The 144,179-nt window shown below is 42.4% G+C and overlaps 2 pseudogenes; both read right to left on the bottom strand.

The window, feature by feature from the left end:
• Nucleotides 1-16,864: 16,864 nt before the first annotated feature.
• Nucleotides 16,865-91,510, bottom strand: LOC138423768 (AKT-interacting protein-like; annotated as a pseudogene).
• A 1,496-nt stretch (nucleotides 91,511-93,006) lies between these two features.
• On the bottom strand, nucleotides 93,007-94,380 carry LOC138423769 (heterogeneous nuclear ribonucleoprotein A1-like; annotated as a pseudogene).
• Between the last annotated feature and the right edge of the window lie 49,799 nt (nucleotides 94,381-144,179).

Raw genomic sequence — 144,179 nt, forward strand, 5'->3', positions numbered from 1 at the left:
GTCAAAACCAGGCTGCTTGAGTACATGCTATAAATCATCTTCCAGACACCAGGATGGGTACTGCTTCTGACAGATGCTCCCAGCTCCAGGGGTGTTGTCCGAATGGGTGGGCACATCACCTAGGAAGCTCTGACTATAGATTCAAGCTCTGATTCAAGCTCTGAGTCCTGAGAGATTCAGTCATTAGGAGCAGTCCTGGGTGGCTCAGTGGTAAAGAATCTGCCTGCCAATGCAGGAGATGCAGGTTTGATCGTGGGGTTGGGAAGATCCCCTGGAGGAAATGGCAACCCGCTCCAGTATTCTCACCTGGGAAATCCCATGGCCAGAGGAGCCTGGAGGGCTACAGTCTATGGGATCACAAGGAGTCGGACACGATTGAGCGACTAAACAGCAGCAGCTTAAGGCTCCAGAATGGCAGAACAAGGGACTCCTTGGAGAAATTCTCAATGCTTCGAGCAAGGGGTGAAGCGCATTCTACGGCATCTGAGGTCACATCACTGAGGTCAGGGAGCAGAGCCTCCTAACCAGCATGCTTCCTTTTCTGCATCATAGCCTCCAGCGGGGATTGATTACTTTGTTCAGAAGGCAGAATCAGCAGATGTTACTGATATGGGACTGGAATTCTGCACTGCGGCTACCACACAAAGCTTTCTTTCTTTCTTTTTTTCAAGCCAAAGCAGCATTATTAAAGGCTCAGACATGAAAAGGAGTGAAGCTGGGTCATTTGCAGAGATGTGAATGGACCTAGAGTCTGCCACACAGAGTAAATTAAGTCATAAAGAGATTTAATATTGTACATTAACTCATGTATACATGGAATATAGGAAAATGGTACAGATGAACTTATTTTCAGGGCAAGAATAGAGACACAGACATAGAGAATGGACTTGTGGATACAGGGAGGAAGGGAGTGTGGGATAAATTGAGACAGTAGCGCTGACATATATATACCACTGGGTATAAAATAGATAGCTAGGGGGAAGCTGCTGTATAGCACAGGGAGCTCAGCTCAGTGCTCTGTGATGACCTAGAGGGTGGGATGAGGGGTGGGAGGGACACTCAAGAGAGGGGGGATTATATATATGTGTGTGAACTAACTTATTCAGTTGTGTCTGACTCTGTGACCCCATGGACTTTAGACCACCAGGTTCCTCTGTCCACAGAATTCTCCAGGCAAGAATACTGGAGTGGGTTCCCATTTCCTCCTCCAGGATATATGTATACATATAGCTGATTCATATTGTTGTACAGAAGAAACTAACACAATGTTGTAAAGCAACAATTCCCCAATAAATAAATAAACTTTAATAAAAGAAATAAGCTCTCCTGTTTTAATTGATTCAGTGTTGGGTCATGTGCAAGATCTGCTATTTAAGATGTGCATTTACAGGCCACTGTTGAAAATAGCTGCTTTTAAAATTCCTTGGGCTGCAGACTTGCTACATACAGCAAGACTCTGTCATCAGAGTTGTCATTTTTACCAGCATCTGTCTGCCCTGCTCTGGTGGAGATGCAGGCATCTCTACTAGGGCATCAGTTCAATTCAGTTCAGTCAATCAGTCACGTACGACTCTTTGTGATTCCATGGACTGCAGCACTCCAGGCTTCCCTGCCCATCACCAACTCCCAGAGCTTGCTCAAACTCATGCCATCCAACCATCTCATCCTCTGTTATCCCTTTCTCCCCCTGCCTTCAATCTTTCCCAGCATCAGGGTCTTTTCCAATGACTCAGCTCTTCACATCAAGTGGCCAGAGTATTGGAGCTTCAGCATCAGTCCTTCCAGTGAATATTCAGGATTGATCTCCTTGCAGTCCAAGGGACTCTCAATAGTTTCCTCCAACACCACAGTTCAAAAGCATCAGTTCTTCAGCGCTCAGTTTTCTTTACGGTCCAACTCTCACATCCATACATGACTACTGGAAAAAAACATAGCCTTGACTAGACGGACCTTTGTCAGCAAAGTAATGTCTCTGCTTTTTAACATGCTGTCTAGGTTGGTCATAGCTTTTCTTCCAAGGAGCTTTTAATTTCACTGCTGTGGTCACCATCTGCAGTGATTTTGAAGCCCAAGAAAGTAAAGTCTATCACTGTTTCCATTGTTTCCCCATCTATTTGCCATGAAGTGATGGGACTGCATGCCATGATCTTTGTTTTTTGAATGTTGAGTTTTAAGCCAGTTTTTTCCCTCTCCTCTTTCACTTTCATCCAGAGACTCTTTAGTTCCTCTTTGCTTTCTGTCATAAGGGTGGTGTCATCTACATATCTGAGATTATTTCTGATATTTCTCCCAACAATCCTGATTCCAGCTTGTGCTTTCCAGCCCAGCATTTTACATGATGTACTCTGCATATAAGTTAAATAAGCAGAGTGACAATATACAGCCTTGACGTACTTCTTTCCCAATTTGGAACCAGTCTGTTGTTCCACGTGTGGTTCTAACTGCTGCTTCTTGATCTTGACCCTATGAGGGCATAACATACAACATTTGCCCCCCTTTTGTCTCCAACAGCAAGTGAGAGAGCCAGGACACTGGGCACTGGTGTATGAGAGTGAAACAATCTAAAAAGGAACAGAATTTAAACTAACCTCTTTCCCTGAACACTATACCCCTAAGAGAATGCTCCAGTCACGCAACCTTGCCTTTGAACCCTCAGTTTTTCTCTCCAGGCCCTACCCATGTGTCATCTTGAGCTCCCCCTAGAGGCTGGAGCACATTAGGATCAGGAAGCGCAGCTCCACCTTGAGAGGACTGGACCTAACTCTCTCTCTCTCTCTTTTAAGTGTGTGTGAGTGTTCAGTCGCTCAGTCCTATCAGACTCTTTGAAACTCCATGGACTGTAGTCTAGTAGGCTCCTCTAATCCCTTCCCAAGCAAGAATACTGGAGTGAGTTGCCACTTCCTCCTGCAGGGGTTCTTCCCAACCCAGGGATTAAACCCGAGTCTCCTGCATTTCCTGCATTGCAGGCAGATTCTTTACCCCATGAGGCCGTGGAGAAGCCCCTTCAAATATATGAGAAACTATATATTTACTGTCCTCTCTCTTTTTAACCTTCAGTTCAGTTCAGTTCAGTTCAGTCTCTCAGTCATATCCAACTCTTTGTGACCCCATGAATCGCAGCACACCAGGCCTCCCTGTCCATCACCATCTCCCGGAGTTCACTCAAACTCACATCCATCGAATCAGTGATGCCATCCAGCCATCTCATCCTCTGTTGTCCCCTTCTCCTCCTGCCCACAATCCCTCCCAGCATCACAGTCTTTTCCAATGAGTCAACTCTTCACATGAGGTGGCCAAAGTACTGGCGTTTCAGCTTTAGCATCATTCCTTCCAAAGAAATCCCAGGGCTGATCTCCTTCAGAATGGACTGGTTGGATCTCCTTGCAGTCCAAGGGACTCTCAAGAGTCTTCTCCAACACCACAGTTCAAAAGCATCAATTCTTCGGCGCTCAGCCTTCTTCACAGTCCAACTCTCACATCCATACATGACCACTGGAAAAACCATAGACTTGACTAGACGGACCTTTGTTGGCAAAGTAATGTCTCTGCTTTTCAATATGCTATCTAGGTGCCTTAAACAATATCTATAATTGGCTTCCCTTTTCGCTCAGATGGTAAAGAATCTGCCTGTAATGTGGGAGACCTGGGTTCTATATCTGGATCAGGAAGATCCCCTGGAGGAGAAATGACAATGCATTCCAGTAATCTTGCTTGGGAAACCCCATGGACAGAGGAGCCTGGCAGGCTATAACAGGGTCGCAAAGAGTCAGACACGACTGAATGACTAACACATACACACCCTTAATAAACCTTGCAGTTCCTACCATCTGCCATCTGGGTTCCTCTTGCAGGTTCCCCAGTCCTCAGGCTCACATTAATGTGGTGATCATACATCCACTGTGAACCTCAGGAGTTAAGCCAATCTGCCTGCACCATCATCAGAGCTGGTCACTCAGAGCTATGTCTGCGGAAACCTATGTTCCATGAACAGATGGGAGTTTCCTCTCAATATATCCTCTGTGAACTCCTTCCACACCACTTGGCAGCCTCTTTTCTCATCCAGACCCTGAGGGTCAATTTGGAGGCAAATGATGCCCATATGGACAATGTTTGAATGGAAAGTGTGTGCAGCTGTTGAGGCTGCCAGGACCAGATGTTTAACTGATGATCTTCTCGGGCTCAAGATGAACTTGTCTGAAGTAGTGTTCACAGGAGACTGCCTGCTGAGAAACTACTGCTCTACCTTAGAAAACGGTTGTCTTTCAGCGTGTCTAAAATAGCCTGAGATTCAAGGAACTTGGTAAGAGAGAAAGGCAAAGGTTTTGTAAAGCAAAGGTCCCCCACTGGTAGGTGTGTAGTTTGCAGCTATTGCTGTGTTTGGCCTCCCAGACTTTTTAAAAAATTAATTGCCATGATTTTATGAATTGCTCACATAAGTACCGCCTCCAACATTGCACACCTGGCTTGCTTTCCTATTTCACTACACCTGCCTGGCTAGAGCATGCCACTCAGTTCCGTTTTTCCCAGTTTTATGACTCTGAGGCATGGCAGGATTCAGGGACTTCTCCTGAGTTTCTGTTCTTGGCTGAGTGTTGAAGAGTAGCTCATAGAGTAATCCTGTTTTGTCTTTGTTTCTCTAAAGTGGGGGAAATTAGTTTTTAGCTCCCTCTTGAAGAACACAATGATACTTTTTACTGAAAGGAGTTTTGAAGCTCTCACTCACTGCTGGAACTGGCCAAGAACACAGCCATGTCAGAGACCCTAGAGGCCCACAGCCTGCTCAGATAAGGGATCCTGAAGTCTGAGATCTCAGCAATGACCGACATCAGATGATGTCACCAGATGACATCATCTGTCCAAGGGAGCAGAATTTTCATAGTCTCGACTGATGTACCTGTGTCCATTGAGATGGTTCTTGGAGTAAGGGCATGCCACAGACTTTCCTACCCCACTTCCTTATCTTTCTGGGGGTTCAGAGGCCACAATTGCCACACACTGGAGGGGCATGTGGCTGAGTTCTAGCCAGCTGGGTGGAAACAAGGTGTTTCCCATGCTCAGAGCTTCATCATCTCTCCCTTTCCATGGGTGGCATGGGAGGAACTTTGATGTTCAACAGAGTCACAAAACAGAAGAAGGATCCTGGGTTCCTGAGTCACCGCTCCCTCCCACTGAAATGACTTTTCTTCCTTTCCCTTTTCTGCTGCTCTCCTTCCTCATCCCCTGCTTTGAATCTCAGTGTTCTCCAGGATAGAATACATAGAAAACCCTAAAGACGCCACACACACACACACACACACACACACACACACACACACACACACACACACAAATCCCTTAGAACTAATCGATGAATTCAATAAAGCTGAGCTGCAGGATACAAAATAAATATACAGAAATTTGTTGCATTTCTATATACTAATAGTGAACTATCAGAGAGACAAATTAAGAAAGCAATCCCATTTACAGTTTCAACAGAGAATAAAATATCTAGGAATAAATTTAATCAAGGAGGTGAAAGATCTGTACACTGAGGTTAAAGCTTCTGCCTGCAATGCAGGAGACCTGGGTTCGATCCCTGGGTCAGGAAGATCCCCTGGAGAAGGAAATGGCAACCCACTCCAGTATTCTTGCCTAGAAAATCCCATGGACAGAGGAGCCTGGCGGGCTACAGTCTATGGGGAAGCAAAGAGTCGGACATGACTTAGCAACTTCATAAGACACTGATGAAAGAAGCTGAAGACACATATATATGGAAAGGTATTTTATTCTCATGAATTGGAAGAATTAGTATTGTTAAAACATCCTTGCACAAATTCAAAGCAATCTGTGTAAAATTTCCATGGCATATTTCACAGAATTATAACAAATAATTCTAAAATTTGTATGGAACCACATCAGTTGTGTTAACGTTACTCAAACTTATCAGTAGATTTCCTTTAAGCCATATCCTTCTCGTTCTTCTTAAACTTTTAGAAATAATTTTATTTATTTATTTTGGCTGCACTGGGTCTTCGTTGCTGTGCTCAGGCTTTCTCTAGTTGCAGCGAGTGGAGGCTACTCTCGAGCTGTGGTGCTCAGGCTTCTCACTGCAATGGCTTCTCTTTTTGCAGAGCATGGGCTCTAGGGTGCATGGGATTCAGTAGTTATGTCACATGGGCTTATTTGCCCCGAGGCATGTGGGATCTTCCTGGACCAGGGACAAAACCCATGTCCCCTTCACTGGCAGGCAGATTCTTAACCACTGGACCACAAGGGAAATCCCTAAATCCTTGCTTTAATTGATTGATCTGGTGCCTGACTAATGATCAAACAGCAAAAACTAGTTTTATTCGATAAAGATCATCTTCAAAATGTGCTACTCCAAAGTTAAAAAAAAAAAAACTACCTAACACCCCATTACCTGGAACACCAATCTGGAGTTCACAAATTGGACTCATAAGCCCCCAAGTCTCTATGGAGATTCATCAAATTCTGCATCAGCCTGCCTGGCCAGTGATGTTTGCCAACTTTTCACATATTTCTTCATCTTCAAAATGGAAACAAGGCTATTTCTCAGCTGGAGCTATTGAGAAGAATAAATAATAAGCAAGTGTTTGTAAAGCAGTTGACACCAGCTAAAGGGCTTGCTGACCAAGAAAAAGTGAAAGCACTCATAAATCCCATTAACATCATCCTATCTGTCTCGACCTCTCCCTGTCCACTTACCATCATTCATTTTTAATCAGAAACTAAGTTACCTTAGTACAGAGGAGTTTTCAAAGTGCACACAGAAAATATGACTGAAAGAGATCAGGTGCAGGTTTTGAAAAACTGGCATTGACTGCCAGCAAACAAGTGATCCACATTACTCAAGCCCAAGCTAGTTGCACGTACCGTTGGCTCCTGCTACCTATATTCAATCAAGGCACTTGAGAGCAAATGGATGATATGTTTTCCTGTCAAGGCCCTGTATGTGGTTCCAGTCAGCACCTTGAGCCAGAGATAAAAGATAGAGAAGAAAATCAAGAGTGAAATGAAAAGAGAGAACACATAAGCCTGAGAGTACTGGTGTCCACGTGTGACCAATACATATGACTTTTCAAATGTTTATTACTATCTACTTGACCTACTGTGGACATGCCAGAGAATGGCTGATACGCTCACATATCTAGGTAGGTGTCTGGTGTTGAGCAGGCACTCAATAAATCATTGTTGCACACGGAATTTGCTTTAAACACAGCAGCAGTTAAAACTAGATCTTTTTTTAAGTTCTTCAAAGTTTTATCATATTTGATAACAACTTTTTTTTCATTTGTTACAAAGCCTAAGCCCATATACAAAATTAGGAACACACTTAGAAACCTCTTTTGAAGAATACTTTGTCAGTTGCTAAGTTGTGTCTGACTCTTTGCAACCCCATGGACTGCAGTGTGCCAAGCTTCCCTGTCTTCCACTACCTCCCAGAGTTTGCTCACTCATGTCCATTGAGCCAGTGATGCTATCCAACCATCTCATTCTCTGTCACTCGCTTCTCCTGACCTCAATCTTTCCCAGCATCAGGGTCTTTAAAATGCCTTACTCTTTTTTAACTGAGTTTTTAAAAAATTAAAATGCAATATTTCAATACTGCTTTGAAAACTTAAATGTGAAGCCATAGGATGTCAGCTTGTTGCTCTGTGATGACCTAGAAGGGTGGGATGGCAACAGGGTAGGGGGTGGGAGGGAGGTTCAGGAGGGAGGGGATATACATATACATATACCTGGTTCACTTCGTTGGCACGATGAGGGAAACAGTAGACAAATTCATTTCTGTGTAACAACAATGCAAATCAAAACGCTGTGGTGTACCCCTAGTATAAACTTTAACTTCTGCTTTGAGTCAAGGACACAATCTTAAATGTTATCACGTCCCAGAGAAAACATGAACACACAGGTGAGAGGACCAAATTGTGGTTGGACATTCAACGTCATACACTAGTCCCATGCAGACCTGATGGAGCTGTTTAAGGGCTGGTAGCTTAGTTCACCTAGGCCAACGGACAGGAAAAAGACTATGAACAAATGTTCTGGTTTTCTCTCCCTTACCTAATATGGGCTTCCATGACAGCAGTGAAGACTGAGGTTCAAATGTTCTCCCACTTTTTAAATTAATAATTTGTGTTTTTCTTTTTTTCTTTTTGAGCCATGCTGTGCAGCCTGTGGGATCTTAGTTCCCTGACTAGGGATCAAACCCATAACTGATGCATTGGAAATTTGGAGTCCTAACCACTGGACTGCTGGGGCAATCCCTAACTATTCTTCCACTTAAAAGTGCTAACAAACTATGGAAAGTACTCTTTCTGTGTATCTTTACATACATATAAGTGAAATCACTGATTTAAAATTCATGTGTTGGGGTGGTCCTAAGATAGCAGAGGAATAGGACAGGGAGACCAATTTCTCCCCGACAGATTCATCAAAAGATCACTTGAATGCTGAACAACTTCTACAAAACAACTCCTGAATGCAGGCAGAAGACACCAGGCACCCAGAAAGGCAGCCCATTCTCTTCTAAAGGAGGTAGGACAAAATATAAAAGACAAAAAGAGAGACAAAAGAGGTAGGGACAGAGACCCATCCTTTGGAGGGAGTCGTGAAGGAGAAGTTTCCAAACAGTAGGAAACCCTCTCACAGGCAGGTCTTTGGGGAATTTTGGAATCTCAGAGGGCAACATAACCAGGAGAAGAAAAAAACAAAAACAAAAAACCCACAGAATGCACGCCTAACTGCAACTGCCAGCGGAGAAGTAGCCCAGACACTTGTGTTCCCACCAGTGAGCAGGGCCTGGACAGGGAGGCATGAGCTGCATAATCAGTGCTTAGGGTAAGGACCTGGACTGAATGCCTGGAGGACAATCTGAAGGAGGAAATGTGAGACAGTAATCTAAACTGTGGGATTGCCAGAGATTTAAAAAAAAAAGAGAGAACTTTCCCACGAAAGGCTCTAACGTGCAGATTGGCCTGCTCACACAACAAAAAATTGAGCGAATACCAGACACGCCCCTCCCTCCCGCCTGAGGCACAGAGGCAGGTGTGCAACAGCCAGAGCCGGAAGGCAAGGGGCTGCTGCAATCTTGGTCACAGAGACCGGCATCCTCCACCAAAATGTGAGCAGGCTCCCAGTTGCTAACCATGTCTCCCTGGGATCCTGGATGGTTGACATCTGCCGAGAGGGTCGCACCCAGAGATCAGCTCCCCAGAGGAGACACATGGCACACCTGAGACGGTGCTCCTGCGGTGCACCTGGGAAACCGAGTGGCTCGGACTGGGGAGGTGATTAAGACTCACGGCCCGCGTGGGACAGTGTGCTTGCCAAACACCTGATTGCCTGAGCTGCTCAGATCTGGGAAGGGCACAAAACGCATACCCAACTGAGTCTATGCCCTTGCAGAGTACCCAAGAACCTGAATGGCTTAGACTTGGGAGGTGCACAAAATGCAGGCTCTGCTTTAAAACGCAGAGCCCCTGCAGAGCACCCTGGAGCCTGAGCAGTGTAGACCCAGGAAGCACACGCCACCTTGACTTGGGGCAAACCCAGTCCATACATGTAAGTACTCCCCACACACACCAGAGATATTTGTTTGAGATTTTCCTGCCTCCCCACAACACAACTGAACAAGTGAGTCTAAATAAGTGACCACCTTCACACCCTTGTGTCAGGGCAGAAATTAGACACTGAAGAGACTTGCGAACAGAGGAAGCCAAAATAATCAAAGAAGGGGGAACCACTCTGGAAGTGACTGGTGCAACAGATTAAAACCCTGTAGTTAACATTGACTAAGCACTGGAAGGGGCCTGTAGACCTTGAGAACAAGTACAAGCTGGAACAAGGGCCTATCTGAAACTGAACTGACCCCATACTGCCCACAATAGCGCCAGAGAAATTCTTAGATATATCTTTACTATTATCACTTTTTAATTTTTTAAATTTAACTTCTCTATTACTCCTTTAATTTTCATTTTATAACCTACTATTATCTTGCCAAAAAAGACCTTATTTTAAAGCAAATTTCATATATATATTTTATAATTTTTGTGATTTTATTTGTATTTTTAACATATATTTTTTGAGAGTCTAACCTCTCCTCTAATATGCATTTTGGATACTGAACATTAGGTTCTTAAAGGTACAAAATTGATAACAAATACCAAAAAGCAAAGATTACTGGCTTAATTGCTCTCTCCCCTTTTGACTCTCCCTTTTCTTCCCCAGGTCATTTCTAGCTCCTCCCTCCCCCTTCTCTTCTCTACTTAACTCTGTGAATCTCTCTGGGTGTTCCAGGCTGTGGAGAACACTTAGGGAACTGATTACTGGCTAGATTGGTCTCTCCCCTTTTGACTCCCCCTCTTCTCCTCCTGATCACCTCTCTCTTCCTCCTCCCTCTTCTCTTCTCCATGTAACTCTGTGAACCTCTCTGGGTGTCCCTCACTGTGGAGAATTGTTTCACCATGAACCTAGATGTTTTATCATCTGTGCTGTATGGATGGAGAAGTCTTTGAGGCTACTGTAAGAATAAGACTGAAAGCCAGAGGCAGGAGGCTTAACTCCAAACCTGGAGAATATCAGAGAACTTCTGATTCCAAGGAACATTAATAGACAAGAGCTCACACAAAAGCCTCCATACCTACACTGAAACCAAGCTCCACCCAAGAACCAACAAGTTCCATAACAAGACATACCACACCAATTCTACAGCAAAGCAGGAACACAGCCTAAGCATTAAAAGATAGGCTTCCCAAAGCTATGCCAAACCCATAGATACCCCAAAACTCACTACTGGACACTTCATTGCACTCCAGAGAGAAGAGATCCAACTCCATCCACCAGAACACAGATGCAGGCTCCCCTAACTAGGAAACCTTGACAAGTGACTAGTCCAACCCCACCCACAGGGAGCAGGTTCCACAATAAAGAGGAACCACGAACTTCCAGCCTACAGAAAGGACACCCCAAACACAGCAATCTAAACAAAATGAAAAGGCATAGAAATATTCAGCAGATAAAGGAACATGATAAATGCCCACCAAACCAAACAAAAGAGAAGATAAGGAGTATACCTGAAAAAGAATTCAGAATAATGATAGTACAGATGATCCAAAATCTTGAAAACAAAATGGAGTTACAGATAAATAGACCAGAGACAAGGACTGAGAAGACGCAAGAAATGTTTAACAAGAACCCAGAAGAAATAAAGAAGAGTCGCTCAATAATGAATAATGCAATAACTGAGATCAAAAGCACTGTGGAGGGAACCAACATTAGAATAACTGATGCAGAAGGTAGGATAAGTGAGGTAGAAGATAGAATGGTGGAAATAAATGAAGCAGAGAGGAAAAAAGAAAAAAGAATTAAAGGAAATGAGGACAAACTCAGAGAAATCTGGGACAATGTTAAATGCCCCAACATTCGAATCATAGGAGTCCCAGAAGAAGAAGACAAAAAGAAAGACCATGAGAAAATACTTGAGGAGATAATAGTTGAAAACTTTCCTAAAATGAGGAAGGAAATAGCCACCCAATTCTAAGAAACCCAGAGAATCCCAAATAGGATAAACCCAAGGCAAAACACCCCAAGACACATATTAATCAAACTAACAAAGACCAAACACAAAGAACAAATATTAAAAGCAGCAAGGGAAAAGCAACAAATAACACACAAGGGGATCCCCATAAGCATAACAGTTGATCTTTCAATAGAAACTCTTCAGGCCAGAAGGGAATGGCAGGACAGACTTAAAGTGATGAAAGAGAAAAACCCTGCAAACCAGATTACTATACCCAGTAAGGATCTCATTCAAATATGAAGGAGAAATCAAAAGCTTTACAGACAAGCAAAAGCTGAGAGAGTTCAGCTCCACCAAACCACTTCTTCAACAAACGCTAAAGGATATTCTCTAGACAGGAAACACAGAAAAGGTTTATAAACTCAAACCCAAAACAGCAAAGTAAATGGCAATGGGATCATACTTATCAATAACTACCTTAAATGTAAATGGATTGAATGCTCCAACCAAAAGACAAAGACTGGCTGAATGGATACAAAACAAGACCTCTATATATGCTGCCTATAAGAGACCCACCTCAAACCAAGGGACACATACAGATTGAAAGTGAAGGCCTAGAAAAAGATATTTCATGCAAATGGAGACCAAAAGAAAGCAGGAGTAGCAATACTTATATCAGATAAAATAGACTTTGAAATAAAGAGCATGAAAAGAGACAAAGACGGACACTATATAATGATCAAAGGATCAATCCAAGAAGAAGATATAACAATTATAAATATATATAAACCCAACATAGGAGCACCTCAATATGTAAGGCAAATGCTAACAAAAATGAAAGAGAAAATTAACAGTAACACAATAATAGTAGGAAACTTTAATGCCCCACTCACACCTATGGATAGATCAACCAAACAGAACATTAGCAAGGAAACACAAACTTTAAATGATACAATGGAACAGTTAGACCTAATTGATATCTATAGCACATTTCACCCCAAAGCAATGAATTTCACCTTTTTGTCAAATGCACATGGAACAGAACATTCTCCAGGATAGACCACATCTTGGGCCATAAATCTATTCTTGGTAAACTCAAAAAAAAAAAACAAAACACTGAAATCATTTCAAGCATCTATTCTGATCACAATGCAGAAAGATTAGATGTCAACTACAGGAAAAAACTATTAAAAATACAACATATGGAGGTTAAACAACACGCTTCTGAATAACCAATAAATCACAGAGGAAATAAAAAAGGAAATCAAAATATGCATAGAAACAAGTTGAAAACATGACAACCCAAAACCTATGGGATTCAGTAAAAGCAGTGCTAAGGGGAAGGTTCATAGCAATACAAGTTTACCTCAAGAAACAAGAGAAAAATCAAATAACCAAAATTTACACCTAAGTCAACTAGAAAAAGAATAAATGAAAAACTCCAGGGTTAGTAGAAGGAAAGAAATAATAAAAATTAGAATGGAAATAAATGAAAAAGAAACAAAGGAGACTATAGCAAAAATCAACAAAACTAAAAGCTAGTTCTTTGAGAAGATAAATAAAATAGACAAACCATTAGCCAGACTCATCAAGAAAAAAAGGGAGAAGGATAAAATCAACAAAATTAGAAATGAAAATGGAGAAATCACAACAGACAACACGGAAATACAAAGGATCATAAAAGGCTACTATCAGCAACCATATGCCAATAAAATGGACAACTTGGAAGAAATGGACGAATTCTTAGAAAAGTACAACCTTCCAAAACTGAACCAGGAAGAACTAAAAAATCTTAACAGACCTATTACAAGCATGGAAATCGAAACCATAATCAAGATCTTCCAACAAAAAAAAACCCAAGACCGGATGGCTTCACAGGTGAATTCCATCAAAAACTTAAAGAAGAGCTAACACCTATCCTACTCAAACTCTTCCAGAAAATTGCAGAGGAAGGTAAACTCCCAAACTCATTCTATGAGACCACCATCACTCTAATACCAAAACCAGACAAAGGAGCCACAGAAAAGAAAGAACGAAAGAAAACTACAGGTCAATATCACTGATGAACATAGATGCAAAAATCCTCAACAAAATTCTAGCAAACAGAATCCAACAACGTATTAAAAAGATCATACATCATGACCAAGTGGGCTTTATCCCAGGGATGCAAGGATTCTTCAATATTTGCAAGCCAATCAATGGGATACACCACATTAACAAGCTGAAAGATAAAAATCATACAATTATCTCAATAGATTCAGAGAAAGCCTTTGACAAAATTCAACACTCATTTATGCTAAAAACTCTCCAGGAAATAGGCATAGAAGGAACATATCTCAACTTAATAAAAGCCATATATGATAAACCCACAGCAAACATTATCCTCAATGTTGAAAAACTGAAAGCATTTCCCCTAAAGTCAGGAACAAGACAAGGGTTCCCACTCTCACCACTACTATTCAACACAGTTTTGGAAGTCTTGGCCACAGCAATCAAAGAAGAGAAAGAAATAAAACGAATCCAGATTGGAAAAGAAGTAAAACTCTCACTGTTTGCAGATGACATTATTCTCTACATGGAAAACCCTAAACACTCCACCAGAAAATTACTAGAGCTAATCAATGAATATAGTAAAGTTGCAGGATATAAAATACACAGAAATCCCTTGCATTCTTATACACTAACAATGAGAAAACAGTGAAATTAAGAAAACAATCCCATTCACCATTGCAACAAAAAGAATAAAATACTTAGGAATAAATTTACCTAAAAAAAAAAAAAAGACCTGTACATGGAAAACTATAAAACGCTGATGAAAGAAATCAGAGATGACACAAATAGGTGGAGAAATATACCATGTTCATGGATCAGAAGAATCAGTATAGTGAAAATGAGTATACTACCCAAAGCAATCTGCATTCAATGCAATCCCTATCAAACTACCTGGTATTTTTCACAGACCTAGAACAAATAATTTCACAGTTTGTATGAAATACAAAAAACCTCAGATAGTGAAAGAAAACTTGAGAAAGAAAACTGGAACTGGAGGAATCAACTTGCCTGACTTCAGACTATACTACAAAGTTACAGTCATCAAGACAGCATGGTACTGGCACAAAGACAGAAATGTAGATCTGTGGAACAAAATAGAAAGCCCAGAGATAAATCCACGCACCTATGGATAGCTTATCTTTGAGAAAGGAGGCAAAAATATACAATGGAGAAAAGACAATCTCTTTAACAAGTGGTGCTGGGAAAACTGGTCAACCACTTGTAAAAGAATGAAACTAGAACGCTTTCTAACACCATGCACAAAAATAAACTCAAAATGGATTAAAGATCTAAATATAAGACTAGAAACTATAAAATTCCTAGAGGAAAACACTCTCTGACATAAATCACAGCAAGATCTTCTATGACTCAGCTCCCAGCATAACAGAAATAAAAGCAAAAATAAACAAATGGGACCTAATTAAACCTAAAAGATTTTGAACAATGAAGGAAACTATAAGCAAGGTGAAAAGACAGCATTCAGAATGGGAGAAAATAACAGCAAACAAAGCAACTGACAAAGAATTAATTTCCAAAATGCACAAGCTCATGCAGTTCAATACCGGAAAAATAAATGACCCAATCAAAAAATGGTCAAAGAACTAAACAGACATTTCTCCAAGGAAGACAAACAGATGGCTAACAAACACATGAAAAGATGCTCAACATCACTCATTATCAGAGAAATGCAAAGACCACAATGAGGTACCATCTCAAGCCCGTCAGAATGGCTGCTATCCAAAAGTCTACAAACTATAAACGCTGGAGAAGGTATGGAGAAAAGGGAAACCTCTTACACTGTTGGTGGGAATGCAAACCAGTACAGCCACTATGGAGAACAGTGTGGAGATTCCTTAAGTGAAGTGAAGTGAAGTTGCTCAGTCATGTCTGACGCTTTGTGACCCCATGGACTATAGCCCACCAGGCTCCTCCATCCATGGAATTTTCTAGGCAAGAGTACTAGAGTGGGTTGCCATTTCCTTCTCCAGGGGATCTTTCCAACCCAGGGATCGAACCTGGGTCTTCCTCATTTTGGGCAGACGCTTTACAGTCTGAGCCACCAGGGAAACTCCAGAGATTCCTTAATAAACTGGAAATAGAACTGCCATACGACCCAGTTGGGCATACACACTGAGGAAACCAGAATTGAAAGAGACACATGTACCCCAATGTTCATCGCAGCACTGTTTACAATAGCTAGGACATGGAAGCAACCCAGATGTCCATCAGCAGACGAATGGATAAGAAAGCTGTGGTACATATACACAATGGAATATTACTCAGCTATTAAAAAGAACACATTTGAAACAGTTGTAATGAGGTGGATGGAACTGGAGCCTATTATACAGAGTGAAATAAGTCAGAAAGAAAAACACCCATATAGTATATTAATGCATATGCATGGAATTTAGAAAGATGGTAATGATGGCCCTATACTTGAGACAGCAAAAGAGACAGACATAAAGAAGAGAATTTTGGACTCTGTGGGAGAAGGCAAGGGAGGGATGATTTGAGAGAACAGCATTGAAACATGTATATTACCATATGTGAAATAGATGATCAGTCCAAGTTCAATGCATGAAACAGGGCACTCAAAGCCAGTGCACTGGGACAACCCTGAGGGATGGGATGGGAGGGAGGGGGGGAGGGGAATTCAGGATGGGGGACACATGTACACCCGTGGCTGATTCATGTCAATGTATGGCAAAAACCACCACAATATTGTAAAGTAATTAGCCTCCAATTAAAATAAATTAATTTTAAAATTAAAAAAAAATTCATGTGTCAGTCGCTCAGTCATGAGCCTACTCTTTTTGTACCCCGCCAAGCTCCTCTGTCCATGTGATTCTCCAGTCAAGATGACTGAAAAGGGTTGCTATTCACTTCTCCAGGGGAATTTCCGGACCCAGGGATAGAACCCCGGTTTCCCCCATTGCAGGCAGATTTTTTACCATATGAGCCACAGGGAAGCCTTAAAATTCATAGATAGCACTGAGTTCTACCTACTTCACTAGTTTAAATGAATGCAACTTACCTTTAGCATTATATTCAGAAAAAAATACATGTCTCAAGCCCCAATAATCAAAAGTACTAAACTAGATAACCACTGGAAAGATACTTTTACCAGAGGTAATGCAGTGCATAAAAAGAGGATTTCCAGAACTTGCTGTTAGAACCTAAGCACCACATCGGCCACTCTTCATGCCAGTTTGCTCTGCTGACAGTCCATCAGTCAACTCTACTAGCCTGAGTCCAGCAGGAAAGTTCATGGTGCACCAGAGTCACCCGCTCTTAAGCTGTTACTGTTTTCTCTTCTTTACTGAAAGGCTGTCCTTAGCTAGGATTTACCCATTACAGGCCAAGATGGACACTTTTATTATGCTGTTCTTCAGGCTTTGTCTGAGTCAGCATCTTCTCTCTAGCTTCAGCATGTACAGAAGGGTTCCACAGAGAAAAGCTAATTATGTAGAGGTCTTCTATTTTAGGTTGGCCAAACAAATGAGCAATGCATACCTTAACACTGCCAACCACTTTACTTTTCAAAAGCTAAATACATTTTACACCCAGTATTGCAGTCTCTGGGTTTAGGGGACTTGTTGGATCAATCTTGTAGAAAACTCACCTTGCACATATCAATACTTGCCAAATACAATTATTGTTCTGCCTCCACTTTGCAATGGAGAAGGAAATGGCAACCCACTCCAGTATTCTTGCCTGGAAAATCACAGGGACAGAGGAGCCTGGTGGGTTGCCATCTATGGGGTCGCACAGAGTTGGACATGACTGAAGCGACTTAGCAGCAGCAGCAGCCACTTTGCAAATACTCTCTTTGCATCCAGTTCACCTTTGTGTGTTCTCAGTGTGTGCTCAGTCACTCATTCATGTCCAGCTGTTTGCAACCCCATGGACTGTAGCCCTCTAGGCTTCTCTGTCCATGGGATTCTTCAGGCAAGAATACTGGAATGGATAGCCATTTCCTTCTCCAGGGGATCTTCCCAACCCAGGGATCGAACCCATGTCTCCTGCATTGATAGGCAGGTTCTTTACCACTGAGTCACCTGGGAAGCCCACAGTTCATGTGAGATGGGATCAACTAGCTGGTGAAAGATGGGAATATCACACACCAAATGTGGACAGTCACCATCTGGGTAGTTATCAGGGATGTAAACTTAAATACACCACCTTGATAGAGTCCATACCCTACAAACATGACTCCAAACTGCAGTAACACAGATTGATAGGAAGGCAGCACATAGACACCTGGTGACTTCTGCTTCATAATCAAGGTAAAATCTGCAAGAAGGAAGTATTCCAAGTGGAAAGGTCCGTAAGAAGCATAGATGCCATTTGTGTTGCCGGGGCAGGAGATGTAGGTTTAATTATGGGCAGAGCATTTTGGAGGGAAGAGAAGGCAGCTGTTTATTTGGATCAGTGTGTGGAGGACTGGTTTTCACATCCCATCACTGTCTGCTCTTCACCATCAGATTGTTTGCATACAGAACTTGTAAATGTGCTCGGTTTACAAGCAATCTTCGGAAGTTGGTGATGGACAGGGAAGCCTGGAGTGCTGTAGTTCCAGTCCAGGGGTCGCAAAGAGTCGGACACAGCTGAAAGGAAATGAATTGAAATATGCTCCAGAAAGGGTGATAACTTGCACTCCAAACAAAGAAATTCAGTGCTCTGTGTCATCAAACTTTCATGCTCAGAATTCACTTTACATTGGTGTTTTCAGATATTGCTCCCGGCTGCCCCACAAGCCAGCACTGTCACAGCCCTACAGCATCTCTGGCCCCTGCAAGTGGGATCTTAATTCCCCGATCAGGGATGGAACCCTGGAGTAGAAGTATGGCGTTTCAGCCACTGGGCCACCAGGAGAAGTCCCAAACCCACTCTGAACATTACTTGGCTTCTTTAAGAGCTAAAAAGATGTAAACACTTGGTATTCTTTTCAAAATGGAACATGGTAATAGTCAGCACTCATGAATGACAGGGAAGGCCCTGAATGACATTGTTTGGAATGCAATCCCCTACCCCATCTCCCCCCTACCCTCTATGCTCTATAGGAACCCCACCCCATTACAGAGATAGGAAACTGGGGTGTGGAATCCACAAACCTGAGTTGGCAGCCCTGTGGGATTCTCAGCAAGGGCACTAGGGAGGAACTGGAGAACCAAGAAAAGAACAAGTTGTATTCTTATGTACAAGTGCCAGCCCGGTGAGACTCATCTAGAAACCTGGGGCCCAGCAGGTTCATTGTGGGTAATAAACATGGGAGCTCACTGCCATAATGCCTCCCAGATCACTAAGCAGGTTCATAAACAGAAGAAGCCTGGAGGCAGAAAACAGCTTGGCTTGGCTTCCCCCATGCCCTCTATGAGGGCTCTGGTCTAGGCCAGTCTGCACAGCTTGTTGATGACTGCTCTCCTGACCCTTCCAAGCATCCAGGAATTGATGACCCAGAAGAGAGGGTGAATAATTATCAGAATTTTACACAGAGGCTCAGAGAGGTTGTATAAGTTACCCAGAGTCACACAGCCCTCTAGTAAAAGACTGGCATTTCAATGTCAGACTTCTGCTCTTCAAAATACCCCAGCTTCCTGAGACAGCAGCACTTAGACCTACTCTATCACCCAACATGCTGATCCATTTGTCATTTTGGTATCACCAGGTGTGGAAGGAAGACACCTATCAGAAGCCACCAGAGTCTGTGCCCTGGTTTTTGGAGTGAAATGAAGCCAGGTGGGGTGGAGAAAGGAAGCAGTATGTTTGGTAAGGTATTACACAGGGTAGGGTGGCAGGGGGGCACACCGATGGAGCAGTCATTAAGTTGTCTCCCAGGAGACTTGAAGCTCTAAAGAGAGCAGCTCCAAGTGCTTTCTAGGAAAGGAGAATTTTCGAAGGACTCGAGGCTACATTTCTCCCTTCCCCTCTTGTCAAACATCTTTTGCTAAACTCTGATTTTTAGCAAAAGCAGGAGTTTTATACTCAGCGTCCCTTCTCACATTAAATATAGCCCTGGTTCTTATCTTTCTAGCCCAGGAAGAATTTGACATGGTATTGACATTAGGGAAATCAGTCGAGGAGACAATGTCAGAGACAGATCATCTGGGCTGAGAGCTTGAAGAAGTTATTTTCAAACAAAACAGCAGCCATAAAAGGGAAATGGGCAGCTGTGTGTGAGGAAGCTGGGGAAAGGAAGAGACCAGCTCAGCCCCTCCACCCCTTGCCCAAAAACAGGGGGCAAATACATCACAAGGAGGTGTCAGACAGTCTACACAGAAGGATTCTGAGCTTCAGACCATCACCTGCTTCCAGACATTAAATGAAATCATAGAGCACTTTGAAGACATAAAGTATTCCGGGGCCATAAGTGTCATAATTATTGTTACTCTTGTTGCTTAATCAGTGGAGCTGGGTATCTGTCTTGGGGAGGATACTTTCAGACCCAGGTGAATGAGAAATGTCTTTAGTACACATTCAGGCTGTCTTCTCTATATCTGTCAGCTCCCACAGAAGAGTCAGACTATAAATGGAGAACGACAGAAGGATGCTGCTGTGTATCATAATAGACATCCATCAAGTGTGCACAGCTGCTCACAGCCTGCACAGCATTTCCATTCCCATCAGCTCGCACATCCCTAGCACCGTCCCCTAGTCATGGGGTTGGGACTTGAGTCCTCTCCCCAAGGTCAAGGACAGGACTCTCGGCCTTTCTGCCTTTGCCTCCGTGACATAAGAACTCTGCCCTCCATATACCTAAAGTGAAAGTGAAGTCGCCCAGGCAAGTCTGACTCCTTGCTACCCTATGGACTATATAGTCCACGAGGTTCCTCCGTTCATAGGATTCTCCAGGCAAGAGTACTGGAGTGGGTTGCCATTTCCCACTCCACCAAATACCCTAAGGAAACCATAATAAAAAAAGACACATGTACCCCAATGTTCACTGCCACAGTATTTACAATAGCTAGGACATGGAAGCAACCTAGATGTCCATCAACAGAGGAATGGATAAAGAAGATGTGATATATACATATATACAATGGAATATTAGTCATAAAAAGGAACACATTTGAATCAATTCTAATGAGGTGGATGAACCTAGAGCCTATTGTACAGAGTAAGTCAAGAAGAGAAAAACAAATATCGTGTATTAATGTATATACGTGGAATCTAGGAAGATGGTACTGATGAAACTATTTGCAGGGCAGCAATAGAGATGCAGACACAGAGAACAGACTTATGGACACTACCCACAAGGGGAACCAGCCCGAAGATCCAGCCACCCACTCACTGGGGTGGGCAAAGGAGAGACAGAGAAAGTGTGTCCTTGATGACCATCCCAGGACCCTGAATCAGCCAACCCCAGAGCCTGTGCTAAGTTCAGCTTCTCAAGACATGAGATGATAGATGTCTTTATTGCATAAGCTGCTGTGGGTCAAGTGTTCTGCTCCTTGCTGAGACCATCCTGATTAATTCAGGTCCTGGCGGGCAGCAGCTGGACATATCTGAGCTGTCCACTCAAGCAGCTGAAATCCAAACTAATAAAAACAGTTAACACAGACTGCATTCACTATGCCAGGCTCTCTGCCAAGTGGTTTATATGGATTATTTCTTTCATTCCTCACAGCCATCCTATCAGATGGTTACTTACAGGGGGACTCATTTACAGATGTGGAAACTAAGGATGAGACTGTTTAAAAAACTCCTTCAAAGATAGTGGCAGAGCCAGAATATGATTCCAAGGAATCTGACCTCAACATTTATGATATCAAAGTTACACTGAGATGCTGTGTGTTGAAGACTTGTTGTTCAATCGCTAAGTTGTGTCTGACTCTTTTCGACCCCGTGGACTACAGCATGCCAGACTTCCCTGCCCTTCACCATCTCCTGGAGTTTGCTCAAACTCATTGAGTCCATTGAGTCGATGATGCCATCCAACCATCTCATCCTCTGTAGTCCCCCTTCTCCTCCTGTCCTCGATCTTTCCCGGCATCAGGGTCTTTTCCAATGAATCAGCTGTTCGCATCAAGTGACCAAAGTATTGGAGTGTGTTGAATCCTGCTGGTGTTCAAACAGGCCCTCCTCCTTCAAGAAGGGTGGGGCTGAATTTGGTCAATAGGATTTTACCATCCAGGACAATTTGTTCATATCCGCCAACCAAAGTACTAACCCATCCTGAAAGCATCCGCCAAGAAAGAAATGCCAACTTCCCACTGGAGGATCAGTGATAGGGCTGGCAGCCTCAGGTAGAGCTTCTGGTCAGCCACAGAGTTCTTGAAAATGTCCTGTTCTCAGAGGGAGGTGGGGCCCAAGGAAGGAGCAATTGGTTATCTTTTCTGTTCAGATTCTCCTGCCCTCTGAACTATACTGCAGTAACCCCAGCTGCAAATCAGGACCCATCTGCTCATTTTAAATTCACCTGGACAAGAGCTGCTGCTGCTGCTGCTGCTAAGTCGCTTCAGTCGTGTCCGACTCTGTGCGACCCCATAGACGGCAAGAGCAGGGGATTCAAATGACAACTCCTCATGTTCCAGTCACTTTACAGGGTTCATCTCTGCTTCCTTTAGTTCTTGAAATGGAGAAATTTTGCATAGATTTTAGAGGGGACTGTGTTTTAAAAATTGAACAGGTATAAAATATCAGCCTCCATACATACAATACATAGACTTTGTCCAGATGAATTCCAAACTCCAGGGCCATAATATAAAGTCAATTCAATCAGCTACTGAAAGCAGAAAAAAAATGTCAGCCAAATTTTGTTGTTGTTGTTTTTTTTGTTTTAACTCATGTAGATAACTAGTCTGTAGATTTTATTTTTCTTTTCCTTTTTAAAAATTTTTTATTGAAATATAGTTGACTTACAATGTTGTGTTAGTTTCAGGTGTACAGCAAAGTGACTCAGTTGTGTGTGTGTGTGCGTGTGTGTGTGTGTATATATATATATATAGTTCTTCCTTCTTTACATCCTGTTCCATTTTAGGTTATTACAAGATATTTAGTAGAGTTCCCTGGGCTATACAGTAAGTCCTTGTTGGTTAACAATTTTATATATGGTGTTGTTGTTGTTCAGTCACTTAGTCATGTGCATATTTAATTTATTTATTTACATAACTTTCATTTTTCAGCTTCCTACTCTAGATAGGGCTTTCCCTGGTTGCTCACATGGTAAAGAATCTGTCTGTGATATGGGAGACCTGGGTTCAGTCCTGGGGTTGGGAAGATCCCATGGAGAAGGGAATGGCTACCCACTCCAGTATTCTTGCCTGGAAAATCCCATGGACAGAGGAACCTGATGAGCTATAGTCCATGGGGCTGCAAAGAGTTGGACATGACTGAATGACTAACACACAAACATTCTAGCAAGTAGCAAAAAGCATGGTAGCATGTCTATTTATTAAAATATGTGTATATATATATATATATATATAGACACAGTCACATCTGCTCCTAATATGCTCATAAATGTTTTACACTCTCAAAATCTTTGTGACATTTTCTTTGATCCCAGAACATGTATGCTTTTGACAAATACTGAATGAGATTCTGTGTTAGCCAGGGCCTGTGTCAGGCATCAAGACTCTGCCACCCTGGGCGGGGTCCCCAGGCCAGCAGTTTCGGCATCACCTGAAAGCTCTCTAGAAACACAGCATCTCAGCCCTACCCCAGCCCCGCCGACTCAGACTCTGGTGGCTCCAGTTCATTGCTCTAGAGGATAAGATGACAGATGAGACCTGGTCCATGTCCTCAATGAGTTCAGACACTAGAGGAAGAGAGGAACATGAAACTGGGGACTTGCAATCCGCAGTGCTAATTGCTATGAGGGAATCAAGCTTAGCAGGTTCCGAACTTCCAGAGGAGGGATGTGCTGGCTCTGAGACGTCAGGCAAGGCTCCTGGCAGGAAGTGAACCCGAACTGGCCACAGTGGAGTGGGAGGTGCCCTCCTGAGAAGCTATGGGCAATGGTTCACAGGAAGAGGAGCCCCTGGGACTTCCCTGGTGGTCCAGTGCCTAAGACTGTGCTCCCAATTCAAGGAACCCAGGTTCGATCCCTGGTCAGGGAACTAAGATCCTGCATGCTGCATCGCAGGGCCAAAAAAAGTCTCTGGAAGCTCCTGGATGTTCATCTTTGACAATACCAACAACAGTCCCTGGAGAAAGGCCAGACATGGTGGGGTGCAAGGAAAATGGCTTGGCTACCCCATGCACAAGAAGCTTTCACAAAAGGACCCTGTTACAACTTCTCCAGTGGTCCAGTGGCTAAGACTCCATGCTGCCAGTGCAGGGGGTCTGAGTGCCTTCCCTGGTCAGAGAACTAGGTCCCACATGCTACAGCTGAGAGTTCACATACTGAAACTAGGACCTGGCGTGGTCAAATGAATAAGTAAAGATACCCTTTTTTCTTTTTTTAAAGAAGAGGGTCCCCCATTGAAAGACTGATGCTATCTGGGACATTTTCCACATCCAAAGCCTTGTTGGTAAACACTAGCGATGATACTCTTTAGGCAACAATGGCCTTTGCATACCACAGATAGAGAGGGGACTACATTTGCATCTCTGAACCTGGGAAGCATGGATGAGTACCAGTGGAAGATAAGGCTGTGTGTACAGCAATAGAGATGTGGTCCCTGTGATTGGCCCTAGTGTTTTCATTTTCACTTAATAATCATGTAATTTGGAGGTGCTCCTTGGGTAATCCTTCAACACACCTTAGTAGGATGCAGGCACATCTGAGTCTCCTATGAAAGAAGCAAATGAGATTTAAAATGCCTCTCTTTTGACCCATTGCATGGAAGAGGTCACTGACACCAAGTAATATCATTTCTGGTACCTTCCAGGAAGGCACACATGACTGACATAGGACTGACGTCAGAGTCAATGGACTCAGCCTGAGACTGAAGAGGCTCTGTGAGCAGCCTGGAGGTGATACGTCACAAACTGTGATGTGGGAGGTGGATGAAGTTGACAAAGTGGGGGAGGGGGGGTGTGTGGCTGGGGAGGTGGGGAGGGGAGGGGAGGAGAGGAGGTCTGCTGTATGCCTAGGGCTGCGCTATGTGCCTTTCTTTTTTAAAATTCATCTTTTTATGGCTGTGCGGAATCTTCATTGCTGCACATGGACTTTCTCTAGTTGTGGTGAGCAGGGACTACTCTAGCTGTGGTGCGTGGGCTTCTCATTGCAATGGCTTCTATTGTTGCAGAGTACAGGCTCTAGAGCACAGGGGCTTCAGTAGGTGGGCTCAGTAGTTGCAGCTCCCAGGATCCATAGTACAGACTCAATAGTTGTGGCACATGGGCTTAGTTGCTCCACAGCACAGGGGATTTTCCTGGACCAGGGATTGAATCCATGTCTCCTGCATTGGCAGGTAGATTCTTAACCACTGAACCACCAGGAAAGTCCCGCTAGTTGCCTTTCTGTGATCCTCACAGCAACCCTGGGTGTCACTTCCCCTCATGACAAATAACAAAGCAGAGTTGAGGAAGCCCTCACTCCAAACTTCTCCTTCTCCACTCCTGACTATTTCTCACCAAAGGTACTCCCTTCCCCAAAGATTTCTTTTTTCTTCTGCATCCATTCACGTCTCCATTCCTCCCCTTCTCTCTCTCAGCTTCCCACTCCCGGCCCCCAGACTCTGCATTTCAGGCTTTCAGTAACAGTACTCATCACCATGGTGCCCGTGGGTCCCACAGACATCCTATTACTGCATGCTTCAAGATGCATTTAAATCTAAAATTCTACTGCTAGTTATTTTCTGCCTTTTAAAAGCCTTGATCCCGATCTGCACATCAGGTCTTTTCTGTCTTGCAACCCTCTTTCTGAGAGACACTGTGGGGCTTTCACCTCTAACATCCTGTATCTTACTTTCTAGCAAATCCTTAGTTTTCAGTTTCCCCCTCAAGGACACATGGGAAGACTTACGGGACCCTAGTACTGGGAGGGTAGCAATGCTGAAGCAGGGCCAGGGTGGAAGTGAAGCAGGCAGGGTGCTGAAACCATGTGGCCTGGGGGAGAAAAGCTAGTGAGAGCTTAAATGGTGGTGAAGGAGGACACCGAGGTGGCTCATAGAAAGACCGTGCCCAACGTCCAATACAAGAGCAAAGTTTCAACATAAATGAGACGAACGAGTTACTTGAAGCAAGTTGTTCCAAAGCCATCATTTTATGCAGTGCCACGGACAGTTTCTGCAAGAGGAACTTTAAGGATTACATATGGCTTCAAAAGCTCTTTCCCCAGGTATGGAAAGCTGGATGGCCCACCCATAGGCAACACTGCCTTTGGTTTGAAACATAATTTTTCTGTCTAATCCTCCTTAGGTGGTTTAATCAAAACAACAAAAGCAGAATGCTGCTCTGCTTCTTCTAAGAGCCCTGTTAACCATTTTCTGAACCTTCTTTGGGTGCATCTGTTTTATATTTTGTGGAATAAAGAGAAACATATTCAGACTTCACAGCAGGGTGGACTACTTTCACCTACAAACTAAGGAAGAATGATCTTCTCCCTACATACACTCCTACACTGATGACTAAGCAGCTACTGTCAAGTCAGTGGCAAGAGAGAGAAGTAGTTTAGAACAGGGTCACAAACCTTCTGTAAAGGTCAGAGAGTAAGTAGTTGAGGCCACAGACACATGGTCTTGATCACAATTACTCAATCCCACAGCTGCAAGAAAGCAACCATAGATAAACTTTAATTGAATGAGTGTAGCTGGGTTTCAATTTGAATTTGAATTTCATATAATTTCATATAATTTTCACATATCACAAAATATTATTCTCCCTTTGCTCTTTTGCTGTTTAGTCACTAAATCATGTCTGATTCTTTTGTGACCCCATGGACCCACCAGGCTCCTCAGTCCACAGGGTTTCCCAGGCAAGAATACAGGAGTGGGTTACCATGCCCTTCTCTAAGGGATCTTCCCAACACAGGGATTGAACCCCTATCTCCTGCTTTGGCAGGTGGCTTCTTTACCACCGAGCTACCAGGAAAGTTTTTTTTTTTTTTTCAGGGAAGTTTTTTAAACTGTTTCAAAATGTAAAGTACATTCCTAGCTCATAGGCCAACAAAAGCAGGCAGAAGGATGGATTTAGACTTTGGGCCATAGTTTGGCAAACCCTGACTTAGTCCCACCCCTCTGATGACCTAAAGGGGTGGGATGGAGGGGTGGGAGGAAGATTCAAGAGGGAGGGGATGTATGTATATGTATACATATAGCTGATTCACTTTGCTGTACAGCAGAAACTAATTCAACACTGTTAAGCAAGTATACTCCAATTTTAAAAACTAATTTACTTCCCAGGATATTAGATGTTCTCCTACTATCAGTGGTTCATAATCCTATAGGCAAATCAGAATCACCTATGGCTCTTTTATTTAAAATAAAAATTATAAGGGCCAAAGCTTTTCAAACCCACCTAACTAGAGTCTCAAATTAGAGGATTATTCTCTGGAATTACAATATCATAATTTAGTAATAATATTTAGAAATAATATTTATATTTCTTAATAGTATTTAGAAATACTATAAATTATTGAATCCCTTACTGACGGACATTTAGGTTGGTTCCAGCTCTTTGCTATGACTGTAAAAAACTGTGGCAAACATCATTGTACATGTATTATCCAATTGTGTCCTTAGGATAAATTCCTAGATTTTTAATTACTGAGCCAAAGAGTATAAAAATTTCCAAGTTTCAACTGTAGCAGATGATGTAAATTTGCACTGTAAGACACAAAACACAGTCCTCTACTCCAAACCAAAGCAATGCTCCATCTTAAACCTTGGTGTATTAAAAAAAAAAAAAGTGATAAGGGACTTTCCTCATGATTCAGTGGCTACAACTCCAAGATCCCAATGCAGGGGTCCCAGGTTCCATGCCCAGTCAGGGAACTAGAGCCCGCATGCCACAACTACAAGGTCCTGCAAGTAGCAGGTAAGACTTGGTGCAGCCAAATAAATAAATAATTTTTTTAAAGCTTTTTAAAAAGTGATAAGCATCTTGATGGAAGAAAATGAGAGATTAATACATAACCTTAGGCAGGGCTAGAGCTGTGGACCTTCTGCGCTCCAAGGACATTAATACAAGTAGCCCATATTCAACTTCAGTAGTGGGCTGATGTGAGGCCCAGCCTGTGAAATCAGGAGCTGGAATAGAGTGAGGTGGGGCTCCCTCACTCAAGAACAAACACTGAAAGAAGCTGGCCCAGCTTCCTGGCTATATTCAACATTAAGCTGCTGCCCAAGGTAGCAGCATTGGTAAAGAATCTGCCAGCAATGCAGGAGATGCAGGTTTGATCCCTGGATCAGGAAGATCCCCTGGAGAAGGGAATGGCTAGCCATTCCAGTATTCTTGCCTGTAGAATCCCATGGACAGAGGAGCCTGGCGGACTACAGTCTATGGGGTCTCAAAGAGCCAGACACAACTAAGTGACAAAGCATGTCACGGCATGGCAAAGTAGCAGAAGGAATCAGACATTTACGCAGGCAGAACTCGGCCACACTACCCATCGGCTCCAGAACTGAATCTGAAGCATCCCTGTGAGACAGGAGCCTCAAACTTCTATCATAAGTCCTAGTTTTGAGTTGTGAAGCCTAGTTCAGTATAAAACTTCTAGACATAAAGAAGGCAAGTAGGAGAAAAAGAACAAAAAAGGCCAAGAACGGCTCCTCCTCTTGAACCATACACTGCAATTTTGAGTCATATGAGGACAACGGATGCCATAAAAGACAGACACTGAACACACCTCGGAGATCATTCAGTTCAGAGAAATTTAAGATAATAAAGCAATTTCCTTAAAAAAAAAAAGCCACTAAGGAATATATGGTTAGTTTTATCAAAAAGACAATAGAAGTTATAGGTGCATATTTTAAACGTTGAGAAAAAGATCAATTTTGGATATAAGTTAAAATTTTAAGAAAAGGAAACTCGAGGTGTAATTTACACATTAGCAGAAGTGAGAGAAAGAAAGAGAGAGATGGAGGACAAGGAAAACTTTACCAATCCAAGAGAAGACAGGAAAGGAGAAACTAACAAATATACCACACTATAGAAAATAAGATAGAAGTAAATATATTTCACCCCCCAAAACAGAGAAAATATGAGCTCATTGGACCCATATATTTAAATCAGAGACTATCAATTGGACTTTTTACTTCAGTTTTGTACTGATGAAAACAGATATTTACAGTCTAACACAACAGACTCCCCTGATGGTCCAGTGGTTAAGAATCCACTTGCCAATGAAGGGGACTCAGGTTCAATCCCTGGTCCAGGAAGATTCCACATGCCTTGGGACAGCTAAGCCTGCATGCCAGTAGACTAATAAACCGTTAAGAGATTTTAAATGGTCATTGGAGATCTCTCCTGGTAGCAAGATTCAGCTTAAATGTAGATTTCCCCCAGTGCCTCTATAAAAGCAAAAGAAAAACCCATAGACAACATCTTATAAAAACTAATAACAGGAATCCCCAGGAGGCCCAGTGGTTAGGACTCTGCACTTTCACTGCTGTGGGCCTGGATTCAATCCCTGGTTGGAGAACTAAGATCCCACAAGCCTCGGTGCAACCAGAAAAACAAAACAAAACAAAATCTAGCTGATAACATTTCCAAGAACTTCAGAATAAAGGCAGGTGGAGGCAGTCAACAAGAGTCTTATGGCTGTGTATGAGCAGCCCAGGGGCACATGAATGGACTAAGAAATAAGAAATCTAGAAATGACCTACCTGTGCTCGCTTCTAAATGGAAGGAATCCTCAGATGAAGACTCAGCTAGCCAATATGAGGGCAATGATCAACAGGAGTGCCTCTTTTCAGGTTCTAATGTGTGAGTGAGTTATCCAAAGATGATGACAGAAGTTCTAGAGTGATGGGTCAGGCAGAAATCTCAAAGAAAGGAGACAGCCCTGCAGCAAGGACATTCTGCTAGGACTGAAACACAAATGGGTCGGGAATGCATAGGCTGAAGGAGAAGGAAGGTTCAGATATTACCAAGGGAGGGATCTAGAGAGATAGACCTCAGAAAGGAGAATTCAATATGAGAAACCCATTTACACAATCATCATATTAACAGAATAAATTAAAAGATCATCTCTATAGATTCTGAAAAGAAAATTTAATACCCAGCTTAAAAACACTCAATAAAATAAAAACTGAAGGATATTTCCTGAAAATGATATACAGAGCTCAACCTAAAACTGCTATCTTACTTAAACAAAAATTACTAGCAAGAATTCTTAATCATATTTGTTAATCTCTGTATTAGTTGGGTAAAATCATAACACTTTTACTTTCACTAACCGACATAAATTTAGTTTTCCCTTCAATTATGAATGTAGGTAATAAACCAGAGTGGTATTAGAATTACCTATGGCTTTGTCACTAGCAGAAATCATTGGTATTTTCATGTCATAGTACAGTGGTTGCAAGAACATCTAAATAGTATTTATGCCTCTTTTGCTTTGAAATCATGGTATTTATTAGACCTGCCGCTATATCTTATATTTAGTGCAGTAATAATATTTCAATAACTACTTCATTAGTTTCCTTTGCAGTCCTATGTATTTTATTTTATACATTTAAACTCTTGATTCAGAGAAGGGTGTTCATAAACTTCACTTGACCGCCAGACAGGTTCAATACACAAAAGAAGAGTTATGAAAGTCCTGCATTTGTCACTTCCTAATAAAATTAGCTGGAGAAGGCAATGGCACCCCACTCTAGTACTCTTGCCTGGAAAATCCCATGGATGGAGGAGCCTGGTGGGCTGCAATCCATGGGGTTGCTAAGAGTCAGACACGACTTCATTTTCACTTTTCACTTTCATGCATTGGAGAAGGAAATGGCAACCCACTCCAGTGTTCTTGCCTGGAGAATCCCAGGGATGGGGGAGCCTGGTGGGCTGCCATTTATGGGGTCGCACAGAGTCGGACACGACTGAAGCGACTTAGCAGCAGCAATAAAATTAGCAACAAAACACCAATGTCCACCATCTCCAGGGGGGCTAAGGATTCTCAAGCCAGTAATCTGGCAAATTTGCAAATAATAATCGAGCCCAGCATCATCTGATGGTCCCCTGTACACACACACACACACACACACACACACACACACACACACACACACACAGATACTCAATTGTCATTTCTTGCAAAATGAAAAACTAGGGCAGGGAAATGAAGACTGAGAAAGGGATGGAGCTTCCCTAGTGGCTCAATGGTGAAGAATCCTCCTGCCAATGCAGGGGACATTGTTCGATCCCTGATCTGGGAAGATCCCACATGCCGGGCAGCAACTAAGCCTGTGCACCACAACTACTGAACCTATGCCCTAGAGCCTGGGAGGTGCAACTACTGACTGCTGAGGTTCGCATACCCTAGAGCCCATACTCCACAACAAGAGAAGCCACCACAATGAGAAGCCCACACACTACAACTAGGAGTAGCCCCCACTCACCACAACTGGAGAAACGCCCATGCAGCAATGAAGACCCAGCACAGCCAAAATAAATAAATAACTTTTTTAAAAAAATGGAAGGGGATAATTCATCCCCAGGAGGAAGCAATCCTTCTGCCCCAACACTGGCAGATTCCTCAATGGAGGGCTGCAAGATGCTCCAAGAGAATACCGACCAGGCCTAGCAAGAGCTGCAGGTGGGATCTGGGAACAAGGCTGCTACCCCCATCCAATGCCCAGTGCATGTCGGGAGCTAGCTGAGGACCCTGCAAAGAGGTACCAGCATCCACTCCTCTTCTACTTCTCTTCTGGCTCTGCTTGCTCCCCTGGAATCCTGAGCGTGCTCTGGTGCCCTGGCAGACATGGTGGCCTGACCTTGAACTTCTGTCCTTCTGTCTGGAACCCCAAATCCTTATCTGGCTTCAACGAACCCTATCTCCCAAAAATGGGAAGAGAAGGGGTCGGGGTCTGTCCTGGGCTACCAAGGGCTCACTGGAACCAGAGGTCATGATGTTGAAATCAACCTACCAATGAAGATGACCATTGCTTAGTGAAGTGTTGTAAACCTCAAGTTTTCAGAGTATCAAGCAGCTATAAACAATATATTTAGGGAGTTATGAAGACAGGAGCTGAGGTGGAACAAACATCTTCACCTAAAGACACTTAAGTAATATATAAAAATAAATGCACTCAAGTCAGACAAAGAAGGAGAAATATTGTACAACATCCCTTATAGGTGGAATCTAAAATGAAATGATACAAATGAACTTACATACAAAACAGAGACACAAAACTTAGAGAACAAACTTATGGTTGCTGGGGGAAAGGGATAGTTAGAGAGTTTGGGATGGACGTATCCATACTGCTATATTTAAAATGGATAACCAGTAAGGACCTATTGTGTAGTACAGGGAACTCTGCTCAAGGTTTTGTGGCACCCTGGATGGGAGGGGAGTTTGGGGGACAATGGATACACGTATATGTATGGCTGAGTTGCTCTGCTGTGCACCTGAAACTACCACAACATTGTTAATCAGTTAAACTCTGGAACAAAATTAAAAGTTTTTTAAAAATATGTGTGCTTCACAAAGTCAAATCAAGTGAATCTGCAGTTTTTATTCAGCCCTGAGGATCATCAGTGTGCCACATACGCCAATATGTGCTGCAAATTACTCAGTTCGTTCATTCGCTCAGTCGTGTCCGAATCTTTGCAACCCCATGAATTGCAGCACGTCAGGCCTCCCTATCCATCACCAGCTCCCAGAGTTCACCCAAACTCATGTGCATTGAGTTGGTGATGCCGTCCACCCATCTCACACTCTGTCATCCCCTTCTCCTCCTGCTCCCAATCCCTCCCATCATCAGGGTCTTTTCCAATGAGTCAACTCTTCACATGAGATGGTCGAAGTATTGGAGTTTCAGCCTCAACATCAGTCCTTCCAATGAACACCCAGGGCTGGTCTCCTTTAGGATGGACTGGTTGGATCTCCTTGCAGTCCAAGGGACTCTCAAGAGTCTTCTCCAACACCACAGTTTAAAAGCATCAATTCTTCAGCACTCAGCTTTCTTCACAGTTGAACTCTCACATCCATACATGACCACTGGAAAAACCATAGCCTCGACTAGACGGACCTTTGTTGGCAAAGTAATGTCTTTGCTTTTTAATATGCTGTCTAGGTTGGTCATAACTTTCCTCTCAAGGAGTAAGCATCTTTTAATTTCATGGCTGCAATCACCATCTGCAGTGATTTTGGAGCCCACAAAAATAAAGCCTGACACTGTTTCCCCATCTATTTGCCATGAAGTGATGGGACCAGATGCCATGATCTTCGTTTTCTGAATGTTGAGTTTTAAGTCAACTTCCTCACTGTCCTCTTTCACTTTCATCAAGAGGCTCTTTAGTTCCTCTTCACTTTCTGCCATAAGTGTGGCGTCATCTGCATATCTGAGGTTCTTGATATTTCTCCCAGCAATCTCGATTCCAGCTTGTGCTTCCTCCAGCCCAGCGTTTCTCATGGTGTACTCTGCATAGAAGTTAAATAAGCAGGGTGACAATATACAGCCTTGACGTACTCCTTTTCCTATTTGAAACCAGTCTGTTGTTCCATGTCCAATTCTAACTGTTGGTTCCTGACCTGCTTATAGGTTTCTCAAGAGGCAGGTTAAGTAGTCTGGTATTCCCATCTCTTTCAGAACTTTCCACAGTTTCTTGTGATCCACACAGTCAAAGGCTTTGGCATAGTCAATAAAGCAGAAATAGATATTTTTTTGGAACTCTCTGGCTTTTTCCATGATTCAGCGGATGTTGGTAATTTGATCTCTGGTTCCTCTGCCTTTCCTAAAACCAGCTTGAACATCTGGAAGTTCACGGTTCACATACTGCTGTAGCCTGGCTTGGAGAATTTTGAGCATTACTTTACTAGCGTGTGAGATGAGTGCAATTGTGCAGTAGTTTGAGCATTCTTTGGCATTGCCTTTATTACTCTGCTGCTGCTAAGTCGCTTCAGTCATGTCCAACTCTATGCGACCCCATAGATGGCAGCCCACCAGGCTCCGCCGTCCCTGGGATTCTTCAGGCAAGAACACTGGAGCGGGTTGCCATTTCCTTCTCCAATGCATGAAAGTGAAAAGTGAAAGTGAAGTCGCTCAGTCGTGTCCGACTCTTAGCAACCCCACGGACTGCAGCCTACCAGGCTCCTTCGTACATGTGGTTTTCCAGGCAAGAGTACTGGAGTGGGGTGCCACTGCCTTCTCCCCTTTATTACTCAGTCCTGAGCAAACAAGCTGTGCCCCAAACTATGCCTAAATACACGGCAGCTCCTGTACACCATAATCTGGACTACTTGTTCCCTGCCAGCCCTGGGGGAGAAGCCTGGGGGCTGCCCACTGACATCTCAGATTCCTTGTTTCTTGTACTCACCAGCTCAGCTGCTAAGCAGCCTCATATCTGGGGTCTGGGTAATGACCCAGGTCACCACACCCTCCTCAGAGTCCTCAGGACTTCTCTTCTCAAAGGCATGCATAATACCGCTGCTATCACCAAAGAGAATATCTGGCCAAAGAAGGTGGTATGGAGAATCTAAATATAGTTATCAGACACGTGCAATTTCTCCATTGAATAGAGAATATAGCAACTGGGAATTTCTAAACTCTTGGCATAGAATATATGATTGTGGGCTTCATTCATGAACCAATTCTTTTATATAATTCATGCTTATTTAAAAATATCCTTGTCACCTGATGGCCTACAGAAAGGTAGGTTGAGTAGAAAATTATTAATAGCATTAGCACTGCCTGCAAATTGCAGGTTTTAATAGCTCTAGTCACAGCCTCAGAAATAACCAGAGAAGATCATATTAAGGAACTGGAGAAACCCTAAAGGCCGAACAGAGAGGGAGACATGGCTGCTGCTGCTGCTAAGTTGCTTCAATCATGTCCGACTCTGTGCGACCCCATAGACAGCAACCTACCAGTCTCCACCATCCCTAGGATTCTCCAAACAAGGACACTGGTTACTATTAAGTCACTTCAGTTATGTCTGACTCTGCGCAACCCCATAGACAGCAGCCCACCAGGCCCCCCATCCCTGGGATTCTCCAGGCAAGAACACTGGAGTGGGTTGCCATTTCCCTCGCCAGTGCATGAAAGTGAAAAGTGAAAGTGAAGTCGCTCAGTCATGTCCAACTCTTAGCAACCCCATGGACTGCAGTCCACCAGGCTTCTCCGTCCATGGGATTTTCCAGGCAAGAGTACTGGAACACTGGAGTGGGTTGCCATTTCCTTCTCTGGGTGACATGGCAGTGCTTACCATTTACATGGGCTTCCCAGGTGGCGCTAGTGGTGAAGAATCAGCCTGCCAATTCAGGAGACATAAGAGACCAGGTTCGATCCCTGTGTCAGGAAGATCCCCTGAAGGAAGAAATGGCAATCCATTCCAATATTCTTGCCTGGAGAATCCCATGGACAGAGGAGCCTGGTGGGCTACAGTCCATGGGGTCCAAGAGTCAGACATGATTAAGCAACTGAGCATGCATGCACCATTTCCACAACAGTCTGCTGTTTGCAAAGGGCTTCCATGCACATTATCCACCATGATGCTCACAGGTGATGTGTGGAGGGCTTATTATCCCAGATCCAGAGGTGAAGAGACCCAGGTCTACCATGGTTCTCTCAACACCCCAACTCGTAAGTTCCAAAGCCAGGAGTTGAAGCTGGATGTGTTGGCTCCACCTTCAATGGCTTGGCAAACTTTTCCTAAAAAAGACCAGGCAGTACATATTTTTTAGGCTTTGAGGTCATGGGTCTTTTCTTGTAACAAACAGGTCATCCTGTCTGTTTGTTACAATCCTCCTGCATTGGTAGGTGGATTCTTCACCACTAGTGGCACCTGGGAAGCCCATGGAAATGGTAAGCACTGCCTTGTCTCCTTTTCTGTTCAGCCTTTAAGGTTGCTCCAGTTCCTTAATTTGATCTTCTCTGGTTATTTCTGAGACTGTGACTAGAGCTATGTCTGTTTAGAAAGAGACTCACAGCCTTGGAGAATGAACTTATGGCTGGTGGGGAAGGCGGGGGGACAGAATATTTAGGAAGTTTGGGATGGACATGTACACTCTGCTATATTTAAAATGGATAACCAACAAGGACCTATTGTATAGCATAGGGACCTCTTCAATGTTAATGTGGCAGCCTGGGTGGGAGGGGAAGCTTTTGGGAGAATGGGTACTTGTACATGAATGGTTGAGTCCCTTCCTTGTTCACCTGAAACTGTCACAACATTGTTTGTTAATCAGCTATTCTTCAGACAAAATAAAAAGTTTAAAGAAAAATTATGTTGTTATAATTGCCAAAACTGCCAAAGACACTGTGTAAACAAATGGGTGTGACTGTGTGTCTGTTAAGCTTTATTTACAAAAACAGGCAGAGGGCTGCATTTGGCCCCGACTATAGTTTGATAGGGGCTTCCTTGTTGGCACAGAGGTAAAGAATCCACCTGCCAATGCAGGAGACATGGGTTCAAACCCTGGGTCAGGAAGACCCCCTGGAGGAGGAAATGACAACCCAATCCAGTATTTTTGCCCAGGAAATCCTATGAAGAGAGAAGCCTGGAGGGCTCCAACCATGGGGTTGCAAAGAGTTGGACACAACTTAACAACTAAACAACAACAACAGTAGTTTGGTAGAGATTCCTGCTCTACCATCTTCAAGGAGACACTCTTCTTTGTAGTCTCATGAATCAGCTCACAGTTGAACTGGCAGAGAAGTAGGAACGGTGCTGAAAAAAACAGGAAGCAGAAAGGAAACTGCTGTGATAAGAGAGTCCCAAGAAATGACATTATTTACAGAAGAGTTTTCTCAGAGTCCTGGGTGTTTGAATGTTAGGGAAGAGGTAGGAGAGACAACCTGATGTTCATTGCAATAGCCAATTTGCCCATCAACAGGTGCATAGAGAAGACACAGTGGGTCATTGCCTGGCACACAGTGGAAGCCACTCTTAGTTGTCTGCACAGCAGGTACTCTCTGTATCTTCCCAATTTTGTTTGGAAAAATAGTTTCCCAGCCCAGGTGATAAACGGTGATGGGACCTAACCCTATGGTTTTACTCCCATTCTGTTTGTCAAACACATGACTTCCCAGGATGCTTAAAGGGAGGAAGCTGCCGTGTCTCCTAGCTCCAGACAATGCAACTTTGGAGTCTGCCAGAAGTGCTCAAGAAAGATTTGGTTTTCCTGATTAACAGGGTAGAAGATGCAGATAGTCCTATTCCTCTATGTAGCTTCCCATCTTGAACATAGCCATGAAGCCTGGGGTCTGGGGGTTTTGTTGTTCAGTCACTAAGTCGTGTCGGACTCTTTGTGACCAAATGGACTGCAGCATGCCAGCCTCCTCTGTCCTCTACTATCTCCTGGCATTTGTTCAGATTCATGTCTATTGAGCTGGTGATGCTATCTAACCATCTTGTCCTTTACCTCCCCCTTCTCCTTGTGCCTTCAATCTTTCCCATCATCAGGGTCTTTTCCAATGAGTCAGCTCTTTGCATCAGGTGGCCAAAGTACTGGAGCTTCACCTTCAGAATTGTGCATGCTCTGTCACTCAGTCGTGTCCGACTCTTTGTGACCCTATGGACTGTAGCCTGCCAGGCTCCTCTGTCCATGGGATTTCCCAGGCAAGAATACTGGAGTGGGTTGCCATTTCCTTCTCCAGGGGATTTTTCCCGACCCAGGGATCACACCTGGGCCTCCTGCATTGCAGGTGGATTCTTTACCGTCTGAACCACCTCAGCATCAGTCCTTCCAGTGAATACTCAGGGTTGATTTCCTTTAGGATTGACTAGTTTGATCTCCTTGATGTGCAAGGGGCTCTTATGAGTCTCCTCCAGCTACAGTAGCCATCTGGTAGCCATACAGGAAAGAGCTATTGTATTAAAGGCAGGAGAAAAATCAGAGAGCAGGAACAGAGGCAAGGTATTGCCTCACAATATCGTGGAGCCCTGCACCATCCTTGGACTGCCTCTCATTGGACTCCTCCTTATGGGAAAGAATTAAAAAGCTTTATGATGTCTGGTACTGTTACTCTTCTGCTGTTTGTTCCCGAAAAAAATTCCTCCTCTTTCTTACCTTTTCTCTGGATGTGCAAATTCATTTCGTTGTATCAAAGATAATTTATGTATTTCACCTAGAATAATGTCTGGCTCATAGTAGGCACTCTGTAAGTCACTGTTCTTCCTGATTCTGCTTTTTCTGGTCCTTAAGACTCAGATCCTAATTCTCTTGTATCGTCACAGTTTCAATTATCTGAGTCAATGCTTTAATAATGAACCACATTAAGTGAAAGTGAAAGTTGTTCATTGGTGTCTGACTCTTTGCAATCCCATGGACTATACAGTCCATGGAATTCTCCAGGCCAGAATACAGTAGTGGGTAGCCTTTTCCTTCTCCAGGGGATCTTCCCAACCCAGGAATAGAACCCAGGTCTCTCTCATTGCAGGCAGATTCTTTACCAGTTGAACCACCAGGGAAGCCCAATGAACTACACAAGGTTGCCTAGAATGCATGTTGAAATATCTCTTTTTTCTGAATATCTCTCCTTCTTTACTATATTATAAACTCTTGAGAGGGTGAAATCTATCAGAGTTTTTTCCCAACAATATTGTATTTGGTCAAATCTAAGATGCCAAAATCACTGCAGATGATGATTGCAGCCATGAGATTAAAAGACGCTTACTCCTTGAAAGAAAAGTTATGACCAACCTAGATAGCATATTCAAAAGCAGAGACATTACTTTGTCGACTAAGGTCCGTCTAGTCAAGGCTATGGTTTTTCCTGTGGTCATGTATGGATGTGAGAGTTGGACTGTGAAGAAGGCTGAGCACTGAAGAATTGATGCTTTTGAACTGTGGTGTTGGAGAAGACTCTTGAGAGTCCCTTGGACTGCAAGGAGATCCAACCAGTCCATTCTGAAGGAGATCAGCCCTGGGATTTCTTTGGAAGGAATGATGCTAAAGCTGAAACTCCAGTACTTTGGCCACCTCATGCGAAGAGTTGACTCACTGGAAATGACTTTGATGCTGGGAGGGACTGGGGGCGGGAGGAGAAGGGGACGACAGAGGATGAGATGGCTGGATGGCATCACGGACTCAATGGACGTGAGTCTGAGTGAACTCCGGGAGATGGTGATGGACAGGGAGGCCTGGCATGCTGCAATTCATGGGGTCGCAGAGTCGGACACGACTGAGCGACTGAACTGAACTGAAAGAAAAGAGATGACACATTTGAAGTGGGAATCAAAGCAGAAGTAGCGGCTACCAAGCTATGGATGGGGGAGAAATCCAAGGAGACCCTGAGAAGTCGGTAATGAGCAGGGCCCTATGTGGCTCTGGGGCACAAAGCCTCTCTGTGTCCCCCATTTCTCTGATTACAGGAAAAAGCCTTCATTCAGTCTCTACGACCTTCCCTGAATTCTGGGGTTAAGACTCAAGCAGTAGCTATTTAGTGAAGGGAGGGAATGGGAAACCAAGGAAAAACAGTCAAGAGGAACAATAGTGCAGCCTTGGACAAGGTCTTGGTTCCCCATCAAGAGATAAACACAACAGTATCTTTGAGCTGTTCTGTCGATACTGAAACCCCCTCCAGGTAGGAGAAGTTAAGATTTATCCATAGTAAGCTGCCCACAAGCATGTAGACCCCAGACCAGTTGAACCTGAAAGTCGATGATGCTGACTCCTTCTCACCTCACCACCCACCCATCAGAAAAATGACTATGAGCAGACCATGCCCTCTTTGAACTTTTACAATAAAACTTCTTACTGTCCTCTCCAAGTTGGGACACATGGTTTTGAGGGCATGAGTCCACATGCCCCATTTACCTGGCAAAGCAATTAAGCTATTCTTTTTTTGTGTTCAGACGTTCAGTCATGTCTTACTCTGCAACCCCATGGACTATAACCTGACAGGCTCCTCTGTTCATGGGATTCTCCAGGCAAGAACATTGAGTGTGTTGCCATTTCCTCCTCCAGGGGATGGAGTGACCCAGTGATTGAACCCGTATCTCTTGCATTGGCAGGCAGATTCTTTACCACCAACACTACCTTCACCCAAAATTCTGTCTTCAAGATTTAATTCAGTTTCCAAGTACAGAGGCCGGATTCACCTTCAATGTGAAGCCCTGTTAAAGCTAGAGTCTCTGAGGAGATGGGTGTAACTCCTGGAGGTCAGGACAGGGAGAAGGTTCTGGAGAGAAAAGCTGAAGCACAGGATGCTGAAAGAATATCTTGTCACCATGAGGAGGGAGGGGAACAGGTGTAGTGTGTGACACTGTCACATGTGTGTTCTTTAAAGAGAAAAAGATGAGACACAGGGCCGCCAATGGATATGGCTGAATGTGACTCCCCCTGGAAGGCATCATTGCTACTAGGCTGCATTTGGTTAACCTGTGTTCTACTGGGATGTCCCAGGTAGCCTAGTGGTAAAGAATTGGCTGGCAATGCAGGAGATGCAGGAGCCACAGGTTCAGTCCCTGGGGTGGGAAGATCACCTGGAGAAGGAAATGGCAACTCACTCCAGTATTCTTACCTGGGAAGTCCCATGGACAGAGGAGCCTAGCAGGCTACAGTCCATGGGGTCGCAAAGAGTATGGACCTCGCTGATGAGGTATCACTGAATTACATTTAATACAATCATGTAATGAGCTCATCCTGAGGGCTGGAACCACAGAATAAAAGTCTTTTGTCAGGCCTTTCTTCCTAGAAGTCCTCTCATTTGGAATTATTAATGTTTGGAAAATGTTTGGGTGTGCCCCCTCCCGAGGAGGGAAGCTCTTGGTCACAAGAGAGCAGAAGACTGAAAAATTCATTCATTGAGTCTGTGCCATTGAATTCACCCCTTTGAAAACCTCAGGGGGCTGAGTATAATTAAACAACATTAATTAAAATACTAAAGAATAGAAAAGGGCAATCGGCAGGAGGGACAATGGAACAACATCAAAGAGATGGAAAATAACAAAAATAGCAGCAATCACTATGCATTAAAGCCCAGGAGGTTGACAGCTCAGTTGGAGCACCTTCAGAGAAAAGTTTCATGGACAACAGCCCTGAGTGTGAGAGGAAACATGGCGGCAGGAAAGAAGGGACCCAGGGGTGCACCCAAGGGCTCCTTTTCTTTTCCACAGATACCCAAGAGGCTCAGACTTGTGCAGATCATAATTAGACACTGAAACAGGATTGTCTTAGAAGTTTCTATGAACACAGAACGTACCACTGTCTTTGTGGTTTAATATGTCACTGCAGTCTCAGTGTTTTAGGTTGTATTTCAAAAGAAGAATTCTAGCATCTTGCTAAATTATAGAATGATTCTCACACATGAATTTCTTCAGCTCAACCTCTGTTAGATATAAAAATAAAGCAGCTGAATCCACCACCAGTAGTGGTGTGGTTCCAGCTCAAGGTGTGCATAGTTGCTCAACTGAGCATGACTCTGCAACACGATGGACAGCAGTCCACCAGTCTTCTCTATCCATGAGATTCTCCAGGCAAGAATACTGGAGTGGGTTGCCATTTCCTCCTCTGGGGGATCTTCCTGACCCAGGGATCAAACCTGTATCTCTTGCATCTCCTGTATTGGCAGACAGATTCTTTGGCACTGAGACACCTGGGAAGTCCCTTCTATTTTCTCAAAGGTGGCTATTTGTAAAGACATTTGTGGTCAAGGTACTTTCATTTCTGGATATATTCTCCCTACCATCTGAGAATAAAAATTGATCTTTTAAAACCAGATCTTAGAAACTAATTTTGTTATGAGTAAAATGAATAAACAACAACAACAAACAAAAGGAAATGCTTCTAGTATTTACATTTTAAACGAGTTTCTTCCTCTAGAAGACTGCTTGGAGGAGACATTTTTAAATTTTTTTTAAATAACTTTTACAGTGTTTTTTCCAATTGCTAAGCTGAGACCTGATTCACACTTCTGATTCTGCTTATTGGATGGGAGAAAGGGGAATAGAAATGGTGGCTAATTGCAGAAAAGCCACTTCCGAGAAGCCACAGTAGGCAGATTGGGGAGCAGGGAGGGGAAGCAGATGCCTCTGATTCACAATGAAGGGGAGATTTGCTCCTCCTTCTTCTCTGGCTTGTGCCTTTGGTTTGTGTCATTTTCACCCCCAACCAGGGTGCGTTTTCATACTTACTTTGTGTTTAGAAAACGACATATTCAAAGGATGAAGCTGCCCTTAACATTAATAAAACTGATGAAGATTTTAAAAAGAGAAATGTAGGTACATCAGACATCACTTTGCCAACAAAGTCTGCATAGTCAAAGCTATGGTTTTTTCAGTAGTCATGTATGGATGTGAGAGGTAGACCATAAAGACTGAGCACCAAAGAATTGATACTTTTGAACTGTGGTGCTGGAGAAGACTCTTGAGAGTCCCTTGGACAGTAAGGAGATCGAACCATTCAACCCTAAAGGACATCAACCCTGAATATTCACTTGGAAGGACTGATGCTGAAACTGAAACTCCAATACTTTGGCCACCTGATGCAAAGAGCCAACTCCTTGGAAAAGACCCTGATGCTGGGAAAGACAGGGCAGGAGGAGAAGACAGCAGCAGAAGATAAGATGGTTGGATGGCATCACCAACTCAATAGACATGAATTTGAGCAAACTCCAGGAGTTAGTGGAGGACAGAGGAGCCTGGAGGGCTGTAGTCCATGAGGTCGCAAAGAGTTAGACCTAGTGACTGAACAACAATAACAGACTAATGGTTTCAACTTCAGTGACTTGTTGCATCACTAAGCCATATCTGTTTCCTGAGCTCCAAATGCTGACTCCACTTCATCTGGAGGGTCTCAGAGTCAGCATGACACGGATCAAATTCAGCTTGCGCCAGACTCACAGTCACCAAATGTCTCCAAGGATCTCACCTTTTTCAGTGGTTGTGACCACTAATGTAGCCCAGAAACTGGGGAATCTCCTTCCTCTTTAGTCAATCCACTCAAGTAAGAGGTCAAAGCAACTCTACCTCTGAAAGATTTCTCAGGGACATCCTTGTCCTTCACTACTGGTCCTGCTAAGGTTGGGCATCCAGATCTCTTGTCTGAAAGACTGCAATAGCCCAACTAGTCTCTGCAGTAGGTGGTGTTTACCAGGGTAGCTGCATCAAGGTCTTCCACCCCACATCCTCACATGCATGCAAGCAACACAGTCTTGACTCTCCTGCATGAAGGTGGGTACAAGAGAAGCCTACTCTCTGCCCCCTAAATCTGAGCTGGCATTGTGACTTGTCTCAATCGATGGATGCAGCAAAAGTCACTCCCTCCACTGGGCTTCAAGGATCCACATATCTGCTCTTTGCCACCTGGAGTGCTCCCTCGGGAAGGCATTCTTCTGAAATCACTGTCTTCTGCAGAATTCTGAACTAGCACCTCCCCACTGGAGAGAGAAGGGCCACAAAGAGGAGTGCTAAAGGGCCAGATCCCTTGTAGACAAGTTCAACCACCAGCCGAAGTGTAAACAGTGCCAGTGGAGTGGATCTTTCCAGCCCAGCCCTGCCTGGATCCCCGACTCTCAGCAACAGGAGGAAATGAAGGGACTTGTGTTCATCCAGGAGGTTTGGGGTAATCTGTTATACAGAAATATATGATAAAGACAGTTCAGATACCTCTAGTCCCTCTACTCTAGACCCTTGGCCACCAGCACTGTGCTCCTAAATTTAGAGAGCAATCCCATCCCTGTCTTTCCTACAGAACCAATGCCAACCATATTCAGCCCTTTACTGAATAAACTTCTCAAGCAATCCCTTCTCCCTGGCCCAGTTTCAGCTCTTATCACTCCTTCCTTCACATGCCCAGCTTACTCATGACCCCAGACATTCACGTCCTTGTGCATCTTATCTCGTGATCCTGCATCCTGCTGATGGTCTTCCTTCATCACAATGCTGCCAGATGGAAAGTTCAGTTCCTCTGTGAAGCCTCGGAGGGAGGGCCATAGCTCCTCCCTTACCCAGCCCCTTCAATAGCTCTGCCTGTTATGGGCCTTCTCTCAGATCTGAATGTACATTGGAATGACCAGAGCAGACTGGAAATCTGTTGCAAACTTCTTTTTTCCTTGTGACCTGTCATATCCCTCTCTTAATGGTGTCTTCTGTAGAAGAGAAACGTTTAATTTTAGTGTAGTATGTATTGGGTTGGGCTTCCCAGGTGGTGCTAGTGGTAAAGAACCCACTTTCAAATGTGGGAGACATAAGACATGGGTTCAATCCCTGTGTCGGGAAGATCCCCTGGAAGAGGACATGGCTACTCACTCCAGTATTCTTGCCTGAAAAATCCCATGGACAGAGGAGCCTGGCAGGCTACAGTCCATAAGGTCGCAAAGCATCAGACATGACTGAAATGACTTAGCATAGTAGAGCACATATATTGGGTTGTTAATTAGCTTTTAGTGGTGTTTAGCTTTCTCTCTCTTCTAACACATAAGGAAAAAGTGTGGTCACGCTGTCTCTTAAAATCAGTGGAGCTATTTCTCATCTTTATATTTGACTCAGTTATTTTTTCAAAGTGTAAAACCAATGTTTGATACTCATACACATTTGCCAGATTTATTTTATAAATATGCTTTTCCATACATATAACACTGCCATATCACAAATTCAGTAAAAAGAAACTGCATTTTGATTTATGATCTTGTTTTTATAATATTATAAAATGGATAAATTAAATACATTAGTTCTGCATCATTTCAATCCTGATTTGACTGCTTTTATTATCTGTCCTGCAAGATGGGTTCTATAATTTTTCCCCTGCTGGTATTTTAATAGTCCTTGAAATTCTTATTAGCATGTTTGATTGAACTGAAAAAAAATCAGATGTTATCTTAACAGACAGTAAGAACTACCTGACTGATTGGTTTTACAGTGAGGATTAGCTTTGCTAAGAAGTTGATATGGCAGACATTTTATATATATTTAATAAAACAAACTTATAGTTCCAAGTTTTGATTAAACTATATTCAAATACGTGATAATAAAAAAGCACTATATCAGAAAAGATTGTTTTAGCAAAAGTGGAAGGCCATTAACAAACAGTATGTTGTTTTTCCCAACAATTTTAAAACTATATCTGATTAAACAACATGGATTCTTAATAATTTATAATATTATAAATGTCTTTTCTGTATACTTTCCAATAACTGAAAAAGTGAATGACTCTAAATGGATAAGAATTCCATTTCCAAGCCAGGTGGTTCCTAATACTTTATTTTTAATAAAATTGAAAGTCATCTTGATGATAAATCAGTGTGAATTTTGGGAAATAACTCAAAAGGCATTCAAAGTATTAAGCAACAGTGACATAACAAAGTTCTATTTCTGTGTAAGTTTTTATATGAAGTTTTCTCAGTGTTTCCATCTATTTAAAAAAAAAGAGTAGAAACAAAATAGATGCCTGACTCCATTTCACTGCCTACAAAAATCACATTCACACAGAGATATAAGAAATAATTGGGAAAACCTAATTCTTCTCATTAATAAGTACATTTCCAATAAAAATTGCTTATATTTAATTATCATTAGTAAACAAATAAAGGTACATTAGTAGGTGCCAGGGGCAAGGGGAAATGGAGATAGGGAGGGGAGATAGGGAGGGACAGAGTTTCAGTTCAGGAAGGAGAAACATTCAGGAAATGGATGCTGGTGAGAGTTGCAGAGCAATTGGGCGTACTTAGTGCCACTGAACTGCACAGTTAAATATGGTTGAAATAGTATGTTTATATTATGTAACTTTTACCACAAAAGAATCTTTTTTAATCTGTGGAAGAAGTAAAATTAAAATGTGGATTTGTGGATTAAAAAAAAAAACATGAAATTTTAAAATGCTGAGAAACGGAATTCATGTATTTCATGGATTTCTGTAAGTGAATGAAGGGAGTTTTCATATCTTCTTGGCACAATTACAGCCTGAATTTTATGGCTTATGCCCTTACATTGAAAAGGAGATAAACACACTTGGAATTTTTAAGTCAAAAACAACAGAAAAACAAAAACAAAACTTTGTCTTGAGGCATTTGATTCAACTTAAACTGAATATGACATTTTGGGATAATAGTTTTTGGTTATTTTATTTAAAACATTTATGTTCATCAAAGAGAAATGCCAAGAATAAAAAATGGTACCACTCAAATACATTTTTCTTGCTGACATTTAAAAAATAAAAGTAATATGTTTAAAAGGATGGAAAGACAAGCTATAGACTGGGAGAAAACATTTGCAAATTACAATCTGACAAAAGATTTCCATCCAAAGTATACAAATAACTCTCAAACTCAACACTAAGAAATCTAAAGTCTGCAGTTTGGTTAGTCATAATGTATGAATGCTGATTTATGTTCTGAGAAATATATCAAGGTTATGAAATATGTTAACAAAAGGAGAAACTGGGTGAGATTTATAAGGCAACTTTCTGTACTATTTCTGCAACTTTTTTGTAAATCTGTTTTTTTTCCAAAATAAAGTTTAAGAAAACTCAACATAAAGGAAATACACAACTAAATTTAAAAATTGGTGAAAGACTTAGATAGACACTTTGCCAAAGAAGATATATAGGGAATAAATATGCATATCAAAAGGAATTAAGAACATCAGTGAAAATAATAGAAAAACTAAGGACTTTGAAAATTCTCTCCTCCATTTCTCCATTAAGGTAACAAGAACACAGGCAAAAATTGCCAAATCAACTTTTTTATTCTTTTTTTATTATTTTTTTAATTTTTTATTTTTACTTTATTTTACTTTACAATACTGTATTGGTTTTGCCATACATTGACATGAATCCACCACGGGTGTACATGCGTTCCCAAACATGAACCCCCCCCCCACCTCCCTCCCCATAACATTTCTCTGGGTCATCCCCGTGCACCAGCCCCAAGCATGCTGTATCCTGCATCGGACATAGACTGGCGATTCGATTCTTACATAATAGTATACATGTTTCAATGCCATTCTCCCAAATCATTCCACCCTCTCCCTTTCCCTCTGAGTCCAAAAGTCCGCTATACACATCTGCGTCTTTTTTGCTGTCTTGCATACAGGGTCATCATTGCCATCTTTCTAAATTCCATATATATGTGTTAGTATACTGTATTGGTGTTTTTATTCGTGCTTACTTCACTCTGTCAACTTTTTAAAAACTCTGATTTTAACTATAAGTTTGCAACAATCTAAAGAATATTTATTTCTTTAATTTATTTTTTTAGAAAGAGCTGGATTTCAGTAAGAATAGCAAATTTTGTGACATTTAACTTGCCCATTTAACTCACACTTCCCTATTCCTCCACTTCAGTTGAAAGTGCACTTGAAAACCAGAAACCTGCAACCATCACAGTTTTAGAGACTAAATAATGCACTTTTAAATAACACATGAATCAAAGAAGAAGTTTCAAGAGAAATCTAAACATATTTTGACCTAAGTGAAAAGGCAACTTATAAAAATTTGCATGATACAGTAAAAGCAGTACTTGGGGCAGGGGCAGTTTATCGTACTGAATGCATACACTAGCAAGGATGAAACAAAGATCTAAAATCAGTCATCTGAGTTTTTATCCTAAGACTCTAGAAAGAAGAGGAATTGAATCTCAAGCAAGCAGAAGGAAATAAGCATCAAAAATTAGAGCAGGAATCCATGGAATTAAAAACTGGAAATTGATAGAGAAAAATAATAAAATCAAAATCTGGCTCTTTGAAAGATCAGTAAAATTGATAAACCTCTAGTCAAGCTGAAAAGAAAGAAGACACAAATTATTAATAATATGCAAAACGAAGGAGGGGTTCATCACTACTGATTCCAGGGACACTGAAAGGATACTGAGGGAATACTAACCTTTTCTGCCAATGCAGGAGACACAGGACACATGGGTTCGATCCCTGGAAGATCCCTGCAGAAAGAAAGGATAACTCACTCCAGTATTCTTGCCTGGGAAATCCCACAGACAGAAGAGTGTAGTGGCGGGCTTCACTCCATAGTGTTGAAGAGTCGGACATGACCAAGCACAACCTTTCTGAACAACTTGAATAGTACAGGTGAAATGCAACAATTCCTTGAAATACACAAACTGCCAAAACACACACAAGGAAAAATAGAGTATATGAACAGGTCTAGGTCTATTTTTAAAGTTGAATCAATAATTAAATTTCCAAAATAGAAAGCACCAGCCCAGATGGCATCTTTGATGAATACTGCTAAACGTTTAAGGAAGAAAAGTTACCATTTCTCAACTATCTCATCCAGAAACTAGAGGAGGAGAAAACACATCCTTACTCTGTGCAGCCTACATTAACCTAATACCAAAACTAGACAAAGACATCACAGGGAAGAAAAACTGCAGTCCAGTATCTCTCATGAACACTGATGCAAAAATAACAGAAAACTGAATTGGTAATGAGATGGAGCAGGACCCTATGGTCCTTGCCCCACATGTCCTCCACCTGCCTTCTGTCTCTGGAAAAACTTTAGCCAAAGGATAAATTTAATCAGAGTAGTGAGAAAACTCAGAAGCAAAGGAAAAGAGTCTAAATAATAGTTCAGTCATTAAGCAAAGTCAAGGACCTTTAGCTCCTCTTCAAGGGCTATAGAAAATGTTCCAAGCCATAGTCTGTGAGCTGTCTTACAGATACTAAACTCCCCACCAAGTGGAAGAAGTTAACTATATGATGACCAGAATGTAGCCATGACATAAGCTGCCATGATTCTGAGAAAATCCTAGAGAATAAAGAAACCTGCTAGAACTAATAAATGTATTCAGAAAAGTTGCAGGATACCAGTCCAACATGTGAAAGTGTTAGTTGCTTAATTGTGTCCAATTCTTTGCAACCCCATGGACTGTACTGTCCATGGAATTCTCCAGGCAAGAATAGTGGAGTAGATTCATTTCCTTCTCCAGGGGATCTTCCCAAACCAGGGATTGAACCCAGGTCTCCCATATAGCAGGCAGATTCTTTACCATCTGAGCCACCAGGGAAGTCCAGACCAATATACAAAAACCTAGTACATTTCTGTACACTTGCAACGAATGAACCAAAAATAAATTTAAGAAGATATCTCTATTTACAATAGCGTCAAAAAGAATGAAATACTTAGAAGTGAATTTGACAAAGGAAATGAAATATGTATACTCTAAAACAACAAAATATAGTTGAAAGAAATGAAAGGAGATCCAAAGAAATTGAAAGGCATCCCATATAACACAGGAACCAAACTGATCTCTGATTTCAAAGCGATTCCCGTCCAAATCTCAGGTGACTTCTTTATGTAAATTAACAAGCTCTTCTTGAATTTATTAGGGAATTGCAAATAACCCAGAGCAGCCAAAACAATTTTGAAAAAGAAGAACAAGGTAGGAGAACTCATTCCAATTCCAATTTCAAAACTTACTACAAAGCAACAGTAATCAAGAGAATGTGGGTACAAAATAGGCATACAGTTCAGTAGAATAGAACTGAGAGTCTAGATATGTTCCAGGGCCTCCTGGTTTATAGTCTATGGGAACTTGAGTAGAATTTGTACTATTGCTTCATGAAAACTGTATAAGTCTTAATCATGTTGAATTGATTCATGGGGCTTTTCAGGTCTGCTATATCTTTCTTCTTTTCTAGTCATTCTATTAATTTCTGAGAGCTTGATATTGAAACTCCAACTAAAAATCTTAATTTATCTACTTAAAAATAACTGTAATATATAGTGGAATATATAATGGATTGAAGGCAGAAGGATAAGAGGGCAACACAAAATGAAATGGTTGGATGGCATCACTGATTCCATGGACAGGAACTTGGGCAAAGTCTGGGAGATGGTGAGGGCCAGGGAGGCCTGGCATGCAGCAGTCCATGGGGTCACAAAGAGTCAGACATGACTTGGTGACTGAACATGCACACACATAGTACAACTATAGGTAACTTTGTTCTGTATATTCCAAGTCTCCTGTAAATGTGTTATTATACTTTGGTAATTTAAAAGATAAAAAAGAAAGAAAAAAAAGAATTGAGAGTCCAAAAATATCAATATATCCATATGTCTACTAATATTTGTCAAGACTGCCAGGACAATTCACTGGGGGGGGGGGGGGAACCACCTTCTAAGTAATCACCTCTAACACCTCGCATGCTGATACTAGACTTTTATTAATTAAGCCTAATAAGCGACTGAATAAGAAGCAGATGGCTTCTCACTGCAGTCATTCTGGACAGTGATTGTTTTGTTTTTGTTTTCAAAAATTAAAAAATGCACAGCAAACCTTGGAATTTTTGAAACTGGAAGGGACCTACGTTATCACATAAGAACTTATCTTTGCATTTTGCAGCTAAAGAACACTGTGATTTGCTCAAGGACACACAAATAACTTGTAATTGGGAAAAGGACTGACTAGCCAGGTTTCCTGCCTCTCAATTCTGGGTTCTTTCCATCTAATGAGGCTGTGTCTCTAAGTTATGTCTCTTCTATGAAGATATGAAGAAAATGACGAACCAAGGCCATATATCAGAGTGACTAAACACACACACACACACACACACACCCAACACAGCTTGTTTTCTGTATTATGAGAAAGATCCTTTTCTTATTTAAAACATGCACAAATCTGAAAAGATATTTTAAGAAGACCATTAATGGTCTTAGAAAAAAAAAAGAATTGATTTATTCAAAATGTAACTCAATATTCCATTTGAATTCATGCCTAATTTGTGTAGAAGCTGCCTAGACTTGATTTTTCTATTAGTCATAAGATCATTCGGACCACAGGTTCAGTTCTATCCATTTCTAGTTTATCCCCTCCAAGTCTGTGCTTCATGGTGCACTTCTAAGACTAGAGTTGTGTCAAAAGCAGAAGGGAGCAGTGCCCATGCCATGGATGTTTGTAATTTTAGGCCATCAGTTTTACCCTGTATTGACAGCTGCTGCTGCTGCTGCTAAATCACTTCAGTCGTGTCTGACTCTGTGCAACCCCAGAGATGGCAGCCCACCAGGCTTCCCTGTCCCTGGGATTCTCCAGGCAAGAACACTGGAGTGGGTTGCCATTTCTTTCTCCAATGCATGAAAGTGAAAAGTGAAAGTGAAGTTGCTCAGTTGTGTCTGACTCTTCGCAACCCCATGGACTGCAGCCTACCAGGCTCCTCCATCCATGGGATTTTCCAGGCAAGAGTACTGGAGTGGGGTGCCTAGCAGAGAGTGTTAAAAGACATCTTCCCTCCCTCCCTCCCTCTCTGTCCTCTCTCCCTCTCTCTTTCTTTTTCCTTCCTTCCTTGTTTTCTTAACATACAGTGGGTCACCTCATTCGCCTTGTAAAAGGCTAAAGTAATGCAAAATTACAAAGCATAAAATGTGACTATACCTTTCCAAACACTCCTGCAGTCCTCCCTGGAGATAGCAACTGTTCATAGTTCGGTGGGTTGTCCTATTCCATAGTCTTTCTCTTTATTCTTTTTCATCTATACGAATGTAAATATGAACATATTTTTATTAAAAGGTGACCACACTCTATACACTATTGATATTGTATATAAAATAGATAACTAGTAAGACCCTACTGTACAGCACAGGGAACAATACTCAGTGCTCTGTGGTCACCTCAATGGGAAGGAAATCCAGAAAAGAGGGGATATATGTATAGCTGATTCATACAGAAGAAACTAGCACAACATTGTAAAGCAACTATTCTCCAATAAAAATTAATTTTAAAAAACAAAAATAAAATAAAACATAAACTCTTTAACATCACAGTAATACCATTATACCTTAAAAATTAAAGAAATATATGGATATCATCTAAAAGAAATGGAGTCACACTCTACATATTGTCCTGCTTTCTTAATAATAATTTGAGATTATATGAATCATCACACGTTGGCTTTCCTGGTGGCTTAGCAGTAAAGAAACCACCTGCCAATGCAGGAGACCTGGGTCCCATTCCTAGGTCAGGAGGATCCCCTGAAGAAGGAAATAGTAGTCCACCCCAACATTCTTGCCTGGGAAATCCCATGGACAGAGGAGCCTGGCAGGCTACAGTCACCACACATTGTCATGCCTCATTCTTTTTTTAAGTGCCACATGATAACGTTGCAATACTTAAGTGCATGTATGTAAGGATCTATTTAAAGTGCTTTCCAGGGGGCGGTCCTAAGATGGCGGAGGAATAAGATGGGAAGACCACTTTCTCCCCCACAAATTCATCAAAAGAACATTTCAACACAGTAAATTCCACAAAACAACTTCTGAATGCCGACAGAGGACATCAGGCACCCAGAAAAGCAGCTCATTGTCTTCTAAAACAGATAGGAAAAAATATAAAAGACATAAAAGAGACAAAAGAGGTAGGGAGGGAGCTCCATCCCGGGAAGGGAGTCTTAAAAAGAGAGGTTTCCAAACACCAGGAAACACTCTCACTGCCGAGTCTGTGGCGAGCCTTGGAAGCACAGAGGGCAACACAACAGGGAGGAAAAATAAATAAAAATTAAAACCCACAGATTACGAGCCCAATGGTAACTCCCCAGCAGAGAAGCAGCGCAGACACCTGCATCCACCACTAGCAAGTGGGGGCTGGGCAGGGAGATGTGGGCTGCACTGCTTTTCAAGGATCGGGCCCGAATGACCCAAGTGTAACCAGAGCGAACTAACTTGGGCTAGCAAACCAGACTGTGGGATAGGTACCATGCAAAAAGCTCTAACATAAGACACTGTCAGGACCATGCACATAGAACAAAGGACGGAACAGAATTAGCCGGCTGCAGACCATCCCCCTCCAGTCAGCCAGAGCTGGGAGGGCCAGAAGGGGACAATAGCAGCCCCAGAGAGACATTAACTACCAAACTGCAAACAGGCTTCTTTGCTAACTAAGACTTCTTGGGGTTCTGGACAGTCATCATCCTCCTGAGAAGGTGCGCCAGTTGTACACCCAGAAAACAGCAGCAGGGATGGGAGAGGTGATAAGTTGCAGCAACCACACTCACCAAACACCTGAGCTACTCGGACCTGGGAAGGGCACAAAACACAGGCCCCACCGAGTCTGCGCCTCTGAGGACTACCTGAGTGCCTAAGCCTGAGCAGCTTAGACCTGGGAGATGCATGCAGCCCAGGGCCGGCCTCAGACGGTTCCCAGTGGAGCAACCTAGAGCCTGAGCGGTTTGTATGCCATGAACGGGGGCAGGCCCAGCGTGGCTGAGATACTGTGAGCACATGCCAGTGTTATTTGTTTGCAGCATCCCTCCCTCCCCACAGCATGACTGAACAAGTGAGCCTAAAAAAAAGTGTCCACCACCGCCCTCCTTGTGTCACGGTGGAAATCAGACACTGAAGAGACCAGCAAACAGAAGAAGCTAAAACGGAGGGAACTGCCTTGGAAGTGACAGGTGCAATAGATTAAAACCCTGTCGTTAGTACAGACTACATAGGAAGGGGCCTATAGATCTTGAGAAATATAAGCTGGACCAAGGAACTATCCGAAAATGAACTGAACAAACATTGCCCGCAACAACAGGAGAGAAAGTCCTAGATATATCTTTACTATTTTTATGATCATTCTTTTTTTGTTTTCTCTTCTTTTCTTTTTCTTTTTTTAAACATTTTTTAATTTTTAAATCCTCTATTACTCCTTTAATTTTCATTTTTCTAACCTACTATTACTTTTCAAAAAAAGGGACCCAATTTTAAAGCAAATTCATATATATTTTTTAATAATTCTTGCGACTTTTCTTCTTCTTCTCCTTTTCTTTAATATTTTATTTTTGAAAATGCAACCTCTACTCTAGATTTTTAATTTTTGCTTTTTGGTATTTGTTATCAATTTTGTACCTTCAGAAACCCAATCTCCAGTACCTATTTTTACTTGAGAGCAAGATTACTGGCTTGACTGCTCTCTCCCCATTTGGACTCTCCTTTTCTCCACCAGGTCGCCTCTGTCTCCTCCCTCCCCCTTCTCTTCTCTACCCAAATCTGTGAATCTCTATGTGTTCCAGACAGTGGAGAACACTTAGGGAACTGATTACTGGCTGGATCTGTCTCTCTCCTTTTTATTCCCCGCTTTTATCCTCCTGGCCACCTCTGTCACCTTCCTCCCTCTCCTCTTCTCCGTATAACTACATGAAGATCACTGAGCGGTCCAGACTGTAGAGCACACATAAGGAAGCGATTACTGGCTAGCTTGCTCTCTCCTCTTTTGATTCCACCTCATCTCATTTCGGTCACCTCTAACTCCCCCCCCTCTTCCCTTCTCCATGTAACTCTGTGAACCTCTCTGGGTGTCCCTCACTGTGGAGAAACTTTTCAACTTTAACCTAGATGTTTTATCAATGGTGCGGTATAGAAGGAGAAGTCTTGAGACTACTGTAAAAATAAAACTGAAAACCAGAAGCAAGAGGCTTAAGTCCAAATCCTGAGAACATCAGAGAGCTCCTGACTCCAGGGAACATTAATCGATAGGAGCTCATCAAACACCTCCATACCTACACTGAAACCAAGCACCACCCAAGGGCCAACAAGCTCCAGAGCAAGACATACCACGCAAATTCTGCAGCGACACAGGAACACAGCCCTGAGCTTCAATATACAGGCAGCTCAAAGTTACTCCAAAACCACTGACACCTCATAAGTCAATACTGGACACTTCATTGCACTCCAGAGAGAAGAAATCCAGCTCCACCCACCAGAACACAGACACAAGCTTCCCTAACCAAGAAACCTTGACAAGCCACTGATACAACACCACCCACAGCAAGGAAACTCCATAATAAAGAGAACTCTACAAACTGCCAGAATACAGAAAGGCCACCCAAATGTAGCAATATAAAAAAGATGAAGAGACAGAGGAATACCCAGCAGGTAAAGGAACAGGATAAATGCCCACCAAACCAAACAAAAGAGGAAGAGATAGGGAATCTACCTGATAAAGATTTCCGAATGATAGTGACAATGATCCAAAATCTTGAAATCAAAATGGAATCACAGATAAATAGCTTGGAGACAAGGATTGAGACGATGCAAGAAAGGTTTAACAAGGACCTAGAACAAATTTAAAAAGAGTCAATATATAATGAATAATGCAATAAATGAGATCAGAAACACTCTGGAGGCAACAAATAGTAGAATAATGGAGGCTGCTGCTGCTGCTGCTAAGTCGCTTCAGTAGTGTCCAACTCTGTGCGACCCCATAGACTGCAGCCCACCAGGCTCCCCCATCCCTGGGATTCTCCAGGCAAGAACACTGGAGTGGGTTGCCAGTTCCTTCTCCAATGCATGAAAGTGAAAAGTAAAAGTGAAGTCTCTTAGTTGTGTCCGACTCTTAGCAACCCCATGGGCCGCAGTCTACCAGGGTCCTCCAACCATGGGATTTTCCAGGCAAGAGTATTGGAGTGGGGTGTCATTGCCTTCTCCTAGGATTAGTGAAATAGAAGATAGAATGGTAGAAATAAATGAATCAGAGAGGAAAAAAGAAAAACGAATTAAAAGAAATGAGGACAATCTCAGAGACCTCCAGGACAAAATGAAACGCTCCAATTTAGAATTATAGGAGTCCCAGAAGAAGAAGTGAAAAGAAGAGAGGCGACAAACAAAGGAAAAAAGGAAAGATATAAGCATCTGAATGCAGAGTTCCAAAGAATAGCAAGAAGAGATAAGAAAGCATTCTTCAGTGATCACTGCAAAGAAATAGAGGAAAAGAACAGAATGGGAAAGACGAGAGATCTCTTCAAGAAAATTACAGATACCAAGGGAACATTTCATGCAAAGATAGGCTGAATAAAGGACAGAAATGGTCTGGACCTAACGGAAGCAGAAGAGGTGGCAAGAATACACAGAAGAACTGTACAAAAAAGATCTTCATGACCCAGATAATCACGATGGTGTGATCGCTCATTTAGAGCCAGACATCCTGGAATGTGAAGTCAAGTGGGCCTTAGAAAGCATCACTACAAACAAAGCTAGTGGAGGTGATAGAATTCCAGTTGAGCTATAGCAAATCCTGAAAGATGATGCTGTCAAAGTGCTGCACTCAATATGCCAGTAAATTTGGAAAACTCAGCAGTGGCCACAGGACTGGAAAAGTTCCGTTTTCATTCCAACCCCAAAGAAGGTCAATGCCAAAGAATGCTCAAACTACTGCACAATGTACTCATCTCACATGCTAGTAAAGTAATGCTCAAAATTCTCTAAGCCAGGCTTCAGCAATACGTGAACCATGAACTTCCTGATGTTCAAGCTGGTTTTAGAAAAGGCAGAGGAACCAGAGATCAAATTGCCAACATTTGCTGGATCATGGAAAGAGCAAGAGAATTCCAGAAAAACATCTATTTCTGCTTTACTGACTATGCCAAAGCCTTTGACTGTGTGGATCACAATAAACTGTGGAAAATTCTGAAAGAGATGGGCATACCAGACCACCTGAACTGCCTCTTAAGAAATCTGTATGCAGGTCAGGAAGCAACAGTTAAAACTGGACATAGAACAACAGACTGGTTTCAAATAGGAAAAGGAGTACGTCAAGGCTGTATATTGTCACCCTGCTTATTTACCTTATATGCAGAGTACATCATGAGAAACGCTGGACTGGGAGAAACACAAGCTGGAATCAAGACTGCCGGGAGAAATATCAATAACCTCAGATATGCAGATGACATCACCCTTATGGCAGAAAGTGAAGAAGAAGTAAAAAGCCTCTTGATGAAAGTGAAAGAGGAGAGTGAAAAAGCTGGCTTAAAGCTCAACATTCAGAAAACGAAGATCATGGCATCTGGTCCCATCACTTTGTGGCAAATAGATGGGGAAACATGGAAACAGTGTCAGACTTTATTTTGGGGGGCTCCAAAATTACTGCAGATGGTGATTGCACCCATGAAATTAAAAGATGCTTACTCCTTGGAAGAAAAGTTATGACCAACCTAGATAGCATACTAAAAAACAGAGACATTACTTTGCCGACTAAGGTCTAGTCAAGGCTATGGTTTTTTCTGTGGTCATGTATGGATGTGAGAGTTGGACTGTGAAGAAGCCTGAGCGCTGAAGAACTGATGCTTTTGAACTGTGGTGTTGGAGAAGACTCTTGAGAGTCCCTTGGATTGCAAGGAGATCCAACCAGTCCATTCTGAAGGAGATCAGCCCTGGGATTTCTTTGAATGGAAGGATGCTAAAGCTGAAACTCTAGTATTTTGGGCACTTCATGTGAAGAGTTAACTCATTGGAAAAGACTCTGATGCTGGGAGGAATTGTGGGCAGGAGGAGAAGGGGACGACAGAGGATGAGATGGCTGGATGGCATTACTGACTTGATGGACATGAGTCTGAGTGAACTCCGGGAAATGGTGATGGACAGGGAGGCCTGGTGTGCTGCAATTCATGGGGTCGCAAAGAGTCGCAAAGAGTTGGATGCAACTAAGGGACTGAACTGAACTATACTGAGAAGAAACAAATAGAAAGACCATGAGAAAATACTTGAGGAGATAATAGTTGAAAACTTCCCTAAAATGGGGAAGGAAATAATCACCCAAGTCCAAGAAACCCAGAGAGTCCCAAACAGGATAAACCCAAGGAGAAACACCCCAAGACACATATTAATCAAATTAGCAAATATCAAACACAAAGAACAAATATTAAAGGCAGCAAGGGAAAAACAACAAATAACACACAAGGGGATTCCCATAAGGTTAACAGCTGATCTTTCAATAGAAACTCTTCAGGCCAGGAGGTAATGGCAAGACATACTTAAGTGATGAAAGAAAATAATCTACAGTCCAGATTACTGTACCCAGCAAGGATCTCATTTAAATATGAAGGAGAAATCAAAAGCTTTACAGACAAGCAACAGCTGAGAGAATTCAGCACCACCAAACCAGCTCTCCAACAAATGCTAGAGGATATTCTCTAGACAGGAAACACAAAAAGGGTGTATAAACCCAAACCAAAAACAATAAACGAAATGGCAACGGGATCATACTTATCAATAATTACCTTAAATGTAAATGGGTTGAATGCCCCAACCAAAAGACAAAGACTGGCTGAATGGATACAAAAACAAGACCCCTATATATGTTGTCTACAAGAGACCCACCTCAAAACAAGGGACACATACAGACTGAAAGTGAAGGGCTGGAAAAAGATATTCCATGCAAATAGAGACCAAAAGAAAGCAGGAGTAGCAATACTCATATGAGATAAAATAGACTTTAAAACAAAGGCTGTGAAAAGAGACAAAGAAGGACACTACATAATGATCAAAGGATCAATCCAAGAAGAAGATATAACAATTATAAACATATATGCACCCAACATAGGAACACCACAATATGTAAGACAAATGCTAACAACTATGAAAGGGGAAATTAACAATAACACAATAATAGTGGGAGATTTTAATATCCCACTCACACCTATGGATAGATCAACTAAACAGAAAATTAACAAAGAAACACAAACTTTAAATGATACAATAGAGCAGTTAGACCTAATTGATATCTATAGGACATTTCACCCCAAAACAATGAATTTCACCTTTTTCTCAAGCACACACGGAACCCTCTCCAGGATAGATCACATCCTGGGCCATAAATCTAGCCCTGGTAAATTCAAAAAAATCGAGATCATTCCAAGCATCTTTTCTGACCGCAGTGCAGTAAGATTAGATCTCAATTACAGGAGAAAAACTATTAAAAATTCCAACATATGGAGGCTGAACAACACGCATCTGAATAACCAACAAATCACAGAAGAAATCAAAAAAGAAATAAAAGTATGCATAGAAACGAATGAAAATGAAAACACAACAACCCAAAACCTTTCGGACACTATAAAAGCAGTGCTAAGGGGAAGATTCATAGCAACACGGGCATACCTCAAGAAACAAGAAAAAAGTCAAAATAAATAACGTAATTCTACACCTAAAGCAACTAGAAAAGGAAGAAATGAAAAACCCCTGGGTTGGTAGAAGGAAAGAAATCTTAAAATTAGGGCAGAAATAAATGCAAAAGAAACAAAAGAGACCATAGCAAAAATCAACAGAGCCAAAAGCTTGTTCTTTGAGAGGATAAATAAAATTGACAAACCACTAACCAGACTCATCAAGAAACAAAGGGAGAAAAATCAAATCAATAAAATTAGAAGTGAAAATGGAGAGATAACAATAGACAACACAGAAATACAAAGGATCATAAGAGACTACTATCAGCAATTATATGCCACTAAAATGGACAACGTGGAAGAAATGGACAAATTCTTAGAAAAGCACAACTTTCCAAAACGGAACCAGGAAGAAACAGAAAATCTTAACAGACCCATCCCAAGCACAGAAATTCAGAAGTTTTCCAGCAAACAAAAGCCCAGGTCCAGACGGCTTAACTGCTGAATTCTACCAAAAATTTCGAGAAGAGCTAACGCCTATCCTACTCAAACTCTTCCAGAAAACTGCAGAGGAAGATAAACTTCCAAACTCATTCTATGAGGCCACCATCACCCTAATACCAAAACCTGACAAAGATGCCACAAAAAAAGAAAACTACAGGCCAATATCACTGATGAACATAGATGCAAAAATCCTGAACAAAATTCTAGCAGTCAGAACCCAACAACACGTTAAAAAGATCATACACCATGACCAAGTGGGCTTTATCCCAGGGATGCAAGGATTCTTCAATATCTGCAAATCAATCAATGTAATTCACCACATTAACAAATTGAAAAACAAAAGCCATATGATTATCTCAATAGATGCAGAGAAAGCCTTTGACAAAATTCAACATCCATTTACGATATGAGGAACATACCTCAACATAATAAAAGCTATATATGACAAACCCACAGCAAACATCATCCTCAATGGTGAAAAATTGAAAGCATTTCCCCTAAAGTCAGGAACAAGACAAGGGTGCCCACTTTCACCGCTACTATTCAACATAGTTCTGGAAGTTTTGGCCACAGCAGTCAGAGCAGAAAAAGAAATACAAGGAATCCAAATTGGAAAAGAAGAAGTAAAACTGTTTGCAAAAGACATGATCTTCTACATAGAAAACCCTAAAGACTCCACCAGAAAATTACTAGAGCTAATCAATGAATATAGTCAAGTTGCAGGATATAAAATCAACACACAGAAATCCCTTGCATTCTTATACACTAATAGTGTGAAAGTAGAAAAAGAAATTAAGGAAACAATTCCATTCACCATTGCAATGGAAAAATAAAATACTTAGGAATATATCTACCTAAAGAAACTAAAGACTTATATATAGAAAACTATAAAACACTGGTGAGAGAAATCAAAGAGGACACTAATAGATGGAGAAATATACCACGTTCATGGATCAGAAGAATCAATAGAGTGAAAATGAGTATACTACTCAAAGCAATCTATAGATTCAATGCAATCCCTATCAAGCTACCAGCGGTATTTTTCATAGAGCTAAAACAAATAATTTCACAATATGTATGGAAATATAAAAAACCTCAAATAGCCAAAGCAATCTTGAGAAAGAAGAGTGGAACTGGAGGAATCAACCTGCCTGACTTCAGGCTCTACTACAAAGCCACTGTCATCAAGACAGTATGGTACTGGCACAAAGACAGAAAATATAGATCAATGGAACAAAATAGAAAGCCCAGAGATAAATCCACACACCTATGGACACCTTATCTTCGACAAAGGAGGCAAGAATATACAATGGAGAAAAGACAATCTCTTTAACAAATGGTGCCTGGAAAACTGGTCAACCACTTGTAAAAGAATGAAACTAGAACACTTTCTAACACCACACACAAAAATAAACTCAAAATGGGTTAAAGATCTAAACATAAGACCAGAAACTATAAAACTCCTAGAGGAGAACATAGGCAAAACACTCTCCGACAGAAATCACAGCAGGATCCTCTATGACTCACCTCCCAGAATACTAGAAATAAAAGCAAAAATAAACAAACGGGATCTAATTAAAATTTAAAGCTTCTGCACAACAAAGGAAACTATAAGCAAGGTGAAAAAGACAGCCTTCGGAATGGGAGAAAATAATAGCAAACGAAGCAACTGACAAACAACTAATCTCAAAAATATACAAGCAACTCATGCAGCTCAATTCCAGAAAAATAAATGACCCAATCAAAAAATGGTCCAAAGAACTAAATAGACATTTCTCCAGAGAAGACATACAGATGGCTAACAAACACATGAAAAGATGCTCAACATCACTCATTATCAGAGAAATGCAAATCAAAACCACAATGAGGTACCATTTCACACCAGTCAGAGTGGCTGCGATCCAAAAGTCTACAAGCAATAAATGCTGGAGAGGGTGTGGAGAAAAGGGAGTCCTCTTACACTGTTGGTGGGAATGCAAACTAGCACAGCCACTATGGAGAACAGTGTGGAGATTCCTCAAAAAACTGGAAATAGAACTGCCTTATGACCCAGCAATCCCACTGCTGGGCATACACACTGAGGAAACCAAAATTGAAAGAGACACGTCTACCCCAATGTTCATCGCAGCACTGTTTATAATATCCAGGACATGGAAGCAATCTAGATGCCCAACAGCAGACAAGTGGGTAAGAAAGCTGTGGTACATATACACAATGGAGTATTACTCAGCCATTAAAAAGAATACATTTGAATCAGTTCTAATGAGGTGGATGAAACTGGAGTCGATTATACAGAGTGAAGTAAGCTGGAAAGAAAAACACTAGTACAGTATACTAACACATATATATGGAATTTAGAAAGATGGTAACGATATCCCTGTATGTGAGACAGCAAAAGAGATACAGATGTATAGAACAGTCTTTTGTACTCTGTGGGAGAGGGAGAGAATGGGATGATTTGGGAGAATGGCATTGAAACATGTATAATATCATGTAAGAAACAAATCACCTGTCTAGGTTCGATGCAGGATACAGGATGCTTGGGGCTGGTGCACTGGGATGACCCAGATAGATGGTATGGGGAGGGAGGTGGGAGGGGGTCTCAGGATTGGGAACTCATGTACACCCATGGTGGATTCATTTTGATGTAGGGAAAAACCAATACAGTATTGTAAAGTAAAATAAATAAAATGTTTTCCATTATTAATTCACTTAATCCTCACACTAAGCCTATGAAATAAAATCTTCATGCTTAATGTATAGATGGGGAGGAAGTTAGGCAGATTTCCCCCAGGACACATGGCTACTTAATGGAGGAGATGAGATTCAGTCTCGGGCAGTCTGGCATCAGAATATCATGCTTTTCACTGCTAGGCAGCATTGCTCCTCCATAACGTAAATGTTCCTTAATGTATTTAAATAGTTCCTTATTAAGGAATCTGTAGATTGTTTCTGATTTTTCACCATTATGAACAATGCTGTAATTACCTCCTCTTACATATAATCAAGTCTATCAATCTTTTTTTTTCACAGCTTCTGAATTTGCATCTTGTGTGGGAAGGTCTTTTTTCCTCCTCAGTTATAAATAATCCTTCATTTTCTTCTATAACTTTTATGGTTTGGCTTTATTCATTTAGCACTTGAGTTCCTTTGGAATTTATATTGATATATGGCATAAGTTAGAGGTCTAATCTGATTGTATTCCATGCAGGCATGTGTGCTAAGTCACTTCCGTCCCGTCTGATTCTTGCGACCCATGAACTGGGTGGCCCACCAGGCTCCTCCGTCCATGGGATTCTCCAGGCAAGAAAACTGGAGTGGGTTGCCATTCCCTCTTCCAGAGGATCTTTCCGACACAGGAACTGAACCCGAGTCTCTTAGGTCTCCTGTGTTGGCAGGCATGTTCTTTACCACTAGCGCTACCTGGGAATAACCAAATGCTCTCAAACAACAGACACTCTATCACATTAAGAATTTTGGGTGTAAGAACAAGACTGTGTTTTGGAGATACTTCAATTCATTCACACACAAAAAATGGGAAATCCTCCCTTAGTGCAGTGTTTGAGAGCATTTTCTTTTATGAGACATTGTGCAATGTTCTCAGTTTGACCTTGGTTGCAAGGTACAGATTTCCAAAAGCAGATGTGAAGGTTATTGTCTGTTTCTTGGTGAAAGAAAGAGAATTCAGTTCTTTTTACTTATCTTTACATGCTCAGAAACATGAGAAGGAAAAAAAAAAAACTGTTGAAAGGCAAATCATGTCTCCCTTTGTCCTATCTTCCTTCTCCATATCTGCTGTTTCCAACCTTGCTCTTTCTCAGAACTTTTACTCTGCCGCCATTTTGACAACGAGCCTCATTGCATCTCCTCCATCACAGAAAATGAAACTCATCTTCCCTCCACTTCCTCCCACCAGTGTCACCAGCATTTGCACCTGTCCTTGGTCCATTCGTCTTTCCACCAGTCCCTTCCACCCCAGTACTGGTCATTTGCCTGTCTCTCTCACTGGTTGATGAGCATAGGGACCAGGTCATTGGAAAACTGTTTCCCATCTCCTAATGTAATGTAGTATCAGAGTAGACACTCCAAACCCTAAAAGTGGGACTTTCTGGTGGTCCAGTGGCTAAGACTTCAGTGCTCCCAATACAGGGGGCCCAGGTTTGATCCCTGGTCAGGGAACTAGATCCTACATGTTGCAATTAAAGATCCTGTGTCCCATAGCTAAAACCTGGAGAGCCAAATAAATAAAATTTTGTTTTATTTTTTATTTTTTTCCAGAGGTTTTTTTTTCAGTTTTATTTATTTATTTATTTTACAATATTATATTGGTTTTGCCATGCATTGACATGAATCCACCATGGGTATATTTAAAATAAATTATAAAATTTTAAAATAAAAAATTTTTAAAGCACTAAAGGAAACCAGCATATGCCACCCCAAAACATGCCTCTTTGACATAAAAGTTATTTTGAGCTGAAAGTAAACATATTAAGAAGCAGTAAACATAGTTGATGAGGTCGCAGAGTCAGACATGACTGAGCGACTGAACAACAGCAAAACACAGTAAAAGCTGAAATATTCGACACCAGCTTTCTTTAGATCCCAGCTGTTTTATTGGACATACTAACAAACTAACTCATATTTTCCTGATATAATTCACCTGAACTGAAACTAAAGCTTTAATAACCCAGTATTCTACATGGAGCCCCTTTCTGTGCCCATCAAGGATGAGCAATTATTCACCACAATAGCTCTCAATGCTTTCACCTACCAAGGAGCAATCTAAAGAGTACAAAAATTAATATAAAAATAAAGAGTACAAGCCATTGGTAAGACCTATATTAAGTTAATCTCAAAAATGCATTCCAATATACATTAGGTGCAGACAGATATTGTTTGATTCCCCTTATACGAGGTACCTGGGCTTCCTTGGTAGCTCAGCTGGTAAAGAATCCACCTGCAATGCAGGAGACCCCAGTTCAATTCCTGAGTGTGAAGATCCCCTGGAGAAGGGATAGACTACCCACTCCAGTATTCTTGGGCTTCCCTATTGGCTCAGATAGTAAAGAATCAACCTGCAATGAGGGAGACCTAGGTTCGATCCCTGGATTGGGTTGGGAAGATCCCCTGGAGGAGGGCATGGCAACCCACTCCAATATTCCTGTCTGGAGAATTCCATGAACAGAGGAGATTGGCGGGCTACAGTTCAGAGGGTTGCAAAGAGCTGGATATGACTGAACAACTAAGCACATACCTAGAATAGTCAAATTCATAGAGTCAGAAAGTACACTGGTAGATGCTAGGGGGCAGGGGTGGGGAGGTGGTTAGGGTGAGGAGTTCATGTTTAATGAGGACACAGTTTCATTTTAGGAAGGTGAACAATTAGGGAGATGGATGATGGTGAGAGTTGTGCAACAATGTGAATGTACTTAGTACCACTGAACTGTATAGTTAAATATGATTAAAATACTATGTTTTATATTATGTGACTTTACCACAATAGAAACAAATTTTTTTTAAAAGAGTTACCTTATAAACAGTGGATTGTTACTAATTTATCTTTCTATTGTTCTCTCAAAATCACTGGAAACTTGCTTTTTACCCTGTCAAACTGCTCTGTTAAGAACTGACAGAGGCAACATTATACAGAGAACACGGAGTTGCAATCATACAGATCTGGGTTTGACCTTGGCAATTTACTTAACCTCTCCAAGTGGTATCTAAAGAAATAGGAAAAATATAACAACTTCATAAGGTTGATGTGAGGATATGGCACGAAGATATTACCACCAGTGATTTTGACTTAATTATCCTGAGATTGGACCTTGGCAGGTATTTTCAAAGCACATTTAGGTGATTTTGATGCATAGCCAGGGTTAAAAACCACTCGGTAAATGCTTCTCAAAAGTGTTATCTCCACATTCACCCTTGAGAAACTTTAAAATGACTTTTGAATATTAAAAGTGGAATTAAGAATACAAAACAATCTCTTTTCACGTGTTAGCAAAACTAGAATATGCTTCAGTTCAGTTCAGTCACTCAGTCGTGTCTGACTCTTTGCGACCCCATGAATCACAGCACACCAGGCCTCCCTGTCCATCACCAACCCCCAGAGTTCACTCAGACTCACGTCCATCGAGTCTGTGATGCCATCCAGCCATCTCATCCTCTGTCGTCCCCTTCTCCTCCTGCCCCCAATCCCTCCCAGCATCAGAGTCTTTTCCAATGAGTCAACTCTTCGTATGAGGTGGCCAAAGTACTGGAGCTTCAGCTTTAGCATCATTCCTTCCAAAGAAATCCCAGGGCTGATCTCCTTCAGAATGGACTGGTTGGATCTCCTTGCAGTCCAAGGGGCTCTCAAGAGTCTAGGGATGGAAAATTCTAACATTCATAGTAAAACTGTCCAACAACTGAGTTAAGAATGAATATACATAAAGGGCTTTTGAGAAAAGCTTTATCTTCAACAAAGATCCTACAGTTGTATATCTGAATTATTATGTCCCTCCAAAGTAGTTACTACATGAAGATCAGCTATAAAACCTATTTTAATGATGCTGTCACTCTGGAAAAATAAATTTATTAAGAGAAATTGCCCTTTGAAGCTGAAGTAGATTTATTAACATGTTTTAAACGGTGAAAAATTTGGATCTCTGGTTGCAGATTTAATCTCTGGAATAAACAAAATATCACTTGGAATCAAGTCAAGTGAGTTGTTTTTAGCCAAGCTGGGAGCTTTCTCTACAGGTATTACACCCAATGTCTCTGAGGGGCTCTTGTTAAATATCATACCCTCAGTAACTAGAACTCAACCTAGAACAAGGCATGGCTCAGTGATTGAACTTAAAGGAAATATTCAGTACTAATACAGATATATCATAAGTGGCCTTGAAGGTCATTCTCAAAGAAGAGATGAGAAATGGTTGAAGCAATAGTGACCTCATTAGAATAAGGATGTGGTTTTCCACACAGGCAGTGTTCAGGCCACATGCCTGCTACAAAGACCATTTCAATTCTTCCTAAATATGTTTGGATTAATGGGAATAACCCATGACAAAACCATGGTGGCTCTAAAATATGCTAGTGGCTGTGACTTTGGAGCCATCACAGGGAAATATTCATTATAGTAACAACCCAGAATGTAAGTCTGACCCTTGGCTGTGCAGACTTAGAACCATAATTGCCAGTTTGTGGAGAAGGGGTCTGACATTCAGGGCTGGACTCCCACTAACCAAGATGATGAGAAAGATGTATAACATTAGGATTTCAATTAGTGACATTACAAGGAGAAGTATAACAGTTGTAGTTACAACCAGTACACTTTCTTTCAGAAAGCAGACCTGGGTGGGAAGTTAACTCCCATCAGAAAGTGTCGAGGTGAGCAGGAACTCAAGATCAGTGAATGAGTGAAGTCTTCTAACGGATCCAATTGGGATAACCTAAGCACTATTTCTCACATTAGGGAGAGCCCTTCAGTGGGAATGCCACTCAAGTTCAATGACCAAGATTGCTTCTTCCCCTTATTTAGGAGGCATTGGCTTAAGTTCACCCCTCCACTATCTTTTTTTTTTCTTTTTACTTTACAGTATTGTATTGGTTTTGCCATACATCAACATGAATCTACCACGGGTGTACACACGTTCCCCAACCTGAACCCTCCTCCCACCTCCATCCCCATACCATCCCTCTGGGTCATTCCAGTGCACCCGCCCTGGGATGGTATCCTGCATTGAACCTGGACTGGCAATTAGTTTCTTATATGATATTATACATGTTTCAATGCCATTCTCCCAAATCATCCCACCTTCTCCCTCTCCCTCTCCCACAGAGTACAAAAGACTGTTCTATACATCTGCGTCTCTTTTGCAGTCTTGCATACAAGGTTATCATTACCATCATTCTAAATTCCATATATATGTGTTAGTATACTGAATTGGTGTTTTTCTTTCCAGCTTACTTCACTCTGTATAATCGACTCCAGTTTCAACCACCTCATTAGAACTGATTCAAATGTATTCTTTTTAATGGCTGAGTAATACTCCATTGTGTATATGTACCACAGCTTTCTTACCCACTTGTCTGCTGTTGGGCATCTAGATTGCTTCCATGTCCTGGATATTATAAACAGTGCTGCGATGAACATTGGGGTAGACGTGTCTCTTTCAATTCTGGTTTCCTCGGTGTGTATGCCCAGCAGTGGGATTGCTGGGTCATAAGGCAGTTCTATTTCCAGTTCTTTGAGGAATCTCCACACTGTTCTCCATAGTGGCTGTACTAGTTTGCATTCCCACCAACAGTGTAAGAGGACTCCCTTTTCTCCACACCCTCTCCAGCATTTATTGCTTGTAGACTTTTGGATCGCAGCCACTCTGACTGGTGTGAAATGGTACCTCATTGTGGTTTTGATTTGCATTTCTCTGATAATGAGTGATGTTGAGCATCTTTTCATGTGTTTGTTAGCCATCTGTATGTCTTCTCTGGAGAAATGTCTATTTAGTTCTTTGGACCATTTTTTGATTGGGTCATTTATTTTTCTGGAATTGAGCTGCATGAGTTGCTTGTATATTTTTGAGATTAGTTGTTTGTCAGTTGCTTCGTTTGCTATTATTTTCTCCCATTCCGAAGGCTGTCTTTTTCACCTTGCTTATAGTTTCCTTTGTTGTGCAGAAGCTTTAAATTTTAATTAGATCCCGTTTGTTTATTTTTGCTTTTATTTCTAGTATTCTGGGAGGTGAGTCATAGAGGATCCTGCTGTGATTTCTGTCGGAGAGTGTTTTGCCTATGTTCTCCTCTAGGAGTTTTATAGTTTCTGGTCTTATGTTTAGATCTTTAACCCATTTTGAGTTTATTTTTGTGTGTGGTGTTAGAAAGTGTTCTAGTTTCATTCTTTTACAAGTGGTTGACCAGTTTTCCAGGCACCACTTGTTAAAGAGATTGTCTTTTCTCCATTGTATATTCTTGCCTCCTTTGTCGAAGATAAGGTGTCCATAGGTGTGTGGATTTATCTCTGGGCTTTCTATTTTGTTCCATTGATCTATATTTTCTGTCTTTGTGCCAGTACCATACTGTCTTGATGACAGTGGCTTTGTAGTAGAGCCTGAAGTCAGGCAGGTTGATTCCTCCAGTTCCACTCTTCTTTCTCAAGATTGCTTTGGCTATTTGAGGTTTTTTGTATTTCCATACATATTGTGAAATTATTTGTTTTAGCTCTATGAAAAATACCGCTGGTAGCTTGATAGGGATTGCATTGAATCTATAGATTGCTTTGAGTAGTATACTCATTTTCACTCTATTGATTCTTCTGATCCATGAACGTGGTATATTTCTCCATCTATTAGTGTCCTCTTTGATTTCTCTCACCAGTGTTTTATAGTTTTCTATATATAAGTCTTTAGTTTCTTTAGGTAGATATATTCCTAAGTATTTTATTTTTCCATTGCAATGGTGAATGGAATTGTTTCCTTAATTTCTTTTCTACTTTCACATTATTAGTGTAGAAGAATGCAAGGGATTTCTGTGTGTTGATTTTATATCCTGCAACTTGACTATATTCATTGATTAGCTCTAGTAATTTTCTGGTGGAGTCTTTAGGGTTTTTTATGTAGAAGGTCATGTCTTTTGCAATCAGTGAGAGTTTTAGTTCTTCTTTTCCAATTTGGATTCCTTGTATTTCTTTTTCTGCTCTGACTGCTGTGGCCAAAACTTCCAGAACTATGTTGAATAGTAGCGGTGAAAGTGGGCACCCTTGTCTTGTTCCTGACTTTAGGGGAAATGCTTTCAATTTTTCACCATTGAGGATGATGTTTGCTGTGGGTTTGTCATATATAGCTTTTATTATGTTGAGGTATGTTCCTCATATCGTAAATGGATGTTGAATTTTGTCAAAGGCTTTCTCTGCATCTATTGAGATAATCATATGGCTTTTGTTTTTCAATTTGTTAATGTGGTGAATTACATTGATTGATTTGCAGATATTGAAGAATCCTTGCATCCCTGGGATAAAGCCCACTTGGTCATGGTGTATGATCTTTTTAACGTGTTGTTGGGTTCTGACTGCTAGAATTTTGTTCAGGATTTTTGCATCTATGTTCATCAGTGATATTGGCCTGTAGTTTTCTTTTTTTGTGGCATCTTTGTCAGGTTTTGGTATTAGGGTGATGGTGGCCTCATAGAATGAGTTTGGAAGTTTATCTTCCTCTGCAGTTTTCTGGAAGAGTTTGAGTAGGATAGAATTCAGCAGTTAAGCCGTCTGGACCTGGGCTTTTGTTTGCTGGAAAACTTCTGAATTTCTGTGCTTGGGATGGGTCCGTTACGATTTTCTGTTTCTTCCTGGTTCCGTTTTGGAAAGTTGTGCTTTTCTAAGAATTTGTCCATTTCTTCCACGTTGTCCATTTTAGTGGCATATAATTGCTGATAGTAGTCTCTTATGATCCTTTGTATTTCTGTGTTGTCTGTTGTTATCTCTCCATTTTCACTTCTAATTTTATTGATTTGATTTTTCTCCCTTTGTTTCTTGATGAGTCTGGTTAGTGGTTTGTCAATTTTATTTATCCTCTCAAAGAACAAGCTTTTGGCTCTGTTGATTTTTGCTATGGTCTCTTTTGTTTCTTTTGCATTTATTTCTGCCCTAATTTTAAGATTTCTTTCCTTCTACCAACCCAGGGGTTTTTCATTTCTTCCTTTTCTAGTTGCTTTAGGTGTAGAATTACGTTATTTATTTTGACTTTTTTCTTGTTTCTTGAGGTATGCCCGTGTTGCTATGAATCTTCCCCTTAGCACTGCTTTTATAGTGTCCGAAAGGTTTTGGGTTGTTGTGTTTTCATTTTCATTCGTTTCTATGCATACTTTTATTTCTTTTTTGATTTCTTCTGTGATTTGTTGGTTATTCAGATGCGTGTTGTTCAGCCTCCATATGTTGGAATTTTTAATAGTTTTTCTCCTGTAATTGAGATCTAATCTTACTGCACTGCGGTCAGAAAAGATGCTTGGAATGATCTCGATTTTTTTGAATTTACCAGGGCTAGATTTATGGCCCAGGATGTGATCTATCCTGGAGAGGGTTCCGTGTGTGCTTGAGAAAAAGGTGAAATTCATTGTTTTGGGGTGAAATGTCCTATAGATATCAATTAGGTCTAACTGCTCTATTGTATCATTTAAAGTTTGTGTTTCTTTGTTAATTTTCTGTTTAGTTGATCTATCCATAGGTGTGAGTGGGATATTAAAATCTCCCACTATTATTGTGTTATTGTTAATTTCCCCTTTCATAGTTGTTAGCATTTGTCTTACATATTGTGGTGTTCCTATGTTGGGTGCATATATGTTTATAATTGTTATATCTTCTTCTTGGATTGATCCTTTGATCATTATGTAGTGTCCTTCTTTGTCTCTTTTCACAGCCTTTGTTTTAAAGTCTATTTTATCTCATATGAGTATTGCTACTCCTGCTTTCTTTTGGTCTCTATTTGCATGGAATATCTTTTTCCAGCCCTTCACTTTCAGTCTGTATGTGTCCCTTGTTTTGAGGTGGGTCTCTTGTAGACAACATATATAGGGGTCTTGTTTTTGTATCCATTCAGCCAGTCTTTGTCTTTTGGTTGGGGCATTCAACCCATTTACATTTAAGGTAATTATTGATAAGTATGATCCCGTTGCCATTTCGTTTATTGTTTTTGGTTTGGGTTTATACACCCTTTTTGTGTTTCCTGTCTAGAGAATATCCTCTAGCATTTGTTGGAGAGCTGGTTTGGTGGTGCTGAATTCTCTCAGCTGTTGCTTGTCTGTAAAGCTTTTGATTTCTCCTTCATATTTAAATGAGATCCTTGCTGGGTACAATAATCTGGACTGTAGATTATTTTCTTTCATCACTTAAGTATGTCTTGCCATTACCTCCTGGCCTGAAGAGTTTCTATTGAAAGATCAGCTGTTAACCTTATGGGAATCCCCTTGTGTGTTATTTGTTGTTTTTCCCTTGCTGCCTTTAATATTTGTTCTTTGTGTTTGATATTTGCTAATTTGATTAATATGTGTCTTGGGGTATTTCTCCTTGGGTTTATCCTGTTTGGGACTCTCTGGGTTTCTTGGACTTGGGTGATTATTTCCTTCCCCATTTTAGGGAAGTTTTCAACTATTATCTCCTCAAGTATTTTCTCATGGTCTTTCTTTTTGTCTTCTTCTTCTGGGACGCCTATGATTTGAATGTTGGAGCATTTAATATTGTCCTGGAGGTCTCTGAGATTGTCCTCACTTCTTTTAATTCATTTTTCATTTTTCCTCTCTAATTCATTTATTTCTACTATTCTATCTTCTATTTCACTAATCCTATCTTCTGCCTCCGTTATTCTACTATTTGTTGCCTCCAGAGTGTTTTTTTATCTCACCAATTGCATTATTCATTACATAATGACTCTTTTTTAATTTCTTCTTGGTCCTTGTTAAACCTTTCTTGCATCTTTTCAATCCTTGTCTCCAGGTTATTTATCTGTGATTCCATTTTGATTTCAAGATTTTGGATCATTTTCTCTATCACTGTTTGGAATTCTTTATCAGGTAGATTCCCTATCTCTTCCTCTTTTATTTGGTTTGTTGGGCACTTATCCTGTTCCTTTACCTGCTGGATATTCCTCTGCCTCTTCATCTTGCTTATATTGCTGCGTTTGGGGTGGCCTTTCTGTATTCTGGCAGTTTGTAGAGTTCTCTTTATTGTGGCGTTTCCTCGCTGTTGGTGGGGTTGTATGGGTGGCTTGTCAAGGTTTCTTGGTTAGGGAAGCTTGTGTCTGTGTTCTGGTGGGTGGAGCTGGATTTCTTCTCTCTGGAGTGCAATGAAGTGTCCAGTAGTGACTTATGAGGTGTCAATGGTTTTGGAGTAACTTTGAGCTGCCTGTATATTGAAGCTCAGGGCTGTGTTCCTGTGTCGCTGGAGAATTTGCGTGGTATGTCTTGCTCTGGAGCTTGTTGGCCCTTGGGTGGTGCTTGGTTTCAGTGTAGGTATGGAGGCATTTGTCGATTAATGTTCCCTGGAGTCAGGAGTTCTCTGATGTTCTCAGGATTTGGACCTAAGCCTCTTGCTTCTGGTTTTCAGTCTTATTTTTACAGTAGTCTCAAGACTTCTCCTTCTATACAGCACTGTTGATAAAACATCTAGGTTAAAGATGAAAAGTTTCTCCACAGTGAGGGACACCCAGAGAGGTTCACAGAGTTACATGGAGAAGAGAAGAGGGAGGGGGGAGTCAGAGGTGACCTGAATGAGATGAGGTGGAATCAAAAGAGGAGAAAGCAAGCTAGCCAGTAATCAGTTCCTTATGTGCATTCCACAGTCTGGACCACTCAGAGATGTTCACGGAGTTATACAGAGAAGAGAAGAGGGAAGAAGGAGACAGAGGCACCCAGGAGGATAAAAAGGGGGGAATCAAAAGAAGAGAGAGAGATCCAGCTAGTAATCAGCTCCCTAAGTGTTCTCTACCATCTGGAACACACTGGTGATTCACAGAGTTGGGTAGAGAAGAGAAGGGAGAGGTAGGAGACAGAGGTGACCTGGTGGAGAAAAAGGAGAGTCCAAATGGGAGAGAGCAGTCAAGCCAGTGATCTTACTCCCAAGTAAAAATGGGTACTGAAGATTGGGTTCTTAAAGGTACAAAATTGATAACAAATACCAAAAAGCAAAGATTAAAAATCTAGAGTAGAGGTTGGATTTTCAAAAATATAATATTAAAGAAAAGAAGAAGAGAAAAAAAAAAAACAAGACAAAGTAACAAAAATTATAATACATATATATATGAAGTTTGCTTTAAAAAATAGGGTCTTTTTTTTTGCAAAGTAATAGTAGGTTATAAAAATGAAAATTAAAGGAGTAATAGAGGATTTAAAAATTAAAAAAAGAATGATCATAAAAATAGTAAAAATATATCTAGGACTTTCTCCAGTGTTGTTGTGGGCAGTGTGGGGTCAGTTCATTTTCGGATAGTTCCTTGGTCCAGCTCATATTTCTCAAGATCTATAGGCCCCTTCCTATGTAGTCGGTACTAACGACAGGGTTTTACTCTATTGCACCTGTCACTTCCAAGGTGGTTCCCTCTGTTTTAGCTTCTTCTGTTTGCTGGTCTCTTCAGTGTCTGATTTCCACCCTAACACAAGGTGGGTGATGGTGGACATTTTTTTTAGGCTCACTTGTTCAGTTGTGCTCTGGGGAGGGAGGGACGCTTCAAATAAATAACACTGGCATGTGCTCGCAGTGTCTCAGCCACAGTGGGCCTGCCCCCGCTCACCGCGCGTGTGCCCTCCCTGCCCACACTGCTCAGGCTGTAGGTTGCTCTGCCAGGAAATGTCCAAGGCCAGCCCTGGGCTGCGTGCACCTCCCAGGTCTAAGCTGCTCAGGTTCAGGCACTCGGGTAGTCCTCAGAGGTGCAGACTCGGTTGGGTCTGCGTTTTGTGCCCTTCCCAGGTCTGAGCAGCTCAGGTGATGAGGTGTTTGTCGAGCATGGTTGCTGCTACTTATCGGCTCCCCCGTCCCTGCCGCTCGGTTTTCTAGATGTACAACTGGCGCACCTTCTCAAGCGGCTGTTGACTATCCAGAACCCCAAGAAGTCTTAGTTAGCAAAGAAGCCTGCTTTCAGTTTGGTAGATAATGTCTCTCTGGGGCTGCAATTGCCCCCTTCTGGCTCTGGCTGCCTGTCACCAGAAGGGGATGGTCTGCAGCGGGCTAGTTCTGTTCAGTCATTTGTTCTGTGCGCAGGCCTGGCGGTGTCTTAGGTTAGGACTTTTTGCCTTTTTCGCGGGGTAGCTATCCCACAGTCTGGTTTGCTAGCCCAAGTTAGTTCGCTCAGATTGCCCTCGGAGCATTCAGGCCCAGTCCTTACTCTAAGCAATGCAGCCAGTGCCTCCCTGCCCCGCCCCCACTTGCTAGTGGGGGGTGCGGGCGTCTGTGCTGCTTCTCTGCTGGGAGTTACTGTTGGGCACATAATCTTTGGGTTTTAATTATGTATTTATTTTTCCTCCCAGTTATGTTGCCCTCTGAAGTTCCAAGGCTTGCCATAGACTGGGCAGTGAGAGTGTTTCCTCGTGTTTGGAAACCTCTCTTTTTAAGACTCCTTTCATGGGATGGAGCTCTGTCCCTACCTCTTTTGTCTCTTTTTTTTGTCTTTTATATTTTTTCCTACCTCCTTTTGAAGACAATGGGATGCTTTTCTGGGTGCCTGATGTCCTCTGCCAGCATTCAGAAGTTGTTTTGTGGAATTTACTCAGCGTTGAAATGTTCTTTTGATGAATTTGTTGGGGAGAAAGTGGTCTCCCTGTCCTATTCCTCCGCCATCTTAGGACCACCTCCACTATCTTTTAAAGTTCATTTCCATCACTGTCCAACCTCATTTCTTTTTTAAAACCATTTATTTATGTATTTGGCTGCACTGGATCTCAGTTGCAGCACTCATGATCTTTGAGCTTCATTGTGGCATGTGGGATCTTTAGCTGCAGCGTGCGAACTCTTAGTTGTGGCATGTGGGCTCTAGTTCCCTGACCAGGAATCAGACCACTTGCATTGGGAACACAGAGCCTTAGCCACTGGATCACCAGGGAAGTCTCCTAACCTCATTTCTGATTGACATGCTTTTAATCTATGCTAGTATATTCAGTCATGTTATATCCATACTTATGAGCCTTTAAAACAGTGTCTTCTTCAAAAAAAAAAAAAACTTTTTATTTTGTATAGAGTATAACTGATTAACAATGTTTTGATAGTTTCAGGTGAACTGCAAAGGGACTCAGCCACATACATGTATCCATTCTCCCCCAACACCCACTCCTATCCAGACCACCACAAACATTGAGTAGAGTTGCTTGTGCTATACAGTAGGTCTTTGTTGGTTATTCATTTAAAATATAGCAGTGTGTACATATCCATCCCAAACTCTCTATCTTTTCGCCCCATCCCTCCCACTGGCTACTATAAGTTAGTTCTCTAAGTCTAAAACTGTCTTTTTAAGATGACTTTGATCTTTTGCTCTGGTCTATTGTGAATTGACCTTAATTCTTGACTCTTATTTCCCTGTTTCCCAAATTTATGAAGTTCAAGAGACACCTAGCTTATTATATTCTGACAATACCTTATTGTGCCAGAAGTCTCCCATGTAGAAAAAAAATGACAAGAAAATCCATTACTCTCTTAATATCAGCTGTGCCAGATTCTTTTCTAAATGCTGCCAATTCAGTGATAAACAGATAGACAAAGACCAAAACCTCATGAGGCTCACATTCTAGTTGAAAAAAAGCAAAGAAATGAGAGAATAAATAGTTATTTAAGATATTCTCATCTGGTGATAAAGTGAAAATAAAATTTAAAATTCCTACTGAAATATGGTAAATGAAGAGAAAACTGTTACCTCTGAGAGAGTTTCAATTCTGCCTTACCTGGTCCCAAGATGATAAGAAAGATCATGATCAAAGTAGAAAAATTAAAAAAGGTAGCGGGGGGTGGGGGCCCACTTAAAAAAAAAAAAGCCAGAAAAATATGAGAGCAGAGATCTTGGAAATTCACAAACCCATGATAATGAGGACAAGACCTGTGAGGTTCTGCAGTCCCAGAAATCTATGCCCATGAATTTTCTCCCCGCTGGCACTGCTTGCATCTGTGACAGTTTCCTCAGGATCTATGGCCTTAAATGATGCATGGAGAAGGGGCAGAAACAGAATTACTCCTTTGTGCCATACTGGAATGTAATGTCTTGCAGCAGTGCCCCAGATTTTTACTTTGGGCCTTGCAAAAGTAATCTCTCTTCATGAGGGGTGGGCAAAAATGGAAGTAAGAAAGACCTGAGGGCCTGAAAAGAGAACCATCATACTTAGCCAAAGAAAAATGGAAGTGGCAACCAGCAGTGATTTTGATTGTTGTAGCATGTATCATTTATTGAGGACCCTCTATGTCTCCTGTACCAAGGAGGCATTTGCATGTTTTACCCAAATAAACCCAAAGACCCAGTGTAACCCAATTTCCAGGCAAAAGCACATTCAGAGAAATGCAATCTGGTATTCAAAAGAAATTTTTAAATAGTTCCATTCACTACTTGCATTTGAAATCAACCCCTTAATATTTCCTTTCGTCTCTTCTCTATTCTCATATTCCCTCTGCAGTTCTGCAGTCTCTTATCTCAGTCTTACCTTTCATTTCTGCATAGAATTCACTGAAAATCCACTACCACTGGGACAGACTCTGGTCTCTTCTTTTTCTTCCCCTCTTTTGCCCATTTTTCTGGTTCTCCATCTCTAACCGTTTTCCTGATTCTAAATCACAAACATCCAAAAAGTCAGACAAGCAAGTCAGAAATCATCTTACAAGAAGGGAAATGAGTGGGACTTCTCTGATGGTCCAGTGGTAAAGATTTCGCCTTCCAATGCAGGAGGTGAGGGTTCAATTCCTGGTTGGGGAGCTAAGATCCCATATGCCTTGCAGCCAAAAAACCAAAGTATACAACAAAAGCAGTGTTGCAACAAATTCAGTAAAGACTTTTAAAATGGTCCACGTTTAAAAAAAAAAATACAGGGAATGGGTGAAATAGGAAAGACAAAGACAATGTTCATTGAGTATTCATTGGAAGGACTGGTGTTGAAGCTGAAGCTCCAATAATTTGGTGACCTGATGCAAAGAGCCAACTCATTGGAAAAGACCCTGATGCTGGAAAGATTGAGGGCAGGAGTAGAAGGGGGCAACATCAGATGTGATGGTTGGATGGCATCATTGACTCAATAGATATGAGTTTAAGCACACTCCAGGAGATAGTGAAGGACAAGGGAGCCTGGATTGCTGCAGTGCATGGGGTAGCAAAGAGTCGGACACAACTTAGCAACTGAACAACAACATATATGGTTAAAGGAATTGTGTGATCTGGACTTTTCAGGCATTTTAATGTCTGTCTTACAGTGGGGAGTTTTAAAGCAAAAAACTTGATTTCAACTATATATTTTAGCAAGAAAACTCTGGCAGGCTATCAGAGTATATTAGACCAGAGAAAAGGAGACCTCTGTCAATCCAACAAGTGATTCTGAACTTGAACAGGAGTGGGGACAGCAGGAGGATTTCAAGGGGACTATCAAGGATGGACTAGCCTGGTAATGACAGTGAGAAAGCTTCCAATGTCTGGTGAGGGCGGCTGTGTAGATGGTGAGGCTGTGGAAAGCACTGGAGGGTTAAGGGTATGACTCATGAGGAAGGGTGTGCCTTAATAATTCTCGATATGTGGTCAGTGATTGAGGAGGAGGATCTGGAATGCTAGAGGCTGAATGAGAAGCCATTGGGCTTGGAGGTTCCTATCTCCTGCAACCAGCCACCCGCGCTTTCTCCTCCAGGGCCCAAAACTCTTGACAACATTGATCTGAATCTCAGTTCAGAGCACTGAGTGCTGAAACACTAGCAAAAAGGTAAAAGAGTTTTTGTCTGAATAAATAAGGAGGTAATATACAGTGGCTGCTGGAAAGATAATGGCTTTACGTGGCAGTACATAGAATCTGGTAGAAATTAAAATGTAGGGCAGTAGTTTAGAGTCACAGCCAAACGACTCAAGATAGTAGTAAATATAATAGAAGTCAAAGAAATTGGAAAATCAAGATTCCATTTTAGGATGAATTTTTTTCCCATAAAATAAATTAGTTTTCCTGTTTTGTGTATATGAGAAGATTCAGAAAATGATCAAAAAAATGGAAAGAAAGAGAAAACTATAAAACATGGTTTTTATACAAAGAATGCAGATATAAACATTTTAGAATTTTTTTCCTCCAGTCTATTTTACTATGTGTAAGTTTCTTTTACTGTATAGTTGAGAATATACCTTTGGTTGTATTTTGCTTTTCTGCTTAATATTATAACAAAAGCAATTTTTGCAAGAATATACAGGATAATTCACTCAACAGAAAAATTAGTCTTAAAATGGACGATTTCACATGGAAGACTTTATCACATTATAAAAGGAATATTAAAAAAAAAACAATGGGAAAGGAAAAGTTTACCAATAAATAGTGTTAGAAAATTGATTAACAATTTGAAAAAAGCATTTATTTAAGTCCCTATCTTCTCCCACTAAAACGAATTACTGGTAGATTTTTTAAAATCAAATATGAAAACTAGAGCAAATATAATTAAATATTTATTGGACTTCTGGAGAAACAAGACTACCTCCTTCCTAAGCTAAGACTTGGTAGAATAAATCAAATATAAACTAAGAATTAATATCCTTATCCCTTTGAGAACTCAATCAATAAGAAAATCATCAAATTCCTAATGATAAAACGGTAAAGGCCATAAACAGACAAGAGAGTCAACTAGTCAACAAACAGGAAAATGTGTGACTCCAGTAATAATCGAAGAAATGTAAACTAAACACAATGTTACCTAATTTTTTTTTTCACCCATTAAATTAGCGAGCTTTAAAAACTACTCAGGAAAGCAATCAGGAGAGGCTAGTTATGCTGTAATAACCACCACAAGAAGCGACTGAAAACAGTAATTTCCAAATGTTTTCTGTGAATTACTGCCAAATAGTAAATATTTGGGGCTTTGTGAGCCACACAGTCTCTGTGACAACTACTCAACTCTGTCATGATAGCAAAAAAAGCAACCATCAGTTCAGTTCAGTTCAGTTCAGTTCAGTCGCTCAGTCGTGCCCGACTCTTTGCAACCCCATGAATTGCAGCACACCAGGCCTCCCTGTCCATCACCAACTCCTGGAGTTCACTCAGACTCATGTCCATCGAGTCTGTGATGCCATCCAGCCATCTCATTCTCTGTCATCCCCTTCTCCTCCTGCCCCCAATCCCTCCCAGCATCAGAGTCTTTTCCAATGAGTCAACTCTTCGCATGAGGTGGCTAAAGTACTGAAGTTTCAGCTTTAGCATCATTCCTTCCAAAGAACACCCAGGACCGATCTCCTTTAGAATGGACTGGTTGGATCTCCTTGCACTGCAAGGGACTCTCAAGAGTCTTCTCCAACACATAGATAATTCATAAATAAATGGGTGTGGCTCTGTTTACTTAAAGAACAAGAAATGGCCCAGATTTGGCCTGTGGGTCATAGTTGGCCAACTCCTGGCTTAGGTTTTATGTCTCCCTGATATGGACATGTACATCACAGGTCAGCAGGGATGTTCAGTTCATCACAGACACTCAGGGATGCAGGATGCTGGGGGCTCCAAATCCAGTTCTGCCTCTACAGTCACATCATCAGGGAAATTCTAGAAACTCACATATAGGTAATTACATGCCCCCACCTAGAAGTGACATTCATTTGTTGCTATTCAGTCAGTAAGTTGTGTTGAACTCTTTGTGACCTCATGGACTGCAGCATGCCAGGCTTCCCTGTCCTTCACTATCTCCCAGAGTTTGCTGAGATTCTCGTCCATTGAATTGGTGATGCCATCCAACCATCTCATCTTCTGCCGGCCTCTTCTCCTTTTGCTAAGGATGAAGGGAAGCAGGCACTGTCATGTTAGGCTGACTTTTTTAATTTGTTTATTTTTTATTGAAGGATAAATGCTTTACAGAATTTCGTTGTTTTCTGTCAAACCTCAACATGAATCAGGAATACGTATACATATATCCCCTCCCTTTTGAAACTCTCCCCCATCTCCCTCCCCATCCCACCCCTCTTGGTTGATACAGAGTCATACAGCAAGTTCCCACTGGCTATCTATTTTACATATGGTAATATAAGTTTCCATGCTACTCTTTCCATACATCTCACCCTCTCCTCCCCTCTCCCCACGTCCATAAGTCTATTCTCTATGTCTGTTTCTCCACTGCTTCCCTGTAAATAAATTCTTCAGTACCATTTTTATAGACTCTGTATATATGCATTAGAATATGATATTTATCTTTCTCTTTCTGATTCACTTCACTCTGTACAATAGGTTCTAGGTTCACCCACCTCATTAGGACTGACTCAAATGCATTCCTTTTTATGCTTGAGTAATATTCCATAGTATATATATACCATGACGTCTTTATCCATTCATCTGTTGATGGACATCTAGGTTGCTTCCATGTTCTAGCTATTGTAAATAGTGCTGCAATGAATGATGGGATACATGTGCCTTTTTCAGTTTTGGTTTCCTCAAGGTATAGGCCTAAGAGTGGGATTGCTGCATCATATGCTGGTTTTATTCCTAGTTTTTAAAAGAATCTCCATACCGTCTTCCATAGCGGCTGTATCGATTTACATTCCCACCAACAGTGAAAGAGCGTTCCCTCCTCTCCACATCCTCTCCAGCATTTATTGTTTGTAGACTCTTTGATGATGGCCATTCTGACCGGTATGAGGTGATATTTCATTATAGTTTTGATTTGAATTTCTCTAATAACTTAAAATAAATTTTATTTTATATTGGAGTATAACCAATTGACAATGTTATAATAGTTTCAGGCGAACATCCAAGGGACTCACCCATACATATACATGTATCTATTCTTCCCCAAAGTCCCCTTCCTTCCAGACTGCCACATAACAATGAACAGTGCTATACTGTAGGTTCTTGTTGATTATTTATTTTAAATATAGCAGTGTGCACACGTCAGTCCCAAACTCCCTAACTCCCTTCTTTGTTTAGCTGACTTTCAATGGTCATCTGTATGCAGTAGCATTGCTTGGCATAGCAAATAAAAACACAGGACACCCTGTAAACTTCAAATTTCAAATAAATAACACATAATATTTTTTGGGTAGACATATCCCACCCACCCCTTTCTGCCAACTTGCATTAAGTGTACTATGTCTGCCATATTGTGACCATGAGACAAGAACCCATCATGCTGAGGACTTGGGAGTGAAACAGTAGCAAGAGTCCAGGTTTCTAAAATGACTCATACTGAGTTCTGACTTTGTGCTGGGCACATGCATCCTGCATGAGAGTGATTGTTTTCATTTTACAGGAAACAGAGGCTAACAGAGTTCAAGTAACTCGCACAAATCACAAATGTGGCAAATGGTGGGTCAGAGACTGCATTCTTAGTCTCCATGCTATATGGATTCCCTACTATGCTATAAAGCAGAAGGTCAAACTAAACATATAACTACCATGTGTGTGCTCAGTCACTCAGTCATGTCAGACTCTGTGACTCCACAGACTGCAGCCTGCCAGGCTCCTCTGTCCATGGAATTTTTCAGGCAATAATACTGGGGGCAGGCTGCCATTTCCTACTTCAAGGGATCTTTCCAATCCATGGATTAAACCCACATCTCTCATGTCTCTTGCATTGCCATGCAGATTCTTTACCACTGCCCCACCTGGGAAGCCCAGTGATCCAGCAATCCCACTACTGGACATATACCCTGAGAAAACCAACCTTCAAAAAGATGCACGCACCCCAGTGTTCGCTGCAGCACTATTTACAATAGCCAGAACATGGAAGTACCTAAATGTCCAATGACAGATCAATGGATAAAGATGTGGTACATATATACAATGGGATGTTACTCAACCATAGAAAGAAATGAAATTGGGTCATTTGCAGAGATGTGGATGAACCTAGAGAGAGTCATGCAAAGTGACAGAAAGAGAGAGACAAATATCGTATATTAACACATGCATGTGGAATTTAGAAAATGGTACAGATGAACCTATTTCCAAGGCAAGAATAGTGACACAGATGTAAAGAACAGAGGTCTGGATATGGGGGAGGGGGGAGGGATGAATTAAGAGAGTAGCACTGACATACATACACTACCATGTGTAAAATAGCTAGCTAGTGGGAAGCTGCTGTATAGCACAGGGAGCTCAGCCCAGTGCTCTGTGATGACCTAGAGGGGCGGGATGGGGGATGGGACAGGGGATTGAAGGGAGGCTTAAAAGGGAGGGGATATGTGTACACATATAGCTAGTCACGTTGTTGTACAGCAGAAACTAACACAGCATTATAAAGCAACTATACCTCAATTTAAAAAATTAAAACATTGGCTATAACATTTTGAAAAAAAGAAGTCTTTCAATAAAGTCTAAGAGTCATTTAGTTTTTCCAGTGGGAGTATATGCCCATGGAGCCACAACTCCTGTAAGTATCAGGGCTTGGATCCTAATCAAATCTGTCTACTGCTAAAATCCTTGAGGATTCCATGAGACCAGCATCTATGGTCCCTGGGTTGGCCATAAGGGACTCAACAGCCACATCACAAGGCAGAGGAAATCTGGTTTAAGAAGGGACCTCAGGATGCTGAAGTCAGGCTCCTAAAGCAATGTGGGCATCATCTGAACATGGAAATGTCTGGTGAGAGATGGAGTATTTCCTGCCATATCAGTAAACAAGGATGTCACAATCATTGGCTATTGCAGCCCTCCAGTGTGAGCCAGTGAGATTGAAGGAACTCAAGAAGGAAAAGAACATCTGCTATCTATTCATCAGGCTGCAGCCACTCCCCACAGTGAGCCCCAGGGAAACTCAGGATGAGAATACACAGGATACTGGCCCCAGTTAGCTGAGGTGCTGTCAAAGGAATGATCTCAGTGAGCCCAGATATTTCCATCTTCCCATACAAAGAACTTGAGATATCTGGTTTTCTTTCATTAACAATAATCTGGAGATCAGCCCTGGGATTTCTTTGAAAGGAATGATGCAAAAGCTGAAACTCCAGTACATTGGCCACCTCATGTGAAGAGTTGACTCATTGGAAAAGACACTGGTGCTGGGAGGGATTGGGGGCAGGAGGAGAAGGGGACAACCGAGGATGAGATGGCTGGATGGCATCACTGACTCGATGGACATGAGTCTGAGTGAACTCCAGGAGTTGGTGATGAACAGGGAGGCCTGGTGTGCTGCGATTCATGGGGTTGCAAAGAGTCGGATACGACTGAACAACTGCATTAAACTGAACTGACTGAATCTTTTGATGTTCAGATCACCTGCCCTTCCTTGTAAAACTTCTATATAACCTGACTCCTCCCCAACTCACCTCCTGGGTGCAGTTCTCTCAGGGTAATCTGAGATGCTGTCTCCCAGGCTTGAAGTCCTAAAAATTCTCACCAAGTAAAATATAACCCTCAGTTTTTAGGTTGTGAGTATTTTTTAAGTCAACACTGGGAGTATCTGAGCAACAGCCTCTTAATTCCTTGAGGACTTTTGCAATGTGTCCTTGCAAATCCTAACCACAGAGAGGGTGTCTCCTTTCAAATGCTCCTCATCCTCCTTTTCTCCTCCTTTTCCTCCTGTTTGTACATTTTTGGCTCAGAGAACCAGAAAGGCAACAGCACAGAGAGAAGAAACTTGATCTCCGAGAATCTCAGGAAAGAGCATGGTTTCGGATGACCCACTGGGGAGTGCTTCAACTTCCCTGAGAGAAATGACCAAGTGCCAGTTTTGGTCATTTGGTCAGACCAAATAACCCTGAGAGGAACCTGGGGCAAGGGTCCCTAGCTTCAAAGCCCAAGAAACAGCAGCATCACAGCACCCCAGCCTTCTCTGTGACCCACCCAGACTTGTCCCCTTCAAAGAGACAAACTGTATAGGAAAACACCTGGGCTTTCCCCATGGCTCAGTGGTAAAGAATCTGCTTGCCGATGCAGGAGATGTGGGTTTGACCCTTGGGACTGGAAGATTCCCTGGAGGAGGAAAGGGCTACTCAGTCCAGTATTCTTGACTGGGAAATCCCATGGACAGAGGAGCCTAGCAGTCCATGGGGTCACACAGAGTCGACACGACTTAGTGACTAAACAAGAGGAAAACGTGTGCGTTCTTAGTACAGCCTCTTTTTATTCTAAGCAGGACAACTTCATCTTGAATTGGTTTCTGAGGGAAGTCAGGCACAGCGAGGGTAGGGGAGGGCAGATCAGGGGGAGGGGAACTTAACATGCCCAAGGGCTTCTTGTTGTGAGGTTGGCAATTATTTCCGAACAAAGTATGAAAAGTCACACACTGGAGATAAGTGAAAATGCATTTCATTCATAACCAAATTAAAATGCTTAGAACTCTATGAGTAATCTCAGACTGGTCTCTCTTTTTATTCTCCTAATTTAACCATCTGGAATTCTTTAAAGACTGCCATCCTATTCAGCATTTAGAAATGAAGGACTTGACTTTAAATGAAAATCTACATTTCCTTTTGAAGTGAGAACTCAAGTTCTCCTATTCTGCACAAATCACAAAATATGTATGCTTAGCAATGGTAAAAGATAACTCCAGAAAAATCCATTTCACACATGATGGAAGACATGCAGATGTGATGAACTGACTGCAAAACCTGGAAAACACATCTCTTCTTCAGGGTCCCGAGATGCAGGAGATGCAAGAGATGTGGATTCAATCCCTGGGTCGAGAAGATCCCCTGGAGAAGGGAATGGAAATCCACTCCAGTATTCTTGCCTGAAGAATCTCATGGACAGAGGAGCCTAGTGGGCTACTGTCCACGGCACCGCAGAGTAGGACACGACTGAGCATGCACAATGCAGAGAAAGAGTCAGTCCTCTAGGACCTCAGAATGTGACATAGTCACATATCCCTTTACTGTGATAATTAAGCTAAAGTTAGGTGATTAGAATGGACCCCCAATCCAATGACTGGTGTCCTGATTAAGAGGAGAAAGTTAGAGACAGACACAGAGAGGATGCCAGGTGAAAGTAAAGGCAGAGACTGGAGCAATCCTTCACCAAGCAAAGACCACCAAAGACTGCAAACAAACCATCAGGAGCCAGGGGAGAAGCATGAAAAAGATGCTCTTTTATAGCCCCCAGAAGGAATGGACTCTGCCTAGACCTTCTCTCAGACATCCAGCCATTACAATTATGAGAATCAGTTTCTGTTGTTTAAGCCCATCCTGTTTGTGGTTCTTCGCTGGGGCAGCTGTAGCAAACTAATATGATGTATGTGTAGCTGTAGCACTTCCCAGGTGGCACTAGTGGTAAAGAAACTGCCTGCCAATGCATGGACATAAGAGAGTTGGGTTTGATCCCTGGTTCGGGAAGATCCCTTGGAGGAGAGCATAGCAACCCACTCCAGTATTCTTGCCTGGAGAATCCCCATGGACAGAGGAGTATGGCGGGCTACAGTCCACGGGGTCACAAAGAGCTGTAAATGACTGAAGCAACCTGGCACACACACATCCATGCAGTATGATGATAATACAGTTGTAGACCTTTAGAAAGACTCTCTCTCCATAAACTGCAACTGTATGCTTCTTTTCTTGATTTCTTAGGAGGATTGTGAGTATTTGCATCTGGAAGAGATCATCATTTTTAGTCCTCTATAAATAAACTAACAAATGATTCCCTTCATCACACTCTGCCTGGTGCTCCTTCACTCATTCATCAGCACCCGCAGCTGGAGAGCAGCCCACACCCCCACCTCCATCCCCCTCAACCGGCAGGATCTGTGTAAGCTGTGGATCTGAAGCCTCAGGGTAATCATCAGGTCTGGAAAAAATACTAGATCTCACAGGTAGCTCCCACTTGAGCCTCAGTCAGTCTGCCTCAGCTTGTATTTTGGCTTGTATTCCTGAGTTTTCCTTCTGTTACCTGCCCACACCCAAGCCCACTTCTGGAGTCCTACACTTTCCTTTACAAGCTCCTCCCATCACAGTGGCCGAATCTGCCAAATGCTTAACCAACCAGCTAGACTCTCCTGCTACCAATTTATCTAGACAGTTGTCTGCCAGCATCACCCAGAATCTGCCGTAACCTTGGAAATCCAGCTCAAATTCACATCTCAGACTGGCTGCTGGAAGGAAGGATGCTCTGGACAGGAGATCTGGAAGGCACTTTGACAGGACTTGGCTGGGTTTTTTTTTTTTTTTTTGAGATGAAAAGAATGGATTTTATGTCAGCATAGTTTTCACATGAATTCTTTATACCATACCAAACTGTCCTGCTTAATATCATTTTCTTCTCAAGGCTGTCTGAGTGCCCCTGGGATGGTAGATTGTCTAGGACTCTGGGTTAGGAATCACTTCTCTGGGACCTGGATGGTACTAGAAGAGGGAGGGACTCACACTTAACTCAGTGCTTGGCATACATTTGAGTCAAAAGAGCCCTGGGGGAGCTCATCTCTGGCTCTGGGATGACCTAGAGAGGTGGGGAGGGCAGCTCAGAAGGGAGGGGATATCTGTATACCTACAGGCTTTCCTGGTGGCTCAGATGGTAAAGAATCTGCCTGCAATGCAAGGGATGTGTATTCACCCCTTGGGTTTGAAAGATCCCCCGGAGAAGGACATGGCAACCCACTCCAATATTCTCGCCTGGAGAATCCAATGGACAGAGGAGACTGGTGGGCTACAGTCCATGGGATTACAAAAAGTTGGACATAACTGAGCAACTAACACTTAAGAGCTGATTCAGTTTGTTATACAGCAGAAACTAACACATTGTTGTAAAGCAATTGTTCTCCAATCAATTTTTCTTAATGAGAATTTAAAAATTAAAAAAAAAAAGAGCCCTGGGATTAGGTTGCTCTGGAATTGCAGCCCAAAGACATCAAATGGAAAAAGGAGGCAGGCAAAGTAAAGTCAGGTCTAAAAAGCTTGGGATTGGCATGTACGCACTGCCATATTTAAAATGGACAACCAACAGATTCCTACTGTATAGCACAGAGAACGCTGCTCAGTGTTATGTGGCAGCCTGGGTGGAAGGGGAGTTTGACAGAGAATGGATACATGTATATATATATGGCTGAGTCCCTTCACTGTCCACATGAAACTATCACAACATTGTTAATTGGCTATATTCCAATACAAAATAATAAGTTTAAAAAAATAAAGGATCTACCAGTGAAATCAGCAAGACAGGACAGAAACAGGAATGAGAATCTGCAGAGATTCTTGGGGATGCAGGTTCTAGGAAAGTGGGAGGACACCTTTACTACAGAGTCTATACATCTGCCATAGGTGGGGAGAGAAATAAAAGGGCTAACCTGGTTCACACCAAACACAACAAGACAAGGAATGCTAGCTAATGCTATAATACATAGATCCTGGACCAATAGCTTCATGGGGGGGAAAAAAAGTACCATTTATGATACTTCAGTTATACTCCCCCCAAAACGGAATAAAAGCAAAAAATATATATTAAAAAAAAATCCAGTGTGCAGTTCTCCACGTTTTCCTTCTTCCTCCTGCCATGGTGACCAGCGACCGACAGAAGGTGGTGAAGCCCCCGTTGATCAGCATTTCTGAATGAGATGCAGATAAAGGTTTGCCAGCCAAGTGGGATGAACTTGTAGTATAAGCAAGAAATAAACCTTATTGTTCTAAGCAAGTGACACTGAGGCATTGTCTATTACAGCAGCGTAACCCTAACCCATCTGATTGACAAAAATCCTGAAACGCAGCATATTATGCCAAGTCTCATTAAAAAAAAAGTTAACAGTCCAAAACATAATAGAATATGAAACACAATAGTATAAAATCTTCCCATGGAATTTATGAAACATTAATGATACTTCTATTTGTTTAAATGACAGAGTAATTATCAAGTTTGTTTCAAGACAGAAACTCTCCATGACACCCATCATACCCATCACAGTGTATGCAGTTATTAGAGAAGAATTAGAATATGATAAGGGGGAGGTGGTAATTTTGCTTTCTATTCATTTATTGGCACACTGTTAAGCAAGTGGGAACTTAGTCTCATGACCAGGGATGGAACCTTTGCTCCCAGCAGTGGGAGTGTGATGTCTTATAACCACTGGACCACCAGGAAAGTCCGTGGACTCAATCCTGTTTTAAGAAAAATCTCTAATTAGACTTCACACCATCTCTATCCCTAAACCACACAATTCCTTTAGGAAGTATACAGGGTATAAATCCTAAATAATGGAGCCTAGAAAAAGATATGTGATTAGAATACCAAGATTATAAGGAAAAAATTCTGCAGAAGTAGGTGTTCTTCTGGAGACATGCAATTTATGCCATGTTAGGACAACATATGTTCCTTCACCTAAGAGCACACATTCCCCTGACACAAAAATAAAACAAAGGGTGGAGGAATTAACCTCAACTCAGTTCCAAATCTGGGTGGGATGCAGGAGAGGGTGAGGGTATGGCTGTGTCAAAGACAGACACTGATTTTTCATTTCCAAAAAATCCATTATAAACCAAAAGGCAGAATTAGGACATTAACACAATAAACACAGAATGTGCTCACAATGCAGCAATATAAATATGACTGTCGTATGATAAAATTTTGTGTGGACCTGGGCAAGAGCTTGAACAAAGCATGAATAAAAGTAAACAGCTTGGTCTGTTGTCAGAGCATGGGTTAATTTTTATTTTCCTTTTGTTTGGTTTCCATCAATGTTGTTCATACAACAGATAATTTGTAAGAAGCCATTAAGGTGCCTTGGTGACAACTGGAAAACCAATTATAAATTCCTGCATCTCTGAAATGAGACTGAATCAATGGTGCAGAGCGACAGCGTGGAGAAGCAGAGCCCCTGCGCTTGAACTTTTTTTGTTTCAATTTTGCCTGAATAAAAAGAAGGCTTGATTTAAAGAGAAAAGACATCTTTATCTGAGTATCATTTATCTATGTTTTATTCTAAGAACATGGCCTATTTACGGAGGATTGCTCAAATGGCCTCTAAGCCATATCCCATGAATTTACTGCTGAGCGATTTTGTTAGGCATTGACCTACTGTCCCAGTCCTCCAAGTTGTACCGTTAGTCACTGCTTGGGGCCAGCTGTGCTTCTCCACAACACTCTTATCATTTTGTAAATAATTTTTTAAGTTTATTTTTGGCTCTGCTGGGTCTTCGTTGCTGAGCAGGGTTTTTCTAGTTTCAGAGAGCAGTGGCTACTCTCTAGTTTCGGTGCTTGGGCTTCTAAGTGTGGTGGCTTCTCTTGTCACAGAGTGCATCTCTTGTCACAGAGTGCAGACTCTAGAGCACAGGCTCAGTAGTTGTGGTGCACAGGCTTAGTTGCCCCTCAGCGTGTGGGATCTTCCTGGATCAGGGATAGAATCCATGTCTCCTGCACTGGCAGGCAGATTCTTTACCAGTGAGACACCAGAGAAGCCCCACAAGGCTCTTTTGCATGCACTGCTCTAATACCTGAAATCGTCATGCAATATTACCTACTCCATCATCAGTGCTTCAGCAAAGCTGGATTGATTTCTGGTCCCTGGGCAAAGTCCTCAGTGCCTGAGATGAGGGATGGGCTGGACTCAGAGCCAGTAAGTGGATTCCACCCGACCTCCAACGAGTGTCAGATTGCAGGTGCATCCTGGCTCATCTCCATCAGTCCTAGTGTTCCCATCCTCTCACCAGTGAATGGGTCAAACCCCAGGATGATGGTAATCAGCACAAGGTTTTCTTCTGCCTTTAGGACTGACCCAACTGGGCCAAGGAGACTCTAGAAAAGGTTGCTGGGGGTTCTTTCTTTGGGTGTCACTGCACCCTTCGGTGGTCTAGAACTCGGTTGCTGGCCTGAGTAAAGCAGAGTCAAGAGGAATGCAGGAAAATGGAAAGTGCACCCCTGGATCAAGTCGACCTCAAGATCACCCTACCCTCTGATTCCTAGTCATGTAGCCCTCGTTATTTCTATCTTCTGCATCATCTCAACTGACAGTTAGACCTCATCTCTGAGGGGATATACGTGTGTGTACAGCTGATTCACTTTGTTGTACAGCAAAAACTAACACAAAATTGTAAAGTAACTATTGGTTGTTGTTCGATCGCTAAGTCATGCCTGACTTTCTGCAATCCCATGGGCTGGAGCATTCCAGGCTCCCCTGTCCATCACTATCTCCCAGAGTTTGCTCAAACTCATGTCCATTAAGTCATTGATGCCATCCAACCATCTCATCCTCTGCTGCCCTCTTCTCCTCCCGCCCTCACTTTTCCAGTGTCAGGGTCTTTTCCAATGAATTGGCTGTTTGCATCAAGTGGTCAAAATATTGGAGCTTTAGCTTTAGCATCAGTCCTTTCACTGAATATTCCAGGTTGCTTTCCTTTAGGACTAAGTGGTTTGATCTCCTTGCTGTCCAAGAGACTCTCAAGAGTCTTCTCCAGTACCACAGTTAGAAAGCATCAATTCTTCATTGTTCAGCCTTCTTTATGGTTCAACTCTCACATCCATATGTGACTATTGGAAAAACAATAGCTTCTATACCCCCAATTTAAAAAAGAAGAAGAAAGGAGAAAAGAAAGAAAGACAGGGTCCTCCTAGAATCTTCAGTTCAATTCTGTTCAGTTCAGTCGCTTAGTCGTGTCTGACTCTTTGCAACCCCATGAATCGCAGCACGCCAGGCCTCCCTGTCCATCACCAACTCCCAGAGTTCACTCAGACTCACGTCCATCGAGTCAGTGATGCCATCCAGCCATCTCATTCTCTGTCGTCCCCTTCTCCTCCTGCCCCCAATCCCTCCTAGCAGCAGAGTCTTTTCCAATGAGTCAACTCTTCACATGAGGTGGCCAAAGTACTGGAGTTTCAGCTTTCGCATCATTCCTTCCAAAGAAATCCCAGGGCTGATCTCCTTCAGAATGGACTGGTTGGATCTCCTTGCAGTCCAAGGGACTCTCAAGAGTCTTCTCCAACACCACAGTTCAAAAGCATCAATTCTTCGGCACTCAGCCTTCTTCACAGTCCAACTCTCACATCCATACATGACTACTGGAAAAATCATAGCCTTGACTAGACGGACCTTAGTTGGCAAAGTAATGTCTCTGCTTTTGAATATGCTCTCTAAGTTGGTCATAACTTTTCTTCCAAGGAGTAAGCGTCTTTTAATTTCATGGCTGCAGTCACCATCTGCAGTGATTTTGGAGCCCAAAAAATAAAGTCTGACACTGTTTCCAATCTTAGAAGGGCCCTAACAATGGTCATTCTCACTCAGGGAGGTGTCTGATATTTGGTTTCATCTGGAAAGCCTCTAATTATGCCTGAACAAACTCAAAAGCAGCCTCTGGAAAGAGCTGTCCAAATTCTCTCTACAAATAGTTGTTTTCTATCTTAAGATAGACTCCAGACCCATCTGTGTGCTCCAGAAGTCAGCTTCCTCTTCCTGGCTTCTTCAGGCTCTGCTTAATGGCCTTCTGATTAAAGCAGTCCCAGAGTGCACCCAGCTTATATATGAGGAGAAGAAATCAGCAGGGAACACTCACCTTGTGATGCATAGAGAATGAGCTCCTCACTGAAGATGCAAATTTTGAAGGATGAAAATCTCACTTCTGAATACATAATGGTCTCTAATTAGCTCACAGGTAATTAGAGCAATTGCCAGGGGCCAGCACACTCCTAGAAGCTGTGTGCCTAGGGGTTTTCCCCTAGGGAACATAACTCACATGGTTAAAATTCCCTTTCTGCAAAGATGACGTTTTCCCACACATTAACATTGAACCAATGTTGGTTGTATGTGGTAAAAAATGTTTCTGTTTACGGCCTTCTTTATAACTCATTCCCAGGAGGATCTCCGCTCTACACTTAGTGCAGTAATGAGTGAAGTCAGGCTGACAAAGATGAGAGACATAGAGGGGAGTAAAATTTGCCACACGAGGACTTTCCCTGGTGGTCCATTGGTTAAGAATACAACTGCCAATCCAGGGGACATAGGTTCCATCCCTGGTCGAGGAAGATTCCACAGGCCTCGAGGCAACTAACCCCGTGTGCCACAACTACTGAATCTGTACTCTAGAGCCTGTGCTCTGCAACAAGAGAAGCCCACGCACCACAACTAGAGTCATCCCGCACCTCCATTACGATAGAAAGCCCGTGTAACATGGAAGATCCAGCACACCCAAAAATAACGTTTAAGTTTAAAAAAAATAAAATGGGGAATTCTCTGGCTGTCCAGTGGTTAAGACTTTAAGCTTCCACTGCAGGGGGCTTTGGTTTGATGCCTGGTGGGGAACTAAGATCCTAAGTGCCACATGGTGTTGCCAAAAAAATATAAAAAAATTAATCAACTGGGGATTTTGGTGATTTTAGCAAGTTACTCAATTTTACTGGATCTCTCCTATTTACACAGGTTACTGAACTTTTGTTTGATTTATTTCTTGTTAATCTATCTCATGTCAAGTTAATTCTTAGGTCAGCCAGAATAACACAAAAAGACAGAGGGAAATTTCTTCTTCCCCAACAATATTCATTGATTGGATGAGCCAAGGGCCAGGGGGGGTATATTTGAAGTCAATCATAAAGCTCTCAAAGCCATAGAAATATTCATATTTTTTAATCCAGTAACCCCACTATGGGAACACTTTTAGACAAAGGAAATCATCCTAAATAATTAAATAGCATTATGTACAGTCTCAGCCTGGGTTGACCAGAAAGCCAGGCTGAAATTGTACACATTTGTTTACTATTACTTCATTGAGAAATCTGTATGCAGGTTTCTGCATACAGAAACTGGACATGGAACTGGGCATGGAACAACAGACTGGATCCAAATAGAAAAAGGAGTACATCAAGGTTGTATATTGTCACCCTGCTTATTTAAATTATATGCAGAGTACATCATGAGAAACGCTGGGCTGGAGGAAGCACAAGCTGGAATCAAGATTGCTGGGAGAAGTATCAATAACCTCAGATATGCAGATGACACCACCCTGATGGCAGAAAGTGAAAAAGAACTAAAGAGCCTCTTGATGAAAGAAGAGAGTGAAAAAGTTGGCTTAAAACTCAACATTCAGAAAACTGAGATCATGGCCCCTGGTCCCATCACTTCATGGCAAATAAATAGGGAAACAATGGAAACAGTGAGAGACTTTATTTTTGGGGGCTCCAAATCACTGCAGATGGTGATTGCAGCCATGAAATTAACACTAATTCCTTGGAAGAAAAGCTAGACAGCATTTTTTTTTTCAAGAGGGTATTAAATCTTTTATTGATTACACATGATAATGGATGATACACAAGCTTCATTCCCATCTATAACTCTATCTGGTACCATAATCCAATTTAGATATATTGCATAGGATGTGCCAACAATCATTAATAACCAAAAACAAAAAACAAAAAAAACCTCCATGACTTTGCATGGGTGACCCTTTTAGTGGTGAACTCCAGGTCACAACACGGTAACTGTCAGCTCAACTACACCAAGGTTCTGAAGACAGCAGCTTCTCCACCAGGCAGGTTTGTAAATAAATTTCAAATGAAACCCGGCATCACCCTGAAGGAATTCTAACTTCACACTGTTGGGGTAGTTTACCAAAATGGCTTCAGAGTAGACTAACTTTACACAGCACATTAAAAAAAAAAAAAAAAAAGACATTTATTCAGTATCATGATCAGACTATTACATTTAGCAATCAACAGCATGGGTGCAAAAAAAAATCTACATTAAAACCCTTTGTTGGAATGCTTTACACTTTCCACAGAACAGAAACTCAAATAACCTGTTATACAATTAGTCACAAGTACAGTCCTCGAGTTTTTTGCCCATACACGAGTATTGTCTAAAACATGTCTTCTTTGTAGCAGCTAGGCCCTGCCACCACTGTGCTTGGCTGAGTTCACAAATCTGTTGTAACCTGTAGCTTCCCTGTCACTTCTCTGGCTCTCCTCTCCTGCTAAGCTTTGTTTCCTGGCAGTAATTAAAACCTTCTGCCACTGCCATATCTACTGCTGCTGCTGGAGCCACCATAGCCACCTTGGTTTCATGGTTTGGCAAAGTATTGGCCTCCACCACCGTAGGGGCCAGAACTTCTTTCTCCAAAGCTTTCTCCTTTCATAGGTCCAAAATTTGAAGATTGATTGTTGCAATTGCCAAAATCATTGTAGCTTCCGCCACCTCCAAAATTGCTTCCGTCATTACCAAATCCATTATATCCATCCCCACTGCCACCATATCCACCACCACCACGGCTGCCGCCAAAGCCACCTCGACCACTGAAGTTTCCTCCACGACCAAAGTTGTCATTCCCACCAAAACCACCTCCACGACCGCCACCAAATTTTCCAGAACCACTTTGACCTCTCTGGCTGGCTGAAGCACTAGCCATCTCTTGCTTAGACAGGGCTTTTCTCACTTCACAGTTGTGGCCATTCATGTGACCACACATACATTGTGGTATTTCTGAATGACAATCTTGTCTACGGAGTCATGGTCATCAAAGGTTACAAAAGCAAAGCCTCTCTTTTTGCCACTGCCTCAGTCAGTCATGATTTCAATTACTTTCAATTTTCCCATGCTGTTCAAAATAATCTCTCAGGTGATGTTCTTCAGTATCTTCTTTAATACCACCAACAAAAATCTTTTTCACAGTTAAGTGGGCATCAGGTCTTTGAGAATCTTCTCTTGAGACGGCCCTCTTTGGTTCCACAACTCTTCCGTCCACCTTGTGTGGCCTTGCATTCATGGCCGCATCCACCTCCTCCACCGTGGCGTATGTGACAAACCCGAAGCCTCTGGAGCACTTGGTGTTTTGATCCCTCATTAACACACAGTCTGTGAGCGTTCCCCATTGCTCAAAATGGCTCCTCAAACTCTCATCGGTTGTTTCAAAGCTCAATCCTCCGATGAAGAGCTTCCGCAGCTGCTCGGGCTCTTTGGGAGACTGATTTAGACATGACGGCAGTGGAGGTGGGGAAGACTTCAACGATGCTTTCTTGGCGGCATCCATGGGCAGAAAGCTAGACAGCATATTAAAAAGCAGAGACATTACTTTGCCAACAAAGGTCTGTCTAGTCAAAGCTATGGTTTTTCCAGTGGTCATGTATGGATGTGAGAATTGGACTATAAAGAAAGCTGAGCACTGAAGAACTGATGCTTTTGAACTGTGGTGTTGGAGAATACTCTTGAGAGTCTCTTCAACTGCAAGGAAATCCAACCAGTCCATCCTAAAGGAGAACATTCCTGGGTGTTCATTGCAAGGACTGAGGTTGAAGTTGAAACTCCAATACTTCGGCCACCTGATGCGAAGAGCTGACCCATTTGAAAAGACCCTGATGCTGGGAAAGATTGAGGGCAGGAGGAGAAGGGGACAACAGAGGATGAGATGGTTGGATGCCATCACTGACTCAATGGACATAAGTTTGAGTAAACTCCAGGAGTTGGTGATGGACAGGGAGGCCTGGTGTGCTGCAATGCATGGGGTCGCAAAGAGTCAGACACAACTGAGCAACTGAACTGAACTGAACTTCATTATCAGGGAAGTGGGGAGGAGAATGAAGAAGACAAGGAGAAAGAATCAGCATAGGGGGAGCAGGGAGCTACCCATTGCTTGGTATTAAGCAAAACTGAATATTTGATGTCACAAGACCACCTTGAACAAGGCCATGCAATAACCATGAATCAACACAGTCCATATACAAAGAGGAAGTGCAGAAATTATCCCCTGGTTTCCATCTCCCATTGGTCAAAGTTTGCCCCACGAGGCATTAATTCCTTCAAACTTCCAGGCTACAGACCGGTGAATGTCCAGAGAGTCCCTCAGTGGCTCACACCTCAGATTCCACAGGAGACCCTGGGGCACCCAGAGAAGTGCAGTAGCATGGGCTGACATGAGGTTGGACAAAGTCTATACTGATGTAGTCACTATAGAGGCAGTGGAGCCTGGACTACATGCTGCAAAGCCAGAGAGGCTAAGAGGATCTGAACACAACTGATACACCCACACAAATGTCCATTTCAGTGTGGAATCCAATCAAAAAGCACAGCCTTTGTAGATAAAGCATCTTCTCTGTGAATCCTGACTCTGCTCCTCACTAGTTGTAGAACTTAGGGCAAACTAATTTCCCTGCACCTAGATTTCCACAGCCGTTAAATGGAAATAATACCTGCATAGGTATTTTTCCTATGTAGGAAGGTTTTGAGGTTTGAATGAAATAATCCGTGTAACATATGTGGACCAGAACATAACCTTAACTAAATTTCCCTCTCCTATAATAATATAATAGATAGAAAATAACAAATTTCCAACTAAAGAGGAATGGTTAAATAAATCTTGATGCAGTCAGTTAATGGATCTTCTCTGTGCATCTTTTAAAAAAGGATAATGAGGGATTTTCCTGGTGGTCTAGTGGCTAAGACTCAGGGCTCCCAATGCAAGGGGCTGCAGTTCAATCCCTAGTCAGGGAACTAGATCCCACATGCCATAACTAAGAGCTTGCACACCACAACTAAAGACCCTACATGCTGCAACTAAGACCTGGCACGGCCAAATAAGGAAATAGATATTTTAAAATAATGAAACTTAAAACTAAAAATTATAAGAAATGGGAAATGGCCATGTATTGAGAAAAGGCACAATAAAAAATTGTGTAAGTACAATGTGGGAGGAGGGTGTTGTATGCACACAGCAGTCTAGTTCAGTCACTCAGTGTCCAACTCTTTGCAACCCCATGGACTGCAGCATGCCAGGCTTTCCTGACCATCACGAACTTCCAGAGCCTACTCAAACTCATGTCCATCACGTTGGTGATGCCATCCAACTATCTCATCCTCTGTCTTCCCCTTCTCCTCCCACCTTCAATCTTTCCCATCATCAGTGTCTTTTCAAATCAGTCAGTTCTTTGCATCAAATGGCCAAAGTATTGGAGTTTCCGCTTCAGCATCAGTCCTTCCAATGAACATTCAGGACTTATTTCCTTTAGGATGGACTGGTTGGATCTCCTTGCAGTCCAAGGGACTCTCAAGAGTCTTCTCCAACACCACAATTCAAAAGCATCAGTTCTTCAGTGCTCAGCTTTCTTTATAGTGCAACTCTCACATCCATACATGACCACTGGAAAAACCATAGCTTTGACTAGACGGACCTTTGTTGGCAAAGTAATGTCTCTGTTTTTTAATATGTTGTCTAACTTTTCTTCCAAGGAATTAGTGTCTTTTAATTTTATGGCTGCAATCACCATCTGCAGTGATTTTGGAGCCCCCCAAAATAAAGTTGCTCACTGTTTCCATTGTTTCCCTATCTATTTGCCAGGAAGTAATGGGACCAGATGCCATGATCTTTTTCTTTTTAAGCCAACTTTTTCATTCTCCTCTTTCACTTTCATCAAGAGGCTCTTTAGTTCTTCTTCACTTTCTGCCATCAGGATGGTGTCATCTGCATATCTGAGGTTATTGATACTTCTTCCAGGTATCTTGATTCCAGCTTGTGCTTCCTCCAGCCCAGCGTTTCTCATGATGTACACTGCATATAAGTTAAATAAGCAGGGTGACAATATACAACCTTGGTGTACTCCTTTTTCTATTTGGAACCAGTCCATTGTTCCATGTCCAGTTCTAACTGTTGCTTCTTGACCTGCATACAGATTTCTCAGGAGGCAGGTCAGGTGGCCTGGTATTCCCATCTCTTAAAGAATTCTCCAAAGTTTGTTGTGATCCGCACAGTCAAAGGCTTTGGCATAGTCAATAAAGCAAAAGTAGATGTTTTTCTGGAACTCTCTTGCTTTTTCAGTGATCCAGCAGATGTTGGCAATTTGATCTCTGGCTCCTCTGCCTTTTCTAAATCCAGCTTGAACATCTGGAAGTTTACAATTCATGTACTGTTAAAGCCTGACTTGGAGAATTTTGAGTATTACTTTGCTAGCATGTGAGCACACAACATATCACGTGCAAATACTTAGTGATATGAACACATGTGGGATTTCTTGTGGATAGATTTGAAAACACTAATGAGTAATGCTGGTAATGACTGATGTGTTTAGAAAATACTATTGAGCAGTGCTAGTCAATACCATTTGCTCATTTTCCTTGTTACCTGAACTCCAAATTCATTCAGAGTGGCAAGGTGCCCATCCCCAAATGACAAATCATGATTTGTTTCAAGCAGTCTGGAAAATTCATCTCTCCAAATTCCCAACCTCCATGACAACAGAAGAAGGCCATGTGATCTGCTTCTGGGGGAAAAAATGGTCTAATGAAAAATCTTCTATGTGGAATTCAGGAGATTTTTACTAACCTGATGAAAAAGAGTAATATAGCAGTCACTATCCCTTCCCCTTTCCTTCCTTGGATGTAGATGTAAAATCTGGAGCTGTAGCAACAATACTGCGAGCATGAGGTGACCAGCGTGAGATCAAGAAATTCAGCCCTGTCATTTTTGAGCCACTGAATCAAGATGGAAACTGCTTCCAATCTCTGTACATTTATTTGTCTAAACCTCTACGGTCAGGTGTTCTGTTACTTGTGACCAAATCAACTGATATGACACTGTGCTAGTCAATTTACATTCCTATATCATTGATTTTTACAGGAGATGTTTAAGGTATGTTTTATAATAAATAAACTGAGAACCTAACTGACTTACCCAAGGTCATCTCCCTTTTAAGTCTCCCAACCAGAATTCATACCCAATCCTAATCCTAGAGTCCTTTCCACGATTTCAATAGCAAACAGTTGTATACAGAATACAAGGAAGATTATAAGGCAGAAAAATGAATGCCAAGCCTTGAGGCTGCTAAGAGTCTAGGTTATAAATGTCATTGTGTGCCATGGGAGGAGTTTTTACTTTATTGTACTGATAGAGAACAGCAATATGTCAAGATCTATGCTTCAGCAAAAATTGCTGCCATGTTCCCAAGGCCTTGTACTTGATAGAGCTCAGTAAACATTAAATCAACCAATAAATAATCAGATAAAATTCTCCAGGTAGACTTGGAGAATGTAAGACTTCCTTGATGAGTCCAGTGATTAAGACTCTGTTCTTCTACTGCAGAGGGTCATGGGTTTGATCCCTAGCCTGGGAACTAATATCCCACGTCCCATGCAGCATGGCTGAGAAAAAAAATTGTTCACATGGAGAATGAATCAGAATAAACAAGGTTAGAGGGAAGAAGACCATTTAGACGATTTCTGCAGTATCTATTTCACATGAGAGATGTTAAGTTATGAACTATGGCATTGTCTATAGGACAAGTGCGTGTGCTCAGTCACTCAGTCATGCCCAACTCTTTGCAACCCCATGACTGTAGCCCACGAGGCTCCTCTGTCCATGGGATTCTCCAGGCAAGAATACATAGGACAGGAGGAGGGAACAAATTCAAGAGGAATTCAGAAAACAGCATCAAAAGGGTCATAGTTCTCACATGGCAACTAGCTTGTCTTCTGAAAAAAAACATTTTTATTAGGCTACTTGGCTGACCAAAACCTTCAGAGGTTTCCCACTACTTGTAGACTACATCCTAAAGTTGCCACCTGGTGTTCATGGTCCTCCATTAGCTTCTAGCTCTAGATCTTCAGGGGTTTTCCTGGTGGCTCAGATGGTAAAGAATCTGCCTGCAATGCAGGAGACCCAGGTTCAATCCCTGGGTCAGGAAGAGCCCCTGGAGAAGGGGATGGCTACCCACTCCAGTATTCTTGCTGGAAAATCCCATGGACAGAGGAGTCTGGTGGGCTACAGTCCAGTGGGTTGCAAATAGTTGGACTTGACTGAGTGACTGACACTAGAACTTCAAAGTAACTATTCATCAAACACTTTTGAATAGAAAGATAAGCTAATTAATCATGTAATTTGCATAATATTTACAAATGACTTCATCGGCATTATTTCTTTGTTTGGATCTCCCTTCATTTGCTATTTATTGTTTCCCAACAACCATGTGGGTTAAGCAGGGGCAGGATTGTGCAATTACAAATTGTATGGTCTTACAGATGAAGCAATGATTGGATGGCATCACTAACTCAGTGACATGAGTTTGTACAAACTCCAGGAGAGAGTAAAGGACAGGGAAGCCTGGCATGCTGCAGTCCATGGGGTCAAGGAGTTGGACATGAATTAGTGACTGCACAACAACAGATGAAGAAACCAAGATTCAGAAACACCAAGTGTCAAATTAACCCTCTGGTTAGACCTTCCTCGTTGGTTGCCTCTGCTACTCAGGACCAACTTGTACTGCAGTGAGGCTCCAAGGTCATGGTCAACTGATTCAGCTTATTGGCCCCAGAACTGAGGGTATGCCTAGTATCCACCAACTGTCCAAACCTCAAATGAACTCATGATAACAGCCCACACCCAGACAGCTTTCTCAACAAGAAAATTAAAGTCATCAATCTTAACCCACAAATTGGTTTACACATCTTTGTCCCACACAGATGGATTATAAACTGCTCTGTTGAACACTCTGTCAAATATGAAACTTCTGAAAGCTTTTTAGTGAACAAAGACGAGGCTAAATCTTCCACCGATCTTCTCATAATGATTGTTGTTGTGAATGTTTTTGCTCTGGCTGGCCTGTAGCTTAGTGTCTATAATTTCTGACTAACCACCTTCAGACCCTGCCTGAATATACCTCTCTCCTTTAAAGTCAGTCAGTTTTCTTACATCTTCAAGACTCTGGTAGACTCAGAGAAACTAGTGAATCTGTAGGCTTTCAAATGTTGTTTTGGTCATAAGGGTAGAAACAGTTCTCTTTTCAGCTTTCTACATTGCAAATAGGAGCCAGAGTTCCAGGTGTGGATTATTTTAAAATTATAAGATACTGTGCTAGCGTCCAGTGACTAAGACTACCGACATCGTGGTCCAGTGGCTAAGACTTCATGCTCCCAATGCAGGGGGCCTGGGTTTGATCCTTGGTCAGGAAACTAGATCCCACGTGCCACAGGGATCCTGCACGCTACAAATAAAGATCTCACCCGCAGCAATAAAGATCAAGATCTCGAAGGCTGCAACTAAGACCCAGAGCAGTCAAATAAATAAATAAATAAAAAGAAATTTTTTTCAAAAAATTATAAGATATTGTGCTCGACTTTATAGTTAAGAATTTCAAAATCTCACCAAGATGTATTTATTTTTGTAAATTTTGTTTTCAAGTTAAAATTATAAAATACTTTGCTACTATTATGAAATATTGGAAATAAGGGGCTGCTTTTTTTTAATAATCTAAACACAGTGGACCCGAACTTAAACTTTTTTTTCTCCAACCACTTTGACCTTCAACTTTGCCTTATCTATTCCTCTTATCAACACCTGCATGACACTGAGGGCAAAACCTACAGCTTCCTGGTCAGTTTTTAATAATTTTTCTCTGAAGTCCAGTCTTATTTAAAACTTCAAGTTCTTATCATCCTACCCATCTCTCTAGGTGTTCTCTTGGCTATACTGACAGACCGTCCACATCTTCTGCAGAGCAGGCATGACGTTGGTTCTCAGGGGAGCCTACTGTGAATTCTTCAGAAGGCACTTTCCAGGGTGTAGTTGCCCAGTTCGGGAGATAAACTGAAGCTTGCCCTCTTCCAAACTGGATTCAGTGCCTGCCTTGTGGTCCTTCTCACTGCTGGGGTTCCTTCACCCTGCAAGCCGCCCTTTTGGGCAAGGAATCTGTAAACAGCCCAAGTCCAACTGCCTTCCATAGTGTTCTTTATTCTTCTTGGCTGCATTGGGTCTTGGTCTCTGTGTACAGGCTTTCTCTAGTTGCAGTGAGCGGGGGATACCCTCTAGTTGAAGTGAGTGGGCTTCTCGTTGCGGTGGCTTCTCTTGTTTCAGAGCACCGGCTCTAGGGTACTCAGGCTCCAGTAGCTGTGGCGCATGAGCTTAGTTTCTCTGCATCATGTGGAATCTTCTTGGACCAGAAATTGAACCGATGTTTCCTGCATTGTCAGGCAGCATTCCCCACAGTGTTCTTGACCACAGGAAATAGACTCATCCATGCCACCCTGACTTCCCCTTTCCCTTCTCCCTCTCCTTTCATCCTGCTGTAAAGGACACATCAGCAAGTTTACAGCACAGGTGACTGCCCAGCTGGGGAATGGTACCCTAGTATCTTCTACTTGTGGTGACCACCTGTTTCCACAGTGGAGCTATCAGGCCTCCACTCTCAGCTTGGAGGCATGGGGCTGATGATTGCTTCAGTGTTTAGTCTTCTGTTCAGTGATCATCTGGTAAAGAATCTGCCTGCAATATGGGGGACCTGGGTCGGATCCCTGGGTTGGGAAGTCCTCTTGAAAAAGGGAAAGGCTACCCACTCCAGTATTATTGCCTGGAGATTTCCATGGACTATATAGTCCATGGGGTTGTAAAGACTCGGACATGACTGGGCGACTTTCATTTTCACTTTCAGTGGTAGAGTTGACATATCAGGTGAATCATTCTGTTAAAGCTCCCATCCTCTACAGGACAAAACTATTTTCAGGAATAAACATGAAATGAAACAGATAATAATAGCCAGGAAAAAATGCTGGAGAGAAAAATGTTCATTGAACTTCATATACACAATCATGCCTATAAAAATAAAATAAATATTAAAGCACTAAAAAGTTCAAAAGTAAGGGATTACTTCTTTTTAATTAACCTATTTTTTTAAAAGAAAAACTTGTACCTACATATTGACCTGTCACAGTCATGAAAAATAGCACTATGGTTTCTATGTTCAAGGCTTAATTTATGCACATTTGTCAATGACTTCTGAAAATTGATGTTGTTTGCATGCTCACGTTCAATAGACAGTAGAGCCAGATTTGTCATATTGCTTTGCTTGTAGTTGATAAAAGAACACTTTTTATAAATTCTAACTTCAAAAAGTTTCTTTAACATGAAGCAAGAGATAGAGAAAGAGTTGGGGAAAATCTTAAGTTTGACAGAGATTCATTAAAAATCCCATTTCACAATAAATTCCAGAAACTAAAATAATGTCTTTGTTTCTTTGGGATGAACTCTGTAGGCAATCAAATAGAAAACTTTCACTAAAATATCATCACCAGAAAATAAAGGTCTATTCTATATATAAAAGCCTATGGCCTACTGCATTTGGTGAAAAAAAAAAAGAAGTCTGAAGTTTTTCTTCTTCTGCAAAGATCAGAGAAAAATGGCTGATAATAGCAGACATTATTTTATCCAGGGCTTTAGAAAGATTGCCTGCTTTTTGGTGAAAATTATTGCCCTTTTGGCTTCTCCAGGCAGTGAGGATCAACATCTTTTGTTATTTCTCTAGACTTTCATAGAATGATAGAATTGAAGTAACTCAGGTCCTGTTTCATTGTCTTTGCAATCAGTCTGCTACCCTTATAACATATTTCTAATACACCATTTAGATGTAGGGAAGTATGGTATGAGGAACGGAGATACCAATTGTTTCTGAAAAAAAAGCACAGTGATTCTGAATCTTTATGAACTTATTCTCCAAAGGAATGCCTGTAGCTGAGTCCATGGGGTTGGGGTCGGGGACATGTACCACTAGGATTTCTTCCAATTAAATTCCATGTAAATTACAATGTTTAATGCTGCTGCTGCTGCTGCTAAGTCACTTCAGTCGTGTCCGACTCTGTGTGACCCCATAGATGGCAGCCCACAAGGCTCCCCTGCCCCTGGGATTCTCCAGGCAAGAACACTGGAGTGGGTTGCCATTTCCTTCTCCAATGCATGAAAGTGAAAAGAGAAAGTGAAGATGCTCAGTCGTGTCCAACTCTTTGCGACTCCATGGACTGCGGCCTACCAGGCTCCTCTGTCCATGGGATTTTCCAGGCAAGAGTACTGGAGTGGGTTGCCATTGCCTTCTCCACAATGTTTAATAAATAAGTGCAAATGTGAGCCTTATAGTAAGTCCCTTGTACCAATAAGTTCTATTCTGAGAGCACATTTATTAAGTCCAATTTGTTCATACATCCAACAAAGTTAGCCTAGGTACCCAACTAACACACTTGGCTATATAGTACTGTATTGCTATAAGTTTATAATACTCTTCACACTAATAATATATAGCAAACACAAAGAAAACATTTTAATGTTACAGTACAGTACCTTGAAAAGTACAAGAGTACAGTACAATAGCTGGCATACCACAGTTGGCATCCAATGAACACACAAGAGTGACTGACTGAAGGAGGGAGAGGGGGTGGGAGATGGTAGAGCTGAAGGGTCATCAGCAATAGGAGACGGAGGGCAAACTGAGATGTCACTCACAACTGACGTTGATGGCACAGGTTCTGGGCTTGAAATAAAGACACTGTACTACTGTACTCCATACCGGACTGTACAGTAAAGTACACACGAGCACAGCTACTTGTAGAGGGTGCACACACATAACAAGGTGTGCCGGACACGCGAACTAACTCATGTGACTGGACATGTGAACACACACTCACATCTTTGGAAGTTCGCAACTTGAAGGTCCATACGCGAGGGACTTACTATATTTACATACAGTTTGCTAGAACTCAGTACAACTACAGCAGTTGTTAGAACTTAGACTAAAACAGTTAGGTGGGGAGCACTACTTTATCACTGACATTGTTCAAAATCGGCAGTGTATAGTGATAATAGAAAGCAGACCGTTTTTAGCTGGGGATACACCACAGCTGCAGGAGACACAAGAAACATGGATTCAGCCTCTGAGTCGGGAAGACCCCCTGGAAGAAGGCATGGCAACCCACTCCAGTATTCTTGCCATGGACAGAGAAGCCTCGCGGGTTACAGTCGATAGGACCTCAAAGAGTCGGACATGACTACAGTGACTTAGCACACACACCACAGCTACCACTTACATACACGGCCTCAGAAATGGAGTTGGTGAGAGCCCCTGGGTGATTTCTGTGCCTTCTACTAAGACACAGGGAGATGTTTCCAGCAACCCTCTTGAGGTGGAATATTTAGGACCTATTTGAAAGTGAAAGAGGAGAGTGAACAAGTTGGCTTAAAGCTCAACATCCAGAAAACTAAGATCATTGCATCTGGTCGCATTGCTTCATGGCAAATAGATGGGGCTGACTTTATTTTGAGGGGCTCCAAAATCACTGCAGATGGTGATTGCAGCCATTAAATTAAAAGATGCTTACTACTTGGAAGAAAAGCTATGACCAACCTAGACAGCATATTAAAAAGCAGAGACATTACTTTGCCAACAAAGGTCTGTCTAGTCCAGACTATGGTTTTTCCAGTAGTCAGGTATGGATGTGAGAGTTGGACTATAAAGAAAGATGAGCACAGAAGAATTGATGCTTTTGAACTGCGGTGTTGGAGAAGACTCTTGAGAGTCCCTTGGACTGCAAGGAGATCCAACCAGTCCATCCTAAAGGAGATCAATCCTGGGTGTTCATTGCAAGGGCTGATGTTGAAGCTGAAACTCCAATACTTTGGCCACCTGATGCGAAGAGCTGACTCATTTGAAAAGACCCTGATGCTGGGAAAAATTGAGGAGATGGGGACGACAGAAGATAAGATATTTGGATGGCATCACTGACTCAATGGACATGAGTTTGGGTAGGCTCTGGGAGTTGGTGATGGACAGGGAGGCCTGGCATGCTGTGATTCATGGGGTTGCAAAGAATCAGACATGACTAAGTGACTGAACTGAATTGAACTTAGCGTTAGGACTCTAGCAGGAATTCTAAAACAACATGGAAATTCTTGCCTATTACTGTTTCACACAATATTCCTCCTCTCTGATATAGCTCCTGCACTTCAAAGAGAGAAATCACATCCAATAATGTCATCTGATTATCTTTCAGTAGCTCCCCAACACTGAAAGGATGATGTTTAAACTCTTTAATAAAGGGAAATGGAAGAAGAACTAACATTTACTGAAATTCTACTATGTACTAACCACTTTACATGAGTTATTTTGTTTAAACCTTACACCTCCATGAGAGGTAAGTATTATTACCCTAATTTTTCAATGGAGGGAACTAAGACACAGAGAAATTAAGTCTGCAAGACACAGAAAGGTTAAGACCTAGTAGCACATAGCTTCCCCTAGTGGCTCAGTGGTAAAGAATCTGCCTGCAATGCAGGTTTGATCTCTGGGTTGGGAAGATCCCCTGGAGAAGGAAATGGCAACCCACTCTAGCATTCTTGCCTGGAAAATCCCATGTACAGAGGAATTTGGTGGGCTACAGTCCATGGGGTCACAAAAGAGTCAGACATGACTTTGCGAGTAACCAACAGCAGCAAAGCACATAGCTGCTAGCAGATATCTGGGATTTCCACCTAATTCTACATCGAAAATTGGACCTTGAACCTTTGTTAGTTTCCAAGCCCACCTATGGGAAGCTTGACCTTGAAACCATATGAGTTGAGGTCAGGTTCCTTCACCAACCAGGTGACACACAGAAAACACAAAGTAGACCCCAGAGAGAGCTGGCCTTGCAGACTCAGTCCCTCCAAGTGGCAGCTCTTGGGGCAGCTGGTGTGCACCTGCCCTGGCCATGCCCAGTCCCAGCTGGGCCCTTCCTCGCCTGCCTGCTGGCCTGTTCCCTGGACTCTGTAGGACAGGACAATTCTTGTTGACAGCAGAAGTGAACACAGCATTGCAAAGCAACTATACTCTAATAAATTTTTTTAATGTATTTCTTTTTCGCTGCACTGGGTCTTCATTGCTGTGTGAGCTTTTCTCTAGTTGCAGCAAGCAGGGACTACTCTCTAGTTGCTGTGCATGGGCTTCTTATTGCAGTGGCTGGTGGCTCAGATGGTAAAAGCGTCTGCCTACAATGGGGGAGACTCAGGTTCAATCCCTGGGTCGGGAAGATCCCCTGGAGAAGGAAATGGCAACCCACTCCGGTACTCTTGCCTGGAAAATCCCATGGACAGAGGAGCCCGGTAGGCTACAGTCCATAGGGCTGCAAAGAGTCAGACATGACTGAGCGACTTTGCTTTCACTTTCTCATCTTGAGGAGCATGCGATCCAGGCATATGGGATCTTCCCAGACCTGGGATGGAGCTTGTTTTCCCCTGCACTGGCAGGCGAAATAATAATTTACTGTATAATCAGGGAAATTCTAAATTTAAAAAAAATATATAGAGAGAGAGCAAGGTAAGGGGGATGTGGTACTGGGTGTGAGTAGTGACAGGTGACAGGCAGGTGTCATTAAGCTATGAGTCCAGCTGACATATATCACCGCCACACCTAGGCCATGACCTCTGGCCTCTGCTGCCCACTGGAGGCCACTAGCGTCACTGCTCCTTCAAGACAGTGGTTGTCACTACAAGGGGGATGAATTCTCTGTTCCCTGCTCCTTGGAAGGGCTAGCTCAGCTTCTCTCAGGTGTGCTGCCTGCTTGGACACAACTCGGTCACAGGAGTGCATCCTGGCTCCCAGGACACAGCACTGCAGGTGCCTGGTCATGTCTGCTTCTATAGAAGGAGGTAGGTTCCTCTCCCCTAGAATGTTCCACAACATTAGATCCTAGGAAGAGAAAAGAAATGGACACTCACTAAGAGGACATAAACCAAGAAATTAGGCCAGGGGGCAGAGCAGAAGAGAGAAATGGGATAACGACATCAGAGCCCATTAGTAGGGGTCTGATGAGATGAGACCAACAGAAAAGATTCTGGTTTTAGAAACTGGCACTCTTAAGCCCATGATGTGTCTCCTTATAAACAGATCCTTAGAAAAAAAAAAACCAACAAACTGTAAATAATTCTGTACAAACTAGATTTCCACTTCAATGAGTCTGTGTTAAGCAAAGTCTGATGAAGAAAAATCAAGCCATTTAAATTTCTGTTCCCATAACCAGTACTGAGTAGCATATTTAAATCTGTAGACACAGTGATTAGGGCACAGAGGGTCATCATTTCAAACGCAGCATCCTTCTCCTGCGTTGTATTAAACACCTCTTCTAGCTGTTTGCCTGGATGCAAAGGCTTGATTCATTCTCTAATTGTTGTGAAGATGCAGTTCAGTTGGGGAGGTTAAAAAAAAAAAAAACAGAATGTCTAAATCAGCAGAGACATAAACATTTGCTCTCCCTCCCTTTTGGTTCATCTTTTTAAGCCTGTTTTGTGTTCATTGTTGGCGAGATTTTCATATTGGCTGGTGGGATCACATTACATTCATCTAGTCCACACTGTCATAAGCCACCTTCTGTCAGTATTCACAATTGACAGGTAGCCGTACCGTAGTGGACATTCAGTTCAGTTCAGTTCAGTTCAGTTCAGTTCAGTTCACTCAGTCATGTCCAACTCTTTGCGACCCCATGAACTGCAGCACGCCAGGCTTCCCTGTCTACCACCAAATCCTGGAGCCTACTTAAACTCATATCCATTGAGTCGATGATGCCATCCAACCATCTCATCCTCTGTTGTCCCCTTCTCCTGCTGCCTTCCATCTTTCCCAGCTTCAGGGTCTTTTCCAATGAGTCAGTTCTTCACATCAGGTGCCCAAAGTATTGGAGCTTCAGCTTCAGCATCAGTCCTTCCAATGAATATTCTACTCAGGACTGATTTCCTTTAAGATGGACTGGTTTGATCTCCTCTCAGCTTTCTTTATAGTCCAACTCTTACAGCCATACATGACTACTGAAAAAAACCACACCTTTGACTAGACAGACCTTTGTTGGCAAAGTAATGTCTCTGCTTTTTAATATGCTGTCTAGGTTGGTCATAGCTTTTCTTCCAAGGAGCAAGCATCTTTTAATTTTATGGCTGCAGTCACCATCTGCAGTGATTTTGGAGCCCTCCAAAAGAGGGTCTCTCACTGTTTCCACTGTTTCCCCATCTATTTGCCATGAAGTGATGGGACCAGATGCCATGATCTTTGTTTTCTGAATGTTGAGTTTCAAGCCAACCTTTTCACTCTCCTCTTTCACTTCCATCAAGAGGCTCTTTAGTTCTTCACTTTCTGACATAAGGGTGGTGTCATCTGCGTATCTGAGGTTATTGATATTTCTCCCAGCAATCTTGATATTTCTCCCAGCATTCTTGATTCCAGCTTGTGCTTCATCCAGGCTGGTATTTCACATGATGTACACTGCATATAAGTTAAATAAGCAGCATGACTATATACAGCCTTGACATACTCCTTTCCCGATTTGGAACCAGTCTGTTGTTCCATGTCCAGTTCTAACTGCTGCTTCTTGACCTGCATACAGATTTCTCAAGAGGCAGGTCAGGTGGTCTGGTATTCCCATCTCTTTAAGAATTTCCCACAGTTTGCTGTGATCCACACAGTCAAAGGTTTTGGCATAGTCAATAAAGCAGAAGTAAATGTTTTTCTGGAACTCTTGCTTTTTCCATGATCCAGCTGATGTTGGCAATTTGATCTCTGGCTCCTCTGCCTTTTCTAAATCCAGCTTGAACATCTGGAAGTTCACAGTTCATGTACTGTTGAAGCCTGATTTGGAGAATTTTGAGCATTACTTTGCTAGTGTGAGAAATGAGTACAACTGTGTGGTAGTTTGATCATTCTTTGGCATTGCCTTTCTTTGGGATTGGAATGAAAACTGACCTTTTCCAGTCCTGTGGCCACTGCTGAGTTTTCCAAATTTTCTGACATATTGAGTGTAGCACTTTCACAGCATCATCTTTTAGGATTTGAAATAGCTCAACTGTAATTCCATCACCTCCACTACCTTTGTTCATCGTGATGCTTCCTAAGGCCCACTTGACTTCGCATTCCAGGATGTCTGGCTCTAGGTGAGTGGACATTAAGTATCTTAATACCTTTTAGTCAATTGGCCCTTCTTTTTTAATAAGTTATGAAATAAGGATTTGGAAATGACCTTTCAGGATATGGAACCTACTCTCATTTCACAGGAGTTAAAAAGAGATACCCAGAAAAAGAGAAAGCTTTCTCCAAAGATATGCAGCAAGTCAATGCCTTTCTAGTTCCCCTTCCTGCCCAAGAGGCTTTCCTGGTGGCTCAGATAGTAAAGAATCTGCCTGCAATGCAAGAGACCTGGGTTCAATCCCTGGGTTGGGAAGTTCCTCTAAAGAAGAGAATGGCTACTACTCCAGTATTCTTGCCTGAAGAAACCCATGGAGAGGAGTCTGGCAGGCTACAGTCCATGGGGTCACAAAGAGTCTAATACAACTACGTGACTAAGACCCACTCACTCACTTCCTGCTCCAAGATGGAAAGAGAATAAAGTACTACAGTGAGTACCACCTGGAACAACTCTGTTTCAGCAGCCACATTTGTTAAAAGTTAAAAAGAGACAGATTAAATAAGTACTACTAACATACATTTTTATTTAGCACAATATATCCAAAATACTCTCACTTTGATGTGCAATCAATAACAAAATTAATATGAGATATTTCACTTTCTTTTCTTTATCCTAAGTCCTCAAATTCCAATGAGCACTTCTATTTTTATAGCACATCTTAACTGGAAGCAGCCACATGTGGCCAGTGGGTACTATATTTTTTTCTACGTTTTGGCCACACTGTGCAGCCTGTGGGATCTTAGTTCCCTGACCAGGTATGGAACCAGCATCCCCTGCAGTGGAAATGTGGAATCTCAACCATTGGACCCCCAGGGGAGTCCTGTGGCTACCAAATCAGACAGCATAGAAGCTGCCTTATTTTTGCATCTGTGAAGTTCCTTCTCCAATTAGCCAATGAGTTCTCAAAGCATCTTTAAGAGCTGGCAGGATGTGAAACATTAATCAAATAATTAGAAAGTTAAAAGGAAGCATTTGGAAGAACATCACTGCCTTGTAATGTGTTTCTAGGGAAGACAAGAACATTTCTCTGGCAATTTTAAGGAACAATCCAGTTCCACTAACAGTCTTTGAAAGCTGACTGCGCTTGGCTCTAGGGAAGCCCCATCAGCAAGACAGGCTTTCCCTGCTCTCCAGGTTCTTTCCTCTCAGCAGGGGCTCAATATGTGCCAGAAGGGCCCCCGAGGACTGAGGATGGATGAAGGTGTGTGGCCCTGTGGTTCTAGTTTCACTTTGTGTGAAGCTTGTGGACACAGAAAAGAAAACAGAATGAAGGGCTGGAACTGAGACACTGAGAAAGCATTGCTCTCTGCCTTCCCATCCACGCGTCTGCAAGTGGCACTACCCATTCCCTTTTGATGGCCGAGTGATATGCCATTGTATACACGTACCACACCCTATTTCCAGCTATGAATCATGCCAAGCCACACTGTCTAGAACAGGCCACTCAGAGATGAAGCAACAAATGCAAACGACCATACGGAATTTTCCCAAGACTTACAAAGCCAGTCACATAGATAATGCTAAAGTTGGGACTCTTCTGAACCCTTTCCCATTTCTTATTTCCTGAGAAAAACTGAGGTCCAAAAACTTAAGTTCCCTAACTTGAAGCTCATGCAAATTCTCACAATTTTTTTCTCTTCCTGATCCCTCAGTCTGGCATTTCCAGTCATAGGGGTTTCACTCAGAGTCTGGATAAAGAGATTTCTTTCAGGAGCTCAAAATCTGGGTGTTCTGTTTTTGGGTTTTTTTTTTGGAGGGGTTGAAGTACTTGCAGGTTCAACATTTTAGACTGCAAGTATCCACAAGATACAGAAAATGACCACAGCACCAGCCCCCAACCACAGTCACCCTTAGACCCTCCCTCATCCCAGGGGACATAGGGTGTGCAGAATGCCAAGTTCAGCATCACCCAGACCCACATCACTGTGGGCAGCAAGTGATCAAGTAGAGACACAGTGGCCTCAGGTAAACAGAAAAATCACAAGAGGAAAAAGAAATCCCTCTTTGTTTCAGTCCTGCCAGGATGCCAGCCCTTCTACATTGTCTGCCCTTCTATATTGTCTGCCTGGAGTTCCCCGCCAATGAGCATTCACTCAAGCAGAAGAAACCCCTCATTTAAGGTGTAATTGTGCTCCCAAGCCCTCCTCCTCCCAGACCAGGCAGAAGACCAATGGTCTCTCAGCCTTGGGGCCTCCCCTGGAACCCTGAATAGAGACAATGCCATCCTCTACCTGCTTCACCCCAAGTCTTTCCTTCTCAGCCTTTAATTTCCCACTTCTTGGTTAAGATTCTCAATTTCGATGGGAGTATCACCATTCCTTAGGGCTTCTCAGGTGGCATTGATGGTAAAGAACCTGCCTGTCAATACAGGAGACATAAGAGATGCCAGCTCAACTCCTGGGTCAGGAAGATTCCCTGGAGGAGGGCATGACAACCCACTCCAGTATTCTTGCCTAGAGAATCTTATGGACAGAGGAGCCTGGCAGGCAACAGCCCATGGGGTCACAAAGAGTCAAAGGCAACTGAGCACACAGCACAGACACATGCGTGCGCGCACACGCACGCACGCACACACACACACACACACACACACATATCACCATTCCTTTCCATCAGCCTTTTCCCTGTTTCAGCAGGGTTTAATTTCTCCTGGGGTACCGGCCCCTTAGCCAGAGCTAAAAGAGAGGATGAAGGCGGAAAACAAGCAAAAATACATTTACCCTCTATGGCTCAATACCCCGCAGTACATTCATTGTAAAGGCTCCAGCACATGCACACTCGAGGCCCCAGGACTAGAGAAAAACGCCATGAAGGGTCTTACTCCTCCCCGGCAACCTAGGAGGAGGCAAATCCCTTGCCTTCTTCGTGTGAGACGCTGAAGCGTCTTTTCCCAGGGAGCAAAGCTGCTTTTCCAGAGGCAGTGCCCTAAAGAGTTGGACTGAACAACAACACAGTTGGGTAAAATTAGACAATGGGACTTGGGCTCAAGGCCAAAGTGCTCTTTGCCCCTGTCCGATGGCAAGCAAAGAGTCTGAATATCTGAATCATATCCTCAGGCACCTCCCTGAATGTCCGGCTCCACAGCGCCCCGGTGCGGGCAAAGCCTGCCCCTGGTTGCTTGTCCTGTGTGGGAGGCAGAGCGGAAGACAGAAGGCAGGTGATAGAAAGATTCTAACATTGAGCTGTGGAGGACAAGCAAGGACACACCTGTGCGGTGGCATGTTCCCAAACCTCGCCAAGTCGGCAGGTCACCCCTGCTCCCTGGAGAGGAGCAAAGGACGAGTGGAGAGCTCTGCAGAGGCCATGGCCCAACACTCCCAGGTACAAGTTCCCCCTTGCTTTGGCTACCAGTAAGCAAGGAGAAGAAATGGGCAGTTCCTCCGCAAAAATAGATGAATAATTACCTCTGATACAAAGATTCAGTTATTAGTAAAAGTTGGCCCCAGAAGGGCTCTTAAGACCCAGAGAAACTAATTGACTTTTTCAAGGTGATGTGTGCTCAGTGGCTCAGTCCTATCTGACTCTGTGTGACACCATGGACTGTAGCCCACCAGGCTCCCTGTTCAGAGGATTCTGCAGGGATTCTCAGGGGATTCTGTTCAGGAGACTCTGGTAGATTGTTGCCTGGATCCTTCAACGTTCCTGTTTTTTTTTTTTTTTTTTTTTTTGCCCCAGTCTAGGACTTGTCTCTCACTGCTTCTTGGTTCAGCTCCCACTTCTTTCGTTAGCCCCAAGATCTACTCTGTGTTTCTCTGGCAGGCATTCCACAGACTGCAAGAATACTTTCAATCTGGTTCCAAACTGCATTTTCAACAAGCTCTGTCTCCATCCTCTGCCTCCACCAGCCTTCCTACAGAATTCAGGATTCTCTGAATCTCCAGAAACACGTAACACACATGAGAGCTGGAGTTCCAAACAGCTCATGCTCAGTAGTTCCATCATGTCCAACTCTTGTGACCCCATGGACTAGAGTGAGTTGCCACTTCCTTCTCCAGGTATTCAAAGTCATACAGCAAATCTAACCCCAGAGTCCAGACCTCCAAGGGCCCCAGCTTGTGTTGTATTCTGGGACTGTGTAGGCTTGTTTATTTATTTCTTAAGCTAACAAGAGTTTCCCAGGTGGTTCAGTGGTACAGATCCAAGTCGACAATGCAGGAGATTGGGTTAGATGCCTGGGTAGGAAAGATATCCCCTGGAGAAGGAAATGGCAACCCACTCCAGTATTTTTGCATGGAGAATTCCATGGACAGAGGAGCCTAGCAGTCTGCAGTCCATGAGTCAAAAGAGTCGGACATGACAGAAAGACGCAACATGAGCTGCTTGGAGCTCCAGCTCTGATGTGGGTTACATGTTTCTGGAGATTCAGAGAATCCTGAATTCTGTAAGAAGGCTGGTGGAGGCAGAGGATGGAGACAGAGCTTGTTGAAAATGTAGTTTGGAACCAGATTGAAAGTATTCTTGCAGTCTGTGCAATGCCTGCCAGGAAAACACAGAGAGGGGGTCCTGGGGCCAACGAAAGAAGTGGAAGGTGAACCAGGAGGTGAGAGAGACAAGTCCTAGCCTGGAGAAAAAAAAAAAAAAAAGCAGGAAGGTTGAAGGACCCAAGCAACAATCTACCAGAATTGAAAGGCTAGAACTTCCCTGGTGGTCCAGTGATTAAGAATCCACATGTCAATGCAGGTGACATGCATTTGATCCCTAGTCTGGGAAGATCTCACATGCCACAGTGCCACCATGCCCTTGAACCACAACTACCAAGCAAGGTAGTTTCCACAAGAGAAACCACTGCAATGAGAGGCCGTCATATCACAACCAGAGAGTAGCCTCTGCTCACCACAGTTAGAGAAAGCCCACGCAAAGCAATGAAGACCCGCCACAGCCAAAATAAACAAATTAATTAATTACTTTTTAAAAAGCACTGAAGGGCTAGAAAGCTGGTGGCCGAGGTAAGAGCTGACTAGAGGTTGCTGTGTTGACCTGAAGGAGTGTGCATTTGAAGTGCTTTCCTGATCTAGGATTGATTCCAAAAAAGGCAGGGCCTCTAATTGGCATGAGACTCCTCCAGACTCTCTCATTAAGGTTACCCTGCAGTCCTGTGCAGGCTGGAAGATGAAGCCCAGTCACAAGATGTACTTGCCAAAGTCAGGCCATCTGAGTTTGAGCTGGATGGCTGTGCTTAGGTTTAATTTATTTTTTTAAATATTTATTTACTTATTTGTTTGTTTGGCTGCCCCAGGTCTTAGCTACAGCATGCAAAGTCTTTAGCTGTGGCATGTGAGCTTTTAGTTGCGGCATGTGGGATCTAGTGTCCTGACCTGGGATCAAACCTGGGCCCCCTGCATTGGAAGTGTGGAGCCACTAGACCACCAGGGAAGTCCCCTGGGCTTATGTTTAGAAGCCTGCTTCTCTGGATTTGAGGATTTCTATCATGAGGTGGAAGAGAATGGAATGATAAAGAAAGGCAGCAACAGTGGATAAACAGAGTAATTATTATACATGAACAGCAGCAGTGATACCGGACCTGTCTCTCTCTCTGCAGGCAGAGGAAACAGGATACAAAGTAGCCAACAACAGAGGGTCATCAAATCCCCAAGGAAAAGCTGACAAGTGGGTAACCTCAGTGGGGTCTGATAGAAGACCCTGTTTTCCAACTCATACCCTCTGTTCTCACATCTTTAGATGTCTGTGAAAAAGACGTAAGTGAATTTAGAGACCTGTTCCTTGCCTCGATGGGCATTCAGGTTCAAATGCTAGTATAATAATTATCCTCGCCACAGATGATTTCTAAATACAGGGTCCTGGCCAGACTTTTAAAGGGAAAATCAAATATGGATATCTGAGGTTGAATGAACATATTTTTAATTAAACCACATCCCCAAGTATATCAAGTGTTAGAAAGATGGTTCTGTTACACTGATGTTTCTGTTATTCACTGAGAATTTAATGAGCCTCTGTCTGAAATAACATCACGGAGAATGCCTGCAAATCATGTTTGCTAAGCATAAACAGCCGAATTTTCAATACACCTCGCTTAGAGATTAGCATAGTGCCTTGAGAGTAATTAAACATCATTACTTTAAAACCAAAAATGTCCTGCACAGTGGGAAAAAATAACTGCCTATGTAATTGTCTAGACATCCCTTTAAACAAAAGAATTCCTGGTTTCAGAGGCAGATGGGTGATGGAACAGACAGACCATTATATGGTTTTTGTTTTTCTGTACAATCCTGACGACCCACCATGGTGGTTTTCATAGTTGGAGTGTTTTGTTTCCCACTAAGAATAGGGCAATTTTTCATATTGACTCAAGAGGCTCGTATTTCCTCTTTAATATGTTCATCTCTCTAACTGCAAAGCTAGTGTTCCTGGGACTGCCTGCTTATTCATGTTGAAGCCCTGAAAACCCAGCCCGCCAAGACTCTTGGCCCCAGTTGCTTACACACACATGCACACACATACACAAACACACACACACACCAAACCTTAGAGCACCATTATTGATATTTGGGGCTGGATAATTCTTTGTGGTGGGGACTGTTTTGTTAATTGTAAGTTGTTTAGCAGCATCACTAACCCCTACCCACCAGCTGCCTGTGAAACCCTTCCTAAGTTGCGGCAACCAAAAATGTATGCAGACATTCTAAAATGTCCCTTAGGGACACACACACAAAACCAATTCAGAAAGGTTAAAGGGTAAAAAAAAAAAAAAAAAGTAAGAGAAAAATAAAAGGAAACCAGGTATTATGATCTTGGTGTCAAATAATCTATAATTCAAGATTAAAAGCATTAAAAAAGACAAAGAAGGATACTTTATAATGCTAAAAGCCATAATATATAATGAATTTGTGCATAAATTTCTAGGTACAAAAGAAAACAGCAGAAATTTTAATAAAGCATAAACTATAGGAGATAAAAGGAAAACTAGACAAATCCACATTAATAATAAGAATTCAAAATACCTCCCTTTGACTTAGACAGATTAAGGAGAAAATATCTAGAAAGAATAAAGAAAACCTAAATGAAGAGTCAATAAAGTGTATCTTATAGCTATATGTCCAACCCTGTACCGTTATAATACAAAATATTCCTTCTTTTCAACTACATTTAGATTATTTATGAAAACAGACCATATTTTAAGTCATAAGGAAAATCTAAGTTAATTCCAAAAATAGAAACAGCATTCTGACCAGAATACATAATGGTTATGACAAGGAATCTCATGGTGGTTTTGATTTGCATTTCCCTTTTAATTAACGTCAGTTGAGCATCTTTTTATGTGCTTATTGGCAATTTGTATGTTATTTAGAGAAATGTCTATTCCAGATCCTTTGCCATTTTAACTGTTTTTTTTTTTTTTTAAGTTTTGTTATTGAGTTGTAAGAGATCTGAATACCAGTCCCTTTTCAGATATTTAACTTGCAAATGTTTTCTTCCATCTCATGGGTTGTCTTTTAACTTTTTTTCTTTCTTTCTTTTAACTTTCTTCATAGTATGCTCTGAAACACAAATTTTTTAATTTTGGTAAAGTCCAATGAATCTATTTTTCTTTGGTCACATTTGCTTTTGGTTTCATATCTAAGAAACCATTTCCTAATCCAAGAACTGAAGATTTACTCCTGTGTTTTTTCCTAAAAGTTTTACCATTTTAGCTATTATATTTAGGTCTTTGATTTCTTTCAGGTTAATTTTTGTACATGCTTTGAGGAAGCTGTCCAAGTCCATTCTTTTGCATGTAGATACACAGTGTTCCAGCATTGTTTGTTGAAAAGACTACATATTCTTCTCTTATTTGTTTTAGTACCCTTGGCAAATGTCAATTGACCATAAATGTGAGGGTTTTTTTTTTTCTGCATCCTGAATTATATTCCATCAATTTGTATGTTTGTCCCTATATTAATATCGCACTGTTGATTACCGTAGCTTTGTAGTAAGTTTTAAAGTTGAAAAGTGTGAGCTCTCCAGTGATTTTCAGGGAGGGCTATTTTAGGTTTCTTGCATTTTTGTATTTCTATGTGAATTTTAACAAGAATTGTACATTTTACGTCTCATTTTGCTTCATTTAGTTTCAACGATGGGATTTTGATCTCTGGACACTTTGATCACAGTTCACTCCACTGAGCAGGAGACATTGCACTGTTTGCCCTTGCAATGCCAGCAGACATCTTAAAAACCTATAAAATGCACTAATAGCTGTGTTGTTTAGTCATTAAGTCTTGTCTGACTCTGCGACTCCATGGACTATAGTCCACCAAGCTCCTCTGTCCATGGGATTCTCCAAAGAATGCTGTAATGGGTTGCCATTTCCTTCTCTGGGGGATCTTCCCAGACCCAAGAATTGAACCCATGTATCTTGCATTGACATGTGGATTCTTTACCACTGAGCCACCCGGGAAGCCCACCCGAATAGGCAACGAGCCAAATCACAGTCTGTCTTTCCCTGTGTCACTCTGTGAACCCACAGGAAACAACTGCGAAGGGGCAGAAGGCCTGAAAGTGGTGAAAAAATACTGTCTCTTGATCCCCATTTCAAATATTCTTATGAACTAGAAACTATCTGGTTATTGCAATTAATGTTCTCAGGCCAGAAGTGGACATTAAGTCATTCCTTTCATTAAATTTTATCAGTTTGAGTTTGCTACTCATCACACACACCCGCACACACGCACACTCATGCACACACACTCACGCACGCACACACACACACAACTTTCCAATTTACCCTGCAGAGACTTTTCACTCCTAGGTAAGCTCAATTATGCATGGAAAAGTGATTTTTCCTTCATCTGACAACAGTTTTCAAGAGAGGCCTGGCAAAAGCTGAAAGCTCAGCTGTGGGGCTTCTTTGGAAAGAAAAATTGGCTTCTGATTGTACAGAAGTGATAATGAACAAGGAATACATATTATATTGGCCATATTTGCATATACAAATTAGACGGGTTTCTCTTAACTTCTCTTTCTCCAGCAAAAATATGGTGGGGGATGCCTTAGTCTGATTAAATGTAAATATCCACGTAGGCCTCAGCCACTTTTTGATGAGTCAGGAGCCAGCATACTGAACTGTATCAGGCAGAAAATTATTCTCATACTTATGTCCTAAATGTGGATGAACTTTGCATTTAAATAAATTTATTTTTCTTCATAATGAACTTAAAACGGAGACTGAGGCTATAACAGGTCGCATAGTTGAAATCCAGGTTTGATATACACTAAATTCATTCTCTGTAAATACATCCTTCAGGGACCTGACCTATACTTTGAATATTTTTTACATAGCAATCAGATAAACTTAGTAACACACTGCTAACCTTGCAGCCTCTCTTCTCTACAGGTTCACTTGCAGTGCTGGAGAGCAGAGACCAACAGGGGAAAGTAAGTGAAATAAGGTGATTTATACTGATGGTGCTTAAATGTTATTTATATCTATAATAGTGATTATTATTATCATCAGAGTAGAAATCAAGAGGCCTTTATTCTACTCTCAGGCTACATTTTATCTGTTTTAGTCCTCTGATACCTTGAGGATCTTTGGCCAGGTGCAGTAGAAATTAACCTTTTCTTGGGACTTACCTGGTGGTCCAGCAGTTAAGACTCCAAGCTCCCAATGCAGAGGGCCTGGATTCCATCCCTGGTCAGGAAACTAGATCCCATATGCTGCAACTAGGAGCCTGCACACTGCAACTAGGATTCTACATGCCACAACTAAGAGCCAGCAAAGCCAATTGTAAAGAAACCAACCCTTCCTTTCATGGTGCCCAACAGGCAGAATAGGATTTCTGTCCCATGAGAAAGGTATGAATGCAGCTCTTTTCATTTCTGAGTTGAAGACAACAGGCCTCTAATTTGGAATTAGCCTTCAGAGCCTGACTCCAAGCTCTTAGATTCTCCATCTCTTCAACCCCTGCCCTCTCCTACCCCCACTGCATACCATCTACCACCACCATCACCAATAGAAAAACTGAACCTACACATGAAGAACCCGAGCCTTGGAAATCAACCCATAAATGACAGATGTACAGAATCGCACAAGGAGAAAGCTGAGGAGGCACTGTCTTCATGCAGCAAGATAGAAATTCTGGCTTAAGACGTGGGGTAGTCCATCAACAAATGAATGGATAAAGAAGATGTGGTACATGCCGGGAGCCAGCACAGGAGATCCCACCCATGACAAGGTCATGCAGGACTCGAGGGAATCCCTGGGCCATCCAACCCATGACAAGGTCATGCAGAAGAGTCCTGATGAGCAAGGCCTCAGGACTTGACAGACCCCCTGGACCTGCTCAAGCATCTACCCCCGAACCAGAATCTGTCTCTCTTACTATTTTATGTCTTTCACCAGCTCTTCTGACATTAACAGGGGGCTTCCTTGACCACATTTCTCTGGAAAGAGTTAACTTAGGGCTCTAGTTGATAAATCTCCTGGGCATGAAAGGAGTGTTTCAAACCCTCTGTTAGCATTCTAGCTTACTTGGCAGGTTTTTCCAGACTCTTGCAACATTGTTGAGCCTATGCTTACCGCCAAGTTCTCACATCCCTTATCCATTGTGTTCCTGGGAGTACATATAGTCAGGATGTAGAAAAAACAAGTAATAGCCTTAGCATTAGCAACATTAGACTCTGAGTTAATAAGTTCTTTCTTTGCTGTAACCCGCTGAATCTTTGCTCCATAAGAATGTAACTCTGTACTTTTAAGGGTGCAGGCTAAGAATTTAAGAAGAAACACTTTAAGGAAAAATCATTGTTCTGGTGTTCTGGCTGACCAACCTTTATCAAAAAGAGGTCATGGAATATCAACAGGCCTCCGGAATAGAAGATGATGTACAGAAAATAAGATAACCTGATATCGATGAAAGTTATTACTGATGGAATGTTGAGTTGACTCTGCATTTTTCACCTTGCTGTATGTATAACTCAGGGTATAAAAGCCCCAAGAAGAATAAAGTAAATGGGCCTCGCTCGAAGAAGCTTGGTCACCCCGTGTCTCTTTCTTTATCTCTTTATCTATCTTTCTTCATTCGCTGACGTCGTCCATCCTGAGGATATCCCTGGACCCTGCTGAGGCTGGACCCCGCTGAGGCTGGACCCCGGCAGGTACATATATACAGTGGAATATTACTCAGTCATTAAAAGAAATTAAATAATGCCACTTGTGACAACATGGATGGACCTAGAGATGGTCATACCAAGTGAAGGAAGCCAAACAGGGAAAGACAAATATCATATGATATTGTTTATATGAATAATTTAAAAAACTAATACAAATGAACATATTTACAAAACAGAAACAGAATCACAGACTTAGAAAACAAACTTACAGTTACTAAAAGGGAAAGGTAAGGGGGAGGGATAAGTTATGAGTTTGACATGAACATGTTAACACTGCTATATATAAAACAGGTAATCCACAATGACCTTATTATAGTCTGTAATAACCTAAATGGGGAAAGAATCTGAAAAAGAATAGATATATGTATATATATATATATCTATTACATATATATATACATATATCTATTATCTATATATGTATATATATAACTGGATCACTTTGCTGTACACCTCAAATTAACACAACATAATAAATCAACTATACTCCAATATAAAATTAAATTTTTTTAATTAAAAAGTCAAAAATATGTGCTAAATTTGAAAAAAAAATATGGTAAGATGATGAGTGAAAGTGAAAGTTACTCAGTTGTGTCTGACTCTTTGCAACCCCATGAACCATAGCCTGCCAGGCTCCACTGTCCCTGGAATTCTCCAGGCAAGAATATCAGAGTGGATTGCCATTGTCTTCCCCATGGGATCTTCCTGACCCAGGAATCAAACATGGGTCTCCTGCACTGCAAACAGTTTCTTTACCATCTGAGCCATTAGAGAAGCTGAGATGATGAGTGAATGGTGCTAAGTGGCCTTGGTTTGGAATCAGAGAAAAATGTGCCAATGGACTACCATGTCGGGTTCCCCAGGCCACTTTAGACATGGCCTGACTCTGTGTGGTTGCTGAGCAATGGAGGAAAAACTAAGTTCTTGCTTTGGCCAACTGAGGCTGCCATGAGTATAATCCACTAGACTCAACAAGGCCACGTGAAACCAATGCAGGTGAAGGTGTCTTGCACAGATGTCACCTATGCAGAAAAACAGGAGTCTAGTCCTGTCTGCTTGGTCCCTAGGACTCTACCACCATGACATCATCTTCTATGAAAATGACCAGTGCACATCAGCTCATACTTAGTTTCCTCCTATTCTAGACCTTGAAATGAGCCTGATGACCAGCTAGACACTGGTCCCACCCTCCCAGGGGTACCAGCACTCTTGCTGGGTGTGGGACTGGACATCAGCCCCCAGGATGAGAAGCACTGACTGGCCTCAGGACCCCTGCCTGCCCATGCTCCACCAGAGCCACTCAGGCATGAAGGTGAGGCTGCTGCTCCAAGAATCAGCAGTGGGGGGCATAGTCACATAGTGTCAACAGGGACACACCAGGCACACACAATGCTGGCATGTTGTAGAGTGTGGCCCAGTCAGGGGCTGCCCTGTAGGAGCAGATTCCCCTGGGGAGCTGTGTGCTGTTGGCTCTGGCTCCCTCCCCAGGCTGGGCCCTGTGGGCTGCTGCGGGGTAAGTGGGAGCTTCTCTTCTCTGCTTCTGGCTTTTCACAGTGATTTCCATTGAGCTAACACTCATATTCTGTGTAATCAACTAAATACTAAATATTCAAACTCAGCAGAGAACGGAGCAGGCACCAGAAAAGGGTTTTTTTTTTAATGTGAAAATGTTTAGCTTTTTAAAAAAGTCATTCCATATATACATATGCAGTGCGAATAAATGTTAACAGTCTGCTTATTTTGGTAATCCATGTACCAAAATATAGATGTTTAACATCTCAAGCCCACTCATGATTTTGACTGACTTTCATAAACCAATTGCCTATTACTGTATATACAGAAAAGACAAATATACCAATCCTTTATTGAACAACTGTGCTAAGCTTTGCATACTTCATTTAAACAGTGCTAGGTTTTACATAAATTATCTTTTTTAATCCTTTCAACAATCCTTGGAAAGGCATTATTATCTCCATTTTACAGATGAGAAAACTGAAAATCAGAGAGCACAGCAAGATAAACTCAGATCTTTCTTTTGACTGAAAAAAGACACAGTTTACAACAAAAATACCAGATCTTATGCATCCGATTAAAGTTTTGCTCTTTCAAATAGGCTGTCAAGAGACTGCAAAATAGTCTTCCTTAGAAATGGCTTTGTGAACCTCAAGCATGATCTTCAGAATATTCTCATCGCAGTCAAGGCTTTGTCCTGGTAGGATGAAGGTAATTTTCAATGGTCTTTCAAAGCAAAGGCTGGTTGGGCACACCGGGGGAGGGTACAGGTGGGCCATGCCTCCATAGGCATGGCCTAGCTTCATCCCTCCATATGGGTCTTTTCTGCTTCCTGACTTCAAAGTGAGCATGTGATCCAAACCTGGCCACTCTGGCCTGACTAGCTCATACTCCTGTTCATTATGGTTGGTCCAGAAGTGGGCATACGGACAAGGCAAATCAGACACCTTCTTTAAGATTTAGTGAATCAAATTCTAAACGACACATGTACCCCAGTGTTCATTGCAGCACTATTTACAACAGCCAGGACAAGGAAGCAACTTAGATATCCAGTGACAGATGAATGGATAAAGAAAATGTGGTATATATATATACAATGGAATATTACTCAGCTGTAAGAAAGAACACATTTGAGTCCGTTCTGATGAGGCAGATTATCTTAGAGCCTGTTATACAGAGTGAAGTGAGTCTGAAAGAGAAAAGCAAGCATCATATATTAAGATATTGTATATGGAATCTAGAAAAATGGTACTGATGAACCTATTTGCAGGAAGAGAACAGAGACTCAGACATAGAACATGGACTTGTGGACACAGTAGGGGAGGGAGAGAAGGGATGAATGGAGAAAGCAGCATCCGCATGTATACACTATCAGGTATAAGAAGGATGGCTGCTGAGAAGCTGTAGTGCAGCACAGGGAGCCCAGTCTGGCACTCTGTGATGACCTGGAGGGATGGGATTGGGGGAGAGGAGGCATAGGAGGGAGGGGATATGTGTGTAGTTGTGCAGTGAAAGCCAACACCACATTGCAAAAAAAACTTTTTTTTTAAGTTTTCATAGATCAATATTGAAGAAAAAGTCCTCTTTTTCTGGCTGCTGTGACAAATTCCAAAAAACTTGATGGTTTTAAACAATATGAATTTAGAGGCAGTCCTTAGATGGCAGAGGAATAGAACAGGGAGACCACTTCCTCCCCAACAAATTCATCAAAAGAACATTTGAACATTGAGTAAATTCCACAAAACAACTTCTGAATGCTGGCAGAGGACATCAGGCACCCAGAAAAGCAGCCCATTGTCTTCGAAAGGAGCTAGGAAAAATATATAAAAGATAAAAAGAGAGGCAAAAGAGGTAGGGACGGAGATCCGTCCTGGGAAGGGAGTCTTAAAAAAAGAGAGACAAAGAAGAACACTACATAATGATCAAAGGATCAATCCAAGAAGAAGATATAACAATTATAAATATATATGCACCCAACATAGGAGCACTACAATATGTAAGACAAATGCTAACAAGTATGAAAGGAAATTAACAATAACACAATAATAGTGGGAGATTTTAATACCCCACTCACACCTATGGATAGCTCAACAAAACAGAAAATTAACAAGGAAACACAGACTTTAACTGATACAATAGACCAGTTAGATCTAATTGATATCTATAAGACATTTCACCCCAAAACAATGAATCTCACCTTTTTCTCAAGCACACACAGAACCTTCTCCAGGATAGATCACATCCTGGGCCATAAATCTAGCCTTGGTAAATTCAAAAAAATTTAAATCATTCCAAGCCATACGACCACAATGCAGTAAGACTGGATCTCAATTACAGGAGAAAAACTATTAAAAATGCCAACATATGGAGGCAGAAAACAGGCTGCTGAATAACCAACAAATCATAGAAGAAATCAAAAAAGAAATTAAAATATGCATAGAAATGAATGAAAATGAGAACACAACAACCCAAAACCTTTCGGACACTGTAAAAGCAGTGCTAAGGGGAAGGTTCATAGCAACACAGGCATACCTCAAGAAACAAGAAAAAAGTCAAATAACCTAACTCTACACCTAAAGCAACTAGTAAAGGAAGAAATAAAGAACCCCAGGGTTAGTAGAAGGAAAGAAATCTTAAAATTAGGGCAGAAATGAATGCAAAAGAAACAAAAGAGACCATAGCAAAAATCAACAAAGCCAAAAGCTTGTTCTTTGAGAGAATAAATAAAATTGACAAACCACTAGCCAGACTCATCGAGAAACAAAGGGAGAAAAATCAAATCAATAAAATTAGAAATGAAAATGGAGAGATCACAACAGACAACACAGAAATACAAAGGATCATAAGAGACTACTATCAGCAATTATATGCCACTAAAATGGACAATGTGGAAGAAACGGACAAATTCTTAGAAAAGTACAACTTTCCACAACTGAACCAGGAAGAAATAGAAAATCTTAACAGACCAATCACAAGCACAGAAATTCAGAAATCTTCCAGCAAACAAAAGCCCAGGTCCAGATGGCTTCACAGCTGAATTCTACCAAAAATTTCAAGAAGAGCTAACACCTATCCTACTGAAACTCTTCCAGAAAATTGCAGAGAAAGGTAAACTTCCAAACTCATTCTACGAGGCCACCATCACCCTAATACCAAAACCTGACAAAGATGCCACAAAAAAAGAAAACTACAGGCCAATATCACTGATGAACATAGATGCAAAAATCCTGAACAAAATTCTAGCAATCAGAACCCAACAACACTTTAAAAAGATCATATACCATGACCAAGTGGGCTTTATCCCAGGGATGCAAGGATTCTTCAATATCCACAAATCAATCAGTGTAATTCACCACATTAACAAATTGGAAAATAAAAGCCATATGATTATCTCAATAGATGCAGAGAAAGCCTTTGACAAAATTCAACATCCATTTATGATATGAGGAACATACCTCAACATAATAAAAGCTATATACGACAAATCCACAGCAAACATTATCCTCAATGGTGAAAAAATGAAAGCATTTCCCCTAAAGTCAGGAACAAGACAAGTGTGCCCACTCTCACCACTACTATTCAACATAGTTCTGGAAGTTTTGGCCACAACAGTCAGAGCAGGAAAATACAAGGAATCCAAATTGGAAAAGAAGAAGTAAACCTCTCATTGTTTGCAGAAGACATGATCCTCTACATAGAAAACCCTAAAGACTCCACCAGAAAATTACTAGAGCTAATCAACAAATATAGTAAAGTTGCAAGATAGAAAATCAACACACAGAAATCCCTTACATTCCTATACACTAATAATGAGAATATAGAAAGAGAAATTAAGGAAACAATTCCATTCACCATTGCAACGGAAAGAATAAAATACTTAGGAATATATCTACCTAAAGAAACAAAAGACCTATGTATAGAAACTATAAAACACTGGTGAAAGAAATCAAAAGGACACTAATAGATGGAGAAATATACCGTGTTCATGGATAGGAAGAATTAATATAGTGAAAATGCGGATACTACCCAAAGCAATCTATAGATTCAATGCTATCCCTATCAAGCTACCAAAGCTATTTTTCAGAAAACTAGAACAAATAATTTCACAATTTGTGTGGAACTACAAGAAACCTCGAATAGCCAAAGCAATCTTGAGAAAGCAGAACGGAACTGGAGGAATCAACCTGCCTGACTTCAGGCTCTACTACAAAGCCACAGTCATCAAGACAGTATGGTACTGGCACAAAGACAGAAATATAGATCAATGGAACAAAATAGAAAGCCCAGAGATAATCCACTCACCTATGGACACCTTATCTTTGACAAAGGAAACAAGAATATACAATGGAGAAAACAATCTCTTTAACAAGTGGTGCTGGGAAAACTGGTCAAGCACTTGTAAAAGAATGAAACCAGAACACTTTCTAACTCCATACACAGAAATAAACTCAAAATGGATTAAAGATCTAAATGTAAGACCTGAAACTATAAAACTCCTAGAGGAGAACATAGGCAAAACACTCTCTGACATAAATCACAGCAGGATCCTCTATGACCCACCTCCCAGAATATTGGAAATAAAAGCAAAAATAAACAAATGGAACCTAATTAAAATTAAAAGCTTTTGCACAACAAAGGAAACTATAAGCAAGGTGAAAAGACAGCCTTCGGAATGGGAGAAAATAATAGCAAATGAAGCAACTGACAAACAACTAATCTCAAAAATATACAAGCAACTCATGCAGCTCAATTCCAGAAAAATAGATGACCCAATTAAAAAATGGGCCAAAGAACTAAATAGACATTTCTCCAAGGAAGACATACAGATGGCTAACAAACACATGAAAAGATGCTCAACATCACTCATTATCAGAGAAATGCAAATCAAAACCACAATGAGGTACCATTTCACACCGGTCAGAATGGCTGCGATCCAAAAGTCTACAAGCAATAAATGCTGGAGAGGGTGTGGAGAAAAGGGAGTCCTCTTACACTGTTGGTGGGAATGCAAACTAGTACAGCCACTATGGAAAACAGTGTGAAGATTCCTTTAAAAACTGGAAATAGAACTGCCTTATGACCCAGCAATCCCATTGCTGGGCATACACACCAAGGAAACCAGAATTGAAAGAGACACATATACCCTAATGTTCATCGCAACACTGTTTATAATAGCCAGGACATGGAAACAACCTAGATGTCCATCATCAGATGAACGGATAGGAAAGCTGTGATACATATACACAATGGAATATTACTCGGCCATTAAAAAGAATATATTTGAATCAGTTCTAATGAGGTGGATGAAACTGGACCCTATTATACAAAGTGAAGTAAGCCAGAAAGAAAAACACCAATATAGTATAATAACACATATATATGGAATTTAGAAAGATGGTAACGATAACCCTCTATGCGAGACAGCAAAAGAGACACAGATATATAGAACAGTCTTTTGGACTCTATGGGAGAGGGTGAGGGTGGGATGATTTGGGAGAATGGCATTGAAACATGTATATTATCACATGTGAAATGAATCACCAGTCCAGGTTCGATGCATGATACAAGATGCTCGGGACTGGTGCACTGGGATGACCCAGAGGGAGGGTATGGGGAGGGAGGTGGGAGGGGGGTTCAAGATGCGGAACACGCGTACACCCGTGGTGAATTTATGTCAATGTATGGCAAAACCAATACAATATTGTAAAGTAATTAGTCTCCAATTAAAATAAATAAATTTTTAAAAAAATAAATAAACAGTATGAATTTATTCTCTTGCAGGTCTGCAGCCCAGATCTCCAAAATCCGTTTCACTTAGTTATAATTAAGATGTCAGCAAAGAGACTCCCCTGACAGTCCAGTGGTATTAGGACTTCTCCTTCCAGTGCAGGGGTTGTGGGTTCAATCCTTGGTCAGGGAGCTAAGATCCCACATGCCACAGGGACAAAAAAAAAAAAAAATTAAAACAGAAGCAAAATTGTAACAGATTCAATATAGACTTTAAAAATGGCCCATGTCAAAAAAAAAAAAAGGGTGTCAGCAGAACTGCTTCCTTCTGAAGGTTCTAAGATAGAATCTCTCCCACCTTTTCTAGCTTCTAGACACCACTTTGTTCCTTGGCTTGTGGCCATCCCACCACCCTCAGATTTTGTCATTCTAACTTCTGCTTTGTCATCCTGTCTTCTTCTGCTTTGATCTTCTCGCCTCCCTCTTCAAAGGTCCTCTGTGATGACACTGGATGCACCTGAATAATTCAGGATCATCTTCCCCTCTCAGAGCCCTTAACTTCATCACATCTGCCGAGCTCCTCACTTCCACACACAGGAAAGCCAGTCTACTGACACCAGGTTGTGACGAAGGAAGATTTAGTGTCTACTGCAGGGGCCAAGCAAGGAGAACCTGTCATTAAGGCCCCAACTCCCTGATGGCTTTCAGGAAAGGAGTTTGATAGCCATGTGAGAGAGGGTGTAGCCAGGGGTTTGATCACAATTTGATTGGCATCAAGATGATGTTTTGAGCATCATCAGCCTTCTGGTTTCAACCAGTGTAGGGTCTCTGTGCCTGCGGTCAGCAGTTTTCATCTGGCAGGGGTCTGCTTCCCATAAGAACAACTTGGGATTGTGTTGCTGGGCCTTTATCTGTATCTTTCTGGGAACTGGGAGTTGGGTGATTGACTATGTAGCAGATTTATACTCTCAGTTCAGTTCAGTTCAGTCACTCAGTCATGTCCGACTCTTTGCGACCCCATGAATCACACCATGCCAGGCCTCCCTGTCCATTACCAACTCCGGGAGTTTACTCAAACTCATGTCCATCAAGTCAGTGATGCCATCCAACCATTTCATCCTCGGTCGTCCCCTTCTCCTCCTGTCCCCAATCCCTCCCAGCATCAGAGTCTTTTCCAATGAGGCAACTCTTTGCATGAGGTGGCCAAAGTATTGGAGTTTCAGCTTTAGCATCAGTCCTTCCAATTAACACCCAGGACTGATCTCCTTTAGAATGGACTGATTGGATTTCCTTGCAGTCCAAGGGACTCTCAAGAGTCTTCTCCAACATCACAGTTAAAAAGCATCAATTCTTCGGCACTCAGCTTTCTTCACAGTCCAACTCTCACATCCATACATGACCACTGGAAAAACCATAGCCTTGTATAGGTGGACCTTTGTTGGCCTAGTAATGTCTCTGCTTTTTAATATGCTAGAAGGCAATGGCACCCCACTCCAGTACTCTTGCCTGGAAAATCCCATGGATGGAGGAGCCTGGTAGGCTGCAGTCCATGGGGTTGCTAAGAGTTGGGCACGACTGAGTGACTTCTCTTTCACGTTTCACTTTCATGCATTGGAGAAGGAAATGGCAACCCACTCCAGTGTTCTTGCCTGGAGAATCCCAGGGACAGGGGAGCCTGGTGGGCTGCCATCTATGGGGTCGCACAGAGTCAGACACGACTGAATCGACTTAGCAGCAGCAGCAGCTAGGTTGGTCATAACTTTCTTTCCAAGGAGTAAGCATCTTTTAATTTCATGGCTGCAATCACAATCTGCAGTGATTTTGGAGCCCTAAAAAATAAAGTCTGACACTGTTTCCACCGTTTCCCATCTATCTGCCATGAAGTGATGGGACCAGGTGCCATGATCTTCGTTTTCTGAATGTTGAGCTTTAAGCCAACTTTTTCACTCTCCTCTTTCACTTTCATCAAGAGGCTCTTTAGTTCCTCTTCACTTTCTGCCATAAAGGTGGTGTCATCTGCATATCTGAGGTTATTGATATTTCTCCCGGCAATCTTGATTCCAGCTTGTGCTCCTTCCAGCCCAGCGTTTCTCATGATGTACTCTGCATAGAAGTTAAATAAGCAGGGTGACAATATATAGCCTTGATGTACTCCTTTTCCTATTTGGAACCAGTCTGTTGTTCCATGTCCAGTTCTAACTGTTGCTTCCTCTCCTGCATATAGGTTTCCCAAGAGGCAGGTCAGGTGGTCTGGTATTCCCATCTCTTTCAGAATTTTCCACAATTTATTGTGATCCACACAGTCAAAGGCTTTGGCATAGTCTATAAAGCAGAAATAGATGTTTTTCTGCAACTTTCTTCCTTTTTCGATGATCCAGCGGATGTTGGCAATTTGATCTCTGGTTCCTCTGCCTTTTCTAAATCCAGCTTGAACATCTGGAAGTTTACAGTTCACATATTGCTGGAGCCTGGCTTGGAGAATTTTGAGCATTACTTTACTAGCGTGTGAGATAAGTGCAATTGTGCGGTAGTAAATTTCTGGCCCAATAGCTATTCTTTGTTTCTATAGGTTCATATTTTCTATTTATTAATTTTAAAAATAATGTTTTATTTATTTGCTTTTGGTTGTGCTGAGTCTTTGTTGCTACTCTGGCTCTTCTCTAGTCAGTGATGAGCAGGGAGGTTACTCTCTAGATGCGGTGCACAGGCTTTTCATTGCAGTGGCTCCTCTTGTTGCAGGCTTCCCTGGTGGCTCAGATGGTAAAGAATCTGCCTGCAATGTGGGAGACCTGGGTTCAATCCCTGGGTTTGGATGATCCCCTGGAGAAGGGAATGGCTACCCACTCCAGTATTCTTGCCTGGAGAATTCCATGGACAAGAGAAACCTGCTGGGCTACAGTCCATGGGGTCAAAAAGAGTTGGACATGACTGAGCAGCTTTCACTTTCACTTTCTCTTGTTGCAAACCACAGGGTCTAGAGCACAAGCTCAACAGTTGTAGCATACAGAATTAGTTGCTTCCCGGCATGTGAGATCTTCCCCACGCAGGGATCAAACCCATGTCTCCTGCATTGGCAGGCAGGTTCTTTACCAGTGAGCCATCTGGGGAGTCCCGCTCCTAGGTCTTTACCCACAAAATACTAAAGCATAAGTCCACATAAAGGCAATGTATTTTATTCAGAGGTAGATATAACCAAATATCTACCAACTGGTGAATAGATAAATTGTTGTGTAGCTGTACAATAGACTACTAATCACCAATAAGAAGGAAGCAAGAATATAAACAAGAATGTAGGTGGATTGCAAAATTGTGATACTGCAGACTTCACATGTATAGGAACTTTTATCCAGAACAAAACTATGACAGAGAGCAGAGCTTCTTGGGACCCAGGTAAGGGGAGGGGACTGTCCCAAAGGGGAATCCAGGAACTTTTGTTGTAGGGGAGGGGAGTGGATGTTCTTTATCATGATGACAGTGGGTATATTATGTAGTGTATCTTTCCCAAAGCCCATCAAATTTTACTTCTGAGATTGATAAATGTGTAAACACCATATGTAAGTCATCTCAATAAAAGTGACTTTTAAAAAATCCTCTTCTCATGACTTCACTGGTGGTTCAGCGGTTAAGAATCCACGCTTCCAGTGCAGGGGACGCAGGTTCTTTCCCTGGTCGAGGAACTAAGATCCTGTATGCTGCTCAGCTAAAAATAAAAATAGTTTTTTTAAAATAGCCTCCTCAGAGAAAAGGATACAGCGGCCCTTCAAAACAGCGAAGCTGGTCCTTTCCTAGCATTTTGAGAGAAGGAAAGACAAAACACCCAATTTCTCCTGCAGGTCATCCTGCCTCTCTTACACAACATCGCTCTTCATTTTAATAAGTTTACATTGATCCCTCTCATTTGCAACCAGAAGAGTGCTAAGATATTTCCTGATGGAAAGAAAATTTAATTTCTTAAGGATTCAGAAGTCCAAACTACCTAGAAACGTAGTATCATAAAATCTTCTAATATCGTACTGAGATTACTTTATCCCTCCTGGAATGTTCATTTTCAGCTTGCTGTCTTCCTAATATCACTCCACACAAAGGCAAAGCAATTGTCTGCCCGACTTCCACAAAGTCCATTTGAGGACTGAACTCATCAGACTGTAATGATTCCAGAAATTAAGATGTTCCAGCCAGAATGGTCTCAGTGTTCCTTCTTCTCACAGACTGCACAATTTACAGTTTAATTCTCTGTGATGACTCCATCAAAGGAACAGTACATGTAGATGAAATTATTTGAGTGTCGTCCTTGTTTGGACCATAGCAATCGGACAGCTCTGTACGCTTGCAGCAGAGGGAGAGATGTCAGGATTCTCAGATTATCTGACTCCCACGGGCTCCTGAGCTGTTGGTTCCTGCCTCCCAGTCCCAGGGCCAATGTGGCAGCTCCATGGAGAACACGCCCCCCGATTATTAATCCCACGTCATATGTACAGAGAACTACAGCTTTGCTGGGCAGCGAGCATTGCACAGGGACTGTCATCAGCCCACAATGCAACAACTCATTGTGGCATTACAAACCCATCTGATGCTGGGAGCTTCGTCCAAGGAGACCAGCAGCCAAACGCTGAAGTGTTTGTATCATGACAAACATCATTATGAGACAGAAAGAGCCTATTAGTCCTACCGTGTAATTTTAAACCTCAAACTGTCAAAAAGAAAAGGCCTCATCTTCTCATTTTGAGAAGCCTGTTATCATTCCAGGGTCCTTAACAGCTCATTCAGTAGCCAGTTAAGTGCCCTTTCAGAACTGACAAAGCTTCACTCTGTGCTAGTTCTAGCGTCTGAAGAGTTTAGAAGCAGGAGGCTGAGACAGACGTGAGAAAGCTCCTAGCTTTTGTAAGCTTGAGTGTGAGATGCTAGGCTGTACATGCCTTACTGTTCTGTTTTGTTTTTCCCCCAAGTTTTATTTGTTTATTTATTTTAATTTTTGGCCACACCCTGCAGAGCTTTTCCCTGACCGGGGATCGAACTTTCTCCCTGCATTGGAAGGCAGAGTCTTAACCACTGGACCGCTGGGGAAGTCCTCTGTCCTGTTTGTTTTTGACTAGAAAACCGAGGTTGAAAAAGAGACACAAATGTTAAGAACAGACTTTTGGACTATGTGGGAGAAGCTGAGGGGGGGATGATTTGAGAGAATAACACTGAAACATGTATATTACCATATGCAAAATAGATGACCAGTGCAAGTTCGATGCATGAAGCAGGGCACTCAAAACTGGTGCTCTGGAACAACCTAGAGGGGCGGGATGGAGTAGGGAGGATGGTGGGAGGGGGGTTGCAGGATGCCGGGGACACATGTGCACCCATAGCTGATTCACATCTATGTATGGGAAAAAGGACCACAATATTGTAAAGTAATTAGCCTCCGATTAAAACTAATTACAAAAAAAAAAAAAACCCGAGGCTGATAACAAGAGGTGTGCCTGTTTCTGCATGTTGTTGTTGTTGTTCAGTTACTAAGTTGTGTCTGACTCTTTGCAGCCCCACTGACTATAAGCCACCAGGCTTCTCTGTCCATGGGACTTCCCAGGCAAGAATACTGCATGGGTTGCCATTTCCTCCTCCACTAGTTGTATATGTGACTGTAAGTGTGCACACAGTGGGATTTGAGGGTCTGCATGAGTCTCTGAGAATTTGGGAATGAATGTCTATGCCTGCTCATCTGGATACTTTTCTGTGAGTGTTGCCAGTCTTGGAGTACAAGAGCATCCTTCCCAGCCTGGGCCGTGCAGTTAACTGCTCCATCTCCACATGGGCATCTGCTTGGCTCCGACCCACAGCCTAGGAGTCCTGATGATGGAAAGAAAAGTGCTCCAACAGACCTGAGCTGTAATTGATTAGATGTTCAGCGTTAGGCTGGGCTTTCCAGGTGGTAAAGAATCCACCCGCCAGTGCAAGAGATGCAGGAAGCGCGGGGTTTGACCCCTGAGTTGGGAAGATCCCCTGGAGGAGGAAATGGCAACCCACTCCAGTATTCTTGCCTGGAGAATCCCATGGACAGAGGAGCTTGATGGGCTTCAGTCCACGGGGTCACAAAGAGTGGGACATGACTAAGCGACTGAGCACGTCAGGGTTAGGCAGGTTTCTCTGCCTCGCTAATGTATCTCTATTTCCTTATCAGTGAAATGAAACGAAGGCTAATGCATGGGCTTCAGGAGCAGACTCCTGCCGGAGCACTTTGCCAGCGTGTGTGTTATATGATAACAATGGAATAGTGTCTTGCTGTGTAGGAAAAGTTTCTTGTCTCAGTTCCAGTTCTCCCAGAGGTAGATTGTGAGACAAGAATTTGAGGTCAAGTGGTTTACTGAGGGTGTGAAGGAGAATGAGGAGGAGAGACAGGGAAGGGAAGTCACCGAATGAAGTGTGTATTATCAACCAGCTACTATTTTGGGGACAGTGCTTTGCCCCCATAGGGCCACCCTGGGAAACAGTGCAGAATATACTCCTTGGGGTCACCCTCAGCCACGTCTGAGGGTGCTGATGGGGTCACGCATGAGGTTGTGGGTCACTGGCAAGGAGCTGCTGGAGGACAGCGAGTTTTTCTCAGCATTTGCAGCCTGACGTAGACAAGGTCCAAGAGCCACAGACCAAGCCAGTAGATTCTGGCTAGCTCCCTCTCGCTGACCCCGAGAACTGAGGTCTCAGAGCCAGGGTGGGGCAGCACCTGGTTTCAGGTGCAAGACTATGTTTCACAGCAGAGACCTAAATTATGGGCAGACTTGGATTCCAAAACAGGAAAATAAATGGCAATTCCAGGACTTCCCTGGTGGCTCAGTGGTATAGAATCTGCCCTTGCTATGCAAGGGACTCGGGTTCCAACTCTGGTCCAGGAAGATCCCAGATGCCTCGGGGCAAGCAAGCTGGTGCTCCACAACTACAGAAGCGCGCCCACACTAGGGCCTGTACTCTGCAAGAAAAGAAGCCACCACCAGGAGAAGACCCTGCACACTGCAACTAGAGAATAGCCCCCACTAGCCACAGCTAGAGAAAAGCCCTCATAGCAACTAAGACCCAGCACATCCAAAAATAAATAAATAATTTTCTATAAAAAGGAGTCAGCTGAGCACCTCATCTTTCACCACACTAGCCCTCCTCCATCTTTCCACTCACACCACCTTGACTTTCCCTGTATCCTTCAAGTTCGCCTGGGACACCTTCCTGCCTCTCCTTGCACTTAATTCCGGCTCATGCCTCAGAGGGCTGCTCAGGTGTGGTCTTCCCAGGATGCCTGCTTTGAGCTCCCTGAGCATCACATCTCCCTACCTTGGACCCACACCACTTCTTCACGTCCTGCTCCTTCAGGATGCTTCCAGGGGAATGTCCACACTTGTCTGATGGATGACATGTCGGTCCCTTCCAGTGCATCTCCCCCCTTAGACTGGAATTCCAACATAGCGGGACCACAGAGCCCCAGAGCCCAGCACCACTTCTGGAGCATAACAGAATCTCGATAATACTCGTTGCGTGACTTCACACAAAGGGGTTTGAAATAACAGTGTGAACGGCGAAGAGGCTAGAAGAAGAGCGATAGTGAAGGGAGCAAGCGTAGGACCAGATGCTCTCCTTGGCTCCCCTTCATCCACCCTGTGGGCCTCTCCACCCCCATTCTGTGTCCTTCCACAGCCAGGAGACGCAGCCCATGCTGATAGCTCCACAGCCCATCTGGCTGCAGTGCGATCACTCTGCCCAGGGCTCTGAGGATGCACCTGGTACACTCAGTGACGAAGCGGCTCCAAATCGTACCCAGGCCCTGTGTCCACCCCTCCTCTCCCTCTCCCAGTCTTGGAGGGGAGTTTGCCACATTCCACTGCCATCTGCTTGGGTGCAGCTCGCCAGGCTTCCCCAGGCAGGAAGCAGTGGTCCCTGGGCCTCCGTGGAACCGGCAGCCAGGGTAGGTGGGCAGAAGGCAAACGCGATGGCCTGGGGTTGGAAACATGATCCCAGCTGCTGAGTCCCGTGGAGGACACGGGAGGTGAGCCGGGAGTCTCCATGGAAGGCAGGAAGGGGGAATTGGACCAGCTCTGGGGAAAATGGCCAACACTGAAAACTGTCACAAGCAATGAGGGATGGTGTCCTGCTGGCATGGGGGTGTCTTGAATCCAGAGGGTGAGAGCAAAGGATGAAGGGATGTCCCTGGTGATCCTGGTGGTCCAAGACTCATTGCTTCCAATGCAGGGGACCTGGCTTCGATCCCTGCTTGGAAAACTAGATCCCACATGCGGAAACTAAAAATCCGCATGCTGCAGATAAGACCCAGAACCTCCAAATAAATGTATATATTTTAAAAAAAGAAAGAATGAATCAAGCTAGGACAAGGTGAGGTGTCTGGCTCAAAACCCCAGAGGCCAGGCTGACTAGAAAAAAGAGGACTTGTGACTTTGTTAATGTCCATTAGCAGAACCCTGGGTGGGGTGCTGGATGGCAAGCCACAGTTCAGAGGGCAGCAAGAGAAGGTGAAACAGAGAACTCTACTCCTCCCAGCTTTCCCTGGTAGCTCAGCTGGTAAAGAATCTGCCTGTGATGCAGGAGACCTAAGCTCGATCCCTGGGTTGGGAAGATCCCCTAGAGGAGGAAATGGCTACCCACTCCAGTATTCTTGCCTAGAGAATCCCATGGACAGAGGAGCCTGGCAAGCTACAGTCCATGGGGTCGCACAGAGTCAGACAAGACTGAGTGACTAACACTTCACTTCACACAATATTCTGGCATGTACTTGAACCAACACCCAAAAGCTTTATTTTTAAAGATGTTGTTTGCCTGCCAATAGCGTAGGAATGTTCCATTTTCTCCAGCCCCTGTTACCCTGGTATGACATCTTAAAACTCAAAAACTGTTACTTATTGATATGAATATCAATTTCATTTTAGCTCGATTTGAACCGAGAAGCAAAAAAATCAGGAGGCCTATTTGTTCAGGTTTCTTCAGGGAGAGAAATGAAACTATTAGAAGACAAATTGCATGCAGCTTATGGGCTCTTTGAGTCGCTATTGTTTGCAGGAATTTTTTTTTTTTTTCAAGTATGACTTTTCATTCATTTCACAACAAATAACAGAATTATAAGAAACTAATTTGAAATGATGGCTTGTTTCTACCCCCAAAAATCTGAATACAAAGGAACCAATGGGAACCACAAATATCAGGGTGCCAAGCTTTTAAGAATATTTTAGGTTTGCAAATAATTACTAGTATGCTTGCAATTTCAACAATATATTTTTATTCTGATCAAGAATATCCTTTTCCAGGAGGCTTCCAGTGTGCTCATCTCCTGCTGCAAACCTGGGATTCTGGAATCAGGCCACTTCCTGTCTGTCTTTACAGGACGCTGAGCTGCACTCTAAGAAATTCCTGGCTCTCCCCTGCATCCTGACCATCACGTGGCCACAAAAATTGGTAATGTTATTGTTTTGCCTGTTGAAATGTTTAATGACACAGATCCTTTCAGTTTCCTGATGTGGGTGAAGTGTGGAGCCCAGTGATGATTTCTTCTTCAAGAAATGTACATCCTAGTTCCCACACGAGGGTGAGCCCCCCCGTCCAATGATGAGAGACCCTGCATGTGTGTGACCTGTGCCTGCCGGGAGACCAGCCCTAAACTAGTCTGAACCTGACCAAGTTCTGTCTACATGGTAGGTTTAGACCTCTCCAAGTCCTGTCTACACTGATTATGTTTAATGAGACCGTGCGCTTTGTGCAGTGAGGACATTTAGGCCTGACTGTTCTGTGTGCGCTGGGACATGGGGACCCGGGTGCAGGCCTGGTCTGGCCTCTGTCTGGGAAACTCCATGCCTGCGTCTGAGCATCAGCGCTCAGATGTCTGGGCTCTGGGGCTGGGTGGGCTTCTCTGAGAACCGTGCTCTCCTCTGAGTGGGCTTCCCTGGCCCTCCCAGGGGTCAGTGCTGCAGTCAGGCTCCTAGTCTGTCCCCTGCTGGGTTCACCTTCCTGGGGCTCCTGGAGACCCCTCAGGTGGGCTACCTGGTAATCATTCCAATGTTCCAGCACATTCAGGTTGAGTAGGGAGGCAGGCTCACCTGGTGAACTAATTCCAGGGCACAGGGATCAGGCAAAAAGAAACAGGTGAGGTTGCCGCTGTGACCTCCCAGTCGACTCTTTCCTCCGAAGAGAACAGAGCTGCCCCTCATCTGTCAGCCCAGCTCTCTTGTGTTTTCTCAACACCCTAGCGGGACAAGAAAGACAGAGCCTGCCAGAACCAAGGTACTATGTTCAACTCTAGCATGAGCTTTCAAACCAGCAAAAAATCATGTGGTACCAAGGTGAAAACAGGAGGGGCCTGACTTCTCAGGGACAATTGAGGGGAGACGAGACCAACCCTAGACTTCTTTCTAGGGTCCCCAGAGGTCCCAGGGACCTGGCTTGTTCATACATTGAGGGCACATTGAGGGCCCACAGCCATGATGTCCTGACCAAGGGCTCGTGTGACCCCAGGTGGGTGGTCTGGGGACTGTGTGAGTCTCACCCCATCTGCATGGGCCAGGGTCACGTGTACAGGGAGACCATACACATACAAAGCTAAGAAAAAGGTAAGAATACATGAGAGCTGCTCTTGTGTTTGGACTTCCCTGATAGCTCAGTTGGTAAAGACTCCACCTGCAACGCAGGAGACCCCCGTTCGATTCCTGGGTTGGGAAGATCCACTGGAGAAGGGAAAGGCTACCCGCTCCAGTATTCTGACCTGGAGAATTCCACGCACTGTATAGTCTATGGAATCACAAAGAGTCAGATACAACTGAGTGACTTTCACGTCACTCACTTTTGTTGAGGAATTTATGCTTTAGAGTACTCACTTTATACAGGCCCGTGCCTGTTTGCCTCTTTACCCCTGTGAGGTTCACCCTCCCTGGGGCTCCTGGAGACTCCTCAGGTGGCTACCTAGTAATTATTCCAATTTTCCAACACGAACATGGCAAGAAGGAAGGCAGGTTTACCTGGTGAGTTGATTGCAGGGCACATGGATCAGGCAAAAGGCCAATGGGCAGCAGGTGAGGTTGCTGCTGTCCTTCCAGTTGATCATCCCTACTCAGCAGAGACCAGACCTGCCCCTCGTCTCCCAACCCTGCGTCTGTTGTGTTTTCTTAACACCTCGGTGGAACAAGAAAGGACCAAGCCTGCCAGAACCAAGGTAGTGTGTTCAACATTATCATGACAGCTGTAAAAACTGCTAATATCACACAGAACCAAAGGGAAGAGAGGAAGACTTCTCTGGGACAAGTGTGGGGAGAGCAGACAGACCCTGCAGTTCTTTCTGACATCCTAGGAAGTTACAGGAACCCACTTGTTTCCACCTTCGGGGCCCAAGCAGCAGAGACACCATGTCCTACCCAAGGGTCGTGGGACCAGGTGCAGGATCTGGGGAGGCGGTGTCATCTTGGAGACTGTGGAAGTGTGTCCCCAGGTGCTGGGGTTTATGTGGGTCTCAGCCCATCCACATGGGTCAGGATCCTGTGTACACAGAGACCACACATCTGCTCTTTGCCTGCAGTGTGTCTTGTCCCCTCGGAGATTCCCAACGTCTGAAGTGAGGGTGTTGCCCTGGTTAACCTGTGGTCCTTTTTCTTCACCTTGTGGCATTCACTTGAGTGGCTTGCTTCTCTGTGTACTGCTGAGTGAAAACCTGTAGAGGCGTCATATTAACATAGCATATCACATGTACATCGTCTGCACTCTTCATTCTTTGTAGATCTTTTCGATGATGGGCATTGTGACCAGTGTGAGGTGATACCTTTTTGTAGTTTTGACTGGCATTGATTTAGTAATTACTGATGTGGAGTATCTTTCCATGTGCTTTTATTATTTTACACCTTGTGAGTGCAATTTGCCTTAGGAGTTCCATTGCATTGTCCTTTTATTTAGACCTTTAATCTATTTGCAGTTTAATTTTGTGTATGGTGTTAAGTTGTAGTCTAATTTCATTCTCACCTTCATGCTAAGGTACCTGCCTGGTGCCCTCCACCGTGGCTGCTCCCAATTTCCATTCCCAGCATCCGTGTGGGAGGTTCTCTTTTCTCTATACCCTCCCCAGGATTTACTGTTTGTAGAGTTTCTATCTATGGCCATTGTGACTGATGTGAGGTGATAAAGCTCGTTGAAGTTTTGATTTGTATTTCTCTCATGTTTAGTGATGTTGACATCTTTTCATGTGATTTTCTAAAACAATGTGAGTTAAACTTACTTATTCAGATTGGCTTCTTGAATGCCTGCCATATTTTGGATATTTTCCTATGACCTGGCCTAGGACATTTCTTGAAAAGGGTGTCCTTTACTTACAGTCCCCCAGACCTTTTGACGGAGAAGGCAATGGCACCCCACTCCAGTGCTCTTGCCTGGAAAATCCCATGGACGAAGGAGCCTGGCAGGCTGCAGTCCGTGGGGTCGCTAGGAGTCAGACACAACTGAGCAACTTCACATTGACGTTTCACTTTCATGCACTGGAGAAGGAAATGGCAACCCACTCCAGTGTTCTCACCTGGAGAACCCCACGGACGGGGGAGCCTGATGGGCTGTCGTCTATGGGGTCGCACAGAGTCAGACACGACTGAATCGACTTAGCAGCAGACCTTTTGAATGTTAAGTGTCCAGGAGCATCGATTTTAAAGTTGTTGTTATGATAAATGGCCACAAGGTGGCAGCATGTCTTTATGCCCAAGTCTGGTTACTGGGGGAACCAGAGCCTAGGGGAAAGTCCTGTTCCTGGATTGTGAGAGTGGAAGGTGCCAGAAGAAGCACTTGAGGCTTGTGTCCCATTCTTTTTCCTTCCTTACCCCTGTCGCCTGGACACATCCCAGTTCCTGCAACACCACTCTGGGGAGAGTGCTTTCATCCGTGGGTGGGGCAACCCTAAGGAAGGAGGTTGGGAGGTGGGAACCGCACCACCAGGAGACATGGAGCCCACAGGCTTTCCAAAGCTCTTCCAGCCCAGAGCCTCCACATCCTTTGGGTGCAGTAGGCGTAGTTTCACTGCAGGAGGACCTGCTTGGATCTGGAGGTTGTGGGCCCGGGCAGAGGGGAGCAGGCATGCCAGGTCCACGGGGCAGGGCTCATTGGCTGGCACATCCTCCCCAGCTCCGTCAGCCCCGTGACAGTCCATCCTTGGGAACCAGGTCTGCCCAGGCTTCGGGGGGGATGTGACAGCAGCCCAGGGCACCGAGGCCTGAGGGGAACAGAGCTGGCATTCACTCTGTGCTTTGCATCTCGTGTTGGTGTACAGGTGACTTACTGTGCTGTAGGGGGTGTGTTTGTGCTTTCAGTGTTAGGTGGACAGCAATACGATTCACTTACGCATGGGTGTGTACACGTCCTTTTTTGGGTTCTCTTCCCATATAATTTATTATGCAGTGTTGATTAGGAGTCCTCGTTAATTGTTTATAAAGAGTAGTGTGTGTATGTTCATCTCCACCTGCTCATTTCTCACTGCCCACCTCCTTTCCCTTTTGGTAACCATAAGGTTCTTTACTGTGTTGCAAGGCCATTTCTGTTTGGTAAAGAAGTTCATTTGTATCCATTTGTAGAATCCACCACTAAGTGATATCATATGATACTTGTCTTTATCTCACTTCACTTACTATGATCGTCTCCACTTCCTTATTGCTGGATGTGGTGTGATGTCACCCTTTTATGTCTGAGTGATAATGCGCTGTGAGCGTGTACCCATCTTGTTTACCCATCCATCTGTCCTTATCCACTTAGGTTGCTTCCAAGTCTCGACTATTGTACATAGTGCTCCCATGAACGTTGGGGAGCACCTGTCTTTTAAAATTATGGTTTTCTCTGGATCTATGCCCAGTAATGGGATCACTGGTCCTATGGTGCTTCTCTGTTTAGTTTTTAATGAACCTTTGTCCTGTTCTCCTTCATCTATTTCATGACTTTTATTCCTACCAACAGGGAGGACAGTTCATTTTTCTACATACCCTCCTGCACATTTATTGTTGTAGGTTTTTTACTTCTGATTTACAGTTCTGAGCATCTTTTATGTGCTTCAGGGCCATCTCTATGTCTTCTTTGCAGAAATGTCCATTTAAATCTTGTTCCACTACTTGACTGGGTTTTTCTTTGATTGGGTTTTTCTTTGATGTTGAGATGCATAAGCTGTTTGTGTGTTTTGGAGATAAATTCCTTGCGGGTGTCTTTGTTTGCAAATATTAGTTCCATTATGAGGGTTGTCTTTTTGTTTTGTTTATGGTTTCCTCTGCTGTTACACTTTTAAGGGTAATTAGGTCCCATTTATTTTGTTTGTTTTATTTTTCATGATTCTAAGAGGTGGGTCAGAAAAGAACTTGCTGCATTTTATGTCAAAGTGTGTTCTGCTCTTTTCCTCAAGAGTTTAATTGTATCCATCCTATTATTTAGATCTTTAATCTATTTGGAGTTTATTTTTGTATATGCATCAGGGAGTATTCTAATTGCATTCTCATTATCATTTCTTTAAAAACCTGCACACCATTCTCCATAGTGGCTGTTACTAATTTACCTTTTCACTAACAGTGTAGGAGCGTTCCCTTTTTTCCACACTTTTTCTAGCATTTATTGTTTGTCAACTTTTGGATAATGGCAACTGTGAATCATGTGAGGAAATACCTCACTGGAGTTTTGATTTGATTTTCTCTAACATTTAGTGATGGTGACATCTTTTAATGTGATTTTTTTAAAGAGTGTGAGTTAAACTTACCACCTGAAATTGGCCACTTGAACACTTGCCTTGTTTTAAATTCTTTTTTGATGACAACCCCTAGGACATTTCTCCAGGGCAGGTGTGTTTTTTTTAACTTACAGCCCCTTGTGAATGTTAAACGCCCAGTACCATGGCTTTGCATATTGTTACAGAAAAAGGCCACAAGGAGCAACCCTTCTTTAAGCCTCACTCTCTTGTATTTTCCTGTACTGTCCTGTTATTTTATATTGGAATATAGTTGAGGAATATTGCATTGTGTATATGTACCCCATCTTCTGTGTGTATTCTTCTGGTCTTCTACAATTAGCTGGCTTCCGTGTCTTGGTTAATGGGACCGAGATCAAGGGCTGCCCATGTCCTTTAATTTTTAGGTTTTCTCTGGATTTTTTCCTAGGTACTGGATTATTGGGTCCTAAGGAACTTCTGTATCATTTTTCAAATGAACCTCCTCACTGCTCTCTCTGTTGGATGTTCCTATGTACCTGGTGAAGAACAGTGCAGGAGAGTTTCCTTGTCTGCTCACCCTCTCCAGCACTTCTGTTTGTAGAGTGTTTGACAATGGCTGTTCTGACCAGTGTGATGTGATACCTCACTGTAGTTTAGATTTCCTTTTCTCTAATATTTGGCAATGTTGACATCTTTTCGTGTGATTTTTTTTAAGGGTGTTTTTGTTTTGTTTTTTTAAACTTACCGCTTGGAATTGGCTTCATTAATGCCCGCCTTGTTTTAAATTCTTTTTCGATGACCACTCGTAAGACATTGCTCGAGCCTATGTGTTTTTTCTTACGGAGCTTGATACCTTGTGCATATTAAATGCCCAGCAGCACAACTCTTGGGCTTCCCTGGTGGCTCAGACAGTAAAGAATCCACCTGCAATGTGGGAGACCTGGGTTCAATCCCTGGGTTGGGAAGATCCCCTGGAAAGGGCATAGCAATCCACTTCAGCATTCTTGCCAGCTGAATTCCACTGGCAGAGGAGCCTGGTGGGGTCACAACGAATTGGGCACAGTTGAGTGACTAAGCACAACAGCACAGCTCTTCAAGGTGTAATTACAGACAATGGCCACAGGGCGGCAGCACTTCTTCATGCCACACTTTTTTTTTTTTTAATTTCCTTATTTTGTATTAGAATAGAGTCGATTTCTGATGTGGTATTTGTTTCCGGTGTACAGGAATTCAACTTAGTCATATATAGATGTCTATCTATTCTCTTTCGGGTTGCTTTTTGCATATAGGTGATTACAGTGTGTTCAATAAACTTCCCTCTGCTTTTTAGTAGTTAATTTTTGATCATCTCATGTATATGTTGGAGAAGGCAATAGCACCCCACTCCAGTACTCTTGCCTGGAAAATCCCATGGATGGAGGAGCCTAGTAGGCTGCAGTCCACGGGGTCACTAAGAGTTGGACATGACTGAGCGACTTCACTTTCACTTTTCACTTTTCATGCATTGGAGAAGGAAATGGCAACCCACTCCAGTGTTCTTGCCTGGAGAATCCCAGGGACAGGGGAGCCTGGTGGGCTGCCGTCTATGGGGTTGCAAAGAGTCGGTCACGACTGAAGCGACTTAGCAGCAGCAGCAGCAACATATATATGTTAACTCCAAACTCCTAATTTCTTGCGCCTTCTTTCTTGCCTCGTTTCTTGGAGGCTCTGCAGAGGGCAAAGGCACTCTAGATTCTTTGTGGAGACACCTGTCTGCCACATGCTCCTAGTTCCCTCAGCCCCAGGACACTCCAGCCTTGGGACCCAGGCAGGCACCGGGGTCTCTAGGAAAAAAGTTCGTTTTGGTCCAATTTTAGATTATACCTAGAAGTGATATCATATGATGCTTGTCTGTCTCTGTCTCCCTTACTTCACTTGGAATGATCATCTCTACTTTCTTTCCTGTGGCTGAACTTGGCATCATCTTCTACTTCTTTATGGTTGAGAAATACCACATTGTGTCCATGTGCTCCATCGTCTGTATCCATTCATCTGTATTTTCTGCAATTAGCTTGTCTCCCAGACTTGGCTATTGTATCTTGTGAGCC

The sequence above is a fragment of the Ovis canadensis genome, chromosome 18 (genome assembly GCF_042477335.2).
Source record: "Ovis canadensis isolate MfBH-ARS-UI-01 breed Bighorn chromosome 18, ARS-UI_OviCan_v2, whole genome shotgun sequence".
Lineage (NCBI taxonomy): Eukaryota > Metazoa > Chordata > Mammalia > Artiodactyla > Bovidae > Ovis > Ovis canadensis.